The sequence below is a fragment of the Bos taurus genome, chromosome 15 (assembly GCF_002263795.3).
Source record: "Bos taurus isolate L1 Dominette 01449 registration number 42190680 breed Hereford chromosome 15, ARS-UCD2.0, whole genome shotgun sequence".
Taxonomy (NCBI): Eukaryota; Metazoa; Chordata; class Mammalia; order Artiodactyla; family Bovidae; genus Bos; species Bos taurus.
Genome location: NC_037342.1, coordinates 35,119,754 through 35,263,932, shown reverse-complemented (window position 1 = coordinate 35,263,932; position 144,179 = coordinate 35,119,754). Strand labels below are relative to the sequence as shown.

Here is a 144,179-nt window from a genome sequence, read left to right as displayed (position 1 = left end):
AACCACTCAGTTTTGCCTCTTCCTTTTCTATTAATCCATCCAGGAAATATTTCTGTTTTAGTACCTAAAAACCTTCTGCATTCCTAGGGAAGTCTTTTTTGAACTTTATTTAATGATGAACATGTTATCTCTTTTCAATCTTTGCCACCACAAGAATCATTGCAATGGATACCTTTGTCCATCGTCATTTCACACATGGAGGAGCAGAGCCTTAGTGTAAGTTCCCTGAAATGGAACTGTTGTGTCAAAGGGTGCATGCACTTGTAGTTTTGAGAGTTATTGCCAGGCTGTCCTCCACTGGGGTTATAGAAATTGACAGTCTTATCAGTGGAGTAAGCAAGTGTCTGTTTTCCCACAGACTCACCACAGTGTGTTACCAAACTTTCTGTTTTTTGCTAATCAGATAGTAGGAGATAACATTTCAGTGGTTCTAATTTGATGTCTATTATGAGTCTAGATGAGTTCTTTTTTTAGATGAGTTCTTTTTTTAGTCTACTACTGCTACTGCTAAGTTGCTTCAGTCGTGTCCGACTCTGTGCGACCCCATAGACAGCAGCCCACCAGGCTCCCCCGTCCCTGGGATTCTCCAGGCAAGAACACTGGAGTGGGTTGCCATTTCCTTCTCCAATGTATGAAAGTGAATAAAATATCATGTAAGAAACGAGATGCCAGTCCAGGTTCGATGCACGATACTGGATGCTTGGGGCTAGTGCACTGGGACGACCCAGAGGGATGGTATGGGGAGGGAGGAGGGAGGAGGGTTCAGGATGGGGAACACATGTATACCTGTGGCGGATTCATTTTGATATTTGGCGAAACTAATACAATTATGTAAAGTTTAAAAATAAAATAAAATTAAATTAAAAAAAAAAGAAAAGTGAAAGTCAAGTTGCTCAGTCGTGTCCGACTCCTAGTGACCCCATGGACTGCAGCCTATCAGGCTCCTCCATCCATGGGATTTGCCAGGCAAGAGTACTGGAGTGGGGTGCCATTGCCTTTTTTAGTCTAGATGAGCCATTTTTTTTAGAACACTTCTAGGTTCACAGCAAAATTGAGTACAAGACACAGAGTTCCATTATACTATATCACCTGCTCCCACACAGGCATAGCCTCCCCCACTAGCATCATCTTCCACGAGAGTGATACATTTGTTACAACTGATCCATGCTGACACATCACCATCACCTAAATTCCATAGTTTACATTCTAGTTCACTCTTGCCCATTCTTTGAGTTTGGACAAATTTATGATGACATGTATCTACCACTATAGTATCCTACAGAGTAGTTTCACTGCCCTAAAGATACTCTGCTCTGCTAATTCATCCCTTCCACCCTCCTAACTTCTGACAACCACTGATCTTTTCACTCTCTCCAGTTTTGCCTTTTTCAGAATGTCACATAGTTGGAATCGCACTGTATGTAGACTGTTCAGATTAGCTTTTTTTTTCACAAACTGATATGCATTTAAGATATCTCTTTATTTTTTCATGGCTTGGTAGATCATTTTTTTTTTAGTGCTGAATAACATTCCACTGTCTGGATGTACCACGGTTTATTCATTCGTGTATTTATTGAAAGATATCTTGGTTGCTGCCAAGTTTTGCCAATTATGAATAAAACTATGATATTGCTAGAAATGTCTGCATATAGAGTTTTGTACAAACATAAGTTTTCAGCTCATTTTGATAAGGAGTTCAATTGCTGGATCATATGATGAGTACATTTAATTTCCTAATGGTCTTCCAAAAAGTGACTTAACATTTTGCATTTCCACTACAATACATGAGAGTTCCTATTGTTCCACATCCTTTTCAGAACTTGGTGTTATTAGTGTTTTGGATTTTGGCTGTTCTAGTAGGTGTATAGTATGGTATCTTATTGATGTTATAATTTGCAATTCACTATGGCTCAGCTGGTAAAGAATCCCCCTGCAATGTGGGAGACCTGGGTTCAATCTCTGGGTTGGGAAGATCCCCTGAAGAAGGGAAAGGCTACCCACTCCAGTATTCTTGCCTGGAGAATCCCATGGACTGTATAGTCCACGGGGTGGCAAACAGTAGGACACAACTGAGCGATTTCACTTTCACAATGATGTATGATGTTGAGCATCTTTTCACGTGTTTATTTGCCATCTGTATATCTTCTCTGTGAGCTGTCAGGTCTTTTGCTCATTTTTAAATTAGACTGTTTGTTTTCTCACTGTTGAGTTTAAAGAGTTCTTTGTATATTGTGAGTAACATTCCTATATCAGATATGTCTCTTCCAAATATTTTCTTCCAGTCTGTGGCTTGTCTTCTCATTCTCTTGAAAGATGAGTCTTTTTATTATATGATGAAGGGCCTTTCTAGTTCTTTTCTATGAACTTCCTATTTAGATCTCTTGATGGGTTGTATTTTAGAGCCATTTGGTTGTTAGATTCTAGCAGAAATTACCTTTTTCTAAAGTTATTCATGTCTCCACTCACAAGTTCCTCCAAATTGAAGTCTCAGATCAACACATACATTTGTATTTATACCTGGGAAACTAATTCTAAATGAAAAGAAATCTGGTGATAAAACTGTCTTCTGCAAATTCCTAATTTTTAGGCCAATGATTTTTGCTGCCAATAACCACTTACCTTTCACTATTACTTAACTGATAGAGAGCAAACTTTTGGCTTTTAGTGTTATGTTAGAACTGTTCTATATTAATAACAGCTCACGAGAGCCAACTGTTCAGTTTTCAGGAATTTTGTGAGCCAGCTGTTAAACAATGCCATTATTAAAAATTAACTTATATACACTACAATTAAATAATTTCATCAAGAACAAAGACCAAAAAACAATCAAAACTCACCACTTCCTTATTCTGCTACATTTTGCCATTACCTACCTTCTTGAAGGTATTTATATTGACTGATTCTGCAGGGTGAAAGTCCTGTACAACAGTGTATAATAACTGCATATCTCTCCCCAGTTCTTCACTCAATGACTTTGCAAACATGCCCCTACTAGGAGTATTATCCCAGCAAATGCCACAGCTCAGGGCTTTTCTCTCTCCACCTCTCAGAAAAACAGCTGTTAACCATGAACTAGCACTCTATCCATTATTGATGTGTTGGCTAGGGAGCAGACCTAGCCAACTCACTTATTCAAAAAGAGTTCAGAGTACTTAGTCCCTCCGGCTCTAAATTTGCCTCAGTTTATTAATTTAGAGAAAATGCAACAGAAACTGAAGACAATTCCTTTATTCAGAACTGGCTTTGGAGCAGCAATGGTGGCTATGTATCTTAAACTCACTGAACCCAGTGGTATGCAAATCAATTAGAAGATTTCAAAGGACATGCTGTTTTCACAGCTTGAATAATTAAGATTTCCATCTCCTGACTTGGATTTCTTCTGCAGCTTTGGTGGGAGAATGTGTCACAGGTGATCACAGATGTGCTGAGGCTCAGAGCCTGGGCTCTCTAAGACTGAGGCGGCTCCCCAGGGGACCTCCTTCCTCTCAATTATTCCAATCTGCCTATCTTTCTGACTCAAAGTTTGCTAAGAAGAAAGATTCCAATAGTACAGTGAAATCGCTTTTCATTTTCTTTTTTTTCACATTCAAATCTCAAGTGACTACCCTTTGATTGCTTTCCTGAAATACAGTTTCTTTTTTTCTCACTTAAAGAAATCTTGCTTTCATCCTGATGCATTCCTGTTTGATCAATTTAGGACTTCATATTTTGTATCCTGATAAGATCAAGCCCTCTTTTGATTTTTGCTTTTGAGTTGAAAACAAAATAATATTTGAAATAATTTTAAAGAAAAAAAAGAATTAATGAAAGAATGAAAGAGAACCCCAGATTTTAAACTCCACTTTCACATAGCTGTTACATTCTTAGATATTTCTTTTTCTGTTTCTCTGCCAGTACTTGTCCATAGGCATAGTATTATTTCGATGTTTGAAATAATGGTATGTATTCATTTTCATAGTCTGTTCTTTTTGTGTGATTTTATATCATAAATCTTTTCTTTGTGCTACAGTATTTCAGACTTAAACGCCTGACTTTTGTGCAAATTGTGCAAACGTGTTGTGATGTAGCTTCTAAATGACCCTGATGATTTCTGCCTCCTACTTGTCATGACCTTGTGTAGTCTCCTCACCTTGAGCTTGGCTGCTTTTACTGCCTGGCTTCTAAGTGTCAGGAAGGAAAACCTTTTCCTCCATTCCCTTAGATTTAGTGATTGGGAGCCTATGAATTAAACTGATAAAAGACATATTAACAGGAGAAAAGACAAATTCTAAATCACATATATTTGCAGGGGCACACAGGAAAATGTGACTCAAGGAGGCAGTTAGAATTTGGAGCTTGTATACCATCTTAATAGGGGAAGCAGGGAATTCCCTGGCAGTCCAGTGGTTAGTACTCTGTGCTTCCACTGAAGGGGGCTCGGGTTCCATCCCTGGTTGGGAAGCTAAGATCCTGCAAGCTGCACAGCATGGCCAATTAAAAAATAAATGGCAACCCATTCCAGTATTTTTGCTTGAAAAATCCCACAGACAGAGGAGCTTGGCGAGCTACGGTCCATGCAGTCTCAAAGAGTCAGACATGACTGAGCAACTAACACAACACAACTAAGTTTGTCATAGCTTTCCTTCCAAGGAGCAAGCATTTTTTAAATTTCATGGCTGCAGTCACCATCTGCAGTGATTTTGGAGCCCAAGAAGACAAAATCTATCAAATGTCTGTTTAGGTAATCTCTTATCCTGGTGCTGTCAGCCCTCTCTGGTGATAGGGTCAACCTTCCCTGATTAGTCTTCTTCCTTGGAAGAAGCTTCTATTGGGAGGCTCTGCTTTTAGGCAGACAAAGGGAGTTCAGGGGGAAAAAAACCTCTTCTTGTATCTGTTTATTATCAAATATCTTCAGCTCGAAACAAATTTTAGCTGGAAGCCTCATATGAATAGAGTATGACAGAAATGACGATGTCACACCAGGTTATAAAAAGACTGTGGCTTTCACGTGGTGTGTTCTCTGCATGTGTGTGTCTGTCTTGGATCCCTCAGCTCTGAGAGGAGCCAGCTGGCATATCATGAGACAGCACTGTGAAGATGCCCGCGTGAGTGAGTTTAGAAGTAGATCTTCTGGGACCTGTCAAAAACTGCATGAATGAGCTTAGAACTGGACCCTTTCTCAGTCAAGCCCTGAGAAGGCTGCAGTCTCATGCGATACCCTGACCCACACCCAACTAAGTTACTTGCAGATTCTTAGCTCACAGAAATTCAGTTCAGTTCAGTTCATTCGCTCTGTCATGTCCGACTCTGCTACCCCATGGACTGCAGCATACCAGGCTTCCCTGTCCATCACCAACTCCTGGAGCTTGCTCAAACTCATGCCCATTGAGTCAGTGATGCCATCCAACTATCTTATCCTCTATCATCCCATTCTCCTCCTGCCTTCAGCCTTTCCCAGCATCAGGGTCTTTTCCAATGAGTCAGTTCTTCACATCAGGTCACCAAAGTATTGGAGTTTCAGCTTCAGCATCAGTCCTTCCAATGAATATTCAGGACTGATTTCCTTTAGGATTGACTGGTTTGGTCTCATTGCAGTCCAAGGGACTCTCAAGAGTCTTCTCCAACACCACAGTTCAAAAGCATCAATTCTTTGGCACTTAGCTTTCTTTAGAGTCCAACTCTCACGTCCATACATGACCACTGGAAAAACCATAGCCTTGACTAGACAGACCTTTGTTGACAAAGTAATGTCTCTGCTTTTCAATATGCTATCTAGGTGGTGATAGCTTTTCTTCCAAGGAGCAAGCATTTTTTAATTTCATGGCTGCAGTCACCATCTGCAGTTATTTTGGAGCCCCAAAATATAAAGTGTCTCACTGTTTCCACTGTTTCCCCATCTATTTGCCATGAAGTGATGGGACTGGATGCCATGATCTTAGTTTTCTGAATGTTGAGTTTTAAGCCAACTTTTTCACTCTTCTCTTTCACTTTCATCAAGAGACTCTTTAGTTCTTCTTCGCTTTCTGCCATAAGAATGATGTCATCTGCATATTTGAGGTTATTGATATTTTTCCATGCAGTCTTGATTCCAGCTTGTGTTTCATAGAAATTATGACATAATAAATGTCTGCTTTTTAGCTACTGGGCTTCCCAGGTGATGCTAGTGGTAAAGAATCCACCTGCCAATGCAGGAGAAATAAGAGACACAGGTTCAATCCCTGGGTCAGGAAGATCCCCTGGAGGAAGACATGGCTACCCACTCCAGTCTTCTTTCACGGAAGATTCCTTAGACAGAGGAGCCTGATGGGCTATAGTTCATTGGGTCACAAAGAGTCAGACAATACTGAAACAAATTAGCACACACCACTTATAGCCACTAAGAGTGGGGGTTATTTGTTATGAAGCAATAAATAACTAACACAGATGCTAAGGATTTTTCACCTAGTTAATTAACATGATCAGTAAGATATTATGACCAATTCAAAGGAGAATTTGAAGAGTAGATAAACAGAGGCAATTAGGAATGCTGAAATAAATTTGCTAAGAGATGAAAATCTGATTAATATCTTACAGGGCAATATAATGTTTTGGGTCATCTGTTTACAGAGTGGAAATTAATTATATTTCTATCAACAAAATTCATGTGCATTTTTGTGAACAAAGATCTTTTGCATCACTATCAGTTTTCTATAATTTAACTTCCCAAAGAACTGTAAAATAGCCTGGTTAGAAGAAAGACAATTGGAAGTGCACATCCCTACAGAATCAATTTATCCTCAGCTGATTCACTAGATAATGCCTAGCATTCCACAGAAAGGATGCCAGTAATCTTTTCTGCCTATTTTAAAATCTTGGCCAATTTTTCTAGACACTTATGCAAAGGATTTAGAATTACTGTGTTTAATGGCTAAACATTATTCTAGCAATTTGAAGCACCCTAATTTTTAATATTTATTATCAAAATTTAGGTTGTTTCCAGTTTTTTCTTAGTTACAGTATTAGATTGTATTGTGATACTATCTTTTGTAGATATTTTAGTGTTGGAAATAATGATTATATGAATTTTTTTCTTAAGATAAATTCCCAGGGGTGGGATCCAAGTGTAAGAACAGTGGGCTATCCAGAGTCCTCTTTGCCTGGTTACCTCTCTGCCCCTCTGGTCTGATTTCCTATTTCCTTACAAGCACTAAGCGGTCCAGCAGATGGTTCCCCTCACTTCCTGTAACTAATAGTACTGTGACCTCTGCCTGGAATATTCTCCCCTCTCTTATCTAGGCCAGGGATTCACAGATGGCTTTCAGGGAAATCACAAGCTTCTTGATATGCAATGCAAATTTCGTGTGTATATGTATACATGTGCTTTCTCTGGGGAAGAAGGTTCAGAGATTTCTCAGCTTCTCAAAGTGAGTCTGTGGGATGCTGAAGCTCCAAGTCCAGAAGGGTTTTTTCTTACTTCTTCAAGCCTTACTGACCTTTTCCTCTCTGAGAAATATAATATTCTTGATCAATACTCCTGAATTGTTAGCTAATGATGTCAAGGAAATTATTTTGTTTCTCCACTGTTTAGGAAAGATACTTTTAAACAGTGGGCATAAGGAGGAAAAGGGAAAAAGTGAATAAGTCAGAGATAATGTCGAGGAGGCATTTAGATGGAACACAAAGAATGGCAGCTCTTATTGGTTATTACTGAAATGCTCATCAGATGAGAGGCAGTGGAGCCTGGGCTCTGGAGGTCCGCTAAGGTTTGAATCTGATTTTGGTAAATTAGCTATGTGACCTTGGGTGAATTGTTTAGATTCTGTGTCTTTTTCCTCATCTCTAAAATGCAGATAATAACAATTACCTAATTGATGCAACTGTTCTAATACTTCAATGAAATAATGTACATAAAGTGTTCTGTGGCTTAAGGCACACACTAAGTGCTTGAAAATGGCATTATTCCAAACTACAGCACTCTCACGTATATTTTCTAACATTCATGGGACCTATGAGGATTTTTTTTCATTCTTTTAACTGAAAAATTTCAGATATACAAAAGTGGAGAGAATAGTTTAATGAATCCCTAGGTACTCATCACCCAGCTTCAACAATTATCGACATATTAGCCAGTTTGTTTCACTTGTACACCTACCCAGCTTTTCCCCTAGATTTGAATTGTTGTTGTTATTAGTTGCCAAGTTGTGGCTGACTCTTCTGGGACCCCATGGACTGTAGCCCACCAGGCTCCTCTGTCCATGGGATTTCCCAGGCGAGGATACTGGAGTGGGTTACCATTTCCTTCTCCAGGGGATCTTCCTAACCAGGGATTGAACCTGCATCTCTTGCTAGGCAGGTGGATTATTTACCACTAAGCCACTTAGGAGGCTACTATACTTGAATTAAAAAAAGAGAGAGCATAAAAATAAAATAAAATGTCTTAGGAAAAAAATAAAATTTTAAAATAAATACAGCCCAGGCAACTCTACCCAATACATTTCACGTGTAAGTCAATACTTATAATGGCCTATATGTGAAAAGAATCTAAAACAGACTGAATACATGTAGAATGTGCCTGCTAAAGCAGGAGCTGCAGGAGACACAGTCTCTATCCCTGGTTTGGGAAGATTCCCTGGAAAAGGAAATGACAACCCATTCCAGTATTCTTGCCTGGAAAATCCAATGGACAGAGGAGCCTGGTGGGCTACACTCCATGGGGCCCAGAGAGTTGGACACAACTTCACAACTGAGCACACACACATAAGTGTGTGTATAATTCACTTTGCTCTATACCTGAAAATAACACAACATTGGAAATCAACTATACTCCAATAAAAATAAAAAAAGAATTCAGAATAGAGTAAAAGCATATGAGTTCAACATTAAACAGTGATAAACCACAGATTAAGCTCCTATGGATTTATTTTTCCTCTGGTTGAAAGGATTTATTTTGATCTTTGAAGTCATCAAACATGAAGTGTGAAAGCAGACATCAGTTGCTCAGATTTTGTACACAGTGAATAACTCAGTAAATGTCTTTTTTCCTCCAGTTTTCAGCACTGAAACAGGTACCTCAGCATCTGCATGGTTTGTCATACTTTCAAAAGAAAATATTCTTAGCAATGTGGTTACTTAAAAGGAAGTGTATACAGGTAGAGACTGCAGACAGGGAATTAAAAATATAGTGCCCAGCACCACAACAGCTTTCAACTAATGTTAATTGATGATGATGAAAATGATAGTAATCATAATGAAGAGGTTGACACATGACATATGAACCACGCGAAGGAGCAGGAAAACAAGTCATATGTCTGTAAATAACAGCTTGCAGAGCAACTTTGGAACTTGTCTGAGGAAAAGGCTAAAGAGGTGGTTGTGTATGTTGCAGGTGCTAAAACCACTGACTTTGGAGTCAGCAAGGATTCTGATGTGTGACCTTGAACATGTTGCTTAGCATCTCTGAGCCTCAGTTTCTGCATCTGTGAAATGGGGATAATAGTACCTATTGAATAGTTGGCTGTTATAAGGATTTAATGAGGTTGTGTAACTGACTTATAAGTATCAAAAGTATTTGGGAGTTACTCAGAGATGTCCCCCAAGCTTGAGAAAATGAGGCAAAGTACAGTTGTTTTTCACAAGTGAAAGAAGGAGACTGAAAGGTTCTTAGGTTGGAAATAATGTATTTGGAGGAACACTGAATTATTTAGGAGGGGAGAGTAAATATCCCAGGTTCTCCCGGTAACTTGATGAGGATCTAGCCACCTAGGTTAAGTTTGCCAATAGGGAGAAATGAGCAGGCACTCAGCCTCCAAGTATGTAAGCCCTGTGGCAGTGAGTCTCTAGTGGATGCCTAGATTAGCACTTGACTCTGGTGCATGTTGAGATGCCCAAGTCTGTCTCTCAGCCCTGGACATTCTGAGGCCTTTCATAGTAAAGGTCAGACGGAGCCAGACTCACCTTAGGCAGTGTGCATACCAATCACCTTGAGGTCTTATTAAAATGCAGATGATGGTTCCGAAGACCTGGGGTGGGGCCTGAGATGCTCCCGGGTGATGCTGATTCTGCTGGTCCCTCGATCACACTGAGTGACAAAGCTGCTGAAAACACATTCCCACTTCCAGTGCACTTCTACTTTCTACAAGAATTCAGGAACAGTATTTATCATCTCTTTCTTTTGGGGGTTGTAAGTTTGCAACCCGGAACCTAATGCTTGCTGCCCAAGTACTCTATATCCAGGGACTGGAGAAAGCCTTTGTTGTTGTTGTCTTAAAATATTTTTATCCATCTGGCTGCACCGGGTCTCGGTGCAGCATGTGGAGTCTTCAGTTGCGGCGTGTGAACTCTTGATTGTGGCATGTGGGATCTAGTTACCTGATCAGGGATTGAACCCAGGCCTCCTGCATTCGGAACATGGAGTCTTAGCCTCTGGACCACCAGGGAGGTCGCTGGAGCAAGTCTTTGACTTGCCTCCTCTTCTTGTTCCCTCATACTTAGAGTTATGGCCATACCTTGCCTCATACATTGGGCAATAATGGGTGTCTAAATCTCCCTCTCTCTAAACCATGGCAGGGCACTAGCTCAGGCTGTTTTAGCCAGGTATCTTGTTTGAGGTAGACTGAAGCTGAGAGAGAGAAAAAGGTGGTTGAACAGGGGTCCCACAGGAAGCCCTAAGGCAAACCAGAGGAAGCTGAAGTAAAGTTATTTGAGGGAATGGGAAGAGAACCTGAGAAAGGGGTGAAAAGATGGTGGTAGGTGATTGCTTAGGAGTTAGGAGATCTCAGCTTATCTGGCAAAGCCTGAACTTGCAGGCTGCGTGATGGAATCATCACTCCTATAACAGGCAAGGCTAAATTTGAATCAAGTCATATCCAGGCGTGAGTTTGTTAAAGTAAGAAACAGGCAATGCAGGGCTTTTGAGAGTATCTTGCTTTTGAAATTTTTGATTTGGTTATCTGAAAGCTAAGAGAAATAAATAGGTTATAGATAAACCATAAAGGAATAGAATATAGTAAAGAATGTATGTATGTGTCTGAGTCAGTTTGCTGTACAGCAGAAATTAGCATGACATTGTAAATCAACTATACTTCAATAAAAGATTAAAAAGCAGGTTGTATGAAACTTAAGTATAGACAAGATTAAAACTCATGTATAGTCTTTAGATGAATGTTGTTATACAATAATAAAGTGCAAGAGATCAGAAGAAAATTAATTACCACTGTGTTAACTATCAAAAAACCTTCAAGTCTTTAAAACTTGTCCCTATGTTTTTTTTCTCTCACAAGGGAAATCCTGTTATGATTCTTATATTCAAATAAAGATACTTTAATATTCTCTTTTTTCTGCAGGCTAAGCATCTTGTTGAGTTACAAAATTAAACATTTTTCATCTTAAAGAAACTTTTACTTTAATTTTTTTGTATCCCACAAATAATGTTTAAAGCTATTCAAAGTTTTAATTATTACAATCAACAACATAAGATAAAAGCTGTAATCCCTCAAAGTACACCACAATGAATGCAAGGACTTTATTTCCTTCAAAGGAAACTGTCTAGATAAAAGAAGAAAAGTGTGTTTTTAAGCTAAGCATATTCTTGTTTGCTGCTACATAATAACCAGGAGGCACACAATGGCTTGAGGTCTAGCAAAGAACAGAACACAGTTCTTCATCACACAGTCTTGTCTTTGATCTTAGCTAGATTCTGACCTTGGTAAGCCACTTTATCAAGTATCAAGCCTCATTTTATCCTCTGTAAAATGAGAGATTAGACTAGTTGGTATCCAGTCCCAGTGCTTCACTGATACAGAAGCTTGATTTTGTGAGAGCATCAAAAAGCATTTGCGGTTTTCTTTACCACTGAATGTTTCAGTAAGTGGGGACCTGAAAAGGTGAAGCAACTCACTCCTGGTGCTAAAAGGGGAGAACAAGGATTATAATTCAAAATGCCTGACTTCCAGCTCAGGACATTTTCTACAAAGTCAAGTGACTTAATTCTTTTCAGAGGTGAACTTCTTTCTCTGAAATTAAAATAAAAATGCACCAGGAAAAAACCACAGAAGACGTTGGTCTAACATAATTTCCTCTAAGGAAGTGGGTGTTTTTCTGGGTAACTTAATGTAAGTCATAACTGACTGATTATGGTCAGAGGTGTGGATGTAAATTATGCTGCTGCTGCTAAGTCACTTTAGTTGTGTCTGACTCTGTGTGACCCCATAGCCGGCAGCCCACCAGGCTCCCCTGTCCCTGGGATTCTCCAGGCAAGAACACTGGAGTGGGTTGCCATTTCCTTCTCCAATGCATGAAAGTGAAAAGTGAAAGTGAAGTCGTTCAGTCGTGTCCGACACTCAGCAACCCCATGGACTGCAGCCTACCAGGCTCCTCCGTCCACGGGATTTTCCAGGCAGGAGTACTGGAGTGGGGTGCCATTGCCTTCTCCAAAATTATGCTAGAGAACCACATGAAAGCAAGTTAAGTTCTCATTTACTACCAAAATGGCTAGTTTCAAGACTTCACAGTACTGATCCTCTTGGTCTGTGAGTGACTGGAAGGTTGAAGCCATGTCCAGTGCATCTGTGTGGTTAGCCAGGCAGGCATTCTGCATCTAGGAGATTGTCTCCCTAGTTCAGGGGCACAGGGGGCAGGGCTGGGGCAAAGGAGCAGGTCTGCAGCATTAGGGAGAGGAACTGAAAAGAAGGTTACTTTCAGGAGGACAAAGCAGGCTATGGAATATCTTGCAATGGAACCGAACAAGAGTCTGTCCTCTGCACACATATGTGAGCAGGGATGTCAGGTGTTCTCAACAAAATTACTCACAACCAGAGAATAGGAAAGGGGTGGTGGTGTGAAAAAACCCATTAGGACTCCCCTGGTGGTTCAGTGCTAAGACTACACGCTCCCATTGCAGGAGGCCTGGGCTTGATCTCTGGTGAGAAAACTAGATCCCGTATGCCACAACTAAAGATTCTGTATACTGCAACGAAGATCCAAAGACACTGAGCGCTGAAACTAAGATCCAGCTCAGCCAAATAAAAAAATAATATTTAAAAATACCCACCCATTTTTTGTAGATATACCTCGTCCCTCCCTACTCATTTTCCTTTGAGAAAGTTTTAACATTCTCATAATACTTAGCACCAGGCCTTCCCTGGTGACTCAGACGGTAAAGAATCTTCCTGCAATGCAGGAGACCCAGCTTCAATCCCTGGGTCGATCCCCGAAGAAGGGGAATGACAACCCACTCCAGTATTCTTGCCTGGAGAATCCCATGGACAGAGGAGCCTGGCGAGCTACAGTCCAGCGTTGTCACAGAGAGTCGGACATGACTGAGCAACTAACACTTTCACTTCACTTTATACTTAGCATTAGTGTACCTGAACATATTATTTGAAAATGGATTAACTAGGCAGCAAAATTATTCAGATATCTTCATATAATATTTGTATAACACTTAATATGTGCTAGGCATTGTTTTAAGTATTTTCCAAATAAATATTAGATCATCTAATCCTTGTAACAACTCTAGGAGAGATCATCACTACTGTTATCCCCATTTTATAGATAAGGAAACTGGAGTACAGAAAAGATAAGTAGCTTGCCCAAGATCGCACAGCTAGTAAGTGGCAGAGTCCAGGTGGTCTTCTCCCAAGTCCGTGCCTTGCTTTCCCATTAAGAAAGGACTATAAAGCAAGTGCTGAGAGGGGACATTTGTTCTTTTGGCTACACCCACTTCTTATGTTAGAGAAGTACTGGCAAGACTAACCCATGGAAGGCAATGGAATGCTGGACACACTACCCCAAAATATGGCACCTTAGCATCCTGAATACTTTAAACTGAAGGAGTTTTGAGAAAATGACAGAAGTAGGAAGGTCACTGTGACCCTCCCCTCATCCTTTTCCCCTGAAATGTCGTAAAACGTTCATGTGAGAGTTACCTTCCTTATATTCAGAGGGAAGGAGCATCCTTACCTGAAGACAAAGGGATGCCAAGAAGCATCCTAACAAACAGTCCTTGGTAAGTTTTTCCCAGTTTACTGTATTTACCTCATACTCCTTAATCTATCACATTCCTCCATAACAGTCCTTGCTCCCTCAAACCTAGCATAAAATACTCAGCTCTGTTTCCTTAAACCTTCATTTCTTTATGCAGGCTCCTGTGACACATAAGTATCAAATAAGTTAGTTTGCTTTTCTCCTATTAGTCTGTCTTTTTCAGTTTAATTTTCAGATCCAGCCAGGGACCCTAGGAAAGTTTTTCTTCCCCTACAAAGGCGGTGCTTTCCCCACTGGCCAATGCACGCCATGCTGCAGCCCTAACAAGGGCTCCATGGGGCATTTCTCAAGGCAAGTCTCAGTACAACGTGGACGTCCATGTTTGCTCTTAGTTGGTCTCTTTCTTCGCCAGATGACTGTGGTGAACACTGGAAATAGTACAAATAATGCAAGAGAGGTTGAGTGAGGTGCCGGGCACTGCAGATAAACAAGTCTGCTCAACTCAAGCAGATTACTGGAGAATCTCTCCATTTAGGTGACAGAACGCAGGCTAGGAAACAGGAGAAAGGTCAGGGAAGGAAGAAGAATGACCTATTAAGGAAGCCAATGGAGGAGAGAGTGCAAAGACGGGACTGTCCAAAAGCATCAAATGCGGCCAAAAGGCCAAGAAGACTAAGAATTGTATGAAGACTGGACTTGATAAAGTGAGAAGTTACCAAGAGGAATACAGAGGAGGGCTTTGGGATGAGTCAATCAAGGATGACTTCCTGTAAAGGACTAATTTTGAAATCAGCCTTGAAAACTCTAAAGAACATACATTGAAAGAAGAGGGGAGAGAATCTTGGACAAAATGATACATTTAAGGAAAGGGAAGGAAGTATGAGCAAGCTTGGCAGGTAAGTGTAAGTGCAAGACTTTACTGCAGAGGAAGGTGCCTGGCACCGGAAGCAGAACAGAGAAGCTGGTGAGACTCAGAAGCGAGGTGGCAACTATTAGAAAATCTTCAAGGCTTTTGTAAAGAGTTTGCCTTGGTGTATAGGTATTTTTTTTTAAACAATTTATTTGGCTATGATGGGTCTTTGTTGCTGCTCGGGATTTTCTCTAGTTGTGGCAAGTGGGGGCTGCTCTAGTTGCAGTGCACGGGCTTCTCACTGTGGTGGCTTCTCCTGCTGTGGAGCACAGCTCTAGGGTGCAAGGACTTCAGTAGTCATGGTGTGTGGGCTTCAGCAGCTGAGGCTCCCGGGCTCTAGGGCGCTGGCTCACTCCTTGTGGCAGGTGAGCTTAGTGGTTCTGCAACATGCGGGGTCTTCCTGGACAACGGATTGAACCCATGTCTCTTGCATTAGCAGGTGCATTCTTTACCACTGGGCCATCAGGGAAGCCCTGGTGTATAGGTTTTTTTTTTTAATATAGATTTTTAAAATTTTATTTATTTATTAATTTGGCTGTACAAGGTCTTAGTTGCTGCATGTGGGATTGTTGACCTTTGTTGTTTTGTTCATTAATTTTGTTGGGTAGAGGTTCACTCAATTTCCCTGCTCCACTGTGGAGGAAGTCAGTTTTGCATTTACTAAATGAGTCTTTTCAGTATTCCTGATGGCTTTTATATGTGCATTTTACATGTGGCTCCTCATATACCACCAATACAATCTGTAGTAAGACAAGTAGAGCTTATTGCATAAAGGAGAACATCACCCCAAAAAGCTTTGGCAGCATTTTGAAGGGAAAAAGCAAGGACAGACTTTATGGAGAATTGGAGGTTTGATTGAGGGTGAGTCTTTCAAAACAAGTGCTTAATTACAATTAGGCAAGGATCATGGTATAACAGTTGAGGAATGGTAGAAACAGCCAAGAGGAGAATTTTGAGGGGAGGAATTCAGAGAATCTTAAGGGGCAAACTATTGATGCTTTCCATCAAAGTATTGATGGTCCTTTCAAGAATTTACTATAATGAACACTCAAGCCATTCATCTGGATGGGAGACTCCTGGAAATTAAGTGATGCTAATGAACACAGAAGAATAACGAAATCAAGCTAATGAAGACAGGAATAGCACAAAGTCATATTATTGTAGACAGTAAGATATGCTTCCCCTCCTCAGGGTTTGACTAAGAAATATAGTATATCATATATGGTATATGATAAATATGATAATATCATACACAAATTTTTTTGGGGGGGATGGGGCAAGCTATAGTTTTTCCAGTAGTCATGTATGCATGTGAGAGTTGGACTATAAAGAAAGCTGAGCGCCGAAGAATTGATGCTTTTGAACTGTGGTGTTGGAGAAGCCTCTTGAGAGTCCCTTGGATTGCAAGGAGATCAAACCAGTCCATCCTAAAGGAAGTCAGTCCTGAATATTCATTGAAAGGACTGATGCTGAAGCTGAAACTCCAATACTTTGTTCACCTGATGTGAAGAACTGACTCATTGGAAAAGACCCTGATGCTGGGAAAGATTAAAGGCAGGAGGAGAAGGGAATGACAGAGAATGAGATCGTTGGATGGCATCACCGACTCAATGGATATGAGTTTGAGCAAGCTCCAGGAGTTGGTGATGGACAGGGAAGCCTGGTGTGCTGCAGTCCATGCAGTCGCAGAGTTGGACACAATTGAGCAACTGAACTGAACTGAACTGGCATGCTACTTGGCCTGCAAGATCTTACTTCCTCAACCAGGAATTTGAACCTGTGCCACAGGCTATGGAGGTTATCCACCATGATGTCCAGTGCATTAACATCAAAGGGCCAGGTGTATTATATTGCTGGAGAAGGAACCTCATGGGTGTCTTAAACTCAGACACTTATTTTTTGGCTTCTAGAGATGAATGCCAAGTGGCAAAAGAACATGAACTTTGCTGCCACTATGCGGAACTGATATGGACACTATGGAGCTCTCCCAGGTACACATCCTTTCTGTGTCCCCATTTCTTGTTTTTAAGAGGCTTCAGCCTCTTAGACCTTCCCTGAGTACCAAAGGGCAGATTCAAAGAGTTGCTTATCAGGGAAGGGAGGGAGTGAAGAAACAAACGAGGAGCAGTCAAGAAACAATAGTGTAATAAAAAGCATCATCCTGGTTCTTCCTCAAGGAATATATTTGACAATATATTCGGCTTCCTCAGCAGGAGCTAAGGCTCCCACCTGGTGAGTACACTCATCTGAGTACAAGATTCCTAGGCCCCGTCCTGTTACCTCACCACTAACCAGCCAGAAAAAATCTGCACACCGTGGATGATAAAAGACTCTGATGGCCTCCCTAAATGATTAACTGTGATTAAATCCCCCTTTCTCTCTTTAAAAATGTTCATGGTCAAGCAGAATCTTGAGAGTTGGTTCTTGGATATGAGTCCGCCTTCTTCCCAGGTTGCTGGCCTCCTGAATAAAGCAATCTTTCTTTTCCAACCAACATTTGTCTCTTCAGAATTGGCTTTTGAGTGGCAAGCAGCCAAACTCGAGTTAGGTAACACATGTTTCTCTGGTATCTTGTAGCCACTATTAGTTCTGTGATTTATTTTTGTTTCTGGATTGCTTACGGCTAAGTTATTCCCCAAATTTTGTTAGTCATATTTGTTTATCTATTTGTCCATCTTAAGACCATGCAAACTAGGAAGGAGAACAACCTTTGACCAGGAGGGGAAACAGCTTTTTGACATCCAAACTAGTAAGTTTTTTGGTTTCTGTTTTTACTCTTGACTTACAGCTGAAATTGTAGATTTAAATCTATCGGTTAAGAATCGCCTGCCAATGCAGACTGGCTTGGCACTCACAGCTAGATCTTAATGTGCTCCTGGTGGACACGAACAATCAACAACAGACAAGACCACCCTGTGACCAGGATGGATTAGGACAATAACAAGCCCATTCCAATAATGTCTGAACACAGACAAAACAAGAATATTGTCCAAGCTGTAAAATACCAAATATCTGCCTGTACCAGCTAGTGTGAGTAACTGATGCTGCTTCACCAATGATAGCTCTAGGCTTAGTGCGCCCTCCCTAGGAATAAGAGGTATTGAGATAATTCTAGTTTGTCCCCTCTTTCACCGAGAGTAAACCCTCTCTTCCTGTACCTTCTCCAAAATCACCCAACCAAATCTCTAGTACTGTAAGTCCTTTCTTACACTCTTGTACTGAGTTGCCCCACAGTTCCCTATGATATATATTCTCTTCTGCTTCAGTGAGTTACAAACCAGACTTGCTCAACTACAGTAGTGTTCCTGATGGTCTTTGCCTGAAGGGCATAAACAATATTTAAGACTGTGAAATGTGAATTTGTAATCAAATACATTGAATCATCACACTGACAACATTTTTATTTCAATAGTAATTACATTTTGTAGTATGTATGTTTGTAGTAACCTGAAGTTAATGTTTAAGTTCTTTTTAGCTTAAAACATTGGACTGGGAATTCTAGTGGTCAGGACTCCAGAGTGCTTCCTCTGCAGAGAGCACAGGTTAGTTCCCTGGTCAGGAAACTAAGACCCCAAAAGCCGTGAGATGCAGCCCTAAACAAAACACACACACAAAGCAAACAAACAAAAACACTGGACTGGTATTAGATAAATTAATAGATAGTCACTGAATACCTAGACAACTCCTCAGTGATGTAGAATACTGGATTGTTGATTATTACTAGGCATAGTTTTAAGTATACATAGTTTTGCTTATTTTTATGTGCTGTAGAGGGTCATGATAATAAACATGTTCACTTTGCCACTTTAAGAAGCTGAAAAGGGATGTATGTGGTTGTAGAAAGTTGTATTATATGTGCTCATGAGCTTTGCTCATCTGCTAAAATGCTCCTGTACAAGAAGCAGTTCTTATTTACCCATCCCCTGGTTTTGTCCATACAACAGAAATTAGTTGCTGTGGTTAAAGGTAGTCAACATAAATAGTTGGGACTAAAATGGCAACCCACTGCAGTGTTCTTGCCTGGAGAATCCCAGGGACAGGGGAGCCTGGTGGGCTGCCATCTAGGGGGTCGCACAGAGTCGGACACGACTGAAGCGACTTAGCAGCAGCAGCATTCTATAAGCAATAGTAACAGAGAAATAAAACTGTGAATGTCTTTTTGTTTTGCAAGAGGGAAAAAGAAAAAGCTTTTGTCCTAAAGCAGAAGTCCTCTGGTTTTTTCGTCTCTAGGTTTCTGAACACTTAGCACGTTGGAAATGGAACCAAAGGAAGTTTAAAGACCTTTTCATTGATTGATTGATTTAGCAATGATGACTCCATGGATGATAATGTAAATAACATCACAGTATTACCATAAAATAGCTTTGATCTCATGGATTCAAGAGAGAACAACTATACTAAACATTATTAGAGTGTCAGTTAGTTCCAGAATATTAAAGGGCATAATTCAGGACAAAACTTAAAAATTAATTTTATTTGCCTGTGCACCCAGGCTGTTTTAACAAAATACCACAGACTAGACAGCTTACAAACAACAGAAATTTATTGCTCACAGTTCTAGAGGCTGGAAAGTCCAAGATCAAGTGCCAAAGGTCACTTTGACCTTGGAGTGACCAGAAAGGTCACTTTCTGGTGAGGGTGACCTCACCAGACCTCATGTGCTGTAGAGAGGTTGTAACTTGGGTCATGATAATAAACATGTTCACTTTGCCACTTTAAGAAGCTGAAAAGGGATCTTCACTGAAACTATCACAACATTAGCAGGCACCTTCTCCCTGTGTCCTCACGTGGTGGAAGGGGCCAGGGATCCCTGTGGAGTCCCTTTCATAAGGCACTCATTCCACCCTAAGCACTTCTCAACGTTTCCAGCTCTGAAAATATTATCATCTTTGGGTGTTAGGTTTTTAACATATAAATTCCAGGGGTGGGGGGAGGACACGATATATCATTCAGACCACAGCACTTTGATTTATGCTACCTGAGTTTGAAAGGAAGCTGTGAAATGGACGAGGGCTTTAGTGACGTTCACCCTGTCTTGAACTGCTTGCTTTTATGACATTATTCCTCCAAGAGACCAGTCAGCCATTTTGGGGCAGGTTGAGTGTATCAGGCCTCTTCTATCAGCTTGAGCACCTCCTGGAATCCTTTTGCTCCATTATAACTACGAACGGTTACATGTAGCAAACCTGGAGTGAGAGGGGTATGATTACCAATGGGTTCAGGACCCTCAGACATAGAAGTTTGAGTTGCAGGATCAGGAAGGCCATGCAGACCTGCTGAGGTGGTAGCTGAGGGTGAGGGGAATTTAGAACCCATAATGGAGGGAGGAGAGGATGAGTACTAGTTGAGACCTTGAGATCAAATGCAGGAGTAGATGCTTAGTTCTTCCAACACACTTCCCACAGGAAGGAAGTTTCCCTGAAGAAGAGAGACCCATGGCAGCATAGAGGAGGTGCCCCTGAACCTGAATAGACAAATGGGTCTTCGTGGTACAATGGGTGCACTATGGCAGCGATGAGAAAGTGCCTCTTGGGTCTCTCACTACAGGGAGCATGACTGACTGTAGGCCTCCGCTGCTGTGCTTGGTAACTCACACGTCCATGATTCCCTAGCTGGTGACTGAGCACAGCGAGGACAATAAGGTAGGCCCTTTCGTGAGAGACTTGTTGCTTTTCTTTTTTCTTTTCTTTTTAAAATTTTAATTAATTTATTCATTTTACTTGTTTCTTTTCTTACAGAGATTTCAGCTGGAAGACTACTTGATGGCATGACAAGTTTTTCTTTGTTTTTTTTTTTTTTAACTTTTTATTTCATATTGGGGTATAGCTGATTAATGGGCTTCCTTTGTGGCTCAGCTGGTAAAGAAACCTCCTGCAATGTGGGAGACCTGGGTTTGATCCCTGGGTTGAGAGGATCCCCTGGAGAAGGGAAAGGCTACTCACTACAGTATTCTGGCCTGGAGAATTCCATGGACTCTATAGTTGGTGGGGTTGCAAAGAGTCAGACAGGACTGAGCGACTTTCACTTTCACCTTCATAGCTGATTAATGGGCTATTCTCTAGCTCAGCTGGTAAAGAATCCACCTGCAATGCAAGAGACCCCAATTTGATTCCTGGCTTGGGAAGATCCCCTGGAGAAGGGATAGGCTACCTACTCTAGTATTCTTGGGCTTCCCTGGTGGCTCAAATGGTAAAGTATCCACTTGCAATGCAGGAGACCTGGGTTCCATCCCTGGGTCAGGAAGATCCCCTGGATAAGGGAAAGGCTACCCACTCCAGTATTCTTGCCTGGAGAATCCCCATGGACAAAGGAGCCTGGAGAACTACAGTCCATGGGTCCCAGTCAGACGTGACTGAGTGACTAAGCACAGCACAGCACATAGCTGATTGACAAAAACAATGTTGTCATAGTCTCAGTGAACAGCAAAGGGACTCAGCCATACATATGCATGTATCCATTCTCCCCCAAACTCCCCTCCCTTCCAGGCTGCCACAAAACATTGAACAGAGTTCTATGTGCTGTACCGCAGGTCCTTATTGGTTATCCATTTTAAATAGAGCAGTGTGTACATCTGACAAACTTTTCTTACAGTTGCTAGTTTGTTTATGCACTCCACTCTGCCTTCCTTCCTTTCTTCTGTCCTCTTCTTCCCTCCTCCTTCCTCCCCTCCTCCTTACATCCAGGATTAGACCTGCTGACCAATCCTAGCATATCAGTTCAGAAACTAGTTTATAATCCACTCAGAATCACAGCTGGTACTGTCTTAATACAAAGTAGTACTCAGAGTTGTGTTGACATAGATAGACCACCATGTCCTCAGCAAAGAGATCAGCCCAACTCAAAACACAGTTATATGCCAGTCCAGCTTGACACAGAAACCAAACCACCCTTGACTAACCCAGATTATTAATAGAACAAAAGTCTGATTTATGATGACCCAGAGTCCAGAATATGCTAGATCATTCCCAGATCATTCACACATAATTTATTCAACAAGTATTTATTGCAGGCTTACTAGGCTCCAGGCACTATGTAAGTGTTAATGCTTATCTGGGCATGGCAGGATTCCAGAGAGGCTTGCATCGCCCTAGTGAGCTAAATGCATGGTCCAGCTCCTCTTCCTGTTGTAGTCAACGTTTCCAGACTATTGTCAACAGATAAATTCTCACAGATTTTTTCTCATGATGTCATATTCTGCTTCATTCCCTTATGGCAAATTTTTGTTACATAATAGCATGTCACATTATGGCCTCATCCCATAACACTTGACCTAGTAGATTTCTATACCTGCTTATGACCATTCATTCAACACATATTTATTAAATGTCTTTAGATTGCTAGGTTCTGGAGACACTAAAATACTGCTTTTAAGTAACTCAGTCTTTAATTCTACCCCCAAAGATTAATACATTAAAAAAAAACTACTGAAATTCTAAAATAAGTGTATAAGTTCTTTAATAAAGATATCTTTAAAATTCTATGAGAGTGAGCTTCCCTGGTGGCTCCATGGTAGAGAATCTGCCTGCCAATGCAGGAGTTTAGTTCAGTTCAGTTGCTCAGTCATGTCTGACTCTTTGCAACCCCATGGACTGCAGCATGCCAGGCCTCCCTGTCCATCACCAACTCCCGGAGTTTACCCAAACTTACATCCATTGAGTCAGTGATGCCACCCAACCATCTCATCTTCTGTCGTTCCCTTCTCCTCCTGCCCTCAATCTTTCCCAGCATCTGGGTCTTTTCAAATGAGTCAGCTCTTTGCATCAGGTGGCCAAAGTACTGGAGCTTCAGCTTCAACATCAGTCCTTCCAATGAACACTCAGGACTGATCTCCTTTAGGACGGACCAGTTGGATCTCCTTGCAGTCCAAGGGACTCTCAAGAGTCTTCTCCAACACCACACTTCAAAAGCATCAATTCTCCAGCACTCAGCTTTCTTTATAGTCCAACTCTCACATCCATACATGACTACTGGAAAAGCCATGGCCTTCATGTGATGGACCTCTGTTGGCAAAGTAATGTCTCTGCTTTTTAATATGTTGTCTAGGTTGGTAATAACTTTTCTTCCAAGGAGTAAGCATCTTTTAATTTCATGGCTGCAGTTACCATATGCAGTGATTTTGGAGGCCCTGAGAATAAAGTCTGACACTGTTTCCACTGTTTCCCCATCTATTTGCCATGAAGTTATGGGACTGGATGCCATGATCTTAGTTTTCTGAATGTTGAGCTTTAAGCCAACATTCTCACTCTCCTCTTTCACTTTCAAGAGGCTCTTTAGTTCTTCACTTTCTGCCATAATGGTGGTGTCATCTGCATATCTGAGGTTAATGATATTTCTCCTGGCAATCTTGATTCCAGCTTGTGCTTCCTCCAGCCCAATGTTTCTCATGATGTACTCTGCATGTAAGTTAAATAAGCAGGGTGACAATATACAGCCTTGACATACTCCTTTTCCTATTTGGAACCAGTCTGTTGTTCCATGTCCAGTTCTAACTGTTGCTTCCTGACCTGCATACAGGTTTCTCAAGAGGCAGATCAGGTGGTCTGGTATTCCCATCTCTTTCAGAATTTTCCACAGTTTATTGTGATCCACACAGTCAAAGGCTTTGGCATAGTCAATAAAGCAGAAGTAGATGTTTTTCTGGAACTCTCTTGCTTTTTCCATGATCCAGCAGATGTTGGCAATTTGATCTCTGGTTCCTCTGCTTTTTCTAAAACCACCTTGAACATCTGGAAGTTCATGGTTCACTGAACCATGGCTTGCTGAAGCCTGGCTTGGAGAATTTTGAGCATTACTTTACTAGAGTGTGAGATAAGTGCAATTGTGTGGTAGTTTGAGCATTCTTTGGCATTGCCTTTCTTGGGGATTGGAATGAAAACTGACCTTTTCCAGTCCTGTGGCCACTGCTGAGTTTTCCAAATTTGCTGGCATGTTGAGTGCAGCACTTTCACAGCATCATCTTTCAGGATTTGAAATAGCTCCACTGGAATTCCATCACCTCCACTAGCTTTGTTCGTAGTGATACTTCCTAAGGCCCACTTGACTTCACATTCCAGGATGTCTGGCTCTAGGTAAGTGATCACACCATCGTGATTATCTGGGTCATGAAGATCTTTTTTGTACAGTTCTTCTGTGTATTCTTGCCACCTCTTCTTAATATCTTCTGCTTCTGTTAGGTCCGTACCATTTCTGTCCTTTATTGTGCCCATCTTTGCATGAAATGTTCCTTTGGCATCTCTAATTTTCTTGAAGAGATCTCTGGTCTTTACCACTCTGTTGTTTTCCTCTATTTCTTTGCACTGATCACTGAGGAAGACTTTCTTATCTCTCCTTGCTATTCTTTGGAACTCTGCATTCAAATGGGTATATCTTTCCTTTTCTCCTTTGCTTTTCGCTTCCCTACTTTTCACAGCTATTTGTAAGGCCTCCCCAGACAGCCATTTTGCTTTTTTGCATTTCTTTTTCTTTGGATGGTCATGATCCCTGTCTCCTGTACAACGTCAGAAACCTCCATCTATAGTTTTTCAGGCACTCTGTCTATCAGATCTAGTCCCTTAAATATATTTCTCACTTCTACTGTATAAGCATGAGAGATTTGATTTTTTGCCAGTGCAGGAGACACAGATTTAAACCCTGGTCTGGGAAGATCCCATATGCCACAGAGCGACTAAGCCCATGCCCCACAACAATTGAGTCTGTGCTCTAGAGTCCAGAAGCGGAAACTACTGAGCCCATGTGCCACAACTACTGAAGCCTGTGTACCCTAGAGCCTGTGTTTTGCAACAAGAGAAGCCACTGCAATGAGAAGCCTGTGTGCCACAACCAGGTAGTAGCACCACTTGCTGCAACCAGACAAAAGCCACGCAGCAACAAAGACCCAGCACAGCCAAAAATAAATAAACAAAAAAATTAAAATTCTATGAGAGCCTATGCAAGAAATAAGAGATTAACACATCCCCTCCCCAAAGCTTGCCATTCTGGAAGATATTTGCAAAATTAATGACCTTTTTACTTTACTTCTTCACTTCCTCTTCTTTCAGTTTGGTTCAGTTGCTCAGTCGTCCCCGACTCTTTTCGACACCATGATCTGCAGCACGCCAGGCTTCCCTGTCCATCACCAACTCCCAGAGCTTGCTCAAACTCATGTCCATCGAGTCGGTGATGCCATCCAACCATCTCATCCTCTGTTGTCCAAAAAGAACCTGGCATCCAGACGCTGATAAAATGGTTATTTTGAGACATCAGTCTTCCATCTTCTTGGTCAGCTGGCCTTCCAAATAAAGTCATATTCCTTGCCTAAAAAAAAAAATTCTCTCAGAGCCTAATGGAGGAATTATTTTTTAATGTTAGGAGGGTGTAGTTAGGGGAAGTGATTTATCACTATTTTTTTTGAAAAATGACTAGGAGTTTAGTGAGAGAGAAAGACATTACAAGAAAAGCACTCTGTGCCAAGGCATGCAGGCGATAAGGAGAATAGGATACCCCAAGAACAAATAGTTGGTGATGCTTTGAAATGTGTTATCTTTTGGAGACATAATGGTTTATTACACTTGAGGACAATGAGATTTGTTCTAAACTTGACCCAAAGATGTTTGACAAAGCACACTTGACAATAGCATATAATAAAAATCACGCCAATATTAGTAAATTTGGGAGGAAAGTAAATATCTTATAAATTAAATTTCATTGATCCAGTTTAGTTCCTTGATTGATGCATAGACTGCATGATGGAGGCAAATGCTCTGAGGTTAGAGTTGCAGGTTTATAAAGAATACTATTGGGATTAAAATGGCAGAATATAAACATTCTGCTGCTTCTACTCTGGTTGGAATGAATTTTCCAAGGTCTATATATCTTATGTCATAGATTCCCCTCCTACAAGGTTGATTCATCTTTTTATTATATGGAATTCCCCAAACCAGTGTCACACACTTAAATGCCTACAAGTGCTAGGTGGATGATGTAAGTAAAGCTGACAAGTGGGGATTGTAACAACTATCTCCTTGTCCAAAGAGAGAAGCTGTTACTTTGCTCCAGCCAGTTGCTGCCATGTAGGAATGCACGCTAAGGATTGTCAGAATGCCAACATTTTCAAGAGAAGCCAGACATCCTAATTTTTATTATGAAAACTTGTGATTTGGTAACTAGTTGGGAAAAACCCCAACTCTGTAGGCAGGCCAATACGTCTATAGGTCTAATTGTACCCCTGGGCACCAGTTGGTAACCTTAGTCCTGAAACTTTTCTAGTTTTATATGATATCATATTTAAAGGAATAAAGGACTGTTCCATTCTCCTTCTGACATTACTAGTTTCCCAAATAAGGACTCATCCTTCTCCTCTTGTCAAGAATTATTTTGCACTACCCTTTAGTAATTTCAGTTTGTCCACCCCTTTAAGCATCAAGTTTTACCCCTCTTTTGTGATAGCAGGAACTATACTAACAATCTTCTACATTTCTGAATTTGCCTGGCCACACCATTTACGTCATGAATTGCCTTACCACTTTGGAATGTCAACTAATGCCTTCATACTACTGCAATCATTTGCCAATTTCTTTGTATCATGTCCAATGTATTAACCTCATTCAGGACTGCAGCCTAGGACGGGATGTGGAAAGATAAAATTTGTATGGCACCACAAAAGGGTGAGTTGCTTGGGAAAGTTCATGATGTCATTAGAAAATGTCTACATTAAAAAGATCATAAAAGTTAGAGGGACCTCCCTGGTGGTCCAGTGGCTAAGACTCCATGCTCCCAATGCAGGGGGCCCAGGTTCGATCCCTGGTCAGGGAACTAGATCCCACATGCTGCAGCTAAGAGTTCGAATGCCACAAATAAAGATCCCACATGCCACCTCAAAGACTGAAGGTCCTGTGTCCCACAACTAAGAGCTGGTGCAAATAAATATTTTTTTAAAAGAATCATAAAAGTTAGAGAAGGATGCGTAAACACTGTGAGTCAGATCTATTTAGAGTGAGTAAAAGTACAAACTCAGTTTTACAAGTATTTCAGGTAAACATCTTTCATAGTGAAGTTTTATAGGAGATCTCTAAAGTGACTGCTTTCTGGATATTCTGTCTATTCCTTAGGGGAACAAGAGGTTATCTTTTTTTTAACTTCATAAAATAAAAATAAAAATCTAGTGATTGGGAATAAGATTTATATAACTACAGTCATTGCACATTTTAGTTTTTTGCTGAACAGAAACAAAAATTATGAATGTAGCACACACTACTTGATAATGTTCCTTACTGCAGCATGACTGAATTTTTTTCTCACTAAATTCTTATAATCTATGGAACAAATACTTCATACTACTTTGTTTCTAGTTTGTTCTTTCCTTTTTTAAGGATTGCTAGTGCTAGTCACTCCAGTGCACCCCACCATGGGGTGCAATGGCACCCCACTCCAGTGCTCTTGCCTGGAGAGTCCCATGGACAGAGGAGCCTGGTAGGCTGCAGTCCATGGGATGGCTAGGAGTTGGACACGACTGAGCGACTTCACTTTCACTTTTCACTTTCATTCATTGGAGAAGGAAATGGCAACCCACTCCATTGTTCTTGCCTGGAGAATCCCAGGGACAGGGGAGCCTGGTGGGGTGCCGTCTTTGGGGGTCGCACAGAGTCAGACACGACTGAAGCGACTTAGCTGCAGTGCTAGTCACTCAGTCATGTCCAACTCTTGCAACCTCATGGACTGTAGCCCGCCAGGCTCCTCTGTCCATGGAATTTTCCAGGCAAGAATACTGGAGTGGGTAGCCTTTCCTTCTCCAGTGGATCTTCCTGACTCAGGGATCGAACCCAGGTCTTTGGCATTGCAGGTAGATTCTTTACTGTCTGAGCCACCAGGGAAACCCAAGGATTGCTAAGTGGGAGTAAAATTATTGTACTTAGGATATTATAAAGCTTTCTCAGTAGAGATAGTTTAATTTTTAAAATAAAACTTGGACTGCAAGGAGACCCAACCAGTCCATTCTAAAGGAGATCAGTCCTGGGTGTTCATTGGAAGGACTGATGCTAAAGCTGAAACTCCAATACTTTGGCCACCTCATGTGAAGAGTTGACTCATTGGAAAAGACCTTGATGCTGGGAGGGGTTGGGGGCAGGAGGAGAAGGTGATGACAGAGGATGAGATGGCTGGATGGCATCACCGACTCAATGGATATGAGTTTGAGTAAACTCCGGGAGTTGGTGATGGACAGGGAGGCCTGACATGCTGCGATTCATGGGGTCACAAAGAGTTGGACACGACTGAGTGACTGAACTGAACTGAACTGAAAGGACTTTTGAAATTATTGTCATTGTAACATGGATCTAGATACTGTTTTTACTGTTTGGTTTACTCTTATTAATATATGTCTCCTATGTGATGATCACTAATATCAGCAGGCAGAGGATACAATTTCCATTCTTTTTCTAAAGGAAAAAAGATAAAAGCAGGGATTTCTCTGGTGGTCCAGTGGCTAAGATTCCACACTCCCAATGTAGGGGTCTCAGGTTTGATCCTTAGTCAGGGAACTAGATCCCACATGTCACAGTTAAAGATCCTGAATGCTACAACTAAGACTCAGTGGAATCAAATAAATAAATAAAATATTTTAAAAAGATAAAAATCAAAATCAAATCCCCTTGTCAAAATACTGAGAAAAACATCCTTAGAATACCTAAGATAATTTGGTAATTTTCCTTTTATTCACTTATTTGCTCATTCAACAAATATGTATTAATTGCCTATTATATGTATCAGACTCTGGGTAAATGGTGATAAACCAAATATTGTCCATGGTCTTACAGATTTTCTGGCCAAGTGACAGAGACAGACAAAAAACAATTAAGGAGGGGCTTCCCTGGTGGTTCAGTGGTAAAGAATTCACCTGCCAATGCAGGAGACATGGGTTTGATCCCTGATCCAGGAGGATTCCACATATCTCTGAGCAACTAACCCCATGGTGCTCCACAACTATTGAGCCTGTGACCTAGAGCCCAGGAGCCACAACGACTGAGCCCATGTGCTGCAACTGCTGAAGCCTACGCGCCTTAGAGCCTATGCTCTGCAACAAGAGAAGCTACCACAATGAGAAGCTCTCACACCACAACCAGAGAGTAGCCCCCGCTTGCCACAGCTAGAGAAAAGTTGAGCAGCAATGAAGACCCAGCACAGCCGAAAATAAGTTAATCAAATTAAAACAAAAACAATTAAAGAAAAAAGTGCATATATATGTATGAGTGAGTGAGTGAGTGAAAGTCGCTCTTTGCAACCTCATGGACTATACAGTCTATGGAATTCTCCAGGCAAGAATACTGGATTAGGTAGCCTTTCCCTTCTCCAGGGGATCTTCCCAACCCAGGGGTTGAACCCAGGTCTCCCACACTGCAGGAGGATTCTTTACCAACTGAGCCACCAGGGAAGCCCAAATATATGTATACCTATATATAAATGAATTTCATACATATGTACATGTATACTATTAGGAAGAATAATGGGAAGGAGGAGAGGAAAATTACTTTAGGTTGAGTGGTTAGAGTGGGCTTTTCTGAGGCAATGGCACTTGAGTACTAGTGAAGGAGAAGGATCTGACTATGTAAAATGTAGAGGAAAGAGTGGTCTATGAAGTGGGTATAGCTTGGGCAATGGCCTTGCTAGGAATGGCTTCTCAGAACAACAATAAACATGGCTAGAGTACAGTGCTTGAGAAGGATATTAGTGAGAAATAAGGCTGAACAGAAAGCTAGGAGACCTCATGAAGAGTCTTGATAGATGCTGGATGGAGTTTGGATTAGAAGCCATTGTTTTCAAGTAAAGCCAGGCTATGTTTTAAAGATCACCCCCACCCCCACCCACCACTTCCCCACAACTACTGTGTGGAGAATGGGATATAGGAGATCAGAGTGAGTTTCAGACATGACTTTTGTAGCTATTTGCAGTATTCTAGTGAGAAATGATGATGACTTGGACTGGGTTGGTGGGAGGAGAGAGACAAGTAGATTATGTATGTCAGAGTAGAGTCAACAGAACTTGTTGATGAGTTATACAGTATGAAGGAGCATTAAGAATCAGAAATGACTCACAGGGTTTGGCTTAAGCAACTAGGTACATTCCATTTACCGAAATGTAAAAGACAGAGTGCTGAATAGGTTCTCTGGAAAGCAGATGCTGAAACAGAGTTAGGTGTGCCACAAGTTTCTCAGAAAAGAACACTTGTAAAAGGAAAAGAAGCAGGAGCAGAATGGTACAGGGAAAGTTGTAAGCAGTGATGAAACCTGACAGTCTCTGCCAGCCCAGTGGCAAGTACCAGAGCAAAGGCTGCTAGTTAGTAGAGTTCTGTGTTAGACTGCTTGGTGTCTAACACTGCTTTAGGTCCTTTTGCTACCACTTTGCTCATTCATTGGCTGGGAATCTCCCCAAGAAGAGCATGCCATCAGTTATATGGCGTATAATGTTGGCTTTAAAGGTGAGGTGGACCCTGAAGCAGGTAAGAACTGGAAGCTCTCAGCTAACCACATGCTTCATACCTGGGCAGCCAGCCAGTCCTTTCTTGAAGAGGGATTTGAGTAAGCACATCTCCATGTCCCCACAGGGAACAACAGGTAGGAAAAGATCAAGAATTTAGTTTTCAATAGGAGGGAGGGACTAAGACAATTAATTAGATCATTCACTCATCAAATACTTATTGAGCTTCTAAATAGACCACTCAAATAAAAATGTCATACACATACCTGGAGACAGTTGAGAGTTCAAAAGAGATGTTTGGGGCAGAGATATTTGAAAATTAGCATATATATGACATTTAAGGTCACAGACTGCTTGCTGCTGCTGCTAAGTTGCTTCAGTCTTATCCGACTGTGTGCGACCCCATAGACTGGTTGGTATCTCCTATTAAGAGACAAAATAGTTTTTAACCCTGAGAAATATCACTTCCGTAGGGACTGTTAAGAGGCAACTCGGGTTGACACATTGACTGAAGGGACAATAGGAACACTGCTGGCATTTAGTGCACAGGGCCTAGGACTGCACCACACCCTAGAATGCGTGGGAAATCCTACTCAATGAAGAAGTATCCAGCAGAAAATGCCAAAAGTGCCTGTGTGTGGAAATTGGCTGTAGATAGAGAAGTAGTCCTAGAACCAACCCTTGGGACATTCCAACTCTTAGAAGTTGGGTAATGGAGAAGATCCCTGGTGGCTCAGCAAGAAGGAATCTGCCTGCCAATGCAGGAGACGTGGCTTTGATCCCTGCATGGGGAAGATCTCCTGGAGAAGGAAATGGCAACTCACTCCAGAATTCTTGCCTGGGAAATCTCACAGACAGAGAAGCCTGGTGGGCTATAGTCCATGTGGTCACAAAAGAGATGGATGTGAGTTAGTAACTAAACAACAATGGAGAAGAAGTTGGCAAAGCAGACTGAAAAAGGAGTACATAGAAAGGTAGAAAGAAAACTAGAACAAGTGGTGTCAGATGCCAAGGCACAAATTGTTTCAAGGAGACACAGGTCAGCAGCAAAGAAGGATGCTGAACAGTTGAATAAGACGAGGCCAGAAAAATGTCCATTCAAAGGCAAGCTTAATAAGAGCCATCTCAGAGGAGTGGTGGAGATGGAAGCCAAACTGATATAAGCTGAGAGTAAAGAGTGCAATTGTGCAGTAGTTTGAGCATTCTTTGGCATTGCCTTTTTTGGGGATTGGAATGAAAACTGACCTTTTCCAGTTCTGTGGCCACTGCTGAATTTTCCAAATTTGCTGGCATATTGAGTGCAGCACTTTCGCAGCATCATCTTTCAGGATTTGAAATAGCTCCACTGGAATTCCATCACCTCCACTAGCTTTGTTCATAGTGATGCTTTCTAAGGCCCACTTGACTTCAAATTCCAGGATGTCTGGCTCTAGGTGAGTGATCATACCATTGTGATTATCTTGGTCACTTAGGACTTCCCTGGTGGCTCAGGCGGTAAAGCGTTTGTCTATAATGAGGGAGACCTGGGTTTGATCCCTGGGTCAGGAAGATTCCCATGGAGAAGGAAATGGCAATCCACTCCAGTACTATTGCCTGGAAAATCCCATGGACAGAGGAGCCTGGTAGGCTACAGTCCACGGGATTGAAAAGTGTCAGACACGACTGAGCAACTTCACTTTCCTTTCTGTGTATTTTTGCCATCTCTTCTTAATATCTTCTGCTTCTGTTAGGTCCATACCATTTCTGTCCTTTATCGAGCCCATTTTCGCATGAAATGTTCCCTTGGCATCTCTCATTTTCTTGAAGAGATCTCTAGTCTTTCCCATTCTGTTGTTTTCCTCTATTTTTTTGCGTTGATCACTGAGGAAGGCTTTCTTATCTCTTCTTGTTATTCTTTGGAACTCTGCATTCAGATGCTTATATCTTTCTTTTTCTCCTTTGCTTTTCACTTCTCTTCTTTTCACAGCTATTTGTAAGGCCTCCTCAGACAGCCATTTTGCTTTTTTGCATTTCTTTTCCATGGGGATGGTCTTGATCCCTGTCTCCTGTTCCCATTCTCCAAGTCAGGCTTCAGCAATACATGAACCGTGAAACTCCAGATGTTCAAGCTGGTTTTAGAAAAGGCGGAGGAACCAGAGATTAAATTGCCAAAATCTGCTGGATCATCAAAAAAGCAAGAGAGTTCCAGAAAAACATCTACTTCTGCTTTATTGACTATGCCAAAGCCTTTGACTGTGTGGATCACAATAAACTGGAAAATTCTGAAAGAGATGGGAATACCAGACCACCTGATATGCCTCTTGAGAAACCTATATGCAGGTCAGGAAGCAACAGCTAGAACTGGACATGGAACAACAGACTGGTTCCAAATAGGAAAAGGAGTACATCAAGGCTGTATATTGTCACCCTGCTTATTTAACTTATATGCAGAGTACATCATGAGAAACGCTGGACTGGAAGAAGCGCAAGCTGGAATCAAGATTGCTGGGAGAAATATCAATAACCTCAGAGATGCAGATGATACCACCTTTATGGCAGAAAGTGAAGAGGAACTCAAAAGCCTCTTGATGAAGGTGAAAGAGGAGAGTGAGAAAGTTGTCTTAAAGCTCAACATTCAGAAAACGAAGATCATGGCATCTGGTCCCATCACTTCATGGGAAATAGATGGGGAAACAGTGGAAACAGTGTCAGACTTTATTTTTGGGGACTCCAAAATCACTGCAGATGGTGATTGCAGCCATGAAATTAAAAGACGCTTACTCCTTGGAAGGGAAGTTATGACCAACCTAGATAGCATATTGAAAAGCAGAGACATTACTTTGCCAACAAAGGTCCGTCTAGTCAAGGCTATGGTTTTCACAGTGGTCAGGTATGCATGTGAGAGTTAGACTGTGAAGAAAGCTGAGCGCTGAAGAATTGATGCTTTTGAACTATGGTGTTGGAGAAGACTCTTGAGAGTCCCTTGGACTGCAAGGAGATCCAACCAGTCCATTCTAAAGGAGATCAGTTCTGGGTGTTCTTTGGAAGGAATGATGCTAAAGCTGAAACTCCAATACTTTGGCCACTTCATGTGAAGAGTTGACTCACTGGAGAAGACTCTGATGCTGGGAGGGATTGGGGGCAGGACGAGAAGGGGACGACAGAGGATGAGATGGCTGGATGGCATCACCGACTCAATGAACGTGAGTTTGAGTGAACTCTGGAAGGTGGTGATGGACAGGGAGGCCTGGCGTGCTGTGATCATGGGGTCGCAAAGAGTTGGACACGACTGAGTGACTGAACTGAACTGAACTGAGAGTAAAGAGACGGAAGCAAGCAGAGAAAATAACTTTTAAAAGGAATCTGAATAAATAATAAGCAGAGGAACAAGTTTGAAGGTGACTGGGAGTTAAGGGAAGGATTTTATTTCGAATATTTATTATCAAAGTTTTAAACATACAGAAAAGTTGAAAGAATGTTGCAGTCTCACTGAGCTCTGTAATTAACATTTTACTATGCTTGCTTTATCATATCCCTTTATCTACCCATAAGGAAGGACTCTTTAAAGATGGATAACATTCCTAGAGCATGTTTGTATGCTTAGAATATGATTCAATAGCTAGGGAAGATGAATGATACAGGAAAGAAAGGGGATAACCAAGTGAAAAAAAAAAAAATGAAGTCTTTGAGAACTGAGGGAATGGAACAGGATTCACAGTACAGGCAAAGAGACGTCTTTTGTTGTTACCAGATAATCACAATGGTGTGATCACTTACCTAGAGCCAGACATCCTGGAATGTGAAGTCAAGTGGGCCTTAGGAAGTATCACTATGAACAAAGCTAGTGGAGGTGATGGAATTCCAGTGGAGCTATTTCAAATCCTGAAAGATGATGCTGCGAAAGTGCTGCACTCAATATGCCAGCAAATTTGGAACACTCAGCAGTGACCACAGGACTGGAAAAGGTCAGTTTTCATTCCAATCCCCAAAAAAGGCAATGCCAAAGAATGCTCAAACTACCACACAATTGCACTCATCTCACACTCTAGTAAAGTAATGCTCAAAATTCTCCAAGCCAGGCTTCAGCAAGCCATGGTTCAGTGAACCATGAACTTCCAGATGTTCAAGCTTATTTTAGAAAAGGCAGAGGAACCAGAGATCAAATTGCCAACATCCGCTGGGTCATTGAAAAAGCAAGAGAGTTCCAGAAAAACATCTACTTCTGCTTTATTGACTATGCCAAAGCCTTTGACTGTGTGGATCACAATAAACTGTGGAAAATTCTGAAAGAGATGGGAATACCAGACCACCTGATCTGCCTCTTGAGAAACCTGTATGCAGGTCAGGAAGCAACAGCTAGAACTGGACATGGAACAACAGACTGGTTCCAAATAGGAAAAGGAGCACGTGAAGGCTGTATATTGTCACCCTGCTTATTTAAGTTCTATGCAGAGTACATCATGAGAAATGCTGGGCTGGAGGAAGCACAAGCTGGAATCAAGATTGCTGGGAGAAACATTAATAACCTCAGATATGCAGATGACACCACTGTTATGGCAGAAAATGAAGAACTAAAGAGCCTCTTGATAAAAGTGAAAGAGGAGAGTGAAAAAGTTGGCTTAAAGCTCAACATTCAGAAAACGAAGATCATGGCATCTGGTCCCATCACTTCATGGGAAATAGATGGGGAAACAGTGGAAACAGTGGCTGACTTTATTTCTGAGGGCTCCAAAATCACTGCAGATGGTGATTGCAGCCATGAAAGATGTTTACTCCTTGGAAGAAAAGTTATTACCAACCTAGACAACATATTAAAAAGCAGAGACATTACTTTGCCAACAAAGGTCTGTCTTGTCAAGGCTATGGCTTTTCCAGTAGTCATGTATGGATGTGAGAGTTGGACTATAAAGAAAGCTGAGCACTGAAGAATTGATGCTTTTGAACTGTGGTGTTGGAGAAGACTCTTGAAAGTCCCCTGGACTGCAAGGATATCCAACCAGTCCATCCTAAGGGAGATCAGTCCTGGGTGTTCATTGGTAGGACTGATGTTGATTCTGAAACTGTAATATTTTGGCCACCTGATGCGAAGAGCTGACTCATTTGAAAAGACCCAGATGCTGGGAAACATTGAGGGCAGGAGAAGAAGGGGACAACAGAGGATGAGATGGTTGGATAGCATCACTGACTCAATGGAAATGGGTTTGGGTGACTCTGGGAGTTGGTGATGGACAGGGAGGCCTGGTGTGCTGCAGTTAATGGTGTCACAGAGTTGGACACGACTGAGCAACTAAACTGAACTTTGCTGTTACAGAATGGAAAAAAGAGGAAATAGTTACTGAATCATGTAGGTTTGTGGATTTAATGTTGAGCAAATTTAGCAAGCACTATACCATTGGCTAACTAACAGCTTAGATCCTCTTCTATTGCTAATAGAACCCAAAATTTGGTACCAACAAGCCCAGATCAGGAGGATTAACAATGGTCTAAGTCAGTCATGACTATTACATTCCCTTCTGCCACATACTAACTATCCCATCATATCTTGAAGGTAAGAGAATGGCCATATAACCTATTTCTGGTCAATAGATCTTAAGGGTTTTTTGCTGAGGGGGCTTCAATGAAAGCTTTTCCTTTGCTGATAAAAGGAGAGGGAACTTCTCACATAAGGTCCTCTGTTGCTTCCTCCACCCTTGTGTTTTTCCTACTTTTGAATGTGGTCATGATTCATGATGTCAGGAAGTATGAGAGCCATCTTTCAACTTTCCATAAACTTGAAGATGAAAAGCCAGAGCTCAGAAAAGGAAAAAGACTGTGATGATATTGTTTAGCAACTGAAGCAATGCCAACAACTACCTACCTCCAGACTTACCTTTATGATAGAAAATTAAACTTCAGTTCACTGAAGCTTCTGTCATCAGGTTTTCCATCATTTTAGGTGAATAAAGATACAGAATATGGGAGGTGTGTGACAGCTATTCTTTTTTCTGCTGAACAGCCCTCCCTAGCTTGATTCTGGTTATAGACTCTATTCCCTAGGCCACAGGAATGAATACCTGACCTAACAGGACTTAGATTTTTCTTACTGAGAATTTTAAACTTAATTAGGAACACCAAAATACAGAAGGAGACACCTAATTGTCACCTCTAGAATGAAAACCCAGAATCTCCTGGCCCTGGGATTCTTTTCCCATTCAGTCTATGAATTACTCTTCTATCTTTCCAATAAATTCCCATTTATTGAATTAATTTTAAAATTTATTTTTGGCTCTGCTGGGTCTTTGTTGCTGCACATGGGCGTTCTCTAGCCGTGGGCAGAGGAGGCTATTCTCTAGTTGCGGTATGAGGGCTTCTTTTGCAGACCACAGGCTGTAGGCACATGGGCCTCAGTACTTGAGGCACATGGGCTTAGTTGCACCATGGCATGTGGAATCTTCTTGGACCAGGGATTGAACCCATGAACCCATGTCCCCTGCATTGGCAGGTGGATTCTTAACCACTGGAATACCAGGGAATACTTTTTTCTTGAAGTTAGCTGGAATTGATTTCTGTTGCTTTAAACCAGTGGTTGTGATTAGGGGAGATTTTACCACTCAACAGATACCTGGCAATGTCTAGAGATATTTTTGTTTGACACCTGGGGTATTACTGGCATCTTGAGTAGATACCAGGAAAGCTGTTAACATCCTATAACACTTAGGACAATCTTCCATAACAAAAACATATTTGGCCCAAAGTATAAATAGTGCTGTTGAAAAAACCTGCTTTAAAACAGGGGTTCTTTAATCTGGACAAGGAGGTTCTCAACAAATCTGACAGGATCAGCGCATAATGAGTGGGAAGGAAGAATGGGAGGTCTGAGCAGCAAGGGGAAGTGTGGAATGGACTTTGACAGTGTGGAAGAGAGAGCATGCTAAGGAAACTGGAGAACTGAGGAGCAATGGGGAGGGTCTGTCTAAGGTCAGTGACTGAATTTAGAGATGCCCATGCTAAGTCACTTCAGTTGTGTCTGACTCTGCAAGCTTATGGACCATAGCCTGCCAGGCTCCTCTAACCATTGGATTCTCCAGGTACAAATACTGGAGTGGGTTGCCATTTCCTTCTCCAGGGGAATGTTTATTGATATTTCTCCTGCTATGTAGAGCTATGTTGGTACAGATAAAGAGAAGGCATAATTTGGGTTCATCCAGAACTGAGTTTTTGTCAGGTGAAAGCAACAGAGGGAAAGAAAGGCAAAGGAGTTGATGAACCAGAGAAATTAAGGTGGATAACAAGAGAAATAATAAGAGAATTGAAAACAAAACTGGTGGGAAAAAGAAATTAAGAAAACAATCCCATTTACAGTTGCATCAAAAGGATTAAATTACCTAGGCATAAACTAAACCAAGGAGGTTAAAGATCTGTTTACTGACAACTACAAGACACTGATGAAACAAATTGGAAATACACACAAATGCAAATAAATGCAAAGATATTTTGTGCTCATAAATCAGAAAAATTAATATTATTAAAATGTTTATACTACCCAAAGCAATATACAGATTGAATACAATTTCTAATGAAATTCTAATGTCATTTTTCACAGAACAAAACAAACAATCCTAAAATGTCTGTGTAACCACAAAAGTGAAAGTGAAAGTGTTAGTCACTCAGTTTTGTCGGACTTTGCAACTCCATGAACTGTAGCCTGCCAGGCTTCTATCCATGGAGTTTTCAGGCTAGAATATGGAAGTGGGTAGCCATTCCCTTCTCCAGAAAATCTCCCTGACTCAGGAATCAAACCCAGGCCTTTGCATTGCAGGCAGATTCCTTATCATAAGTACCAGGGAAGCCAAGGAAATCAAACCAGTCAATCCTAAAGGAGATCAACCCTGAATATTCATCTGAAGGACTGATGCTGAAGTTGAAGCTCCAATACTTTGGTCACTTGATTCAAAGAGCCGATTCATTGGAAAAGAACCTGATGGTGGGAAAGACTGAGGGTAGGAGGAGAAGGAGATGACAGAGGATGAGACTGTTGGATGGCATCACCGACTCACTGGACATGAGTTTGAGCAAACCCTGGAAGATAGGGAAGGACAGGGAAGGCTGCCATGCTGCAGTCCATCGGGTTGCAAAGAGTCAGACATGACTTAGCAACTGAACAACAACCACCACAAAAGACTTTGAGTAGCCAAAACAATCTTGAGAAAGAAGAACAAAGCTGAAGCCATCACACGTCCTGATTTCAAATTATATTACAATGTTATAGCAATAAAAACAGTATATTAGTACAAAATAGACATAACAGATCAATGGAAGAAAATAGAGAGCCAAGAAATAAGGTTTACGAAGGAGACAAGAATATGCACTGGGGAAAGGACAGTTTCTTTAATAAATGGTCAGAAAAACTGGACAGCCACATGCAAAACAATAAAACTAGCCCACTGTTTTACACCATAACCAAAAATGAACTCAAAATGGATTAAAGACATGAGTGTAAGACCTGAAACAATAAAACTCCTAGAAGAACTTCAACACAGGTGGTAACTTCCTGAACATCAATCTTATTGATGATTTTTTTAAAAAACAAAGGTAATAAAAGCAACAATAAATAAGTTGGACTATATCAAATTAAAAAGCATTTGCAGGGACCTCCCTAGTGGTTGAGGGGTTAAGACTCCGTGGTTCGACTGCAAGGGGCAGAGGTTCTACCTCTGGTCAGGAAACTAAGAAACCACAGGCCATGTGGCAGGGTCAAAAAAGAAAAACAGTAACAAAAAGGCAACCTGTGAAATGGGAGAAAATGTTTGCAAATCCTAAATCTGATAAACAGTTCATATCCAAATATATAAAGAACTCATACAACTCAATAGCAAGGAATCAAATAATCCAATTTAAAAATGGGCAAAGGACTTGAGTAAACATTTTTCTAAAGAAGATATTCAAACAGTCAACAGCTATATGAAAAGGTGCTCAGCATCACTAATCCTCAGGGAAATGCAAATCAAAATCACAATGAGATTATCTCACATCTACTAGAAAGGGTGTTATCAAAAAGATAAGAAATAAGTGTTGGTTCAGTATCCTATGATAAACCATAGAGGAAAAAGATATATATATGTGTGTATAAAGAATATATATGTATTTATAATTTCAGCACTTTGCTGTAAAGCAGGGATTAACAACATTGTAAATCAACTATATTTCAGTTAAAAAGAGAAAAAGAAGTGTTGGTAAGGATATGGAAAAGAGGGAACCCTAGTGTACCTAGGGCTTCTTTGTAGACTCAGATTGTTAAGAATCTGCCTGCAATGCTGGAGACCTGGATTCGATCCCTGGGTCAGGAAGATCTCCTGGAGCAGGGAATGGCAACCCACTCCAGTATTCTTGCCTGGAGAATCCCATAGACAGAGGAGCCTGGAGGGCTACAATCCACAGGATCACAAAGAGTTGGACATGACTGAGTGACTAACACTTTCACTTTCACTTTAGTGCACTGTTGATGGGGATGTAAATTGTTACAGCCACTATGGAAAATGATATGGAGGTTCCTCAAAAAATGAAAACTAGAATTACCATTTTGTTGTTCAGTTGCTCAGTCATGTCCAACTAAAAACAGCAGCACACCAGGCTTCCCTTTCCTTCACCATCTCCTGGAGCTTGCTCAAACTCATGTCCATTGAGTCGGTGATGCCACCTAAACATCTCATCCTCTGTTGTCCCTTTCTCCTCTTGCCTTCTGTCTTTCCCAGCATCAGGGTCTTTTCCAGTGAGTTGTCTCTTCATATCAGGCAGCAAAGTATCGAAGCTTCAGCTTCAGCATCAGTCCTTCCAATGAATGTTCAGGGTTGAGTTCCTTTAGGATTGATTGGTTTGATCTCCTTGCAGTCCAGGGGGCTCTCAAGAGACTTCTTAACACCACAGTTCAAAAGCATCAATTCTTCGGCGCTCAGCTTTCTTCACAGTCCAACTCTCACATCCATACATGACCACCGGACAAACCATAGCCTTTACTAGACCGACCTTTGTTGGCAAAGTAATGTCTCTGCTTTTCAATATGCTATCTAGGTTGGTCATAACTTTACTTCCAAGGAGTAAGTGCCTTTTAATTTCATGGCTGCAATCACCATCTGCAGTGATTTTGGAGCCCCCAAAAATAAAGTCTGACACTGTTTCCACTGTTTCCCCATCTATTTGCCATGAAGTGATGGGACCAGATGCCATGATCTTCGTTTTCTGAATGTTGAGCTTTAAGCCAACTTTTTCACTCTCCTCTTTCACTTTCATCAAGAGGCTCTTTAGCTCTTCACTTTCTGTCATAAAGGTGGTGTCATCTGTATATTTGAGATTATTGATATTTCTCCCTGCAATCTTGATTCCAGCTTGTGCTTCCTCCAGCCCAGCGTTTCTCATGATGTACTCTGCATATAAGTTAAATAAGCAGCGTGACAATATACAGCCTTGACGTACTCCTTTCTCAGTTTGGAACCAGTCCATGTTTGGTTCTAACTGTTGCTTCTGGACCTGCATACAGGTTTTGCAGGAGGCAGGTAAGGTGGTCCGGTATTCCCATCTCTTTAAGAGTTTTCCACAGCTTTTTGTGATCCACACAGTCAAAGGCTTTAGCGTAGTCAATGAAGCAGATGTTCTTCTGGAATTCTCTTGCTTTTTCTATGATCCAACAGATGTTGGCAATTTGATCTCTGATTCCTCTGCCTTTTCTAAAACCAGCTTGAACATCTGGAAGTTCTCAGTTCACGTACTGTTGAAGCTTAGCTTGGAGAATTTTGAGCATTACTTTGCTAGCATGTGAAATGAGTGTAATTGTGCGGTAGTTTGAACATTCTTTGGCATTGCCTTTCTTTGGGATTGGAATGAAAACTGACCTTTTCCAGTCCTGTGGCCACTGCTGAGTTTTCCAAATTTGCTTGCATATTGAATGCAGCACTTTACAGCATCATTTTTAAGGATTTGAAACAGCTCAACTGGAATTCCATCACCTCCACCCTCTTTGTTCATAGTGATGCTTCTTAAGGCCCACTTGACTTTGTACTCCAAGATGTCTGGCTATAGGTGAGTGATCACAACATTGTGGTTATCTGCGTCATGAAGATCATTTTTTGTATATTTCTTCTGTGTATTCTTGGCATCTCTTCTTAATATCTTCTGTTTCTGTTAGGTCCATATCATTTCTGTCCTTTATTGTGCCCATATTTGCATTAAATGTTCCCTTGGTATTTCTAATTCTCTTGAAGAGATCTCTAGTCTTTCCCATTCTATTGTTTTCCTCTATTTCTTTGCACTGTTCACTTAGGAAGGCTTTCTTATCTCTCCTTGCTATTCTTTGGAACTCTGAATTCAGATGGGTATATTGTTCTTTGTCTCCTTTGCCTCTCACTTCTCTTCTTTTTTCAGCTATTTGCAAGGCCTCCTCAGACAACCATTTTGCCTTCTTGCATTTCTTTTTCTTGGGGATGATTTTGATCACTGCCTCCTGAACAATGTTACAAACCCCCATACAAATTACCATATAATCCAGCAATTCTACTTCTGGGTATTTATCCAAAGGAAATGAAAACACTAACTTGAAAAAGTTATCTGCGCCCCTGTGTTCACTGCAGCATTATTTACAATAGCCAAGACATGGAAACAATCAACATGTCCATCAATGAATGAATGGATAAATAAAATAAACATATAAAACAATAGAATATTATTGAGCCACAAAAAAGAAGACAATTCCTCCATTTCTGACAACATGGGTGAACCCTGAGAACATTATGCTAAGTGAAATAAGTCAGACAGAAAAAGACAAATACCATATGATCTCATTATATATGGAATCTAAAAAACAAACATGAAAACAGGAACTCACAGATACAGAGAACACATTGGTGGTTGCCAGAGGCAATGTGGATCAAGATCAGGTGAAATGGGTGAAGGTAGTCAAAAGGTACAAACTTCCAATTATAAAATAAATCCTGGAGATGTCAAGTAAAGCATGGTGACTATAGCTTATTTTTATTATTCTATATTAATTTTCATTGGAGTATAGTTGATTTATAATGTGCTAGCTTCAGGTGATGGAGAAGGCAATGGCACCCCACTCCAGTACTCTTGCCTGGAAAATCCCATGGATGGAGGAGCCTGGAAGGCTGCAGTTCATGGGGTCGCTGAGGGTCAGACACGACTGAGTGACTTCACTTTCACTTTTCACTTTCATGCATTGGAGAAGGAAATGGCAACCCACTCCAGTGTTCTTGCCTGGAGAATCCCAGGGACAGGGGAGCCTGGTGGGCTGCCGTCTATGGGGTCGCACAGAGTCGGACACGACTGAAGCAACTTAGCAGCAGCAGCAGCAGCAGCTTCAGGTGAACAGTAAAGTGAATCAGTTATACATATACATATACCCGCTTTTTTAAAAGATTTTTTTCCCACACAGGTTCAGTTCAGTTGCTCAGTTGTGTCCAACTCTTTGCGACCCCATGAATCGCAGCACGCCAGGCCTGCCTGTCCATCACCAACTCCCGGAGTTCACTCAGACTCACGTCCTTTGAGTCAGTGATGCCATCCAGCCATCTCATCCTCTGTCGTCCCCTTCCCCTCCTGCCCCCAATCCCTCCCAGAATCAGAGTCTTTTCCAATGAGTTAACTCTTCGCATGAGGTGGCCAAAGTACTGGAGTTTCAGCCTTAGCATCATTCCTTCCAAAGAAATCCCAGGGCTGATCTCCTTCATAATGGACTGGTTGGATTTCCTTGCAGTCCAAGGGACTCTCAAGAGACTTCTCCAAGACCACAGTTCAAAAGCATCAATTCTTTGGCGCTCAGCTTTCTTCACAGTCCGACTCTCACATCCATACATGACCACTGGAAAAACCATAGGGTAATTATAATTACCCATATAGGTAATTATAGACTATTGCATAGAATTCTCTGTGCTATACAGTCAGTTGTTTATACAGTTTAAATACTGTATTTCATATTTAAAAGTTGCTAAGAGAGTAAATCTTAAGTCTCATCACAAGAAAAAAAAATCTTATCTAGGTGTGGTGATGGACATTTAACTAGATATTGTGGTGATCATTTTGATCTAGGGACTAGCAATACTGGTATCACCTTGGTATTTATGAGAAATGCAGCACCTCAGGCCTCACTGTAGACCTACTGAATCAGAATCTGCATTTTTAACAAGACCCCCAGGTAATCTGTATGTTCATTTAAATTTGAGAAGCAGTGGATTAGGGGATTTGATGAAGGTGAAAATTTTTGCAATCAGGATACTGATGATAATTCTGGGTGAATTGCCAGGATCAGAGGTTAGCAATTTTCTTTTTTTTTCTGTAAAGAGTCAGATAGTAAATATATTGGCTTTGAGAGCCATACATTCTACATTATAACCACTGAACCCTACTCTTGTAGTACAAAAGTAATCAGAGACACGACATAGGCAGGTGAGTGTGGCTGCTGAGAATGGCTGTGTTCCAATAAAACTATTTATAAAAAACAGGCAGTGAAGGAGTCTTTGGACCTAGAAAAGAAAACAGTGTCAAAGGTCCTTGCTGAATCATCTAACTTCAGAGAAAACAAAACAGAACTTTAGGTCTCGCCCAGATGCTCCAGGCTGGTTATATCTATCTGAGACTTACCACCCCCTGTCCAGACACCTTCCACCCTCTACATCTGCCAGAGACTTATCACCCCATGCCCAGAGGACTTATCACTCCCTGCCCAACTACAAATGCCATCTCAACTAAAGAATACCCCAAACATCCCACCTGACTAATGTTTCCCTTATCGCTTCCGCAAACCTCCCTTTAAATATGAAACCTCCCTGATCCCTCTTACACTCAGCTTGGTTGTTAGGCCGACTGTCGCCCCTCCTTGCCTGAATAAGGTAACCTACTTCCGTTGAGGTCCTCTCTCCTTCTTTTCTGCCTCGACCCGAACTATACCTTACATTCTTGGTGCCAAAACCCGGGAGAGGGTGAGGCACTTGTCTCACTCTCTCTGTTTCTCTTACACTCCCTCCCTCTCACTGTTTTCCCTTTTCCTGGAGTCTGGGAGCATGAACACCCACCGAGCTCACTTTCTGCCAGGGCTCATAAGATCCCCTCGGGGATGCCTAGTGCCTTTGTGAGTGGTACAAGCCTTGTTCTAAGGCTTTACCGGTGCTTTGCGTACCCCCAGGCCTCGGCTCTACCCACTTTCTCTCTCTCTCTCTGATGACCAGTGGAATAGGGAACTCTTGCCATTCGACCACTCTACATGCAACACTCCACTCAAGCCGGCCCCTAGATTAAGGTAAGATCTGGACCGTGTTCTAGAGGTGCCCTAGAACTCAGTCCTCTCCGGGTCTTGGGGACCCTGGTCTAGGGCCACTCTGTAGGTGACAGTGGAGGACACTCCACCTCGACACAGAGCTCTCTTCTCATAACTCCTATTGCGACTACAGGTGACGACTCGAACTCCCAATAGGAGCCTCTGCTTGCCTTTCAATTAAGGAATCTGGCCAATCTGTCTCAAAAGATTCCCCTCTGGCCTATGTTCTCAAAAATCTCAAATTGCTCTTACTCACCGAACTCAAAGCTAACCACTTAAAACAACTCTGTAAACAGATCTGGCCTCCATACTAATTAGACAATCAAGAACGCTGACCTGAATTCGGCACATTTGACTTTCAGTTCAGTTCAGTCGCTCAGTCGTGTCCAACTCTTTGCAACCCCATGAACTGCAGCATGCCAGGCTTCCCTGTCCATCACCAACTCCTGGAGTTCACTCAAACTCATGTCCATTGAGTCAGTGATGCCATCCAACCATCTCATCCGCTGTCATCCCGTTCTCCTCCTGCCCCCAATCCCTCCCAGCATCAGAGTCTTCTCCAATGAGTCAACTCGTCACATGAGGTGGCTAAAGTGCTGGAGTTTCAGCTTTAGCATCATTCCTTCCAAAGAACACCCAGGACTCCTTTAGAATGGACTGGTTGGATCTCCTTGCAGACCAAGGGACTCTCAAGAATCTTCTCCAACACCACAGTTCAAAAGCATCAATTCTTCGCTCTCAGCTTTCTTCACAGTCCAACTCTCACGTCCATACATGACCACTGGAAAAACCATAGCCTTGACTAGATGGACCTTTGTTGGCAAAGTAATGTCTCTGCTTTTCAATATGCTCTCTAGGTTGGTCATAACTTTCCTTCCAAGGAGTAAGCGTCTTTTAATTTCATGGCTGCAATCACCATCTGCAGTGATTTTGGAGCCCAGAAAAATAAAGTCTGACACTGTTTCCACTGTTTCCCCATCTATTTGCCATGAAGTGATGGGACCAGATGCCATGATCTTCGTTTTCTGAATGTTGAGCTTGAAGCCAACTTTCTCACTCTCTACTTTGACTTTCATCAAGAGGCTTTTGAATTCCTCTTCACTTTCTGCCATAAGGGTGGTGTCATCTGCATCTCTGAGGTTAATGATATTTCTCCCAGCAATCTTGATTCCAGCTTGTGCTTCTTCCAGTCCAGCGTTTCTCATGATGTACTCTGCATAGAAGTTAAATAAGCAGGGTGACAATATACAGCCTTGACATACTCCTTTTTCTATTTGGAACCAGTCTGTTGTTCCATGTCCAGTTCTAACTGTTGCTTCCTGACTTGCGTATAGGTTTCTCAAGAGGCAGATCAGGTGGTCTGGTATTCCCATCTCATTCAGAATTTTCCACAGTTTATTGTGATCCACACAGTCAAAGGCTTTGGCATAATCAATAAAGCAGAAATAGATGTTTTTTCTGGAACTCTCTTGCTATTTCCATGATCCAGCGGATGTTGGCAATTTGATCTCTGGTTCCTCTGCCTTTTCTGAAACCAGCTTGAACATCAGGAAGTTCATGGTTCACGTATTACTGAAGCCTGGCTTGGAGAATTTTGAGTATTACTTTACTAGCGTGTGAGATGAGTGCAATTGTGTGGTAGTTTGAGCATTCTTTGGCATTGCCCTTCTTTAGGATTGGAATGAAAACTGACCTTTTCCAGTCCTGTGGCCACTGCTGAGTTTTCCAAATTTGCTGGTATGTTGAGTGCAGCACTTTCACAGCATCATCTTTCAGGATTTGAAATAGCTCAGCTGGAATTCCATCACCTCCACTAGCTTTGTTCATAGTGATGCTTTCTAAGGCCCACTTGACTTCGCATTCCAGGATGTCTGGCTCTAGGTGAGTGATCACACCGTCGTGATTATCTGGGTCATGAAGATCTTTTTTGTACAGTTCTTCTGTGTATTCTTGCCACCTCTTCTTAATATCTTCTGCTTCTGTTAGGTCCATACCGTCTCTGTCCTTTATCGAGTCCATCCTTGCATGAAATGTTCCCTTGGTATCTCTAATTTTCTTGAAGAGATCTCTAGTCTTTCCCATTCTGTTGTTTTCCTCTGTTTCTTTGCTTTGATTGCTGAGGAAGGCTTTCTTATCTCTTCTTGCTATTCTTTGGCACTCTGCATTCAGATCCTTATATCTTTCCTTTTCTCCTTTGCTTTTCACTTCTCTTTCTTTCACAGCTATTTGTAAGGCCTCCCCAGACAGCCATTTTGCTTTTTTGCATTTCTTTTCCATGGGGATGGTCTTGATCCCTGTCTCCCGTACAATGTCATGAACCTCAGTTCATAGTTCATCTGGCACTCTATCTATCAGATCTAGGCCCTTAAATCTATTTCTCACTTCCACTGCATAATCATAAGGGATTTGATTTAGGTCATACCTGAATGGTCTAGTGGTTTTTCCTACTTTCTTCAATTTAAGTCTGAATTTGGTAATAAGGAGTTCATGATCTGAGCCACAGTCAGCTCCCGGTCTTGTTTTTGCTGACTGTATAGAGCTTCTCCATCTTTCGCTGCAAAGAATATAATCAATATGATTTCGGTGTTGACCATCTGGTGATGTCCATGTGTAGAGTCTTCTCTTGTGTTGTTGGAAGAGAGTGTTTGCTATGACCAGTGCGTTCTCTTGGCAAAACTCTATTAGCCTTTGCCCTGCTTCATTCCGTATTCCAAGGGCAAATTTGCCTGTTACTCCAGGTGTTTCTTGACTTCCTACTTTTGCATTCCATTTCTCTATAATGAAAAGGACATCTTTTTTGGGTGTTAGTTCTAAAAGGTCTTGTAGGTCTTCATAGAACCATTCAACTTCAGCTTCTTCAGCATTACTGGTTGGGGCATAGACTTGGATTACTGTGATATTGAATGGTTTGCCTTGGAAACGAACAGAGATCATTCTGTCCTTTTTGAGATTGCATCCAAGTACTGCATTTTGGACTCTTTTGTTGACCATGATGGCTACTCCATTTCTTCTAAGGGATTCCTGCCCACAATAGTAGATATAATGGTCGTCTGAGTTAAATTCACCCATTCCAGTCCATTTTAGTTCGATGATTCCTAAAGTGTCGACGTTCACTCTTGCCATCTCCTGTTTGACCACTTCCAATTTGCCTTGACTGATGGATCTGACATTCCAGGTTCCTATGCAATATTGCTCTTTACAGCTTTGGACCTTGCTTCTATCACCAGTCACATCCATAACTGGGTATCGTTTTTGCTTTGGCTCCATCCCTTCATTCTTTCTGGAGTTATTTCTCCACTGATCTGCAGTAGCATATTGGGCACCTACTGACCTGGGGAGTTCATCTTTCAGTATCCTATCATTTTGCCTTTTCATACTGGTCATGGGGTTCTCAGGGCAAGAATACTGAAGTGGTTTGCCATTCCCTTCTCCAGTGGACCTAATTCTGTCAGACCTCTCCACCATGACCTGCCCGTCTTGGGTGGCCCCATAGAGCATGGCTTAGTTTCATTGAGTTAGACAAGGCTGTGGTCTGTGTGATTAGATTGACTAGTTTTCTGTGATTATGGTTTCAGTGTGTGTCTGCCTTCTGATGCCTTCTCGAAACACCTACCGTCTTACTTGGGTTTCTCTTACCTTGGACGTGGGGTATCTCTTCAGGGCTGCTCCAGCAAAGCGCAGCCACTGCTCCTTACCTTGGACGAGGGGTGTCTCCTCACTGCCACCCCTCATTTGACTTTAACAATCTTCAAAATCTCACTGACTTCCTTAAACAGAATGGCAAGTGGTCAAAGGTCCCATATGCCTAAGCCTTTTGGGCCCTTCGGAGCAGGCCCTCCCGATGCAAGGCCTGCTCCACTCATGAGGTCCTTCTATGCACCTTGCTTCCCAAGCAAAAGGGCTCTTCTTCTTCAACTAACAGCCGACTGCAACCTTCTGCACCCCAGGAGTTCGACCCCGCGGATGAGCCCCCTTCCTACCCACCACCCCACCAACCCTCTCCTTCCCCCTCATCCAACTCACCTGCTGACCCCAAAACATCTCCTGACTCCCCATAGACCCCGCTACCCCATCTCCCTGACTCCCCCTCCCCACTTCTCTCCCCTCCTCCCCACATAGTCACGTACCCAACACATGTTTCCCCTGAGAGAGGTGGCAGTATCAGAGGGCCCCACCCAAGTCCATGTGCCATTTTCTTTTTTTTTTTTTAATTTCCAATTTTTAAAATTTTTATTTATTTTAGTTGGAGGCTAAGTACTTGACAATATTGTAGTGGTTTTTGCCATACATTGACATGAATTAGCCATGGGTGTACATGTGTTCCCCATCCTGAACCCCCCTCCCACTTTCCTCCGCATCCCATCCCTCTGGGTCATTCCATTGCACCAATCCTGAGCACCCTTTCTCATACATCGAACCTGGACTGGTGATCTGTTTCACATATAATATACATGTTTCAATGCTATTTTCTCAAATCATCCCACCCTTGCCTTCTCCCAAAGTCCAAAAGACTGTTCTATACATCTGTGTCTCTTTTGCTGTCTTGCATATAGGGTTATCATTACCATCTTTCTATATTCCTTATATATGAGTTATTATACTGTATTGGTGTTTTTCTTTCTGACTTACTTCACTCTGTATAATATGCTCCAGTTTCATCCCCCTCATTAGAACTGATTCAAATGTATTCTTTTTAATGGCTGAGTAATATTCCACAGCTTTCTTATCCATTCGTCTGCTGATGGACATCTAGGTTGCTTCCATGTCCTGGCTATTATAAACGGTGCTGTGATGAATATTGGGGTACATGTGTCTCTTTCAGTTCTAGTTTCCTAGGTGTGTATATCCAGCAGTGGGATTGCTGGGTCATATGGCAGTTCTATTTCCAATTTTTTAAGGAATCTCCATACTGTTCTCTTTAGTGGCTCCACAAGTTTGCATTGCCACCAACAGTGTAAGAAGGTGCCCTTTTCTCCACACCCTCTCCAGCATTTTTTGTTTGTAGACTTTTGGATAGCAGCCATTCTCACTGGCATGAGATGGTACCTCATTGTGGTTTTGATTTGCATTTCTCTGATAATTGATGTTGAACATCTTTCATGTGTTTGTTAGCCATCTGTATGTCTTCTTGGGAGAAATGTCTGTTTAGTTCTTTGGCTCATTTTTGATTGGGTCGCTTATTTTTCTAGAACTGAGCTGCAGGAGTTGCTTGTATATTTTTGAGATTAATTCTTGGTCAGTTGCTTCATTTGCTATTCTGAAGCCCATTCTGAAGGCTGCGTTTTCACCTTGCTTATAGTTTCATTTGTTGTGCAAAAGCTTTTAATTTTAATTAGGTCCCATTTGTTTATTTTTGTTTTTATTTCCATTACTCTGGGAGGTCAGTCATAGAGGATCCTGCTATGATTTAAGTCAGAGAGTGTTTTGCCTATGTTTTCCTCTGGGAATTTTATAGTTTCTGGTCTTACATTTAGATCTTTAATCCATTTTGGGTTTATTTTTGTGTATGATGTTAGAAAGTGTTCTAGTTTCATTCTTTTACAAGTGGTTGACCAGTTTTCCCAGCACCACTTGTTAAAGAGATTGTCTTTTCTCCAGTGTATATTCTTGCCTCCTTTGTCAAAGATAAAGTGACCATAGGTGTATGGATTTATCTCTGGGTTTTCTATTTTGTTCCATTGATCTATATTCATGTCTTTGTGCCAGTACCATACTGTCTTGATGACAGTTGCTTTGTAGTAGAGCCTGAAGTCAGGCAGGTTGATTCCTCCAGTTCCATTCTTCTTTCTCAAGATTGCCTTGGCTATTTGAGGTTTTTTTGTATTTTCATACAAATTGTGAAATTATTTATTCTAGTTCTGTGAAAAATACCGTCAGTAGCTTGATAGGGATTGCATTGAATCTATAGATTGCTTTGGGTAGTATAATCATTTTCACTATATTGATTCTTCTGATCCATGAACATGGTATATTTCTCCATCTATTTGTGTCCTGTATGATTTCTTTCATCAGTGTTTTATAGTTTTCTATATATGTCTTTTGTTTCTTTAGGTAGATTTATTCCTAAGTATTTTATTCTTTTCACTGCAGTGGTGAATGGAATTTTCCCCTTAATTTCTCTTTCTGTTTTCTCATTGTTGGTGTATAGGTGTGTTTCCTTGTTAGTTTTCTGTTTAGTTGATCTATTCAAAGGTGTGAATGGGGTATTAAGTCTCCCACTATTATTGTGTTATTGTTAATTTTCCCTTTCATACTTGTTCAGTTCAGTTCAGTTCAGTCGCTCAGTCGTGTCCAACTCTTTGCGACCCCATGAACTGAAGCACACCAGGCCTCCCTGTCCATCACCAACTCCAGGAGTTCACTCAGACTCATGTCCATCGAGTTGGTGATGCCATCCAGCCATCTCATCCTCTGTCGTCCCCTTCGTCTCCTGTCCCCAATCCCTCCCAGCACCAGAGTCTTCTCCAATGAGTCAACTCTTCACATGAGGTGGCCAAAGTATTGGAGTTTCAGCTTCAGCATCAGTCTTCCAATCAACACCCAGGACTGATCTCCTTGCAGTCCAGGGAACTCTCAAGAGTCTTCTCCAACACCACAGTTCAAAAGCATCAATTCTTCAGCGCTCAGCCTTCTTCACAGTCCAACTCTCATATCCATACATGACCACTGGAAAAACCATAGCCTTGACTAGATGGACCTTTGTTGGCAAAGTAATGTCTCTGCTTTTCAATATGCTATCTAGGTTGGTCATAACTTCCCTTCCAAGGAGTAAGCGTCTTTTAATCTCATGGCTGCAATCACCATCTGCTGTGACTTTGGAGCCCCCAAAAATAAAGTCTGACACTGTTTCCACTGTTTCCCCATCTATTTGCCATGAAGTGATGGGACCAGATGCCATGATCTTCGTTTTCTGAATGTTGAGCTTTAAGCCAACTTTTTCACTCTCCACTTTCACTTTCATCAAGAGGCTTTTGAGTTCCTCTTCACTTTCTGCCATAAGGGTGGTGTCAGCTGCATACTTGTTAGCATTTGCCTTACATATTGTGGTGTTCCTTTGTTGAGTGCATATATATTTATAATTGTTATATCTTTTTCTTGGATAGATCCTTTGATCTTTATGTAGTGTCCTTCTTTGTCCCTTTTCACAGCCTTTATTTTAAAGTATATTTTATCTGATACGAGTATTGCTACTCCTCCTTTCTTTTGGTCTCCATTTCTGTGGAATATCTTTTTCCAGCCCTTCAATTTCAGTCTGAATGTGTCCCTTGTTTTGAGGTGGGTCTCTTGTATACAACATATATAGGGGTCTTGTTTTTGTATCCATTCAGCCAGTCTTTGTCTTTTGGTTGGGGCATTCAACCCATTTACATTTAAGGTAATTATTAAGTATGATCCCGTTGCCATTTACTTCGTTGTTTTGGGTTCAAGTTTATAAACCTTTTCTGTGTTTCCTGTCTAGAGAAGATCTCTTAGCATTTGTTGAAGAGCTGGGTTGGTGGTGCTGAATTCTCTGAACTTTTGCTTGTCTGTAAAGCTTTTGATTTCTCCTTCATATTTGAATGAGATCCTTGCTGGGTACAGTAATCTGGGTTGTAGGTTTTTCTCTTTCATCACTTTAAGTATGTCCTGCCATCTCCTTCTGGCCTGAACAGTTTCTATTGAAAGATCAGCTATTATCCTTATGGAAATTCACTTGTGTGTTATCTGTCGTTTTTCTCTTGCTGCTTTTAATATTTGTTCTTTGTGTTTGATCTTTGTTAATTTGATTAATATGTGTCTTGTGGTGTTTCACCTTGGCTTTATCCTGTTTGGGACTCTCTGGGTTTCTTGGACTTGGGTGGCTATTTCCTTCCCAATTTTAGGGAAGTTTTCAACTATTATCTCCTCAAGTATTTTCTCATGGCCTTTCTTTTTGTCTTCTTCTGAGACTCCTATGATTTGAATGTTGGGGCATTTAACATTGTCCCAGAGGTCTCTCAGGTTGTCCTCATTTCTTTTAATTCTTTTTTCTTTTTTCCTCTCTGCTTCATTTATTTCTCCATTCTATCTTCTACCTCACTTATCCTATCTTCTGCCTCAGTTATTCTACTATTGATTCCCTCCAGAGTGATTTTGATCTCATTTATTGCATTATTCATTATTGATTGACTCTTTTCTATTTCTTCTAGGTCCTTGTTAAACATTTATTGCATCTTCTTAATCCTTGTCTCCAGGCTATTTATCCATAACTCCATTTTGTTTTCAAAATTTTGGATCATTTTTACTATCATTATTCTAAATTCTTTTCAGGTAGACTCCTCGTTTGCTTGGTTTGGTGGGTATTTATGATGTTCCTTTACCTGCTGAGTATTTCTCTGCCTTTTCATCTTGTTTAGATTGCTGTGTTTGGGGTGGCCTTTCTGTACTCTGGCAGTTTGTGGTTCCTCTTTATTGTGGAGATTCCTCACTGCGGGTGGGGTTGGATGAGTTGCTTGTCAAGGTTTCCTGGGTAGGGAAGCTTGTGTCAGTGTTCTGGTGGGTGGAGTTGGATCTCTTCTTTCTGGAGTGCAATGACATGCCCAGTAGTGAGTTTTGAGGTGTCTATGGGTTTGGTGTGAGTTTGGGCAGCCTGTATATTGAAGCTCAGGGTATGTTTCTGCATTGCTGGAGAATCTGCATGGTATGTCTTGCTCCGGAACTTGTTGGCCCTTGGGTGGTGCTTGGTTTCAGTGTGGTTATGGAGGCTTTTGGATGAGCTCTTATTGATTAATGTTCCCTGGAGTCAGGAGTTCTTTGGTGTTCTCAGGTTTTGGACTTAAGCCTCCTGCCTCTGTTTTTCAGTCTTTTTCTTACAGTAGCCTCAAGACTTCTCCATCCATACAGCACCAATGATAAAACATCTAGGTTAATGATGAGAAGATTCTCCACAGTTAGGGAACCCAGAGAGGTTTACAGAGTTACGTGGAGAAGAGAAGAGGGAGGAGGGAGATAGAGGTGACCAGGAGGAGAAGAGGGGGAATCAAAAGAGGAGAGAGCAAGCTGGCCAGTAATCAATTCCCTAAGTGCACTCCACAGGCTGGACTCTTCGGAGAGATTCATGGAGTTCCATAGAGAAGAGAAGAGGGAGGAAGGAGATAGAGGTGACCAGGAGGAGAAAAGGAAGAATCAAAAGGAGAGAGACAGACCTAGCCAGTAAGCAGTTCCCTAAGTGTTCTCCACAGCCTGAAACACACAAAGAAATTTACAGAGTTGGGTAGAGAAGAGAAGGGGGAGGGAGCAGATAGAGGTGACTCGGGGGAGAAAAAGGAGAATGAAAAGGGAAGAGAGCAATCAAGTTAGTAATCACACCTCTAAGTAAAAATGGGTACTAAAGATTAGATTCTTGAAGGTATAAAATTGATAACAAATACCAAAAAGCAAAGATTAAAAATCTAGAGTAGAGGTTAGACTCTCGAAAATACAATCTTAAAAAAAAAACAAAGTTACAAAAATTATAAAATAGATATATGAAGTTTGCTTTTAAAATAGGGTCTTTTTTTTTTTTTTTTTTGCAAGGTAATAATAGGTCATGAAAATGAAAATGAAAGGAGTAATAGAGAACTTAAAAATAAAAAAACTAAAAAACATTTTTTTTAAATGATAATAGTAAAAATATATCTAGGAATTTCTCTGGAGCTGTTGTGGGCAGTGTGGTCAGTTCAGTTTCAGATAGTTCCTTGATCTGTCTTATACTTCTCAAGATCTATAGGCCCCTTCCAATGTAGTCGGTGCTAACTTCAGGGTTTTAACCTGTTGCACCTGTCACTTCCAAAGTGGTTCTCTCTATTTATTTTAGCTTCTTCTGTTTGCCAGTCTCTTCAATGTCTAATTTCCGCTCTGACACAGGGCGGCAAAGGTGGTCACTTATTTAGGCTCATTTGTTCAGTCGTGCTGTGGGGAGGGAGGAACACTGCAAACAAACATCACTAGCTTGTGTGGGGGGTGATTGCAGTGTCTTGGCCTCACTGGGCTTGCCCCCGCTCACGGCATGTGTGCTTTCCCAGTCTACACTTCTCAGGCTCTAGGTTGCTCTGCCGGGGAACTGTCTGAGGCGGGCCCTGGCTTGCGTGCACTTCCCAGGTCTAAGCCGCTCAGGTTCAGGTTCTTGGGTACTCCACAAAGGTACAGACTCGTGCCCTTCCCAGGTTCGAGCAGCTCAGGCGACCAGGTGCTTGCCAAGTGCACTCTCCCCAGGTGCAGTGCATCTTATCACCTCCCCGGTCCCAGCCACTTGGTTTCCTGGGTGGCAGCGGGCGTGCCGTGTGTCTCAGGTGTGCCCTGTGTCTCCTCTGGAAAGCTGATCTCTGGCTGCGACCCTCCTGGTGGATGTCAACAGTCCAGAACCCCAAGAAGTCTTGGTTAACAACTGGGAGCCTGCTTGCAGTTTGGTAGAGGATGCCTTCTCTGGGGCCGAGATTGCCCCTTTCTGGCTCTGGCTGCACACCCCCGCCCCGCTGCCTCCCTGCCTATGGAGGTGGGTGGGCTGATCCGCAGGGACTAGCTCTCCTCTGGTATTTGCTCAGTCCTTTGTTCTGTGAACCCGGCAGTGACTTAGGTTAGGGCTTTTTGCGGGATAGTTCTCTCTCTCTCTCTCTTTTTTCTCTCTCTCTGGCTATCCCACAGTTTGGGTTGCTATCTCACGTTAGTTCCGTAGATTGCCCTCAGGGCATTCAGGCCCGGTTACCCTAAGCAGTGCAGCTGGCGCTTCCCTGTTCAGCCTCTGCTTGCTGGTGGCGGATGCCAGAGTCGGGGCTACTTCTCTGCTGGGAGTTGCCATTAGGCACGTAATCTGTGGGTTTTATTTATTTATTTTTCCTCCTGGTTATGTTGCCCTCTGGGATTCCAAAACTCCCCACAGACCCACCGATGAGAGGGTCTCCTGGTGTTTGGAAACTTCTCTTTTAGGACTCCCTTCCCAGGACTGTTCTCCATCCCTAACTCTTTTGTCTCTGTTTTTATCTTTTAAAATATAAAAGACAAAATATGTACTACCTCGTTTCAAAGACAATGGGCTGCCTTTCTGGGTGCCTGATGTCGGCTGCCAGCATTCAGAAGTTGTTTTGTGGAATTTGCTCAGCGTTCATATGTTCTTCCAATGAATTTGTGGGGGGAAAAGTGGTCTCCCCGTCCTATTCCTCCGCCATCTTAGGATCCCCACCCCCCAACCATGTGTCATTTTCATTGTCAGACATGAGTCAGACAGAAGAAAAGTTAGGATCATTTTCTGAAAATCCTACCAGATATAGAAAAAAATTCTTGAGACTCTCCCAGGCCTATAACCTCACATGGAGTGATGTATATTATATCCTAAATGCCACTCTCACCCCAGATGAGAAAGACCGTATCTGACAAGCAGTGAAAGCCCATGCTGATCACTTACATAACTAAGACTGGGATAGCCCAGTTGCTGATGAGGCGGTGCCTCAATTAGATCCCCATTGGACCCACCAGCCTGGTGACCCAGGTTTCAGGAGACTCAATCATATGATTACCTGCCTTCTAAAAGGAATGCAGAAAAATACTCATATCCATGTCAATTATGATAAAGTCAGGGAAATCACCCAAGGGGCAGATGAAAGTCCACCTTTATTCTTGGCATGCCTCACAGAGGCAGTCCAGAAGTATACCAACCTAGATATTACCACCCCTGCTGGGTTCCTCTACCTTCGTGTTCAATTCATCAGTCAGTTAGCCCCTGACATTAGATGCAAGCTTCAACAACTAGAGAAGGGCCCTGAGACCCCCCAAAGAGACCTTCTAGAAGTAGCCTTCAAGGTGTTCAATAATAGAGAGGAGGAGGCTAAGAGAGAAAAAGACCGTGAGAGAAAAGCTAAATATGCCTTTTTGGCGGCAGCAATTAAGGGAAGAGATCAGCCTGGCCCAAGTCTCCCAGAATGGGGGTTAAGACGCCTCCCAGGACCCTGCTTCTGATGCAGTCAGTTGGGACACTGGTCAAAGGCATGCCCAAACCCACGGCCCCCCAACAAAAGCATGCCCAACCTGTAGTCGGTGGGGACACTGGAAGATGGACTGTCCCCAGGGACGCCTTGACACCCCCGGGGAGGTCCCCACCTCCCAGACCTGGAGAGTGGAATGTCCACAGGGTAGCCCTGGCACCCCTGGGGATATCCCCACTTCTCCCTAAAACCCCAGCCCAACCCTATGAGAGTTGTTCCAATGACAGGGTCCAGGTTCCAGTCCCCCGGCCTGTGTCCCAGACACGAGCTCAGAAATTAGGGTAGACAGGGTAGTGGCGGGAAAAAAGACCTTGTTTATAGTAGACACTGGAGCTGCTTTCTCTCTCTTAACTTCCTATTCTGGCCCAACTCAAGGCTCAGAACTCACAATCAAGGGGGTCTCTGGAGTTCCCTTAAGGCCAAAAATCAGCCCTCCATTACTCTGTCAATTTGGAAAATCGACCCTCATACACTCATTCCTCATAATGCCTCAGTGCCTGATGGCACTCCTAGGGAAAGATTTGTTATCCAAAATGGGGGTCTTTATTACCATACCCCACTTTGATACAGGCTGTATATTCTGCACGCAGATGGCACCTGGACCATCCCTATCCCTCACCCCTGACCTTCCCTTGGATCTACCCGCCTTAGACCCCCAAATCTGGGACACTGGTCACTAATCTATAGCCAAACATCATCCCCCAGTCCACATTACCCTAAAGGACCCCTCGACTATAATCACCCAACAACAGTACTCTCTCACCCCGGAGGTCCACAAGGGACTTAAGCCTATCATAGACTGTCTTCTTCAAGCCTGTACCTTAACTCCTACCCATTCACCACACAACACCCTTATTTTGGGAGTAAGGAAGGGACCAAACTCTTGGAGTCTGGTCCAGGATCTGCGAAAAATCAATGAGGCCATCACGCGAACATTCTCAGTAGTCCCTAACCCTTACACCCTTCTGTCTGCCATACCTCTGACTGCAACCCACTTCACAGTATTAGATCTCAAAGACACATTTTTCACCATCTCCCTCCATGCCCTCTCCCAACCCCTTTTCACCTTCACCTGGCAAGACCCCGAGACTCATGTTTCCCAACAACTAACATGGACAGTTCTCCCCCAGAGGTTCAGAGACAGCCCCCACTTTTTTGGACAGGCTTTACAAAAGGACCTACAGACACTCGACCTAGCCCTGAGTCATCTCCTCCAATACGTAGATGACTTCCTTTATAGCCCAACCCGAAAACTCTGCCTCCAACATACTGCCAAATTCCTTGGGGCCCTGGGATCCTGGGGTTATCGGGTGTCCCGATCCAGGGCCCAAATAACCCAGACAGAAGTCACCTACCTGGGGCTCTCCATATCCCACCTACAAAGAACTATTCACCCATATAGAATCCAGGCCTTAATTAACTGTCCACTTCCAAAAACAAAAAGGGAACTCCTGTCTATCCTTGGCCTCCTGAACTTTTTCCGTATCTGGATCCCTAACTTCTCCCTCATTACAAAGCCACTTTGTGAAGCAACTAAAGGATATCTGGATGAGCCCCTCTTTAAGCCCTCCTTGCTGGCCAATCCTATTCGCCAGCTCATCCAGAGCCTCCTCTGAGTACCAACTCTCTACCTGCAGGATCACACCAGACCATTCTTTCTCTTTGCCCATTCCAACCAAGGACAGGCCCTGGGACTTCTATGTCAGCAGGCTGGAGACACCTCGGCTCCCGTAGCCTATCTATCAAAACAGCTGGACATGGTGACCAAGGGGTGGCCTCCCTGTATACAGGCCATGGCTGCTATTGCAGCCCTTGTACCCGAAGCAAATAAACTCTCTAGGCATGCCCCTTTAACAGTTTGTTCTCCACACACCTTCCGAGACTTACTATCACATCCGGCTTTCCTCTCCTTTCCCCCTTCCAGGGTACAGGTCCTACATGCCTTTTCTCCTTGACCCTCAGCTCTCATTCTCCCCGTGCTTTCCCGTTAACCCCACCAGCTTGTTACCCACATCCTCCACAACAGACCCCCTTCTACATAGCTGCAGCCTAACAGTAGATCTTACCCAAAATCCCTTCCAACAATTTAACAGATCAGCCCATCCTAGACCCAGACACCTCACACTGGTTCGTTGATGGCAGCTCTCAAAAATCCCCACCCTTTGTGGCACGATATGCCATCATCTGGGAGACCTTTGTCATAATCATGGGACCCAGACAATTGAAGCGTCACCTCTGCCACCTCACACTACCTCCCAACAGGCAGAACCAATAGCTCTCACCAGAGCTTTGACTCTGGCTAAAAATTGAAGGGTTAACATCCACACAGACTCCAAATATGCCTATAACATACTTCACTCAAACATCCTAATATGGAAAGAGGTTTCCTAACCCAAAAGGGATCCCCCATTATTAATTCAGACCTGATCCACAAACTTCCAGAGGCAGCACTCTTACCAAACAAAGCCACCATCATCCACTGTAGGGGATATCAAAAGGGAAGTCTCATATCAGCCTACAACAATGCTGCAGACCAGAAGGCAAAGGAGATAGCCCTGTCCCATCCTTCCCTCCAGTCCCCTGTATTCTTAGCCCTGACTCCATCTGACCCTCCCACCACCAGAGAAATCCTCTCTCATCTATACTCACACTTTCATTCCTCATCCAAGACACTCCAACAGTTCCTCCATAACCACTTCCCCATATCCACTGCTGACCAACAATATTTAGATAACCTTACCCGCTCCTGTCAAACATGTCAATGTACTAATCCCAATTCCAATCTTAAATCAACATCCTTTCCAACCCATCAAATGTGAGGCAGCCTCCCAGCATAGGAATGGCAGATAGACTTTACTCATATGCCCCTGGTTTGGAGAGTCAGATACCTCCTGGTCCTTGTGGACACCTTTTCAGGACGGGTAGAAGCATTTCCCACTACACACAAAAGAGCCCACAACGTGGCCCAAATCCTCCTCACAGAAATTATCCCCAGATTTGGCCTGCCTTCATCCCTACAGTCTGATAATGGCCCGGAATTTACGTCCAAGGTCACCCAACAACTTGTCCAATTCTTACAGATACCCTGGAAATTTCACATTCCATATCATCCCCGGTCCTTAGGAAAGGTAGAAAGGATGAACAGAATAATCAAAGAAACTCTTACCAAACTAACCCTCGAGGTACATCTGGATTGGACTAAACTTTTGCCGATTGTTCTCAGAGTACGGGCTTTGCCCAGAAAGCCCCTAGGGCTGAGCCCCTTTGCGGTAATGTTTGGAAGGCCCATACTCCCTCCTGGACTACCCCCTGAACCTCCTCCCATACCAAGCTTCCTACATTCCCCTCTGCTGGCAGAACTCCGCAATGCCCTCTGGAAATACATCAAATACACAACCACAACCACAACCTGCCCCTGACCCCAAGCCTCCCTGCCCCCTTTACAAACTGGGGACATGGTCTATCTGTGTAATAACCCCCAGGGTGACCTAACCCCAAAGTGGCAGGGACCATTCAAAATCATCCTCCTTACCCCAACTGCAGCTAAACTCGAAAAGATCACCTCCTGGGTACACCTCTCTCAACTAAAATGGGTCACCCCCAATCCTGCACTGCCCTCCTTAACTGACCCCTATCAGGTCTCCCTCACAGGACCCACCTCCTTAAAATTCACCCGGAAACAACACCTGTTAACCATCCAAGAAGACACTGCATGACCTGGACTCTCTTCAACCTACAACTGTTTCTGACCCAACTACTACAAGACCTCTGGACCAGCACCCCGACAGGAACCTCCTTCAAAGACCTGACCAAACTGATGTCTCAACTGGTGTCTCAAGGCTTCAGGGAACCTTCTATGACCTGACTCCAGACGAAATTGATTTCTTTACTCTCATTCTCTACATCATTCTACATCCTAATGAACACTGTTCCTCCTCAGATTCAAACAACCTCCAACTTGGGGCCTTCTGCCCCTCACCCTGACTGGCCTCTCCCCATCTCTCTAACTATAACTGCCCTCTTAATTTTAGTCCTTGCTATATGCCTAGTAACTGTCTCCCCTCAGGACTGGTCACCTATTCTTCGTCTTTCTGTAGGTATCGCCTACGTTGTTAGCTGTGTTCTACTCCTAGGGTGCTACTTCCTCCGCACTGCCTCACTAACAGCCCCATGACTCCCTCGTTCCTTATCCTTCTGCACTCCCCAGCCTTCTGGCTACTCCCTGCCGCTGCTCAGACATTTATTCTTATGTTCATTCCTCATGTTATAATACGGCTCCAAGACCATGCACCATGAACCTCGGTGGGGGGGAGTCCAAATCCCTACTCATTGTTAAAGTACAAAAGAGGAGTTTCATGAGCACCAGCTGTAAGCCAAATGAAAGAAACATGCTTCTATTCCATTACCCACTGGGGGTACTCAGACGCGGGGGGTACTAGATCAAAATCAGGAAAAAAAAACAAGAACAAGTCATAAAGAACATAATTTCCTGGTTACAGGCGACTCCTGAACCTTATAAATGCCTAGACCTCCTTTCCCAATTATGGCCTCTCCTAAAACCTCCCTCTGGCAACCAACACCTTACAACACACATCCCAGTGTTGGATATGCATGTCATTGTCTCCCTCATCACACATAGCAATTCCCTTACCCTCAACCTGGCTGTCACAGGGCAACTATACCTCCCCTTCCCAACAAAAAACTACACAACTCATTGGACCAGTCTCTGACAATGTCCTACTCTCAGCCTCTTGAAACCTAACCTGTATCAACTACTCTAGTCCCAACTACACTGGTCTTACAAACTCTGCTCCCTCCTTCTGTTCCACTTGGGTTCTCTGGAACAGCACAAATAATTGCACCAATCCGAGACTCTTCATTCTCTGCAGGACCTATGCATATTCATGTCTCCCCCGGACCCCCTTGGACCTTGCATCTTGGTCTTCCTGACCCCAGGTCTAACATTCCTCAAAGAAGAAGAGGTAGAACAAATAGTCTACCCACAAGGGGAAATTTCCAACAGGAAAAGATGAGCTGTCATAGCCCCCCTCCTGATTGGTACCGGCATAGCAGCAGCCCTAGGCACTGGGATTGGGGGCATCTCGACCTCGGCCCATTGGCACCCCATTCCAGTACTCTTGCCTGGAAAATCCCATGGACAGAGGAGCCTGGAAGGCTGAAGTCCATGGGGTCGCTGAGGGTTGGACACAACTGAGCGACTTCACTTTCACTTTTCACTTTCATGCATTGGAGGAGGAAATGGCAACCCACTCCAGTGTTCTTGCCTGGAGAATCCCAGGGACTGGGGAGCCTGGTGGGCTGCCGTCTATGGGGTCGCACAGAGTTGGACACGACTGAAGTGACTTAGCATATCCCAAGAACTTAATGAAGACATGGAGCAGGTAGTGGAGTCCTTCGTTTCAATTCAAAGACAAATTAACTCATTAGCTTCTGTGGCCCTACAAAATAGGCGAGTCCTGGACCTTTTCACCGTGAAAAAGGGAGGGACCTGCCTTTTCCTAGGAGAGGACTGCTGCTATTTTGTTAATGAAAAGGGCATAGTCCAGGGCAGAGTCAAAGAACTTAGAATTGAACGCTACAGAAAAAAGTTACAAAACCTTTACAGTCCCCAAAACCTGTTCCAACAGGCCCTCCCTTGGTTGCTCCCTTTCCTGGGACCATTGGTACTTATCATTTTATTCCTCTTATTTGGACCCTGTCTCTTCAATCTGTTTCAAAGATTTCTCCAAGAACTGACTCAGGCCATCTCTTGAGACCAGGTCAAGACCATTCTTCTTCTCAAGAGCCTCATCCCAAGCTCAGGAAAAGGAGACCCTGGGCCCTAGGACAATCCTCTGTTCCAGACACAAAATCGTCACCCCTATTGAGCAGGTAGTAGCCAGAGAGATACAGTGCCCTTTCCCCCATTTTTCATGATTTCAGGGTCTGGAATGAAGGAGTCTTTGGGCCTAGAAAAGAAAACAACAGTGTCAAAGGCCCTCGCTGAATCATCTAACTTCAGAGAAAACAAAACCGAACTTTAGGTCTCACCCTGATGCTCCAGGCCGGTTGTATCTAACTGAGACTTAACACCCCCTGCCCAGGGGACTTATCACCCCCTGCCCAACTACCAATGCCATCTCAACTAAAGAATACCCAAAACATCCCACCTAACTAATGTTTCCTTTATCGCTTCCACAAACCTCCCTTTAAATATGAAGCCTCCCTGATCCCTCTTGCACTCAGCCTGGTCGTTAGGCTGACTGTCACTCCTCCTTGCCTGAATAAAGGTAACCTACTTCCGTTGAGGTCGTCTCTCCTTCTTTTCTGCCTCGGCCCGAACTATACCTTACAGGCAGTTGGGTAATTTGGCCCAAGGGCCATAGTTTGCTGACCACTGACCTAGACCATATAAAACTACTAAGTCTTGATGGCCATGTAGAGTGTACTGTTGTTTTCTTCCTTCAGATTACTTACTGTTTCTTATAAGTATTACTGCCTCCCTCTCTTCCATTCTAAATGCAATGAGGAACTTGGCCAGGTTATATCCTGTGGGACCCTAGAAACAGTGAGAAGGGGAAAGTAGAAGTATTGAAAAGCCAGAATCCCCCTGACACCTTTTTGTTTTTATTTTTTCCTGGAGGACCCAAAGTATGGGGGTAGGCTTCACATCAGCTGGTTCTCTGGAATTGTTTCCCTTTCATTTTCTCCTGGCCTCCAGTAAACTCATTTTGAGCTTTTCACCTGAGTCAAGAAAAATTATGCAATGATATTTTATCCCTGCTTATACCAGGTTGAGCAATAGCCCCTTGATGGCAGTGGCAGTGTGAATCAGAAAGGAGTTCAGAGGTAACAGATTGGAGGCTTGTAGGGATGGAGGGGCAGAGAAATAATGTCTATGAGCATCTCTTCTCTAACAGTTTACACACATCATTTGAACCTTATAGTAAGTTCACTATTATGATCCCAGGTTGCAGATAGAGAAACTGATATCAGTATTTTATCCAACATTAATATATGGACTATGGGCTTACTATGTGCCAAGAACCTCTTTGCTTTACAAATATGAACTCATTTAATCCTCACATGTTTATGAAGTGGGAACTATTATTGCCTCCATGTTATAAATAAGGAAGCTATGCTATGGACAAAGGTTAAGTTACTTGGCAGAGGACACTCAACTAATAAAGATAGAACCGGGTTTTTAATTTAGGCAGGGTTGGGACCTAGTTTTGACTCCAAAGCCTTGTTTTCTTCCTTGAACAGTGCAGTAGTGTGTTCTTCGTCCTTCTCCCCATCAGGAGATTTTCCATTAGTGCCAAAGCCCCAAGTTTGGAGTTTTACCTATTAAATAAAGTAACATTTCCTTATAAGTCCCTCAGCCCATAGTTCCAGGGTTCATGATTAATGTTCTTATTTTTCTCCATCACAAAAGCATCTTCACTAGTATAGATGCTGTTGCCTGCTTTACAGGCACATGACATACTGAAATATCTTCCTTAATGATCTCTCCTAATCCTGAATCTTGCTGTTTCATCTGTTTGCCCTGTCTTCCTGTTTTATTCTTCCTTCACCCCAGAATATTGCTGAGAATATTGCTGACATCTCAGTCACCCCGCTATGGTTCTTTCTCTTTTCATTGTGTTGTTGGACTAGCCAATTTCTTATTTTCCATTGGGTTACTAGATAATAATAATAAATAATATTTATCTTGATAATAGTGTAGAAAATTACCAGATCTTTCAGGGCTTCCCTTTAAAGGGTTTATCTCAAATGTCAGGGCTTAGATCAAGCACAGTGTGTTTGGCCCTGTGGTAGATAATGGGTAATAAAAATGTGGAAGATACTTCCTGCTTTTGATGTATTTACAATTTAGTATTTTCCACAGAGACGGGATGTGGCTTGTCTCCTAATCTAACACTAACATTGGTTACTAATGACATATTAATATTACCAATACCTTCACATTAGTATTTATATTTTTCAGATAGAGATTTAGTGTTCCTACACCATAACTTTTTGAACATCCTTTCTTATTCTAGTGCTTTCATTCTTCAATATCTCCATCAAAACTATGATTATTTTCCTTGCATTTGCCTCTGCTATTAAACCTTCAGTGGAGGCAGTCACAACATACTAGGACTTTCATGACAGTAAGGGAGATAGTTTGAGATTTGAAGAAAAGGCACAAGCACTTCCTCCTGAACCTTAAAAAAAGCTGAATTTCTAGGCACTGTTCTTCATGTACAGATGAGAGTTGTGTAAGAGTAGAGATCGCCGGTCTTGGAATCTAGAGAGCTGAATTGCAGCCCTGGCTCAGCCACTAACATGAGAAGTACTAACATTTATAGAACACTTACTATGTGCCTGTCACTCTTCTATTTACTTATGCTGTAAAGAGGAGGATACTATTATTATTCTCATTTCACAGACAAGGAAAGTGAGGCACACAGCGCTTAAGCGAGTCAAGGAATTGGTTTCACGTGGGCAGTTGGGCTCCAAATAGGTGATTTAGCTACTATCCTGTATTATTTCCCGATAAAAAGCAGCTAACATTACTAACATATGCAGCAGGTTCTATACTGGTTTTCTGGAATCTTATCTAAGCGTCACTAACAACTCTGAGATAAACACCATTTTTACAAGCAAGAAAACAGCTTCAGAGAAAGATGCCATTACTTAGCAGACTCAGTCGAAACCAGCCTTGAGGCTCCAAAAGTTTCTCTAATCCTCGAGCCACGAGTATCTTTGAGGATCAGTTCCCCCATCTTTAAAATGATGGGTGTGGAGCAGATGTCTTAGTTCTATAAGAAGGAGGGTGCGGAGAAAAGAAAGATACCGCAGACGGGTGTGAGAGAAGGTGAAACAAAAAGCAATCAAGCCACAGTGGCCCACGGCATAACAAAACCGGGGTAGGTGAGCTTACAAATACAGGTAAGATTCCCGCCAAGGAGGAGGCCCGGGGTATTAGACCCAAAGGAGGCCTGCGGGCGAAAATCGCCTGACCGCCTGACCAGTATGGGCGCTGCCAGCGCGCACCGGCGGCCGAGGGCGAGGAGACACCTGTTTTTTTGTCCCGGTCGCGGGTAAGCACCTCACCCACCCAAATCCTGCTCCACAGGATTCTCCATGAAAGCCCGAGAAGGAAGGGGCGCGGCTTCCTAGTCCGCGCCGCAGAGCGCCACGTCCCTCTTGGCTCACCCTCCCCGAGGCTCCTACGCCTTAGAGCTCCACACCGCCCGCCTCCTAGCCCTCCGGCGCGGCCTGGTCTCCGCCCTAGCCAATCGGCGCCTTCCACTCTCCCGGTGGGACCAATCAGCGGCTGCCGGGGACCCGGGCTGTCGCCATGGCAGCAAGGAGGCGGGAGCGCGCCGTGGGTAGAACTACAGTGCAGAGCCGGCGGCTGGGGGCTTTAGAGGCCAGCCTGTTCCCTGCAAGCATTCAGCAGGCGGAGCCTCGCGCTTGGAGACCCGGCTTCGTAAAGCTGGCGGCCTCAAGGTGGGTGAGGATCGGGAGGCTGGGGCAGGTCCTGAGATAAAGCTCAGTTCGCCTGCCCTGCCCCAGCAGTGAGGATGGTGGGAGCTCCACTATGGACGGGCACGGTGGGGAGTAGGTTCCAGCTCTAGCTGGAGGCGCGGGGTCCCTTTCTCCGTTCCACCCGCTGCAGGGCACCGGTGCTTTCTTTGGGGTCTATCAAGGGGCAGGCTCTTGGAGAAGAGCAGGCGAGGGTCGGTAAGTGCAGGACCGAGTCCCGGGGTGGGCTCCAGCCTGGCCTTGGCAGGGCGATGGGCGAGGGAGGTGCTCACTGGTGAACAGGGTACACCTACCACTTCCAGGCTGATGCTCACCACATCCCGCGACGCCGAGCTAAGCTAGGCCGGTGAATCCTGCTCTTCTGCCGGTTGTGTTAAGCCGGCAGCCGCTGACATCAGGAGAGGAGAAAGTTGGTGCCAGTTGTGGTATTGTTTTCCCTAAGTGACAAATCTTTAGATGTAAGATGGTGGTATGGAGTTTGAGAAAGACGGTACTTTCTTGTTGCACCTGCTAAATGGTAACTGAGTGACTAAATGTGGTTATTGTTGTGGATGGTTCCGGGCAGTGGTTTTGGATGACAATTATTTTTATAAAGTTAAGTAAGAGAGGAAATATGAACTTGAACCATTGAACCATTCTCGTTTCTTGGAGACAGAAACCTCTTGAAAGTCTCAAAGTGTCTACCAAACTCCTAAACTGGATAGTGTCCATTTACACAATTGAATAAGAATGCTGCCATCTAAGCCTTTTATTAAAGCTATTAAATCCATGGGTGAATATGAACACCAAACTATGTATTACTTTTGTTAGAAAAGGGAGGAGGAGGGAGAAGAGAGGTTAAATGCAATTATATCTGATTGTCAATTTTGTTTGAAGGAAATTGTGGACTTTCCTTATAAGAACTGAATTGATGAGATGGTTGCTTTCAGGAATGCATGAAAAGTAATATGATTAGTGGTATAATAGATTTGGATCGGGTAGCTTATAGTATATATATTTTTTAACAGCCTACTTAAATTACTTGTTTCTTACGATCCTTCCTCATAAATTCGGTTGAATAGTGTGAGGCAGTCTCCAGATTCTTGCATCTTGTCCCTCATAGATAGTGCCTTGGATTAGTTCAGATTTAAGCCAAGTTGTATTTCTTGTTTTATAAAATTTGAAAACTAAGTTCAACAAATGTTGAACAAACAGATATTTCAACAATTCTTCCTCAGTTAGTAGAGTCCAAAGTTTAAGAAAAAACATGGAAATTTAGAATTAGAAATGAAATATCAAATAATATCCCTCTTGTTGTTAGGGTGAACATAGGAACTTCTGTTTCTCACCTTGGTCTTGAAACTCCCCATGACCTGCTCCAGCTTTCCAAGATGAGTGAAAAATTCATGTGTCTCCTTGTAGTTATCCATGCTGTTCTCCATCTATTCTAACTTTATCTGTTTTGCAAGGGTGGAGTCCATGTTGCATTTACATATCTCTGATTTCCTGAGGTATTTATTGTTTATACCACACATTTTGTATATACCCTTTCAGTATGCTTTTTGCCAAGTTGGTTTGTGTTCTGTAAATACCAGTTAAAATGACTTGCACAATTAAGGCAATAAAGGTATGCTTCAAAACAGCGATAATTGATTATGGGCACTAATATAGAATATCAGTAGCATGCTTGATACCAGTGTCTTTTTATTTGGGGGCATATTATATACCTCCTACACATACCAAACTAATTTTTGTGTTATTTAGAATACGCACTTTCTAAGTGTTTTCCACATTCTAAGGACTGTTTGGGTGACTGAAGTGTGCAAAATACCATTTTAAGTACTGGGTAGCTAGAGGAATCAAGTGTAAAATTTAAAAATGTATCAAAAATAATTCTGAAAGTAATTACTCCTCTAAGTATTGTAAGTAATTGAGTTGACTATATTTGACATGAAAGATGATTAACTTTTTAAAAATAATTGAAGATCTAAAATGGGGAAACTGTTATTCTTATGCTTAATACATGCAGTTAGTTTATAGACTTTAAAAAACAGGCTTCTAACAATTTAAAATAATTTATTCAAGGAAAAACCTTGATAACTTTAATGATTAATCTAAATTTTCTAAAACCACCACAATCTGGTAAAAAGTGTATTTCATTAGAATTAATTCTAAAGGCCAGATTCCAATCCTGGCTCTGCCAGGTGATCTTGGCCAAGTCAGTTAACTTCCTTGTGCCTTAAACCTTTTATAAAAGTAGGATCTGAACTGAACCACTTCTAAGATCATTTCTGGTTCCAGCATGCTCTGATTTTAAAAATCTAAAGCAACCTAATGAAAAGTTAAATAGTAGCTGCATTTCTTTTATTTTGTGGCAGAATTTTTTAACATACAGTATTTTAGTTATCTGAAGTACAGTTCAGTTCAGTTCAGTCCCTCAGTCGTGTCTGACTCTGCCACCCCGTGGACTGTAGCACGCCAGGCCTCCCTGTCCATCACCAACTCCTAGAGTTCACTCAAACTCATGTCCATTGAGTCAGTGATGCCATCCAACCATCTCATCCTCTATCGTCCCCTTCTCCTGCCGACTTCAGTCTTTCCCACCATCAGGGTCTTTTCAAATGAGTCAGCTCTTTGCATCAGGTGGCCAAAGTATTGGAGTTTCAGCTTCAGCATCAGTCCTTCCAATGAACACTCAGGACTCATCTCCTTTAGGATGGACTGGTTGGATCTCCTTGTAGTCCAAGGGACTCTCAAGAGTCTTCTCCAACACCACAGTTCAAAAGCATCAATTCTTCGGCTCTCAGCCTTCTTCACAGTCCAACTCTCACATCCATACATGACTACTGGAAAAACCATAGCCTTGCCTAGACGGACCTTTGTTGGCAAAGTAATGTCTCTGCTTTTTAATATGCTGTCTAGGTTGGTCATAACTTTTCTTCCAAGGAGTAAGTGTCTTAATTTCATGGCTGCAGTCATCATCTGCAGTGATTTTGGAGCCCCAAAAAATAAAGTCTGACACTGTTTCCACTGTTTCTCCATCTATTTGCCATGAAGTGATGGGACTGGATGCCATGATCTTTGTTCTTGAATGTTGAACTTTAAGCCAGCTTTTTCACTCTCCTCTTCCACTTTCAAGAGGCTCTGAAGTACAGTACATGTAAATAATGAAGACATTATAATTTTAATAAATTTAAAAATTTTGCTGTTGCTTTTATGTTTATTGAATATACACATGAGCAATGGTATTTGTTTTTCAGAAACTCATTATCAAGCATGCTGTACGGGTTGGGGAGAGATAAATTAGGAGTTTGAGATTAATACACACATTATTAATTATAAAACAGATAAGCAGCAAGGACCTGCTGTATATCATAGGGAACTATATTCAATATCTTAATAACCTATAATATAAAATAACCTGAAAAGAATATACATATATATATAGATATAGATATACCTGAATCACTTTGTTGTGTACCTGAAAGGAACACAACATTGTAAATTAGTTAGTTATACTTCAGTTTTTAAAAAGAGTTGATTTAAAAAAAATTAACACTATAGCCATCTGTTAAGATTGAGAAAAAAGGCAAAATCCTGGTTTTCTTGATTGGTGTCCTTTTCTACAGATACGAGCATCAAAGACACTAAGATCTATACTGATATCTTGATACAGGGAAGGGTTAGAATACAGCTCAGCTGGTCATACATCTGATGTTTTATTGTGAATCTCACTTTCCTATTGACTGTCACTTTCAAATGGAAAAATGGAGTTGAGCCGTAGGTTGGCTTTTGCCCTTTTCGCTGCTGCCATGGAGAAATTTAGAAGCCATCTGTTTTTCTCCACCCCACCCCTTTTCTCTGTCGGAATTCTGACACTGACAGTAAGTAGGTTGAAGCAACCCAAGTTTCCTGACTTGAAGGAAGAAACCTGGGTCTCTTTCAGAAACTTTATTTTAATGTCAGGGAGGAAGAGATTGTATTCTTCTTTTGTGGGTTGTATTTTTTTCATTGACCTGCATCAAGACTTTGGCTGTGGCATGCTCTAGGGAGAGCTCTAACATGGCCTTTCCAAAAAAAATGACATTTTAAGGTTATATGTCAAACTGGCTTATTGCTGTTAAAGTTCGATGACTTTGGGTGTTTACAACACAGATTTTTATTATTTAAATATATAGATATTAAATTTTCAAGACAGGAAGGGCATTACTGTTTCTGAAGCATTTACTGTTGCCATGTACTGTACTAATTCCATTGTATTCATTCTTATTTTCATCCAGTCAAAAACTTATGAAGAAGTATTAGTTTGATTTATGGATAGGAAAATCGAGACTCAGAGAGTCAAGTAGCTTGGCAGTAAATGGGAGTGGTTAGGATTCAATCTGCAGTTTATTTTTGACCACGCTAATAAAAGTCATGTGCCTTTCCAACATAAGTTGCATATGATCATTCTCCTGCTTAGATAATTTTATGTTAACTATAGTACCATGAAAAGAAATAAATATGTGTTCTTAAAATTTGAAGATATTTTATTTCCTTATTTTCTTTATATACTGCTTAGAAATAATTTATTATATTCACTGGTGAGTTTGCAATATAACTGCCTTATATTTTACAGTTGGGTGGTGGGTTTCAAAAAAGAATTTGAGATGTTGTGCTTTATTACTGATCTCTGTGTTTAAGGCATGGGCCAAGCTTAATTTTTAAAAGTGGTAATAAGAGTAAAAAAGGATTCTAGATAAAGATTTTAAGAAAAAATTCAGTTAAGGATTGAATGGGGAAACTTAGAATGTATAATGAAGTCTCATTGAAGAGGAAAAAATAAGCTTTTAGTTTGAACTTTTCTTAACTATTTAAAAGAAGAGCAATATGGTAAAACCTTGGCATATAAATAAATATCTTTGCTTATTTTGGTCTTTGATTCTATTTGGATAATATATTTCTTTTCCTTCCCCACTGGGATATGATATAGACTCCTTCCACAGTATAGAAATGTTGGCACCTTTTATTTTCACAGAATTTGACACATATATACACTGTAATGTGCTACTACCACTGTAATAAGCCTAAATTTATGTTTATGTTTATTTTTATTTATTTTTTATATTTAGAACCTGTGAAGAGTCAGTTCTTAGTGAAAAAGCATTGAGACAGGAGCCAGACCCACCTCTTCACCAATTTGATATTGTGCAAGTCATCTTACCTCTCTGGATCTCAGTTGCCTCATCTGTAAAAAGGAGATAGAAATTCTTTACCTGTTTGAAGGTAAGTGATCAGTTAAGAGGGCTTCCCAGGTGGCTCAGTGGTGAAGAACCCTCTTGCCAGTGCAGGAGATGTAAGAGACATGGGTTTGATCTCTGGGTCGGAAAGATCCCCTGGAGGAGGGCATGGCAACCCACTCCAGTATTCTTGCCTGGAAAATCCCATGGACAGAGGAGCCTGGCAGGCTACAGTCCATAGGATTGCAAAGAGTCAGACATGACTGAAGCAACTTAGCACACTTGCAGGATCATTTAAGAAAGCAAAAATGAAAACAGACTTAGTGGTGGCTTAAACATAAAAAATTTATTTCCTCATGTAAAATAATTCTTAAAGGAGGCAATCTAGGATAGTAGCTTCATAAAGTTTCCAGGGACCTAAACTTTTTCCACTTCTTTGATCTGTTATCCCTAAAATGTGGCCCTGGTCCTCATAGTCCAAAATAGCTGCCAGAGCTGTATCCACCAAAACAAAGTTCCAGGTAGCAAGGCAAAGACAAAGAAAGATGCAACCTCTCCCTTTAAGGAGATTATTCTGAACCAAAGGAATTATCCTTTGGTTATAATAATAACCAAAAGATTATCCTGTACCAGGGAAGCAGAGAAATGTAGCTGAATGCATGGTTGCCTTGAATAAAATTGGGCTTTTGTTATTGCAGAGGAAGGGAAGATTTGGATATTGACTGGCAAATAGAAGTGTTTGTACAATATGAATCTTTTTCTCTTTCATCCCTGAGATCTGTGTGCTGTGATAAGCATTTAAAGAAGCTTCAGTAATTTGTCATGTGAGAGTTTTAAGTTTGGCCATTATCTCCAGAAGGAAATAACTTTCATCTAACAAACTGTTTTTCTTTTTTTATGTTTATCCCAGGATTCACTGTAGAAGGCTTTCTGTCTTAATTGGGTATTTGTTCTGGTTATTTAAAAAAAATTACCCATAAATATTCAATAGTAGATGTTTGTTGTATAGCTAACATTTATTGAGCCACTTGCTTTATGCAAAGTACTAAAAAGACAGATAAGTTATCCAAAGAGTATCACATAATAAATCATCAGTAAGTAAATTTATGTTGAAAATTGTTATCCACCTTAAGATACTTTTAAGTTCAATGTTGTCATGCAAGGAACATTGTTGCCTTTGTTGGTTAAAAGATGTTGTGGTTTTGTGTGTGTGTTTTTTTAACCACTCAACTGTTAACTGTCTTGAAATTTCCTTTTACTTAACTACTGTCCCTTGCCTAACTTATTTAGGTATACCAATATTTTATTTCCTTCTAGAAGTTTTTGGATAGAAGTGAAGTGAAGTGAAGTTGCTCAGTTGTGTCTGACTCTTTGCGACCCCATGGACTGTAGCCCACCAGGCTCCTCTGTCCATAGAATTCTCAAGGCAAGAGTACTGGAGTGGGTTGCCATTACTTCCTCCAGGGGATATTCCCGACCCAGGTATTGAACCCGGGTTTCCCTCACTGCAGTCAGACACTTTACAGTCTGAGCCACCAGGGAAGCCCAAATATATCCTATACTTGCCACATGAAATGCTTCAATTGCCATTTTATCTGTAAAGACAGTGAATTGAAATAAAATTTTGAGAAAAGGAAACTGAAATTTAGGGAATGGAAATTGGTGAGGGAAGAACTTAAAGATTCCATCATTTAGGGATATTAGAAAGACTGTAAGGAGCATTTAGCATTGTAAGTCATCTGACCGAAAATCTCTTAGTTGCTGAATACAATTTTAATGCCTTAAATTTTTTTCAATTAATAGAAAGAATAATGCTATATGTTGTTTTGTAAGCAGCTTTTTTCAAATTGCAGTTGTTTACTTAATAGGCTGCCTTCCACATTGGATTGAAAACCCGACGAGGGTAGAGACCATGTCTATCTCACTTACCTTTGTATCCAGCATAATGTCTGGAATATAGTAGGTACTTAGTTAAGTGTTTGTTAAATTAATAAATAACAGATAACAGAGTAAAGAAAACATACTTCAGTTCAGTCTTAAATTTAAGAGCAATAGGAGTAAAAGAAGAAGGTTGGAGGGAAAAACCGATAAATGAAGAAGGAAGAGAGACTGTTGAAAGCAAAGCGAGACAAACCAGTTTCAGTTTTCTGTATTCTTCACCCTTCTTACCCACGACCATTCTTGTTAACCACTCAGGATATTTGTCCCTATAAGCAAAACAGGAAACACACACACACACAGATACACACACACAGACACCCCTACCCACTCACACCCACACCCACCCATCCACACCCACCCCAGGTAGACTTAATCCAGATAATTACTGGTAAGAATCAGTAGTTGAGAAATGTGCCTCTGTGTATGAATGGGAATTTTGTTTTGGTGGAGACAGGGAAGAATAGAGAAGCTTATTTTTAGGACTTGGAAATTGAGGGAAATTATTTTGTATCTACTGAATGTTCGGAGAGGCTTAAGAACTCTGTTTATTTTGTGCTTTTGCTTAAGGCTCTAATGCCTTTGGGATCAGTGCTTTCCATGCTGTCTTGAGATCACTGCCTGATTTAGAATTTTACATTATCCTACTTTTATTTTTTCTTCTTTTTTTTTCCTTTTTTTAAAATTTTATTTTATTTAACTTTACAATATTGTATTGGTTTTGCCATATATCAAAATGAATCTGCCACAGGTATACATGTGTTCCCCATCCTGAACCCTCCTCCCTCCTCCCTCCATTATCCTACTTTAGAGTGTTAATTTCAGCCTATCCTGGTTTGGATCAGTCTACTGTGTCAACCTCATTTAGCCCAGTATTTTCTCTTTAGGTCTCTGTTCTTATGGACAAAGAGGTTGATAAAAGAAAGGAGAAGGCCATTCTTACTGATCTGATAGTGGAAGAAAAGTATCAATAAATTCGTTTCCTTTTTTCCCCATTGCTTGTCTTTGTCACTCATCTCTGCTTCTTTTGTATGGACATTTGTATATTACTGGATTCACGAAAATCTGGAAACTTGTCTCTGACACGTTTGACATTATCTTGGCATTTAAAGAGATTTTTATAACATTACTTTTATACCTAATGAGCTAGAAAAATGTTCATTTCTTTTGTTATGATAACAGTTAACTTTTATTGAGGCCTTATTAAGAAGTAAATGTTTTAATTAGCTTTAGGCTCCAGTAAGTTAATTGTCCTAATTATTTATAAAATAAACACTAAAAGATTCAAAATTAATAGAAGGGAAAAGTATATTTAAAAAATTCTTCATCAATCAAAAACAAAATTTAAATACAGGCAAGAAAGGAAAGGAAATAAATAGTAAAGAGGCAGGATACAGAGAAAGCCCCCAAAAAGGTGGTGTTTCATTGACTCTAAGACTCCATTTGTTGCAGGAAGGAGAACCTCTTCCAGGGCCCAAAAGTGGGCTGTTATCTAGCACTCGGAAATGAATTGCCTGAGGAGACGCATGAGCTGACAAAGCAAGAGATTTTTTTGGAAAGGGAGCCCAAGGGGAGAGCAGTAGGGTAAAGGAACCCAGGAGAACTGCTCTGCCACGTGGTTCTGAGCCTTGGGTTTTATGGTCATGGGGTTAGTTTCCGGGTTGTCTTTGGCCAGTCATTCTGACTCAGGGTCCTTGGTGACATGCGCATTGCTTAGCCAAGATGGATGCCAGCAAGGATTCTGGGAGGTGGTCGGACATGTGGTGTCTCATTTTTATCTTTCCTGAACTCTTCTGATTGGTGGTAGCTTATTAGCTCTGTGTTTGTGACTAGGACCTCCTATCCTAAAACAGCTCATACAAATGGTTACTATGGTGCCTGGCTAGGGTGCAAGGTTTCAGTCAGTGTGCTTCCCCTAACACACTGATATTAAGACACACCATTTTATACCATATAGAATACATATTGCCCATAAAACTGAGTTCTTTATCGCTTAGAATTTCATTCTGTGCTTTTAAGATACATTTAAACATACAGATTTTTCTTACATTGCATTTGCAGATACATTAAGAAATTTAAAGAAGCTAAATAAATCAGTTAAGGTATTTCTAAGACTCTTTCACCTTCATAACCTAAGTCTTCTGAAATGCTTCCTTGATTCAGAATTGTGACTGTTTGTGTTTTCCCACCGGAGAAGGCAATGGCACCCCACTCCAGTACTCTTGCCTGGACAATCCCATGGGCAGAGGAGCTGGTGGGCTGCAGTCCATGGGGTCGCTGAGGGTTGGACACGACTGAGCGACTTCACTTTCACTTTTCACTTTCATGCATTGGAGAAGGAAATGGCAACCCACTCCAGTGTTCTTGCCTGGAGAATCCCAGGGACGGGGGAGCCTGGTGAGCTGACATCTATGGGGTCACACAGATTCGGACATGACTGAAGCGACTTAGCAGCAGTAGCAGTGTTTTCCACATGACATTTTCCTCTCTACTGTGGAGAGTGATGGTGATTTAATTCTAGGAGTTTCTTTAAAACCATTTGCCTGGAATTTTCTTCTAAGCTTCTGACCTTCATTTTGCAAGCTTTGATGCCAGTGCATTCCTGAAGATGATCATCATCTTACAAGCTTTGATGCTGGTGCTTTTCAAAAGATGATGATGGAAAGTTGTCAGATTCATCTTCTTTCCCCAGTCCCTCCATCAGTGATTTATTTACCACTGAGGGGTTACAGTTTGTCTAGACATGGCATCAGAAATAACATCCAGTTGGGATACCTTTCAGGCAACCTATTCTTCAAATATTCAGGTATGCAGCCTCAGAATGCATCCAGAACTAAACTCACACACTTGAAAGGCTACTAAAGGCTCTTGGACATTCAAGCCAGCTTTAGTTAACTTTCCTTTCTTAGCCATAATCCCTCTTTTACATGTATAGTAACATTTTTGAGAAATTCTTTTGTAGTTTAAATTTTAATATGGCAAGAACTTTTGGCCATAGATGCCTATGCCAGTGTTACTGCTGCTGCTGCTGCTAAGTCGCTTCAGTCGTGTCCGACTCTGTGGACCCCATAGACAGCAGCCCACCAGGCTCCCCCGTCCCTGGGATTCTCCAGGCAAGAACAGTGTGCTATTTCTTGTGTAACTCATTCTTGGAGTATCAGTCTCTTTAGCACCTTTAGCATTACTGTATCATTTGGAGACCTGTAAAAGGGCAGCAGGATTTTTTCAGCATTTCCTATGGACTAAATTCATCTTTGTTTTTTCCTCAAAATTACTTGGAAGTTATGTGGCTTCTGTTCAGTGTTGGTTGGAAGTCTCTGACAAGTTGACTTTGTTCATGAATCCATGAAATCAGTCTTATATTCTATATAATTTTTTTTATTGGAGACATAGTTTCTGCTGCCTTCATTTGCATTGTTTGGCTGCTTATAAATAATCTTGTTCTATCTCAAAATGTAAGGTAGTTTTGTCTATTTGTGGGTATCTTCCTGTCTGTAGTCAGGTGAAACACTTAGATGTTCCTTTACAAGAAAGTGTAAAGTTGCAATTATTCCTTTAACATCAAATATTTGCTTTATTAGTATCAGCTACTTCATTTCTATGTTTACAAAATAGCTTTTTCTTTCTTTCTTTCTTTCTTTCTTTTTTTTGGCCAGAAGGCTTGTGGCATCTTGTTTGCTGAACAGGGATTGACCCTGGGCAGTGAAAGCCCAAAATCCTAACCACTAGGCCACCAGTTGTCGTTGTTGTTGTTCAGTTGCTTCGTCGTGTCCTCTTGGTGAAGGCAGGGTCTGCAGCATGCCAGGCTTCCTGTCCTTCACTATCCCCCAGATTTTGCTCAAACTCATGTCCATTGAATTGGTGATGCCAATCCAACCATCTCATCCTCTGTCGTCCCCTTCTTCTTCTGCCTTCAGTCTTTCACAATGCCAGGGTCTTTTCCCATGAATTGACTCTGCATCAAGTGACCAAAGAATTGGAGCTTCAGCTTTAGCATCAGTCCTTCCAAAGAATATTCAGAATTGATTTCTTTTAGGATTGACTGGTCAAACCAGGCCACTAGGGAACTCCCCCAAATAGCCTTTCATTTTAATGCCAAATCATAATTTAATCCTTTTGAAGATGTATTAAATGGCAATTAAATTCAATTTGTGAGAGACCAAAAAATGCAAAAACTCAGTCTAAAGTAATGGCAGTAGAAATAGCTATAATAAAGTTCATGTATGTGCTGGCAGTAAAGATTATGTTGCTACTGCCACTTAGTCAACCACTTTTTAATGTTCTGTTAACTGAAAACCACTCTGCTTTCTGAGATGTTAAACTGAGGAATTAAGTTCATTGTCAGTAATTTGATAATATAAACAGAGAAAATATTCTAGTTGGAAAGATTTTTTTGTTTTGTTCTGTTTTTTTTTTTTGGAAAGATTTTTATGCTGAATTTTAAGAAAGCGTGTGAGAATGTGTGTGTGGGTGTGTATGTGTATCTACACACTAATCAAAAGAAAATTGGTTTAAAAATTATCAAAAGAGACCTTAAGGCAAATTAGGATATAAAGGTCACTCAAATGTGAAAAAGATTAAATCTACCAGAAACCTAGAAAATCTTGTTTGTGTACATTTAAAAACACAGCCTCAAAATATTTAAAGGAAAATGGACAGAATTATAAGGAAAAACAGATAAATCCAAAATTAAAGTGCAAGATTTTCACTTTTCTAGTATGATAATAGTCATTTTATCTAGACAAAAATGATTAAGAATGTAAAAACTGGATAATTATGAAAAGTTATCGAGCTTAGATAATTTTAAAACTTACATACTTTTAGAGTAAATTATGCTTGAAATTGTAATTGTTCCTTTTTTAATGCTCACACTTCTTTTACAAGCTCAGGTTTTTTGCTCTATTTTTCATTACTTTAAAAAAAAGTTGAAGTATGATTCACATATCTTAAAATTCACTCTTTAAAAAGTGTACAGTGTCTCACACTCTGTCCAAAGTGTGAGACATTCCTGGCTTTACTTCATTTTTACTATATCTAGACAGGAAATTTTATTGGTAGTTGATTTTTGTGTTCTTTGTATCCCACCACCTAAATCTTCTATTTGATCTACCAAGGTAGTTTTCAGCTGGCTGAATAAGCAGTGTTTGGTTTAAAAGGCATTTATAAATCATATAGCTTAATCATTTCTTACAATTGGTGTGAATACAAACAATTTTATTAGTATTTCTGATAATGTAGCAGAAAAGATCTACACTTTATTCAATGGAATTAACTAATAATAGAATCTAAGAGTGTAAATAATACTGAGGTCTAATTGAATTCTCTTTTAAAAAATTCATTATTTTAAAAAATGAGGAAACAATCAGGGAAAGTTAATTGACTGACCTATGATCACATAGCAAGTGGATAGTGTATACACCTAAATTTAATTTGCCTTACTCTTCTTAGGTATAACACCTTTTACAAAAATTAGAGTATAATTGCTTTACAATATTGTGTTAGTTTCTGCTGTACTACAAAGTGGATCAGTTATATGTATACATATATCCCCTCCCTTTTGAGCCTTCTACTTCCTGCTAGTGGTAAAGAGCCTGCCTGCCAATGCAGGACTTAAGAGATGTGGGGTTTGATCCCTGGGTCATGAAGATCCCCTGGAGAAGGAAATGGCAACCCACTCCAGTATTCTTGCCTGGAAAATTCCATAGACAGAGGAGCTTGGCGGGCTACAGTCGATGGGGTTGCAAAGACACACGACTGAAGTGACTTAGCATGCACGCATTCCCTTCCGCTTGAGCCTCCCACCTCCCCTGTCTCATCCCTCTAGATCATCACAGAGCACCAAGCTGAGCTCCCCGTATTAGAGAGCATCTTCCCACTTGCTGTCTATTTTACACGTGGTAGTATCATCCATTTTTCTTTTCCTTGAGGATCCAAATTTACTTTTCAGATAAGCATTCTCTTTGTCTCTCATTGCAGAGGAGGTTTGTGAATAACAGAGCTAAGGGAAGCAGTATGCTTTCAAATGTTAGCTGCTTCAGAACCACCGGTAGAGCTTGTTAAAATAGAGTTTGCACCCCTCACCCCCCCACCTCCCTCAAAGATTCTTTGATTTAGATGATCTGGAGTAAACCCTAATAATTTGCATTTCTAACAAATTCCCAAGTGGTGCTGGTGCTGCTGGCTCAGGGACCACCACGCTTTGAGAATCACTGTGTAAAAGCAGACATAGGCTTCGGAGTCAGTCACTCCCAGGTCCAAACTCTGGATCTACCACTTACTGCCATGTGACCCAGTTCAAATTTTTTAACTGATATGTTTCAGATTCCTGTACTTTAAAATGGGAATGATAGTATTTATTTCACAGGGCCATTGTAAGAATTAAATTAATGTAATAAAAAAATTTAGCATGATTAGTATGTAGTGTGTGTGTGTGTGTGTGTGAAAGTTGCTCAGTTGTGTCCGACTCTTTGCGACCCCATGGACTGTCCATGGAATTCTTCAGGCCAGAATACTTGAGTGGGTAGCTGTTCCTTTCTCCAGGGGAGCTTCCCAACCCAGGGATCAAACCCAGGTCTCCCACTTTGCAGGAGGACTCTTTACCAGCTGAGTCACCAGGGAAGTACTTAGTAGACACTCAATAGATGGTTTCTGTTGTTATTTATAATAAGCCTAGGACTCAGTTTGGAGAAGGCAGTGGCAAGCCACGCCAGTACTCTTGCCTAGAAAATCCCATGGATGGAGGAGCCTGGTAGGCTGCAGTCCATGGGGTCGCTACGAGTCGGAGGCGACTGAGCAACTTCACTTTCACTTTTCACTTTCATGCATTGGAGAAGGAAATGGCAACCCACTCCAGTTTTCTTGCCTGGAGAATCCCAGGGACGGGGGAGCATTGTGGGCTGCTGTCTATGGGGTCGCACAGAGTTGGACATTACTGAAGCGACTTAGCAGCAGCAGCAGCAGGACTCAGTTATATGTTTATGCACCATAAACTCATCCACTGTTTTAGAGCAGATGCTCAGAGACTTTTTGTCACTTGGAGATTCTATCAGGACACATGCACACAGACATTTTCATATACACACATTCCTCCATGACTCTCTTCATTTTATGATAGACTTGAAAAAAGAATGAGAGAGTAGAAATGACAAATTGGTGAAGCGATTCCACTTCCAAGACTGTATTTAACTAAGGTTTATTTTCATTACTCTCAGGCTTCTATTGTGTATTGAAGTAAAGGTGGACACTATAAAAAAGGGCATATTTAACACCATGCAACTTAGCTTCCAATTGCTAAGCAGAACTGTTTATTAATGTATGTGCTATATGGTGGGAAAAGGAGAGCCTGAGTAACGTGGGAGATGAACCCAGGGTGGAGGAAGGAGTCTGTGTGAAAGGGTCTTTTAAACTCCGGATTTACTGTATCAAGTGATAGCAGTCACAGCTCCTGGTAGGGTTTGCAAAGTGAAGTTATGGAGGTGTATCACTGAGCTGACTTTCCACATGTACATTGTAGAGACTATTCAAGTCATTTTGAGCTTCCCTGATGGCTTAGCAGTAAAGGATCTGGCTGCAGTGCAGGAGTTGCAGGAGATGCAGGTTCAATCCCTGGGTTGGGAAGAGTCCCTGGAGGAGGACATTGCGACCTACTCCAGTATTCTTATCTGGAGAATCCCATGGAGAGAGGAGCCTAGTGGGCTACAATCCATAGGGTCACAAAGAGTCGGACATGACTGAAGCAATTTAGCATGCATGCCCAAATCATTGTAGCAATTATTCATTTTCTAACTAAATGTGTACCATGTTAGGGGCCATTGAGACTCAATTAAGCCCCAGAAGTATATGTAGAAAACATCAAAATTGACTTGAGCAGTTAAGTCATAACTTGGGCTTTTCAGTCGTGATTACACTTAAAACTCTAGTGTTGTCTAATAGTCATTAGATTGGTCAGCCTGTTTACAGTGGCATAGGGGACTTGCAAAGGTAAACAAAAATTTCAATTCAGAATTAAAAAAAAACCTCACACTTTTTAAATTAATTTTTTAAAAGGTAAAAGGTATAGCTAATAAACACTTGAAAAGATGGTCAGCATCAGTAGCCAATAAAACAAACTCACAATAAGATACTGCTTCACACCCAGTAGGTTGGCTATAATAAAAGATAGACAATAAATAGCGTGTGTTAGTGAGGATGTAGAAATTGGAGCCCTTATGTAGTGCTGGTGGTAGTGGGAAAAGATATAGCTGCCATGGAAAACAGTTTGGCAGTTCCTCAAGAAATTATAAATGGAGTTACAGAATTGATCTAGCAATTCTCCTCCTAGATATACAACAAAAAGAATTCAAGTTGCTGCATCAAACACAGTAACTGGAACATAAATATTCATAGTAGTATTATTCATACTAGCCAAAAAAAGTACAAGTAGGACTTCCCTGGTGGTGCAGTAGCTAAGAATCTGCCTGCCAGTACAGGAGACACAAGCTCGATTCCTGGTCTGGGAAGATTCCACATGCTGTGGAGCAACTAAACCTGTGTGGCACAACTACTAAGCCCATGCTCTAGGGCCTGAGAGCTGCAACTTCTGAGCCCTGGAGCCTAGAACCTGTGCCCCGAAGCAGGGGAAGCCACCACAATGAGAAGCCCGTGCACCGCAATGAAGAGTAGCCCCCACTCCCTGCAACTAGAGAAAGCCCACTTGTAGCAGCAAAGACTGAATGTGACCAAAAAATAAATAAAATTTTAAAGCAAAAACAAAAAAGGAGACCGTTTATTGTAATCTTTAATAAAAAAAAGAAAGCAGAAATAACCCAAATTTTCATCAACTGATGAACTGATAAAATGTAGAATATCCATACAGTAGAATATCTATTCAGCTGTAAAAAAAAAAAAAAATGAAGTGCTGATTCATGTTACAACATGTTACAACATTTAGCATAATGCTAAATGAAAAAAGCCAGATACAGAAAAGGCCATATGTTATATGATTCCATTTATATAAAATGTCCAGAGTAGGCAAATCTGTATAGACTGAAAGTAGATTTGTGGTTGCCACAGACTGAGAGAATAGAGGGAATGGGGAATGACTGCTAATAGGTATGTGGTTTCTTTTTGGTATGATGAAAATGTTCTAAAATTGGATTATGTTGATAATTGCACAGCCTTTGGAATATACTAAAAACCACTGAATTGTGTGTTTGGAAAGGATAAGTTTTATAGCATGTAAATTATATCTCAAAAGAACAAAGGCAAAACATATACTTATAGTGGGCATGAAGCATGAATGAGAAATAAACCTTTGTTATCATAAAAAATCGTTGTGAGAAGAGGAGGTGATTCATGGCCAGGAAAAGATTCTGTGGGAAAACAAATCATCCTTCTGTTAGAGATTCCTAACACTGAGTAGCCCGTCACAAGTCCTCAAAGTCTTACGAAGATGGGAACATATTTAACTACATTGAGCCAGTATCTCTCAAACATTTCATTATAAGTAACATTTACTCACAACAGTCGTGTTGAAGGACTAGTATCCTAGAGAAGAGTGAGTCTTGGACTTGAGTATACATATGTAAGAATCACTTGGAATGTTTGTTAAAGCAGATTCCAGGGTCCCACCCCAGAGATTCTGACTCTAGAAGTGTTGGATGCAACCTGAGAATTTGCATTTCCAACAAGCTCCCAGATAATTTTATCCTTTAAGTTTGAGAACTAAACTTTGAGTAGCATCTTTATAGAATAGACAAATCCTGTACCTTAAATGGGAGAATTTTCTGGCAAGTGAATTGTATCTCAATAATGATGCTAAAAATTTTGATATACTAGAAATAGCACTAAAATGTGAATTCTAGTGATTTTGTTAATTCAAGACAATGCTGTGTGGGTGAATTATTTCCATTAAAAATTTCTTCATCTGTAAAATGAGTCACTGCTATATCCTACCTAGGGTTGTGGTGAAAATGAGGCAGTGTATTCTCCCAAACTGTGTTCTGTGGATAAAGACATGTTACTTAAAAAATTAAGTCCGTGGTCAGCTAAGTTTGGAAGTCTCTGAATTAAATAATGCATATTCCAGATTGACGGTCAGACCATTATTTTTTACTTAGATCCTGTTATCAGTCTATGTGTATCAAATAAATTAAGTATGAGCTTTTCATTCATTCTAATTCTTGTAGTAGAATTAGAGCTACAGATATCCTTATGAAGTAGAAAATTAATAAGCAAGATTTGAACAATATATTTCTTTTAAAGATTTACTTATTTATTTTTGGCTGCACTGGCTCTTGGTTGCTATGTGCAGGCTTTCTCTAGCTGTGGAGAGCGGGGGTTATCTCCAGTTGTGGCGCTTGGACTTCTCATTGTTGTGGCTGTCTTGTTGCGGGCACGGGCTCTAGGCATACAGGCTTCAGTAGCTGCAGCACATGGGCTCAGGAGTTGTGGCACATAGGCTTCGTTGCCCAGTGGCATGTCGGATCTTCCTGGACCAGGGATTGAACTGATATCCCCTGCCTTGCAAGGTGGATTCTTAACTACTGGAACACCAGGGATCCCCAAGATTTGAATAATATTGTGGGACCAGCACTAGTTGTTACTCTTTTGCTTCAACCCTGTTACATCCTGCTTGATATTTTATTGACCTATTTGAAAAATTAATGACCAAAAAGAACTTTGTCATATGTGAGAGGAGAAGAGGGCAGCAGAGGATGAGATGGTTGGATGGCATCACCAACTTAATGGCCATGAGTTTGATCAAACTCCGGGAGATAGTGAAGGATGAGGAAACCTGGCATGCTGCAGTCCATGGGGTCACAAAGAGTCGGACATGGTTTAACGACTGAACAACATTGGCTATGATAAAATAATGTCTGGTAAGGTTAAGAGAATATTTGTAGTCAGTTATTTGTCTTTTTAAATCAATTTATGTTCATAGAGCAAATTACTTTCAAAATTAGATCAAAGCTAATTTAAATATCATATCCAGAAGTAATTTTGGCTCTTTAGTATTTTAATTGAGAAAAAATATATAGTTTTCCCTTCTCCCTTTCTTAAACTTGGGCTGTTTATTTTTTTAAAAATTGAGTTCCTCATTACCATCTTTATTTGAAGCTTTTTAAATTAACCAAATGTTTTCTTATATAAGCAGTTTAAACTTTAAAATTTTGTTTACTTGTCTTTTTAATCTTAGCTGAAAAGCATTTCTTTCCTGATTTTCTTTAGTGATCTATTTTAAGCATTATTTTTGATGTTATAATGTATTCTTAACCCCTTTCTTAGAATTCTAGAATTCCTAGAAATTTTAATTCCTAGAATGAAGCTCCCTAAAGTTGAGTATATTATATTATTAATGGTGGTATTATTAATGTGGTATTAATGTGATAATGTGGTATATATATATATAGTTTGACAATGTTTTTTCAGAACCTTAATATAATTGTACCTTTCTTTCAGATGAAGTGGAGGACCATCCTTCCACAGTGCTGTTTGCTCCTGGTTACGTGTGCGCTTCCTGCTCTTGAATCTGTGCCTATAGACATAGACAAGACAAAAGTGAAAACTACTCAGCCTGTGGACAGTGCAAAGATAGAACCACCAGTAAGTGAAATGACAAAGATAACCTTGTGGGAAGAACTTTAACTAAATTTATTACTTATAAAATTGGAAATTTAGGAACTATTTTTCAAAAAGTAGTAAAAAGTATAATGAATATGTTGTTGTTTAATATGAGAAAAAATTTATTTAATGTAGTTATATTAGATACATATATCTAATTAGTATATTAGATAGTATATAAGAGAATTAACCATAATACATTTCCAAGATGGAGATAACCAGCCAAGAAAACATGTTCAGAGAAGAGACAGATAACAATGAACGAGACAGGTAACAATGGGGTAAACTCAATAATTTTAATATTATTGGTTAAGTCTACATTGTCTAAGTGGTATAGAAAATTGGCTTTTACATAGGAGTAAAACATGACATTGGTTCTGATATAACATTCTTCATTTGAGAAATAGTTTTTTAACTTTGACTGCCCAAACTGTCAAAGTAGGTTTGTCTCAATACCATATTTCTAGACATTTTTTTGTTTGTTTTGTTTTTTAGGATTGAGATCTTTAGATACAGGGAAGGAAAAACTTTCAGAAGAGTTATTGTTTGTTTCTTAATTTGAAGGATACTGGACTTTATTATGATGAATACCTCAAGCAAGTGATTGATGTGCTGGAAACAGATAGTCATTTCAGAGAAAAGCTCCAGAAAGCAGACATAGAGGAAATAAAGGTAAATGTAATTAAATAATTGTTTGACAAATATTTAAGCATGCCAGACACTGAGCTAAGTATTGGGATTACAAAGATGAGTCTCATTTGTAGCCCTTAACTCAAGGGAGACTAATACCAAGAAAAAGATTACTACAATGAATATATGATAAGTGTATAAAGTATTTTGGAGATATAAGATTGGACACCTAATTCAGTATAAAGCAGTGGGGGAATGTGGGTCATCTTTCTTCCTAGAGATTATGTCTATGTCTTGAAGATGTGGCTGAGAAAAGGAGAAAGACTGGGAGGCATCCCAGGCCAAGGTGCAGGAGACATATAGAAACCTGGGAGTAGGAAATGTTTCTGGAAGCTAGCCTGGGAAGTGGAGGCCATGATTGGCCTAAAGATGAGCTTGGAAGGCATCATGGGCTAGATGACAGAGGGTCTTGTACATCATGGTAAGAGACTCAAAACATGATGGGAGGCCAGCAGGAAGCTATTCAAAGGTTTAGAATAAGTTTAGTTCTGGTGTTTAATCAGATCCAGATTAATAGAAGATGTCATGGCCCATATCTTATCTCAATAGGGGAGGTTTAATTTGCCTCTATCCTAAGAAGCATTTATTGGACATTATCTCAGTCCATTTATTAGACATTATCTTAGTCCTAGACCTCTCCTTAGTACTCATAATAAAGAAAAGAGATTGTAAAAAACAAGATCTGACATGAGAGATTCTTTAAAAGCCCATCCTTGAAGGGTGAAAGTGAAAGTGTAGTCTCTCAGTTGTGTCCGACTCTTTGTGACCCCATGGACAGTAGCCCGCCAGACTCCTCTGTCCAAGGGATTCTCCAGGCAAGAATACTGGAGTGGGTTGCCATTCCTTCTCCAGAGGATCTTCCTGACCCAGGGATTGAACCTGGGTCTCTTGCCTTGCAGGGAGATTCTTTACCATCTGAGCCACTAGGGAAGCCCATCCTTGAAGGGTAATGAATCCATTTAATTTGGTTTATCTTAGAGTCAGAAGTAAAAAAAAAAAAATCCAATGATTTAATTTTAAACTTTCAGTTATATCTCTCAAGATAGTTTTATTGGTTTGCTTATGTTATTTTTATCTGTTTTTAACTTTCCTAAAAAATTGTCTCAGCTGTTTCTAAAATCAGAATTAGTGAACTTTGTTTGAAGGAAACATTCTGGATCAAGCATCCTTCTTATTTTAGTTTCTGTCCCTGCTCTGGGCCCCTTTTGAAAGTCTGACGTGCATAAGGTTGTGGCTACTATCAGAGCCTGTGTGTGGCTTTTAGTTCACAGCTTTCCTCTTGGAAGCTGTGAACATTTCTGGGAGAATGGTAACAGCCTTATGCCAATAATTCCCTTGAATTATCTCTATTTTATTTTAGAATAACCTTTTTTTTTTTAATTGACATATATTTGACATATGGTATTATATTAGTTTAATGTTTAGGACATAGTGATTTGACATTTGTATACTTTGGGAAATAGTTACCACAATAGGTCTAGTAACCATCTGTCACCACACAAAATTAATACAATATTATTGACTGCACACCCCATGTAGTATGTTATATCCCCATGGCTTATTTATTTTACATCTGGGAGTTTGTACCTCTTGACCCCTCTTCACCCATTTCATTTCTTCCCCAGCCTCCCTCCACTCTGGCAACCACCAATTTATTCTCTGCATGTGTCTGTTTTTCGTTTGGTTTAGTTGGTTTGTTCTGTTTTTTTAGATTCCACATACATCAGGCAGCATTTTTTCTTTCTCTGCCTGACTTATTTCACTTAGATAATACCCACAATCTCCTGAATAATCTTGTGTTTCCTTGAAAAATTTATTTGAGCTATGGAACTAATTTCCTGGGATGAATGATATCTAATATAGAGCTTTCAGTGTCTCTTATCTACAATACTTCAGTTAGGACTAAGAGCATTATTTGAGGGCTAACAAAAATGTGGATAATGGGAGTTGCTATATAGAGATAACCAGGGAAGGGAAGGCAACTAGCTTGTCTTATTTGGTATGGGAATACTTTTATAACTGTCTCCCTTTCACAGTCAGGTCCTTTTCTTTATGGGGTTGTATCGGGTAAGGGGGGGGAGACAAAATGGGGTGAGTTAAACAGTTATTTAATGAAAAAGAAATGAGTAAAACTAGACGACAAAACCCAACCCAAGAGAATCATTACAAACAGCTAGGCAATTCCTCTTTTCTCAGGAAAAACTGGGAAAAAAGTTAGAAGTTGTCCTTTCCTTTTCAGCTAAGCATTTTGAAAGGAGACTCATACTGCATTTCTTCCCTTACCAAACATTGCTAACTGGGAGGATCATGGCAGTGCCTGTGCCGCTTCCCTGAGTGTGCTTTTGTGAAGGATGTCATGACTTCTTCATTGCCAGATCTAATGCACACATTCTATTCCTCTTCTTACTAGACTCCTTTATTTTATCTCAGTGGTTCTCAAAATTTTAAATTGTTAAAACGGATTTCTGGGCTCCACCTCCCGACTTTATGATTCAGTAAGTCTAGGGCCTGCGGATCTGAGGTTCCCAAGTGATGTTGGTGCTTCTGCTTGAGAACTGTTGTTTTATCAATAATAGTGACCATCTCTCCTTGGAATATACTACTCTTTTTCTTCTGTAGCAGACTATTCTCTTGGTCCCCTTTTCCCACTCTGAACATTCTTTCTTGGTCTCCCTTGTGGAGTTTCTTTACCTTCCCTTCCTCAGCAGGCCCCCTTGACTCAATCCTGAAGGGTTTGTGTGCCCGATTGCTAGTTAGACTTGCAGTTTATGATTGCAAATGCATTTATAACAAGAGAAAGTAAACCACTAACTATTTTGTTTCTTAAATTTTGAAGCATGTATATATTCATCTATGAAAAAAGTAATCAAAGGAGACAACCTAAAAAAGATGAATTTTGATAAGTTTTTAATATATGGAATGACTAAAGCTTAAGGAAGCTATGTTACTTTAAAAAGCTTTATCAAAATGTAATTAATATACCATAAAATTTGCCCCTTTAAAGTGTACAATGCAGTGGTTTTGATACATGTACAGAGTTATATAACTATCACCACTATCTAATTTTAGAACATTTTTGTTTCCTCTAAAATGAAACCCTGTATCCATTAAGCAATCTCTCCCCCTTTCCTCTCCTCAGCCCCTGGCCAACATTAATCTAATTTGTATCTCTGTGGTTTTGCCTGTTCTGGACATTTCATATGAGTGGAATTATACAAAATTTGGCCTTTTGTGCCTGGCTTCTTTGACTTAGCATAGTGGTTTCAATGTTCAGCATATTGTAGCATGTATTGATATATTCCATTATATGGCTATTCCATATTTTATCAATTTATCAGTTGACGGACTGATAAATTGGGTTATTTCTACTTTTTTTAGTGTGAAAATTGCTGCTGTGAACATTCATATTTAAGACTTTACGTGAACATATGTTTCTACTCTTTAGGTATATATCTAGGAATGTATTTTCAGGATCATATGGTAACTCAGTGTTTAACTTTTTGAGGAACTGTCAAATTGTTTTCCAAAGTGGCTGTACCATTTTATAATTTAAGTTACTTTTTGAGTTTCTTGTTTTTGCTTTAATTATGGCTTTTAGATGCCTTAATTTAGAGTTACAAACTGAATTTCTTCTGAAAGAAATGTTGTTTGTAATATTAAATTTATCTCAATGAGTCAAAGCATTTATTACTATTTTATCATAACCCTATTTTAGATATATTGTATCTTATCTAAAAATCCAATGGAATAGATAACATTAATTTATCATTTTTGTTAACAGAGTGGGAGGCTAAGCAAAGAACTGGATTTAGTAAGTCATCATGTGAGGACAAAACTTGATGAACTGAAAAGGCAAGAAGTGGCAAGGTTAAGAATGCTGATTAAAGCTAAATTAGATTCTTTTCAAGGTAAGTACTAAAGAAAAGGTCAGAAAATTCCAATATTTGGTTTTGAGGTCAGTTTACAGACCATGTTCCTTTAGTCAAAATTTAATGTTAGAATTGATTTGGCTTCTCTTAATTTTTAAAATGTCATTCAAAAATCAAAATGATTGCCCTTAAATAATTATATCAAAAAAGAAAGAATGAAAAATAATGAATTAAGCCATTGCTTTAAAGAGGAAAAATAACATCAGGGGAGACCAAAAGAAAGTAGGGGAGAGAAACTAATTAGAATAATTTCCATAGATGAAATAGAAAAATTGTCAGAGTTAGCTCCACAAAAACACCAGGTTCAGACAATACCAAAGGCAATTCCACTAAACCATTAGGGGGCAGATTGTCAGTGCTATTTAAAGTATTCCAGAGCACAGATGAAGAAGGAAACTTCCACACTCTTATCATGTATTGATGCCAAAACCAAAATTATTGGATATTAAAAGAATACTCTGTCATAGCAAGTGGATTTATTTTAGGAATGCAAGATTAACTTTTTAGGAAATCTAATATTATAAATTATTATATGTGTAGATACAGGAAGAAAAAATTTTTTGGTGACAAAAGAACTTGCAAAGTCAAAGGACAAATAATTAATTGGAATAAACCTTTCAAGTTTGTATTTTAAAAAAATTATATTTATCTATTTATGCATTTCTTTAGCTGTGCCTGGTCTCAGTTATGGCATGGGATATCTTTGAACTTCACTGTGGCACGTGGGATCTAGTTCCCTGACCAAGGATCGAACTTGGGTTCCCTGCATTGAAAGTGTGGACTCTAAAACACTGGACCACTAGGGAATTCTCCTCAATTTTTTAAAAAAAATTAAGATAATTATTTTTGGTACAATAGAAGGTTCATAGCAAGATTGAGGGGAAGGTACGGATATTTCCCATATACCTCCTGTCCCCCAACGTTCACAGCCTACCCCAATACCAACATCTCCCAACAACTGATGAACCTACACTGACACATCATGGTACCCCCAAATCCATAGTTTATATTTCACTCTTGGGGTTTTACAATTTATGGGTCCACGTGAATTTATGATGACATGTATCTACCATTATAGTACCATACAGAATAGTTTCACTGCCCTAAAACTCCTCTGGCTCTGCCTATTTATCCTCCCATATTCTAATTTAGACTATGAGGAGATTATACAGCTAAGAAGCAGAGTTTTTGAAATGTGAAGCTATCTCAAAGAAAGTTCATACGATCACCTCCATATATTCAGAAAAGGCATTTGACAAGAATTAACACATCTAATTAATTTTTTTTAAGTCATAAAGTAGTAATCAATAGATACTTCTGTAACACGATCACGTATGTCCAGCTCAGCTACACATACTTATTGGAGAAACACAAATATGTATTTTAACTAAAATCAGAAACAAAACAATGCTCACTGTGTCACCACTACTAATTAATATTGTATTGGAGGGTACTAATCAATTATACAAATGAAAAAATTGGAGGTGAAGTAAATGGAAAGTAGGCAATAAAATCATCTCTATTTGCAGATAATAGACACTTGGAAAACTCAATGTAATTGTCTGAAGAACTTAGTATATACAACAGGAAAATTCAGCAAGTTAAACAATATACAGAGGGCTTCCCAGGTGGTGCTAGTGGTAAAGAACCCTCCTGCCAATGCAGGAGATGTAAGAGACACGAATTTAATCCCTGTGTAGGGAAGATCCTCTGGAGGAGGGAATGGCAACCCACTCCAATATTCTTGCCTGGAGAATCCCATGAACAGAGAAGCCTGGTGGTCTATGGTCCATAGGGTCTCAAAGAGTTGGATCCGACTGAAACAACTTAGCATGCACACAAGCAATATATAGAAATCAATGTTTTTTCATATGTGCAAACAACAGCCAGTTAGCAGATGTAATGGAAGAGAAGACTATTGCACAATACCAACAAAAATAAAATACCCAAAATAAACCTATTAAGAGATATGAAAGACTTACAGATAAAAACTTGAAAATGCTCCTGAAAGACGCAAAAGTAGACTTGAAAAAACAAGAAAGACATAGCATTTTTCTGATACAAAACTCAGTATTATAAACATGTCAATTCTTCCTAGGTTAATTTATAAATTTAACATGATCCAAATAAAAAAGATGTACATTTTCCCCCTGGTACTGGCCAAATTAATTTTAAAATTCATATGAAAAGGAAAACGAACAAGAAAAGCAATATGCCTCTTAAGAACAAAGAAGAAGGACTTGTTATATTAGATATCAAAACATATCACTGAGCATCAGACATTAGAATTCTATGATTTTGTCATGTAAGTAGAAGGACCAGTGAAACAAAATAAAAATTCCAGAAATAAAATTAAATACATATGGAATTTCATGTGCATTAAAGGTGGTATCTCATTAGTGAGATAAGTGGTCTTAATAGAGTTGGATAGCCATTTGGAAAAAGGTATAGTTAGATTTATATCTCATATATATCAGGATAAGTGCTTGTGTAAATCAAAGATTTAAGTGTAGAAAATAAAACCATAAAAGCAAAGTTGACAACATAAATGAATTCCCTTATTGTCTTGGAATGGCCTTTCTAATTATGAATCAAAACCCAGGGGCCAGATTTGGCAAGTGAGATACCCTACAAGCTGCCTCCTGTATCCTTGTAATATGCCTGTATAGGTTGGTTATCTGGGTGGTTCATTGTCATCAATAAATATCTGAATATTTACTAAGGGCAGACTATCAGTTTTTAAACTCCAGTTGCATAAAAATCACCTGGGAAGCTAGTTTAAAAACACAAATTACTGAATCTCACCTCTATATATGCTTATTCTGGGGATAAGTAATATGCATTTTAAACATGTACCTCTGGTCAGTGGGTCATATTGGAGAAATTGTGTGGAGCTGCTGCTGCTGAGTCACTACAGTCGTGTCTGACTCTGTGCGACCCCATAGACGGAAGCCCACCAGGCTCCTCTGTCCTGGGATTCTCCAGGCAAGAACACTGGAGTGGGTTGCCATTTCCTTCTCCAATGTGTGAAAGTGAAAAGTGAAAAGTGAAAGTGAAGTTGCTCAGTCATGTCCGACTCTTAGCGACCCCATGGACTGCAGCCTACCAGGCTCCTCTGTCCATGGGATTTTCCGGGCAAGAGTATTGGAGTGGGGTACCATTGCCTTCTCCGATTGTGTAGGGCAGTGGTTCCCAAACTTTTTGGTACCAAGGACCAGTTTCGTGGAAGACAGTTTTTCCATAGACTGGAGGTGGTGGGGATGGTTTCAGGATGATTCAAGTGCATTACATTTACTGTATACTATATTTCTATTATTATTACATTGCCTCCACCTCAGATCCCTGGAGAAGGGAAAGGCTACCCACTCCAGTATTCTGGCCTGAAGAATTCCATGGGCTGTGTAGTCCATGGGGTTGTAAAGAGTTGGACACGACTGAGCGATTTTCATTCATTCATTCATCCCACCTCAGATCATCAGGCATTAGGTCCTGGAGGTTGGCGACCCCTTGTGGCTCAGACGGTAAAGCATCTTCCTACAATGTGGGAGACCGGGGTTCGACGTCTGGGTCGGGAAGATCCTCTAGGGAACGAAATGGCAACCCACTCCAATACTCTTGCCTGGAAAATCCTGTGGATGGAGGAGCCTGGTAGGCTACAGTCCATGGGGTTGCAAAGAGTCAGACATGACTAAGCGACTTCGCTTCACTTCTTCACTTCACTTCAGTGTAGAGGGTAAACTCTCTGCTGGTGAATAGACTTAGAAAACAAGTACCAAATACTCATTATCCTGAAACTAAGGACATCAGTGAGAGGTAAATTAACTCATACCATCCTACTTCCTGTAGTCACACAAGGCAATTCTGTCCTTGAAGCCAGGCTTAAGGTGGTTTGAGATTTCTTTGCATTTAGATAACTTCCATCTCCTTAATCTTGGCAATGTTTTCTTTATTCCAAAACAGGGGCTAGATTTCATTATCTAAAGTAAACTGACTTACATCCTTAGAAAGGTTATAAATATTTTCTCCTTGATTCACAATTTATGAGTTAAAATTTCTGATAATTTGAAGAAGGGCTTAATTTGAAAGTGAACGTAGCTCAGTCATTTCTGATTCTTTGTGACCCCATGGACTATACAGGTCATGGAGTTCTCCAGGCCAGAATACTTGAGTGGTAGCCTTTCCCTTCTCCAGGGGATCTTCCCAACCCAGGGATCGAACCCAGGTCTCCTGCATTGCAGGTGGATTCTTTACCAGCTGAGCCACAGGGATTGGGGGGGTGTAATTTTTAAGGTAGGCAATAGATTCATATGGCCTAAAACAAGAGAGTATAAGAAAGTTCCTGGATAGTTTTGTACATTATTAGTTTCCACTGCCCCCTAATACCATCCTTCCTGAGTTTCTTTACTCATACATAATCAAATACAAATAAAAGTTCTCATTTTTCCTCTCTTTTTATGCAAACGATATATACAATATACATTTTCTGCCATGTATTTTTCCTTTAATAATATATTTTGGAGATCTTTCTGTATTAATATGCAGAGACCATCTTTTTTTTTTTTTAGCAGCTGCATATATTTCCATTATATAGATATATCATAATTTATTTACCAGAACCCTGTTGATGGATATTTGGGACATGGGGAAAGGGGAGGAGAGGGTGAGATGTATGGAAAGAGTAACATGGAAACTTGCATTACCATAAGTAAAATAGATAGCCAATGGGAATTTGCTGTGTGGCTCAGGAAAGTCAAACAGGGGCTCTGTATCAACCTAGAGAGGTGGGATGGGGAGGGAGATGGGAGGGAGGTTCAAAAGGGAGGGAATATATATATATACCTATGGCTGATTCATGAAGAAGGAAATGGCAACCCACTCCAGTGTTCTTGCCTGGAGAATCCCAGGGACGGTGGAGCCTGGTGGGCTGCCATCTATGGGGTCGCACAGAGTTGGACACCACTGAAGCAACTTAGCAGCAGCAGCAGCAGCATGGCTGATTCATGTTGAGGTTTGACAGAAAACAACAAAATTCTATAAAGCAATTATCCTTCAATAAAAAATAAATTAAAAAGAAGAAAAAAGATTTTACTGGAAGTTACACTGATAGTCAACTAGTCTTTCTTGAAATAACATTAAAATGCACACATTAAATTGTATTCCATTCCAGATTCAGGGGTATTATCTTTGCCTAGAATAACAATGTATACAATATTCTTAAAAAAATAATTAACCTTTAATCTAAAATGTCAAATTTTCTTATAAAATATGAATTTTTATTCTTATGTTTCATTTATATTAATGATTCTAGCTTCTAGTAGCTTATTGTTTACAGTTTTCACATTTTCTTTCAGATACAGGTATGGACCACCATGCTCTTCTAAAACAATTTGATCATCTAAACCACCTGAATCCTGACAAGTTTGAATCTACAGATTTAGATATGCTAATCAAAGCGGTGAGAATAATTGTCAAAATGTATTGTTTTTATTGTACCTTTGAGATTTTGTAATTTGACAAATTCCATGAAATGGTAGTATAACTTTTGTATACTGTCTAGAATATCTTTAAAGGGAGATAGTATAACCCTTGTTAGTACAGATAATAATGTGGACATACAGATATGTAATCCCTTGCCAACAATTCCAAAATCCAAAATACTATAAAAATGGACACCTGGCTTGAATTCTAATAAGGCTGTTTATAGTTTTTTTCCTAGCTTACTTAATATGAGTACTCATAGATTTTGATAAGGAAGTACTAATCTATTTATACTCTTCATTAGTGTTACATAATATTGCATATATGCCATATCTTTTCTAAAATCTTGAAGATATTGAAATATATCTGGCCTCAGGAATTTTAGATAGCAGTTCGTAGACCTCCTATGTTATACTGTATGGAGTTAGCAGACTAGATGTTCTAGTCTGGGTATTCTTACATTTAGTTAAGTTGTTAGAAACCATTCTAGTTCTCTATATGATACCGATTTGATACAGTCTCTTCTTTCTTCTTTTTAAAGTAAATTTATATATTACTTGCTTATGTGGAACTTTCTAAGGTTGAAACTAGCTTTGAACTTTTAGCTTCTTTGAATGCCTACACCTCTGATAGTGTTGATTGGTTTAGTTGCTGAGTCATGTCCAACTCCTTTTTGAGCCCATGGACTGTAGCCCTCCAGGCTCCTCTGTCCCTGGGATTTCCCAGGCAAGAATACTGGAGTGGGTTGATGTTTTCTTCTCTAGGGGATCTTCCTGACCCAGAGCATGAACCTGCGTCTCCTACACTGGCAGATGGATTCTTTATCACTGAGCCTCCTGGGAAGCCCATCTCTAACAATAATAATGACTGAATTAGAAGGGTAGAATTTAAAACAAAAGTTGAGTATGTAGACTCTGATGCTGGGAGGGATAGGGGGCAGGAGGAGAAGGGGACGACAGAGGATGAGATGGCTGGATGGCATCACTGACTCAATGGATGTGAGTCTGGGTGAACTCCGGGAGTTGGTGATGGACAGGGAGGCCTGGCGTGCTGCAATTCATGGGGTCGCAAAGAGTCAGACACGACTGAGCGACTGAACTGAACTGAATACTACCTTCTGTTAGAGAGTATGCTATATGGAAGAAGCTTTTATTCATATTTGTAAGCACATCTTCTTATTTAATTTAAATATTGCTTTATAGGCTACAAGTGATCTGGAACACTATGATAAAGCTCGGCATGAAGAATTTAAAAAATATGAAATGATGAAGGAACATGAAAGGAGAGAATATTTAAAAACACTGAGTGAAGAAAAGAGAAAAGAAGAAGAATCTAAATTTGCAGAAATGAAGAAAAAACATGAAAATCATCCTAAAGTTAATCATCCAGTAAGGACTGTGACTTTACCTATGGCTGATTCATGTTGATGTATGGCAGAAACCAACACAATATTGTAAAGCAATTATCCTTCAATTAAAAATAAATGAATTAACTAAAACAAAACAAAATACATATAAAATCATAATTAAATGAAGATACTTCTTTGTGCCAGATAGTAGAATTTTATCATGTTATTAGTTCTTAAAATCTTGAGTTAATTTTTTATAGTTTTTCAATTTTGCATTTGAGTCTCTATATATGGATTACAGTTTGTCTTATGTGTTTTTTTAAAAATTGATTCACAGGGAAGCAAAGATCAACTTAAAGAAGTGTGGGAAGAGGCTGATGGATTGGATCCTAATGACTTCGACCCCAAGACATTTTTCAAATTACATGGTAACAGAGTTGATACAAATATTAATATTTATATCTTCTGTTTGAAAAATAATAGATGCTTTAGTCTTAATTGATTTCTGCTAAACTTTTCTAATTGAGTCCTGTTGGTAGTAAATCTTTAGAGTTTTTCTCAAGGGTAGTATAATAGTCTTTATTACTGGTCTGTAGTATAAAATATTTTAGTTCAGTAGCTGTCTTTATACTTGCTTTTATTTTTAATCATTATATGACTTCCTGCAAGTTTCTCTGTAAAGTGAAGGTATTTCTGTGACTAGCTAGGTTGCATCTCACAGACATTAGGCTGTAATACTAAAATATAGTCTTAAAGCACATTGCTTTATATTTTGGGAAAAATTGGTTAACATGTATTTTTCTCAATGACTATGGTGAATTATAAGTAGTGAATTGTTATCAGTTGGACTGATTGGAGGCTTCATAAAAAGAAAGAAACCTTTTTCTGTAGCATGTTGTTGCTTTATGTAAGTAATATTTTTGCAAACCACTTGTAATTAGTTGTACTTTAATTATCTATTTTCTAAGGCATTAAAACCAGTTTTTGCATTTGTAACTTTTAAACTTTAGATGTCAATAGTGATGGCTTCCTAGATGAACAAGAATTAGAAGCCCTATTTACTAAAGAGGTAAATGAGTTCATTAAGTATTCAGTGGCTTTGCTCTCTCTTTTTTCCTTTTATTATCTTCCTTTCTTTTATGTTGGTTTTAAAATTTTCTTTTTAGTTGGAGAAAGTATATGACCCCAAAAATGAAGAGGATGATATGGTAGAAATGGAGGAAGAAAGGCTTAGAATGAGGGAACATGTAATGAATGAGGTATGTTTGAAATGTTTACCTGTTACTTCTGTGGATGATTCAAGTTCTTGCAATAAATCTTATTGTTAAATGGAAAACAAATATACAGAATAGATATATAATTGTATTTTGCATTTTTGATTTATAAGTCAGTATATTCCCTTAGTGTAAATAAAATTATTTTGTAACTACTTTAAAGTGTTTTAAAAGATTAAGATGCTCTGCATATAAAAGAATGCTATAAAACATTCTTTAGAAGTAAAAAATTAATTTTTGCTAAGAAATTAAAAACTCAATGCCTTAATGGTTTATAACAATAAATACTTATTTCTTGTTCATGTTATTAAGCTAAAAACTCTGAAAGAGCTATCATAGACAGGATAACTTAAGCCCATGGTTTTTGTTTTTGTCTGTACTGCACAGCTTATGTGATTAGCTTGTGGGATCTTAGTTCCCTGACCATGGCTTGAACCCAGACCCTTGGCAGTGAAAGTGTGGAGTCCTAACTGCTAGACCACCAGGGAATTCCCCAAGCCCCACTGCTTTGCTTCAGTGCTTTTCACCTGATATTTGAGCTATTCATGGTAAACTGGGATTTCTGTTGAGTGCTGGCATCTTACATAACGAATGAATTTCTTTGGCCATCATAGAGTTCAATTTTGTAACTGAATTTGCCATAGTTTATAAGAGGCACTGAAAAGGATTTGGAAAGGTTGTCAACTTCATCTTTGATTTAGTTAGTTGTTTGTTTTTAGGAAAAAAATGCTGTGAGCATTTAACTTAAACTCCTTTATTCTTGCCTAAAAAAGTCCTCTTTCTGGAAAGAGGACTAAGTGCCCAAGCACTTAGCTTCAAAAGGAATTATAAATGGTGTAGGGAGGAAGGAAAATAATATTAGTCTAACCAGCCATATCAGCAGACTCAAACTTGGTGATCTTTGGGGATTTCAGGTATTTTCAAATTTGAATTATATAGAAGAGAAAGTTATCTATTTTCTGATTCAAGTATGATATTGAGTGTTCTGTTTTTTTTTCCTCAGTTTCTATGGATGTTAGGCTAATGCTAATTGCTGTATGTTTATGTAGCAGCATCTATTAGAAGAATTTCTAGTGTCTAAATAATGAGAAAGAGTTATTTTATTTTCCATATACATTTTCCTTTAATCAGGTTGATACTAACAAAGACCGATTGGTGACGCTAGATGAATTTTTAAAGGCTACAGAAAAAAAGGAATTTTTAGAGCCGGATAGCTGGGAGGTAAGAGAACCTACTTGAAATGGGATGTATGGTTCAAGAAATTTATTTCAGTTTATTCCCTTTTAACTTTTATTTGCCATTATGTTTGCATGGATAGTTATACCATCTTGGCTTTTCACATAAAATGTCACTATAAAATAATGAACTCGATTTCTTGAAAAGCTGTGGCAGCTGATCTCTACTAATAATCACATTGCATGTAATTAGAAGTCTTTTTAAAATTGTACTTACGTGTAAAATAATGTTCATTCTTGAAAATTAAAAATATGGATACATTCAAAGAGTGAATTGGAAGTTACATGTAATTGTACCATCCAGAAGTAGACACAAATTATGCATTGTGTTATGCAAGTTTGGAAATCCTTTGTGTATTTAGTATTATGCATATATATAGCATACAGTGTATAAATAGTGTCTGTCCCATTTTTCGTTTACATATATGTATAAATTCATATCTATATATGTTTTAAATGGCTTTATACTATATAAATGACTTTGTGAAATTCTGTTTTGTAAAATTTAGTGATATTTCATGAAAAATTTCCAAAGCCATGTCTCAAAATCATGATTTAAAAAATGACCACTTAGTATGCAGTTGTGTGATAGCATAATTTTTATAGCCATTCTTCCAGGTTTTAGACTTTTTTTTTTTTGCTGTGATAAATAACATTGTGATAACTATCCATTTGTTCATGTATTTTGGGGCATCTGTGATGATTTCCCTAAGATTAATTCCTAGGAATAGAACTTTTCTCAAGTTTTATGAGCAGGTTTTAGTTTCTAAACATAGCTGCCAAATTGCTCCCCACCAAAGGTATTTGAATTTATATTACAGTTTACTGTGTATGAGTGCAGACACGTCTTGAAAAGAATGGTCGAGAGATACCAACCAAAGTAGACTGAAAGGAGAACATTGTCTTTTCCTATATAAAATACAATTACCTTTTTAGTTAGTTTGAAATAAGGTGACAACTGTCCTGGTTTACCTTGGATTGAGGAGTTTCCCAGGATGTGTAACTTTTCAGCGTTTTAACCTGGATGGTCTTGGACAAATTGGGACAGTTGGCCATCTTAGTTTGAAACTAAAAAAATCAGCTTCTTTGTTGGTTTTAAGTTTTTGTCTAACATTTGAACTATTTCTGGACATGGGTGAAGAAGAAGAATGTTCAGATTATTTGAACATGAATTCCCTTGAACTGGATCAATAGATAATTACATACCTTTTTCACGTTGACTTAATTTCAGATTTACAAAAAAAGCTGCAAGAATAAACAAGGAATTCCTGAACACCTTTTTGTTTTGAGAGTTCTGCATGATGCTGCTTTAACCTTAAATACTTGAGGGTGTTTTTTCTGCAAAGAAATATCTTATATAATCACAGTAAGATTATCAATGCTACACACAATACTATTCTCTCATCTCTAGATTTTGTCGAGATATTTGTCAATTTTCCCTGTATTGTCCTTCACAAAGGAAAATCCAGGATCATGCATTGGATTTAGTTGCACTGTCTTTCTAGTGAATCTGAAAGTTTCTGAGTCTTTGTATCTCATAGCATTGATATTTCTAAAAAGTTGTTCAGTCACCCAGTTGGGTCCGACTTTGTGACCCCATGGGCTGCAGCACGCCAGGCCTCTGTGTCCCTCACCATCTCCCGAAGTTTGCCCAAGTTCATGTCCATTGCATTGGTGATGCCATCCAGCCATCTCATCCTCCAATACCCTCTTCTCCTTCTGCCCTCAATCTTTCCAAGCATCAAGGACTTTCCCAATGAATCAGTTGTTCCCACCAGATGACCAAAATACTGGAGTTTCAGCTTCAGCATCAGTCCTGCCAACGAGTATTCAGGGTTGATTTCTCTTAAGATTGACTAGTTTGATCTCCTTGCTGTCCAAGGGATTCTCAGGAGTCTCCTCCAGCACCACAGTTCAGAGGTACCAATTCTTTGGCACTTTGCCTTTTTTACAGTCCAGCTGTCACAGCCGTATGTGACCACTGGGAAGACCATAGCCTTACTATACAGACCTTTGTTGGAGGAGTAATGTCTCTCCTTTTCAACACACTATCTAGGTTTGTTATAACTTTCCTGCCAAGATGCAAATGTCTTCGATTTCATGGTTGCATTCACTATCCGCAGTGATTTTAGAGCCCAAGAAGAGGAAATCTGTCACTACCTCCCTCTTTTTCTCCCTCTATTTGCATGAAGTGAAGTGAAGTGAAGTTGCTCAGTCGTGTCCGACTCTTTGCGACCCATGGACACCAGGCTCCTCTGTCCATGGGATTTGCTAGACAAGAGTACTGGAGTGGGTTGCCTTTTCCTTCTCCAGGGAACTTCCCGACCCAGGGATCGAATCCAGGTCTCCTGCATTGTAGACAGATGCTTTACCTTCTGAGCCATCAGCGAAGTCATGAAGTAACTGATATTTCTAAAAAGTACAGACCAGTTATTATGTGGAATGACCCTCAGTTTGAATTTGTCTGCTGTTTTCTTTATGATTCCTACTTTTGGTAGGAATATCACTGATGTTAAAGGCATCATGTCAAGAAGCATAGGCTGCTGATTATTTCCATAACTGGCTAGGTTAACTTTGATTATTTGGTTAAGGTGGTGTCATCCAGGTTTTCTGAATGTAAAATTACTATTTTACCTTTGGTAATATGAAAAGTAACTTGTCTAATCCAGTGCCAGAATCCTTAAAAAAGAATCATTCAACATCATATCAAAAGTATTGGTGACTATTAGCAAGGTGAAAAGACAGCCTTCAGAATGGGAGAAAATAATAGCAAATGAAGCAACCGACAAACAACTAATCTCAAAAATATACAAGCAACTCCTACAGCTCAACTCCAGAAAAATAAACGACCCAATCAAAAAATGGGCCAAAGAACTAAATAGACATTTCTCCAAAAAAGACATACAGATGGCTAACAAACACATGAAAAGATGCTCAACATCACTCATTATCAGAGAAATGCAAATCAAAACCACTATGAGGTACCATTTCACACCAGTCAGAATGGCTGCGATCCAAAAGTCTACAAATAATAAATGCTGGAGAGGGTGTGGAGAAAAGGGAACCCTCTTACACTGTTGGTGGGAATGCAAACTAGTACAGCCACTATGGAGAACAGTGTGGAGATTCCTTAAAAAACTGGAAATAGAACTGCCTTATGATGCAGCAATCCCACTGCTGGGCATACACACTGAGAAAACCAGAAGGGAAAGAGACACGTGTACCCCAATGTTCATCGCAGCACTGTTTATAATAGCCAAGACATGGAAGCAACCTAGATGTCCATCAGCAGATGAATGGATAAGAAAGCTGTGGTACATATACACAATGGAGTATTACTCAGCCATTAAAAAGAATACATTTGAATCAGTTCTAATGAGGTGGATGAAACTGGAGCCTATTATACAGAGTGAAGTAAGCCAGAAGGAAAAACATAAATACAGTATACTAACGCATATATATGGAATTTAGAAAGATGGTAACAATAACCCGGTGTACGAGACAGCAAAAGAGACACTGATGTATAGAACAGTCTTATGGACTCTGTGGGAGAGGGAGAGGGTGGGAAGATTTGGGAGAATGGCAATGAAACATGTAAAATATCATGTAGGAAACGAGTTGCCAGTCCAGATTCGATGCATGATGCTGGATGCTTGGGGCTGGTGCACTGGGACGGCCCAGAGGGATGGTATGGGGAGGGAGGAGGGAGGAGGGTTCGGGATGGGGAACACATGTATACCTGTGGCGGATTCATTTTGATATTTGGCAAAACTAATACAATTATGTAAAGTTTAAAAATAAAATAAAATTAGAGGAAAAAAAAAAAAAAGTATTGGTGAGCATTGTTTTAATAACTTTGGAGGTACTTAACTGTTTTCTGAGTGTTAGACATTTAGGTTATTTCCAGTCTTTTATTGTTACTTAAAAAGACAGTGCTGCTATTAACACATTTTTATATAAAGTTTTTTGTGTTCAGGATTATTTTATAAAATTGATTCTCAATGTAGTATTACCAGGACCAAGGGAATATTTGTAAGGTTTTTGATGGGAATAATATTTACTTATTTCTTCAATCATAGGATTTACAAAGAGTTTCAGACTTGCTAATCAATATCTCTGAAAAACCAGACTTTAATATTTGTTTACATTTTTTGTCATTGTTTTAGCCTAAGTGCATATAGTCTAAATACTGTGATCACAAGTTTCTTGGATTAGTTGTTTTTTTCCCCTCCCCCTTCTGTGAAATATTTTGTTCACTTAAAAATATTATTAATTTGTTTCTATTTGTATTCAATATGGAAAAGTTTTCTGTCTTTATGAATTTTATTTATTTATTGAGCATGTGAAACACTGACATATTACCAGCAATCACATCTGTGCAAAAAAGATTTATTCAAAGAAGTATGATTTTCTTTGTCCTTACCACCCAGTTCTCTATTTATTCTGTAGGTAACCAATCTCATTCAGTTCAGTTCAGTTGTTCATCCTGTCTAATTCTTTGCAACCCCATGGACTGTAGCATGCCAGGCTTCCCTGTTCATCACCAACCCCTGGAGCTTGCTCAAACTCATGTCCATTGAGTTGGTAATGCCATCCAATGATCTCATCCCCTGTGGTCCTCTTCTCCTCCTGCCTTCAGTCTTTCCCAGCATCAAGGTCTTTTCCAATGAGTCAGTTCTTCGCATCAGGTGACCAAAGTATTGGAGTTTCAACTTCAGCATCAGTCCTTCCAATGAATGTTCAGGACTGATTTCCTTTAGGATTGACTGGTTTGGGGTCATTGCAGTCCAAGGGACTCTCAGGAGTCTTCTCCAACACCACAGTTCAAAAGCATCAGTTCTTCAGCTCTCAGCTTTCTTTATAGTCCAACTCCATACACAACTACTAGAAAAACCATAGCCTTGACGAGACGGACCTTTGTTGGCAAAGTAATGTCTCTGCTTTTGAATATGCTGTCTAGGTTGGTCATAACTTTGCTCCCAAGGAGTAAGTGTCCTTTAATTTCATGGCTGCAGTCACCATCTGTAGTGATTTTGGAGCCTCCCAAAAATAAAGTTAGCCACTGTTTCCACTGTTTCCCCATCTATTTGTCATGAAGTGATGGGACCGGATGCCATGATCTTAGTTTTCTGAATGTTGAGCTTTAAGCCAACTTTTTCACTCTCCTCTTTCACTTTCATCAAGAGGTTCTTTAGTTCTTCACTTTCTGCCCCAAGGCTGGTATCATCTGTGAATCTGAGGTTACTGATATTTCTCCTGGCAATCTTGATTCCAGCTTGTGCTTCATTCAGCCTGGCATTTCGCATAATGTACTCTGCATATAAGTTAAATAAGCAGGGTGACAATATACAGCCTTGACGTAATCCTTTTCCAATTTGAAACCCTGTTGGAATCTGTTGTTCCATGTCCCAGTTCTAACTGTTGCTTCTTGACCTGCATACAGATTTCTCAGGAGGCAGGTAATGGTCTGGTATTCCCATCTCTTTCAGAATTTTCCACAGTTTATTGTGATCCACACAGTCAAAGGCTTTAGCATGATCAATAAAGCAGAAATAGATGTTTTTCTGGAACTCTTGCTTTTTTGATAATCCAACTGATGTGGGCAATTTGATCTCTGGTTCCTCTGCCTTTTCTAAATACAGCCTGAACATCTTTAAGTTCATAGTTCACATACTGTTGAAGCCTCACTTGGAGAATTTTGAGCATTACTTTGCTAGCCTGTGAGATGAGTGCAATTGTGTGTGATAATTTGAACATTCTTTGGCATTGCTATTAGAATGAAAACTGACCTTTTCCAGTCCTGTGGCTACTACTGAGTTTTCCAAATTTGCTGACATATTGAGTGTGGTTCTTTAACAGCATCCTCTTTTAGGATTTAAAATAGCTCAATAGGAATTCCATCACCTCCACGAGCTTTGTTTGTAGTGATGCTTCTTAAGGCCCACTTGACTTCGCATTTCAGGATGCCTGGCTCTAGGTGTGATCACACCATCGTGTTTATCTGGGTTATGAAGATCTTTTTTGTATAGTTTTTTGTGTATTGTTGCCACCTAGTCTTAATATCTTCTCCTTATGTTAGGTCCATACCATTTCTGTCCTTTATTGTGCCCATCTTTGCATGACGTGTTCCCTTGGTATCTCTAATTTTCTTGAAGAGATCTCTAGTCTTTCCCATTCTATTGTTTTCATCTATTTCTTACCTCTCCTTGCTATTCTTTGGAACTCTGCATTCAAATGGGTATATCTTTCCTTTTCTCCTTTGCCTTTAAGTTCTTTTCTTTTCTCAGCTATTTGTAAGGCCTCCTCAGACAACCATTTTGCCTTTTTACATTTCTTTTTTTGGAGATGGTCATGATCCCTGTCTCCTGTACAGTGTCACAAACCTCTGTCCATAGTTTTTCAGGCAATCTAATCCCTTGAATCTATTTATCACTTCCACTGTATAATCGTAAGGGATTTGATTTAGGTCATACCTGAATGGTCTAGTGGTTTCCCCTACTTTCTTCAATTTAAGTCTGAATTTTGCAATAAGGAATCATGGTCTGAGCCACAGTCAGATCCTGGTCTTGTTTTTACTGACTGTACAGAGCTTCTCCATCTTTGGCTTTGAGGAATATAATCAATCTGATTTTGGTATTGATCATCTGGTAATGTCCATGTGTAGAGTCTTCTCTTGTGTTGTTGGAAGAGGGTGTTTGCTTTGACCAGTGCGTTCTCTTGGCAAAACTCTGTTAGCCTTTGCCCTGCTTCATTTTGTACTCCAAGGCTAAATATTCCTATTACTCCAGGTATCTCTTGACTTCCTACTTTTGCATTCCAGTCTCCTGTGATGAGAAGGACGTCTTTTCTAGGTGTTAGTTGTAGAAGGTCTTGTAGGTCTTCATAGAACCGTTCAACTTCAGCTTCTTCAGCATTACTGGTTGGGGCATAGACTTGGATTACTGTGATATTGAATGGTTTGCCTTGGAAATGAACAGAGATCATTCTGTTGTTTTTGAGATTGCACCCAAGTACTGCATTTCAAACTCTTTTGTTGACTATGAGGGTATTCCATTTCTTCTAAGGGATTCTTGCCCACAGTAGTAGATATAATGGTCATCTGAATTAAATTTGTCCATTCCAGTCCATTTAGGTTCACTGATTCCTAAAATGTCGATGTTTTCTTTTGCCATGTCCTGTTTGACCACTTCCAATTTACCTTGATTCATGGACCAATAACCAGTCTCAGTAGTTTCTGGATTTTTCCTTCCTGTCATACTTTTTGCCCGGATAAATATAAGTATGTATTTTCTTTTTCCCCTTCTTTCTTACCCCAAAGATATAATACTATAGATATTCTTTTGTACTTTGTTAATCACAGAATTTGAAAGCTGAATCAGAGCTTTTTGTTTTATTTCTAAGGTTATTCTTTTCTCATTTTTTTTGTCTTTTAGACATTGGACCATCAACAGTTCTTCACAGAGGAAGAACTGAAGGAATATGAAAATCTTATCTCTGTACAAGAAAGTAAACTTAAGAAAAAGGCAGATGAGCTTCAGAAACAAAAAGAAGACCTACAACGTCAGCATGACCAACTTGAGGCTCAGAAGCTGGAATACCATCAGGTGGTATTCTGTAAAATGCTTGTGGCATTGAAAAGGATTCTAGGGTCTTTGCTACATGCCTCTGTTTTGGTACTATAATATTTCAATTAGATGTTATATTTAAATTTTAGTATTTTTTAAATGGCATTGTTGACTGCCCTAAATTTTAGAATATGAATATCTCATTTTGGAAAACAATTTTTAATTAGTTTGTTGTGCTTTGGCAAAGGTCATCCATAGCAGAGAAAATCAAATAATACTTACTTTTAAGACATTCTTTTTTCATTCACTAGGTTGTACAGCAGATGGAACAAAAAAAATTACAACAGATTTCCCCATCAGCACCTGGTGGAGAATCAAAGATCTAGCCACATAGGTAATTTTGTTTGTTTGAGAAAATTTTTAAAAATGGAATAAATAGAAATTTACTTTTGTTACAAATACGATTTCAAATCATTAATATCTGTGCTACTTTCTCTTTATGTGTAGAAATAGAGCAATTTGTATTATAGAAAAATGAAAAGGCCTCTAAAATCTTTATATATTAGTACATTTCAAAAGCTATGTAATTTGATAGCCATATACATGGTGAAATGATGGTTTCCAATATTACTCATAATTCTTCCTAATCAATTATTGATATTATCAGAGAACATGTTTTTAAATTGTGATCTGTGGTTAAGCATAGTTAAGAAACAAATACTCAATATGTCTATGTGTAAAAGAATATTCAGAGTAAAGGAAGATACCTTTAAAATGAGGGCATTTATTTTTCTTTTGTACAGACATTTAAAGTTTGAAGTCCACCAGAACTTGGAAGAAAATTGTTGAATCATCATCTGTGTCATCTTTTTACCTCCCTTCCTTCTCCTCTGCTCAATAAATATTTTAAAGCATATGTGGAATAAAGGAAGATACTTTTTAAATGGGAACATATTTCTTTTAACACAGATATTTAAGGATTGAAGCCTATCAGAACCAGGAAGGAAGCAAACTCAATACCTGCTGTCATTTTCATACCTCCCTTCCTTTCCCCTTGTTCTCCTTTAGTTATTTAAGCAGCCTGTGCCATAATTTAATGAAATTATTAGTAACTATTTAAGTGAGAAAGCTCCATCCATTGCTTTTAAAATAAATTGCTCTCACTTATTCATAAATATAGATACTCTTATGGGTGCTTATCATCCCTTCTCTCAATAAAAGTCTCTTTGATATTAATGATTCTTCTCCTGAGAATACCATAGTATTCCCCAGTGTTTGCTGGTAACTTTTCCCTGAAACTTTTAACTTTCAGCAATATTAACTGCTAGAAATTCTTCTACCAAACAGCCTCTCCTACCCCTTAAGGTCATTTTTCATTTACAGTATTTTTGCCTTATGCTCTATCATTCAAGATCAGGTTTTGCTACATGTAACAGAAAATCCAAAGAGAATGCTAGTTTAACTAAAGAAGAGTTTTTGCCTTTTACATAAAAGAAATCTGTAAGTAGGTAGTGTCCAGGTTCCCATCTTTCTACTCTGCTCTCCTCATTGCATGGTTTTTATTCTCAAGTTATTTCATTTTCATTGTCCAAAGTGGCTTTTGGAAGCAGTGGGTGAAGGGCAACCAAAGGAAATTTCCCCAGCTGAGTCAGTGTCCTGGATTCGGTTTTCTCAGAGAACCACACAGAGTTTGAATTTACATCTCATTGGCCAGAGCTGTGTCACATTGCCATCTAGCTGCTAGGGAAGCTGAGAAGTCCAGTGTAAGTGAGACTAGCTAAAAATCAGGATTTTTTAACTAGGGAAAAATTTCATTTCAGAAGGGAAGGGGGAATGTTTGATGGGCAACTACAGCTCTGAACACTTAATCAGCCTTTTGGTGACCTAAACATCTGTGTGCATTCTTCTGAAACAGAGAACTCTCACATCCCCCACCACAAAAGGAAACCACCAAAATCGAATCCATTAATAACTGTAACACAAGCCTATGATATCTGAGTATAGTCCCCTTTATGAGGATAGAATGTGGTTTCTTACATTCCCACCACGTGCAAACTAAAAAGCAGTGTGTCTGCCCCCTGAGCACCGTATGCATAATAAAATAGGTACAGGGTAACTGCAGTAAAATCAACCTTTTAGAAAAGAGGAAAACAGGAAACATAGCAGTCATATATCCATGGAAATTAAAAAAAATACTCTGTGGCAAAAATAGCAAGGTGCTAATAGCTCTCTGCTCTATCCATAAATACATTCTTTGGTTTTTCTATCAGGCAACCCCTGCTTCACCTTTCTGGGAGGAACTCCCTCGTCTTATGTCCTCAGGGGCCCTTGGCATTGCCCTCTGGGATGTTTTTATTGCCCACTAACCTTCAAGGACACAAGTGGCCTTTGAAAAGTGTCCCCTTCCTGAAGAGTGGACAGCTTTCACACTTTTTTTCCTGTTATTATGGGTTTAGGGCCTTGGGAATTGTTTTAGAAAGTTACAAGCTATTTCAGCTTGGGCTTAGGGTTTTTATTTGTTTTTTGTTTTCTTCTGCTTTTTGGAAAAACAGTTCCCTAAAAACTTAGTAGGTCTCTGGTCTGTTTTCTTCAATTATTACCATGAGAAAGCACAAAGATCTTATGAAGATTGCTTTTAGCAAAGAACCTCATCTTTTACTTGCTGGCCTCTGTGTTCTTGCTCTCCCTTTGGGTCTTAAATGAGTGGGACCTACTTAGTATTGTTTTGAACTGTAGGCTGGGATGGGATAACAACAGTCTTACTCTGATCTTTTTCTTTAGGATGGTTCCCATTACTTGGCAGAAAATTCTTAAGGGAAGGTTCTTGGAAAGGTTGTGAAAGCTTTAGCAACTTCCTCAGAACCTTTATTTATAATTGTTTCAGTCTGGAGTATGGTAGTACAGTAGTTGCCTTTTTTAGTTCTTCAGGGCTCCAGATTTGGGACTTTATCAATTTATTTGGTAGATAGAGAGCAGTTCTCTCAGCAAAGCTACATTCCCTTCCATCTCTCTAGACCTGACCATCCTTAGCCTAAGTCACATCTGTCTTGTTGGACTTTGCTGAAAGAGGGAAGGCAGAGCCTACACGTGCTAGCATTCTGAAATTCTATTACCATTTTCTCTGATACCTTATCCTGAGTTTGCATGAGATATCACTGCCCCAAACCTGACCTCCTCAACTAAGCAAGTTCCATTCTTATTATCTCTTTACTTGCTATACCTTACTTCTAGTTACCAAATTCTGTATAGGTTAAGATTCTTCGTTGCAGCTCATTGAATCCTCTTCAGCTGTCAAACAGAATGGAATTAATGTGGGAGGGGTGTATAGATAGCTCACAGCATCTTTGGGAGGGCTGAAAGAATGGAACTTAGGCTGAGTTTCTAGGAACTGCATCACAAGACTAGGCTGCCGAAGAAGCTGCTGCTTTGGGAATAATTGAGAAGCTGTCTGCTAAATCAGGAAGCCACCCACTGGATTAGGAAGCCATGAAGTTGCCAGCTCCAGACACCACCATTGACACACTTTAGATCAGCACAAGTGGATACTTCATGTCCTGCTTCTCTTCTTTCCCCATGGAACTCAGCTCTGAGTAAAAGTTTCAAGTGAGTGCAACCAATTGTTTGAACCAATCATATATGGGATCCTAGCTGCAAGGGAGGTTGGGAAATAATATTTAATTTCCTACCCCTATTGTAGCATGCTTACAGCTGCTAAGTGAACAAATCTGTACTAATAATTCCAAATTTTAATTGCTTCTCTTAACATTAATAATTTTAGAAACAGTTCTCATTTTATAAACTTTAAAATAATCATTGTATACTCCTCCAAACACTTCAGATTTTTTCCCCTTAAATCATGGATCCTAGAATTGACTATAGCAATCTAGAAAAGTTCTACTTATATGTATCTTAAAAAAAAACCTACAAAAATCACTCAGCAGAGTAATGCTATTTTTCTAGAGATGGGGAAGAATTCCTAACTCTGTTGTTTAAATTATAGGAAATATTTTTAAATGGTCTGGGGTATACTTTTGTTGATGACTTTATTGTGATAAGACAGGGATTCACATATGATAAAACATTTTAGATGGTGGACTGGGGTCAAATCAGAAAGTAATGGAGGCAATGATATTGTACTTTTATGTGACAAATATCAATACAACAGCCATCGTATTGCATATGTGCTAAGTCGCTTCAGTCATGTCCAACTCTGTGCAGCCCTATGGACTGCAGCCTGCCAGGCTCCTCTGTCCATAGGATGCTCCAGGCAAGAATACTGGAGTGGGTTGCCATGCCTTTCTCCAGGCGATCTTCCTGAACCAGGGATGGAGACCGTGTCTGTTACGGTTGCATCGGCATGTAGGTTCTTTACCACTAGCACCACCTGGGAAACCTAGCAGTCGTATTCAGTTCAGTTCAGTTCAGTTCAGTCGCTCAGTCATGTCCGACTCTTTGCAACCCCATGAATTGCAGCACACCAGGCCTCCCTGTCCATCACCAACTCCTGGAGTTCACTCAAACTCATGTCCATCGAGTCAGTGATGCCATCCCCAGCCATCTCATCCTCTGTCATCCCCTTCTCCTCCTACCCCCAATCCCTCCCAGCATCAGAGTCTTTTCCAATGAATCAACTCTTCGCATGAGGTGGCCAAAGTACTGGAGTTTCAGCTTTAGCATCACTCCTTCCAAAGAACACCCAGGACTGATCTTTGGAATGGATTGGTTGGATCTCCTTGCAGTCCAAGGGACTCTCAAGAGTCTTCTCCAACACCACACTTCAAAAGCATCAATTCTTCAGCACTCAGCTTTCTTCACAGTCCAACTCTCACATCCATACATGACTACTGGAAAAACCATAGCCTTGACTAGATGGACCTTTGTTGGCAAAGTAATGTCTCTGCTTTTGAATATGCTATCTAGGTTGGTCATAACTTTCCTTCCAAGGAGTAAGTGTCTTTTAATTTCATGGCTGCAATCACCATCTGCAGTGATTTTGGAACCCAGAAAAATAAAGTCTGATACTGTTTCCACTGTTTCCCCATCTATTTCCCATGAAGTGATGGGACCCGGATGCCATGATCTTAGTTTTCTGAATGTTGAGCTTTAAGCCAACTTTTTCACTGTCCTCTTTCACTTTCATCAAGAGGTTTTTTAGTTCCTCTTCACTTTCTGCCATAAGGGTGGTGTCATCTGCATATCTGAGGTTATTGATATTTCTCCCAGCAATCCTGATTCCAGCTTGTGCTTCTTCCAGCCCAGCATTTCTCATGATGTATTCTGCATATAAGTTCAATAAGCAGGGTGACAATATACAGCCTTGACGTACTCCTTTTCCTATTTGGAACCAGTTTGTTGTTCCATGTCCAGTTCTAACTGTTACTTCCTGACCTGCATATAGGTTTCTCAAGAGGCCAGTCAGGTGGTCTGGTATTCCCATTTCTTTCAGAATTTTCCACAGTTTATTGTGATCCACGCAGTTGTATTACAATACATTAAATATATCAAAGTAACACGTTTTACTGAAGAAGAAAAATGGCAACCCACTTTGGTGGAATCCCATGGACAGAGGAGTCTGATGGGCTACAGTCCATGAGGTTGCAAAGAATTAGACATGACTTAGCAACTAAACAATAACATGTTCTACATCTTAAATTTACACAGTATCATATATCAAATATATTTAAGTAAAAAAATTAATTGGAGGAGAGCATAGAGAAATTTTTAAAAATGCTTTTTTGGCATGAGTAGATAAGGGACCAGAGAAGGCAGTGGCACCCCACTCCAGTACTCTTGCCTGGAAAATCCCATGGATGGAGGAGCCTGGTAGGCTGCAGTTCATGAGGTCGCTAGGAGTCAGACACGACTGAGCAACTTCACTTTCACTTTTCACTTTCATGCCTTGGAGAAGGAAATGGCAACCCACTCCGGTATTCTTGCCTGGAGAATCCCAGGGACAAAGGAGCCTAGTGGGCTGCCGTCCATGGGGTTCACAGAGTCAGACATGACTGAAGCGACTTAGCAGCAGTAGCAGATAAGGGACAGATGTTAATGTAGACATACCTCAGTTTCCAACAAATTATAATTTATTAAAAATAGAATTGTTAGCCTAAGATTATTTATGGACATAAGGAATTCCAGTTGATATGAGTGTTGGGCATTTATTACTGAGGGTTGTTTCTTAAAGAGTTGCTAATCGTATTCTTTCCAGCTCTCTTACAAAGTATTGATCCTCTGTTTGATTTACCCCATTCATTTTTATATTCTTTAGATATTAAAAAGTCTTTGGCTTAGTTGACTTAGTAGTATGTATAAGTAATTTGAAATTTTGTTTCACATATGAATTTCCATGAAGCATTTTATAGTATACTTGCTTTTATTTGTTAAGTCATGTCCAACTCTTTTGTGATCCCATGGAATGTAACTCACTATGCTCCTCTGTCTATGGAATTTCCCAGGCAAGAATACTGGAGTGGGTTGCCATTTCCTTCTCTAGGAGAATCTTTCTGATCCAGAGATCAAACCTGTGCCTCCTGCACTGGCAGATGGATTCTGTACCACTGAGCCACTGGGAAGCCCTATAGCATACTTAGTTATATATAATTAAAACTATATTTTCAAAGACAATAGTCCTCTATAGTATTTGACTGTCACTGAAGGAAACTGAAATTTAGAAGTTTAAAAGTAGTGGTAAAAGATCCTTTTGAGAGATGGCTCTTTTTGTTTGTTTGTTTAACCAAGATTTGTTTACAACAGCATTTTTTCATGCTAATTGAACATATTTGTATTACCATAAATCTAAGAGCAGGTCTGTTTTTCATATGAGGAAAAATAAGAAGAAAAAATTTGTGCTAATGTGACTTTTTTTTAAGATAGTCAAGCTAATAAGAGAGGTGATGAGAAATGTGTGTGTGTTTAAATATTTATTTATTCTTTGGCCAGTTTGGGTCCTCATTGCTGTGCGTGGGTTTTCTCTAGTTGTAGCAAAGGAGGCTACTCTCTAGTTGCTGCACGTGGGCTTCTCACTGTGGTGGCTTCTCTTGTTGCTGAGCACTGGGCTCCAGGGTGCGCGGGCTTCACTGGTTGCAGCACATGGGCTCAGTGGTTGCAGTTTCTGGGCCCTGGAGCACAGGCGCAATAGTTGTGCTTGTGGGCTCAGTTGCTCCGCAGCATGTGGGATCTTCCTGGGCAGGGATGGAATCCATGTCTCCTGCATTGGCAGATGAATTCTTTACCACTGAGCCACTAGGGACGGCCAAAATGTTTTTTTTAGGGAGAAATATTGACAAGTCTGAGCTTTCCTGGTGGCTCAATGGTAAAGAAACTGCCTGCAACGCAGGACACATGGGTTCAGTCTCTGGGTCGGGAAGATCCCCTGGAGAAGGCCATGGCCACCCACTCCTATATTCTTGCCTGGAGAATTCCATGAACAGAGGAGCCTGGTGGGCTATAGTCCATGGGGTTGTAAAGAGTCGGACACAACCGAGCGACTAAGCACATTGACAAGTCTAGTTCTGGTTAGTGCCTAAAGTTTAATTTCTCTTTTATAGCTGTAAAGTAAATAAAGAAGAAATTGAAAAAGAGGCAGTTAGATGATGACTTTTATAATTTTCATGCAAGATTTGTGTCTCCTGAAAAAGCTGCTAGAGAAGATCATCTTTACCCTTAACCAAGTACGTCAACTTGATACTTTAATGCATTTGTTTTGTTGGAATTGAGAGACTAAGGTGTATTCCGTAAAATGCAGAGTTCCTGTGGATGATAAAATGGAAGACTGTAATGACAGCTTGTTTTCAAGGTATGAGATTTGAAGGAAATCAGATCTTTTCTTTGCTTTTTTTTTTTCTTTAACACGATATCATTAGCAGGACTTCAGTCTTTCCATACTGTTTTAATTAATCAATTAGTTAATGAAAATGCAACAACTTAGATCTAATAAATGGCAATTTTTCCCAGCTTTTAGTTTTTAAAATTTTATGTTGAACTATAGTTGATTTATAGTATTGTGTTAGTTTCAAGTATATAGCAAACTGATTTTTATATATATATACACATATGCTTTTTCCGATTCTTTTTCATTATAGGTTTTCACAAGATATTGAATGTAATTCCCTGTGGTATACAGTAAATCCTTGTTGTTTATCTGTTTTATATATAGTGTTATGTATCTGTTAATCCCATATTCCTGATTTATCCCTTCATTCCTCTATTCCCCTTTGATAACCATGTTTGTTTTCTATGTCTGTGAGTCTGTTTCTGTTTTGTGAATAAGTTTATTTGTATTCTTTTTTAGATTCCACGTATGAGTTATATATTTATCTTTCTCTGATTTATTTCACTTAGTATGATAATCTCTTGGTTCATCCATGTTGCTGCCAATGGCAATATTTCATTCTTTTTTATGACTAATACTCCATTCCATTCCATATGCCACATCTTTGTTATCCATTCATTTGTTAATGGACACTTAGATTGCTTGGCCATTATAAATAGTGCTGCTATAATTTATTTGTTGTTTTCCATTAAAATTTTTTTATTGGAGTATAATTAATTTACAATATTGTGTTAATTTCAGGTGTACAGCAAAGTGACTCAGTTATACTTATATATATATCTCCACTCTTTTTTAGATTCTTTTCCCATATAGGCCATAACAGAGTGTTGAGTAGAGTTCCCTGCATGGTACAGTAACTCCTTATTAGTTATCTATTTTATGTATAGCAGTGGGTATATGTCAATCTCAACCTCCCAATTTATCCCTCTATGCACTCACCCCCTGGTAACCATAAGTTTGTTTTCTATGTCTGTTTCTGTTTTATAAATAAGTTTATTTGTATCATTTATTTAGATTCCACATATAAGTGACATCATTTGTCTTTATCTGACTAACTTCACTCAGTATGACAATCTTCAGGTCCTTCCATGTTGCTACAAATGGCATTATTTCATTCTTTTTTATGATTGTATAGTTGTTATGAATTAGTAACCATGCTTAAAGAATTCAAGAATTGAGCCAGAACAAGCAGCAGCAGCAAGTGGTGAAGACACCAAATTGAAAAATTTGGACTTATGGTTACCAGCACTACCAACCTGTTTATTGAGACAAAAACAAAGCAAAACCAATAAAACCTTTTATTACATTTTAGAAATTTAGGATTTCCCTCCAAATATTTCCTATTAGAATTATGTAGAAAAAACTTACATTTCATGTTTCAGTTCAGTTCAGTTCCGTCGCTCAGTCATGTCTGACTCTTTGCAACTCCATGGACTGCAGCATGCCAGGCTTTCCTGTTCATCACCAGCTCCCAGAGCTTGCTCAAACTCATGTCCATCGAGTCAGTGATACCATCCAGCCATCTCATCCTCTGTCATTCCCTTCTCCTGCCTTCAGTCTTTCCCAGCATCAGGGTCTTTTCCAATGAGTCAGTTCTTCACATCAGTTGGCCAAAGTATTGGTGCTTCAGCTTTAGCATCAGTCCTTCCAGTGAATATTCAGGACTGATTTCCTTTAGGATTGACTGGCTTGATGTCCTTGCAGTCCAAGGGACTCTCAAGAGTCTTCTCCAACACCACAGTTCAAAAGCATCAATTCTTCAGCGCTCAGCTTTCTTTATAGTCCAGCTCTCACATCCATACTTGACTACTGGAAAAACCATAGCTTTGACTAGATAGACCTTTGTTGTCAAAGTAAAAAGCAGAGGCCTTTTAATATGCTGTCTAGGTTGGTCATAACTTTTCTTCCAAGGAGCAAGTGTCTTTTAATTTCATGGCTTCAGTCACCATCTGCAGTGATTTTGGAGCCCCCCCCCCAAATAAAACATTTCATGCTTACAGATGTCTGTAATTTTCACAAATTTATTTAGTCATAGTCTGGATGATGAATGCCATGTACCAGCTTGGTCAGCCAGCCCTTGACTGTGTATTTGTCTTACAGGCTCACTGTTCCAGTTGCCTTCCAAGCTCTGCCTGCCTTTAAACAAGGTTTCTTTAAAAAATAATTTTAAAAATAAGTTTTGTTTTGTTTATAATTTGTTTACAATCTACTATAAGCAATAGATATGACTTTGGCTGTGCAAATTTTCCTCTTTCCTGTTTTTTTTTTTGGCCATGTCACACAATTTGTGGCATATTAGTTCCCCAACCAGGATGAAACCCAGGTCTCAGCAGGAAAGTGTCAAGTCCTAACCACTGGACCATCAGGGAATTCCTCCTCCTTTTGTTTTATCCTTAGTGATGAGTATGTTTCCTAAGACTGTCCAGGATTATGAAAATATATCTTGCAATTAAATTGTTAAAATATTTCATTTTAAGGGACTGTTTACCCCCCCTCAGTGTCTATGTTGAGAGCTTTGTACTTTCCTTCTTAATAAATCCTATTCGCTTGCAAAAAAAAAAAAATTCATTTTACAATTCTTAAAATTTTGCTTCTCTGACATTTTTAAATGAATAATTTATTTTCCATGTGATTTTAAAGTTCTAATTTTAAAGTTTCCTTGTCTGAGTGTTTTAAAAATAAGGGGGAAAAATAAAATTCCATCTATTAGTATTCTTTGCCACCTCCCATGAATCATTGTATTAAAACGTTACTTTTAAATTGTAGTCCATTTAAAATGCTCTTTTTTAGTGGTGTGAGAATATGTGCGCTTTAATTAAATCCTTATCCTCACATAGATTCCCTGTGTATGGAGTAAGAAACATGTGTTCAGCCTATGCCATTCTGTATTTGTTTTGTTCCATATGACTTAACCATTGTGCTGTCCACTGTTACACTACATTTGTTAAAGTGATTTAAGTTTGCTTTACTTTTGAACTTTATCCTTTCTTTTCTTGGTGTTGTTGCTTCATAAATATTTCCTTATTCGAATAGTGATATTTTACAAATTATTTCCTTTTTGAGACGTATTTGCCATGTCCCTTGATGTTTTAAACATTTTTAATGGTAGTATTGAAGCATTTTTTTCCTTCTTGTTCTCGAGCATTGAGTAAGGTTATCTTAGAATTTGTATTTTTAACTTTTTCCTGGACTAACACTCAGTCCTAATCCTGCATTTATTTCTTGCTTCCTTTGATGTGTTTCATTCTCTAAAAACACATACACATCTCTGTTTCATTCAGAGTCAAGAATTGATCTTGGGGAAAAGAAAACCATGTTTGCAGAAAAGTCAGGTTTTCTAGGGCTCGTTAGGCAATAAGGCAATCTTCCTAGAGTGGTTTCTGAGCACTGCAGAGAGTGCTTCTAACCCTGAAGAAAGTTTCTAACTCATGAGTAGAGATGTCCTGACTCCCTCCCTTTAACAGAGTGAAACAGGTTATGGAGCAAAAGCATCTGTTCAGACTACTGTAAATGTCCCTTGTCCAATTCTTTAGCTTTTTGATACCCTCCTTAAATAATAATAGTGTTTTTGAAAATACTTTGTGCATCCCAACAGACATTTTCCATCTTACATTTGTTAGTAAAGGAAAATAAGTATTTTGGGGAACAGGAAGACCAGGACATAAATTTGACAATCTCTGATATGAAGAGAGCGGCTTCCCAGGTGGCGCTAGTGGTAAAGAGCCCATCTGCCTGTGCAGGAGACTTAAGAGATGTGGGTTTGATCCCTGGGTCAGGAAGATGCCCTAGAGGAGGGCACGGCAACCAGTATTCATGTCTGGAGAATCCCATGGACAGAGGAGTCTGGTGGGCTACAGTCCATAGGGTCACAAAGAGTTGGACACAATTGAAGTGATTTAGCACATGCACTCACTGATTAGATGAGAAGTAGCATAGTGTATTGTTTCATTATTACTTTTGCCTGGATGATCTGAGTTTTAATTAAGTTCTTTCCTCTCTAAGTACTCTACCATTTTTCTACTGTTGTATTGACTTTTCCAGGCTTCCCTTGTAGCTCAGTTGGTAAAGAATCTCCCTGCAGTGCAGGAGACCCGGGTTCAATCCCTGGGTTGGGAAGATCCCCTGGAGAAGGAAATGGCAAACCGGCTCCAGTATTCTTGCCTGGAAAATCTCATGGACAGAGGAGCCTGGTGGGCTGTAGTCCATGGGGTCGCAAAGAGTCAGGCACTACTGAGCGACTAACGCTAACGCTTATTGACTTTTCCACTACTGTATTTCCAATGCACCTCCTTAATCATTAGAGAAAGCTTAGAGGGATACAGACAGTTGTAGTACCATTGTTAGCCATCTTAAGGTTTCGTGGCCACCATCTTCATGGCACTTACTATCCAATATTTCAAATAAATTCTCCTCTTCCCTCATAATTCCAAACTATTAATCTTTTCTCTAAGGGAGTCTGTTGTATTACTAATTAAAATTTGGAGGTGATTTTATTAAAACAGGATTAATTTTCAAAAAAATTATATTAAAGATAAAATAGAGGCTAAATCTTTTAAGGACAACAGTTTGAAGGCAGTTAATGACCAGAGTGACCTTCATTCATTTGCGATGGCTTTGGTGACTTTGGCTTTGGTAGTTCAGTTTTCCCCTGTCAATCCAGTGTAAGGGCCTAAGAATGGACGGGCCCTGGAGGCTGAAGGAGCCAAGGGGGAGGAAGGAGCCCCCTTTCCACTGAAGGTATTTCTTTCTCTGAGGTGGTTAATCCAGGATCTATTAGCACATGAAAGTTCCAAGCCCTTGCAATTTTCAAAGTATCTGTATGTGTACTCATTTATATAGCCTCTAGCCGAAAGTTCATAGTTTTGGAAGGAATATGTGTTTATGTGTAAGCTTGTGCCTAAAACAGGTCTGGAGGGAAGGCCATTAGTTATCTTGTGTCTTTTGAAAAAAATTGTCTTCTGGAATTAAAACATAAAAAAAACATTTTTTTCATTGTTGCCTTTTCTTCTCATGAAGGAGACCAATATTGCATAACCCATATTTTATCAATATTTATTATATTCTAAAAACCATTTAATAATGATGGTTTATATATCCTATTTAAGGTCAAGATTATAAAGACCTTTTATTTGTTACAATTAATTTGGGGGTATTTTGAAGTTTTCAAAAATTAAATGTTAAAAAATAACCTGTTATAAGCATGTGGCCAAAAATGTTCTATTGATCTTAAACTTTGGGAAGAAATTTTATTAGTTTGAAGTGTCTTCAGATGTAATTCTTCTTGGCTTATTTAGATATTTTGGGCTATTTTTAAGACTACAAATAAATACTTGGATTTTAATTTGATAATTAGGAAGACACAGAGACTTTATAAAACTTTGCTATATTTGAACTTGTTTTTTGGCTCTATGTTGTAAGAATTCTTCCAGAGAAATATTTGTTGGAAAATTTATTCTGGTCATCATTTGTATAGGTTTATATTTAATTATATTAAATGTAAAGTCAGAAAATATGTAGTATTTGTTGTAATTTTCTGGGGAAAAAGAAATTTGACAACATTGAAAAAATGAATTATTTGCAAAACATTAAAGTTGCAGAGTCATGGAACCTCAGGGTCTTAGAAATTGTTTCCCTGGAAGGGACCTCTTCTCCTATATTTCTTAGTATACTTTTATCCAGTGACAGGATTGAAGTGGACATCATCTGGGCACTAGTGGTAAAGAACCTGCATGCCAATGCAGGGGACATAAGAGATGTGGGTTTGATTCATGGGTCAGGAAGATTCCCCTGGAGGAAGGCATGGTAATCCACTCCAGTATCTTGTCTGGAGCATCCCATGGACAGAGGAGCCTGGCAGGCTATAGTCCACAGGATTGCAAAGAGTCAAACACAACTGAAATGACTTACCACTCACATATATGCTTCCAGGGACAGGACTGAAGTGAAATACACAGTAGTTTCTAGGCTCTTGTCTTCAATATTGAAATCACCTAAGAGCTTCAGAAAAGACTGATTCCTGGGTCTCATCTCCAGAGATTGTGATTTCATTCTTCTGGAGTGTGATCTGGGCTTTGAAATTTTTGAAAGATCTTCAAGTGATTCTAATGTGCAGACCAGTTTGGGAACTGCTGGTAAATTATGTGGAAATTAACCAACGTTAGAGAATCTACACTGGGGAGGAAAGCTGACTGATGTTATGAAGGTTCTATAAGCATTTAAATGTCACTTCAGTCACCTGCTTCCCTGGTGGTTCAGCTGGTAAAGAATCTGCCTGCAATGTGGGAGATCTGGATTTGATCCCTGGGTTGGAAGATCCCCTGGAGAAGGGAACAGCTACCCACTCCAGTATTCTGGCCTGGAGAATTCCATGGACTGTATAGTCCATGGGTCTCAAAGAGTTGGACTTGACAGAGCAACTTTCACTTTCAGCTACCTGCATGCACATACCAGTGTTTGTAACATGCAGGAAACATTTCCACCTAAATTCAAGAACAGTGACAAAGAATCTCTGATTATGGGGTAGTGGAAAGTTCTGGGGTCTGGGTGTTAGGACTTTGGCTCTGTCATTCTCCAACTGTATGTTTTTTTCCCCCCTCCTAGAGTCTTGAGAAAAAACTCTAAAGTTTAGATTGTGAGATTTTATTAATTTTACTAAAATTTCCCAACTTTTCCACTTGAAATCATTTCAGCTTTGCAAAAAACTTGCAAAAATAGTATATGCCCTTCACCTAGCTTCCTCAAATGTTAACACCTTAAACAGAGTTAGTAAAATCAGGAAATCAACATTAATATAATTTTATTAACTAATCTTTAAATTTTGCCAATTATCCCACTAATACACTTTTGCTAGGCTAAAGAGCCAATTCAGGATCACACATTGCAGTTAGTTGTATATATGGGTGTGTTTGTTAACTTTGAAAAAAAAAAAAGCCTATCCAAAAAAGTTGCAACAATAGGTCAGCTAATTCTAGAATACCTTTCCCCTAGATATATCAGTTGTTAGCAGCATGCCACATTTGCCATCAAGCTCTCTCTTTCTCTACAATTCTGATTTTTTACTGAAGCATTTCAGAAGTTTCCGACACTATGATCCTTTACCCTAAATCTGTAAATTAGCATCTCCTAAGAACAAGGACATTCTTTTATAATAACCATCTTTCCAGTTCAGTTAAGTCGCTCAGGCATGTCGGACTCTTTGTGACCCCATGAATCGCAGCATGCCAGGCCTCCCTGTCCATCACCAACTCCTGGAGTTCACTCAAATTCACGTCCATCAAGTCGGTGATGCCATCCAGCCATCTCATCCTCTGTCGCCCCTTTTCCTCCTGCCCCAATCACTCCCAGCATCAGAGTCTTTTCCAATGAGTCAGCTCTTCACATGAGGTGGCCAAAGTACTGGAGTTTCAGCTTTAGCATCATTCCTTCCAAAGACCATCCAGGACTGATCTCCTTGCACTCCAAGGGACTCTCAAGAATCTTCTCCAACACCACCGTTCAAAAGCATCAATTCTTTGGCACTCAGCTTTCTTCACAGTCCAACTCTCACATCCATACATGACTACTGGAAAAACCATAGCCTTGACTAGACGGACCTTTGTTGGTAAAGTAATGTCTCTGCTTTTGAATATGCTATCTAGGTTGGTCATAACTTTGCTTCCAAGGTGTAAGCGTCTTTTAATTTCACGGCTGCAATCACCATCTGCAGTGATTTTGGAGCCCAGAAAAATAAAGTCTGACACTGTTTCCACTGTTTCCCCATCTATTTCCCATGAAGTGATGGGACCAGATGCCATGATCTTAGTTTTCTGAATGTTGAGCTTTAAGCCAACTTTTTCACTGTCCTCTTTCACTTTCATCAAGAGGCTTTTGAGTTCCTCTTCACTTTCTGCCATAAGGGTGGTGTCATCTGTATATCTGAGGTTATTGATATTTCTCCCAGCAATCTTGATTCCAGCTTGTGCTTCTTCCAGCATAGTGTTTCTCATGATGTATTCTGCATATAAGTTAAATAAGCAGGGTGACAATATACAGCCTTGACATAGTCCTTTTCCTATTTGGAACCAGTCTGTTGTTCCATGTCCAGTTCTAACTGTTACTTCCTGACCTGCATATAGGTTTCTCAAGAGGCAGGTTCAGGTGGTCTGGTATTCCCATCTCTTTCAGAATTTCACCATCTTTTAGAAGTGGTCAAATTATCATCTTATTCAAATTCAGGAAATTTCCTGTGGACAAAGAATGTGGTCTGCCACTTCTGTAAATAAAGAATGTTGCATCACCACCATCATCAGCCTTCATGGCTGCCCTCTGTGCAGGTGTGCACCCCGAGGGGAACTCAGGAAGGAGATAAACAGGAAACCAGCCTTAGCGAGTTGAGGTGCTTATCAAAGGCTTGATTTCAATGAGCCCAGACTCTTGAATCTTTCCATACATAGAAAAGCACTAAATTCATTACTTGAGATATATGGTTTTCTTTAGTTAATGGGAATCTTTTGCTATTCCAAGAGGCTCTTTCCTGGGCTTTAGTCCTCAGTAAGACCACTGAATAAAACACAATTCTCAATTTTTTGATTATGTATTTTTTTTCAGTTGACATTACAAAGTATTGCTCTAACATTTGGTCCATACTCAGATTTCACCAACTGTTTCAATACTGTCCTTCATGGTCAATTTTTTTTTTTTTTTTTGGTAAGCTAGGATTTAATCCAGAATCAAGCTTTGCATTTACTTCTCACATCTCTTTCATTTCCCTTAATCTAAAATAGCTCTTCAACCTTTCTTTGTCTTTCATGATGTTGACACTTTTGAAAAGTACAGGCCAGTTATTTTATAGAATGGCCCTCAGCTTGCATTTGTCTAGACCATTATTTCTCAAAGTATGTTCTGTGACTGATGCTGTCTATACACCAGTGTCACCCAACAATGATGGGTAAACATAGAAACTGAAATTTGTTGTGCCTTTGAAAATAATTTTACATTTGTTTTATAGTAAAAATTGGAGGCTTAATTTTTATGTCTTTTGATTTCATTTTTCTCAGAATTCCTTTTTATTGTATTTTACAAAATATCAGTCCTCAATAGGTTGGATATTCTATCTTGTTTTTTTAAACTTTTTCTTTTATGTTGGAGTATAGCCAATTAACAATGTTGTGATAATTTCATGTGTCATCAAAGGGACTCAGTTATACATATACATGTATCTTTCTCCCACATACTCCTTCCCATTCAGCCTATCACATAACACTGAGCAGAGTTCCCTGTGCTATACTATAGGTCCTTGTTGGTTATCCATTTTAAATATAGCAGTGTGTACTTCTTGATCCCAAATTCCCTAACCATCCCTTCTTCCCCCCATCCTTCACCCCTGCAACCATTAAGTTCATTTTCTAAGTCTATGAGTCTGTTTCTGTTTTGTAAATAAGTTCATTTGTATCATTTTTTTTTTAAGATTCTGCATATAAGGGATGTTATACAATATTTTAGATTGAATTTTTTTTTTTTTTTACAAAGGTCCTTTGTCTCAGTTATTTTGACAAGCAGTGTCTGGAATAGCCTTTTGAGGCTAAGGACTATGTTTTAGTCACCTGAATCCATTACATTCAGACCATACCTGTCAGAGTTCAGTGAATGGTTGCCTGTGGGGTGACTTAAAATGACCATTCCTTTATTGCAGAACTTTTTCTTATGCTGAGTTCAAATCTGTCTCTCCATAAATTCTACATAGGGACTTTACTTCTGCCTGCAAAAACATCATATAACATGTCTATGCATATCCTTAGGTGTCAGCTTTTCTAAGACTTAAAAAACTGAGACACATCGTAAAGCCTCAGTCTACTTCAAGCAAAAGTAACTCCATTTCTTTTACCATTTGTAGTGATTAGGATTAAATTCTGCTGAAAATAAGAACACCTCAAATAAGAATGACTTACTGACTTTGTTTCTTATGTTCTGCAAGTTCCGGGGTGTCATCCTAGGTCTGGTAGGGCAGTTTCACAAATTATGAGGGACCCAGCAGCCCTCTATTTTGCTATCGCATTGTCCCCAGTGCGTGACTTCTATGCTGGGGTCTTAGATGTCTGCTTGTGCTCTAGGTATTACATCTCCATTCCTTCCAGCAGACAGATGAAAGGGTAAAGAGCATATCCCTCCCTTTAAGGACATTTCCCCAAAATAACACAAAACACTTCAATTTATTGCACTCCTCTCACACACTAGTAAAATAATGCTCAAAATTCTCCAAGCCAGGCTTCAGCAATATGTGAACTGTGAACGTCCAGATGTTCAAGCTGGTTTTAGAAAAGGCAGAGGAACCAGAGACCAAATTGCCAACATCCACTAGATCATGGAAAAAGCAAGAGAGTTCCAGAAAAACATCTATTTCTGCTTTATTGACTGTGCCAGAGCCTTTGGCTGGGTGGATCACAATAAACTGTGGAAAATTCTGAAAGAGATGGGAATACCAGACCACCTGACCTGCCTCTTGAGAAACCTGTATGCAGGTCAGGAAGCAATAGTTAGAACTGGACATGGAACAACAGACTGGTTCTAAATAGGAAAAGGAGTACATCAAGGCTGTATATTGTCACCCTGTTTATTTAACTTATATGCAGAGTACATCAAGAGAAATGCTGGGCTGGATGAAGCACAAGCTGGAATCAAGATTGCTGGGAGAAATATCAATAACCTCAGATATGCAGATGACACCACCCTTATGCCAGAAAGTAAAGAAGAACTAAAGAGTCTCTTGATGAAAGAGGAGAGTGAAAAAGTTGGCTTAAAACTCAACATTCAGAAAACTAACATCATGGCATCTGGTCCCATCACTTCATGGCAAAGAGATGGGGCAAACAATGGAAACAGTGAGAGACTTTATATTTTGGGGCTCCAAAATCACTGCAGATGGTGACTGCAGCCATGAAATTAAAAGATGCTTGGTCCTTGGAAGAAAAGCTATGACCACCTAGACAGCATATTGAAAAGCAGAGACATTACTTTGCCAACAAAGGTCCATCTAGTCAAAGCTATGGTTTTTCCAGTAGTCACGTATGGATGTGAGAGTTGGACTATAAAGAAAGTTGAGCGCTGAAGAATTGATGCTTTTGAACTGTGGTGTTGGAGAAGACTCTTGAGAGTCCCTTGGACTGCAACGAGACCAAACCAGTCAATCCTAAAGGAAATCAGTCCTGAATATTCATTGGAAGGACTGATGCTGAAGCTGAAACTCCAATACTTTGGCCACTTGATGTGAAGAACTGACTCATTGGAAAAGACCCTGATACTGGAAAAGACTGAAGGCAGGAGGAGAAGGAGATGACAGAGGATAAGATAGTTGGATGGCATCACCGACTCAATGGGCATGACTTTGAGCAAGCTCCAGGAGTTAGTGATGGACAGGGAAGCCTGGCAAGATGTAGTCAATGGGGTCCCAACGAGTCGGACATGACTGAGCAACTGAACTGAACTGAACTGAACTGAACTTCCACTTATATTACTTGGGTCAGAACTTTGTCATATGGCCACACTGTGCTCCAAGAGAAGCTTGGAAACTCAGTCTTTTATTTTGGTGATCCCAGTACTCAGGAGAAAAAATTGGTGACTTTTTTAATGAAGAAGAAGAAAATAGTTGACTGACAAATAGCAGTCTCTGCCATTTTGTCCTCGTATGCATGTCTCTTCTTCAGTGTTTTTATTTCTCGTTGGATGTTTTCATGAATTTAAATATGATTCCAAGTTGTATGTGACTTCCAAAAACACATTGGACAGGATTTGTCTTATATAAATGGCCTCAATATTAACCAGCATTTGAGGACCATGTCTCAACATGAGATGTCTAAGAATGTAAGCTCATTTCTTTTATTTATTCATGATAGAACTAATTTATTTATTTATGATAAAACAATAACTTTATTACTAGTAAAGGCTAGATTTATGAGAAACTGAGATTTATTACAATAAACTCCAGAATTATATACAGCCTTATACATCCCATTCCTGGAGAAGGAAATGGCAACCCACTCCAGTATTCTTGCCTGGAGAATCTCATGGACGGAGGAGCCTGGTGGGCTACAGTCCACGGGGTCGCAAAGAGTCAGACACGACTGAGTGAGTGACTTGACTTTATACATCCCATTACAAGCTGTGCTGGACTACCACATAAGAGACAAATCTTTGCGAAAATGGTCCTGCTTGGAGCAGCAGAGAGAACAAGTTCTCCCAGTGGGAACCTGGTTTCAGAGAGAGAAAGTGGGAGAAAAAGAGGCCAGGCTATGTGAGTCAGTGATCAGAAAACCCTTCAGGAATGCTGAGTGAGGCAAATCTTAGCTGTCAAGAGGAGTTGGGGATGGGCAGTCTCTGTTTTGTCAAAGGGCTCTGAACAAAGTCATTCTCCCTTTTCTTTTCATAATCAATGGATCCTTGCATAGTATAATATGCCTTATTCTTTTATTTTTATTGGAATATATGTTTTTACCATGTTAAACTCATTTGTTTCAGAAACATTTGTGAAGCGTCTGCTGTGTGCTTTGGGGTTGAATGAAAGACTAGCAAACATATTAGAAGATATGTTTTCTTGTGTGTTTGCAGGAATTCAAAATATGTGAAATTGGAAAAGATGATAACATAAGTAGACTTATTTAATGTAAATTTGATTAATCTTTAAATGTTAATAAAAATGGTGAAAGCTGCCAATTTTACTCTGCTTACTTTTTGAGGCAATTTCTCCAATTTTCTACAGGGTGATATGTATATGTCACAACTGTGTGCATTCTTTTGGGCAGGTATAGGGATTTATCATACATTTCCACAGAGGATGTTATTTAATCATGTCAGTAATACCAGAATCAAGATTGTTGGGAGAAATAGCAACCTCAGATATGCAGATATGCCACTCTAATGGCAAGAAGTAAAGAGGAACTTAAGAGCCTCTTGATGAGGGTGAAAGAGGAGAGTGAAAAAGCTGACTTAAAACTCAACATTGCAGGCGGTGGTCCTAAGATGGTGGAGGAATAGGAAGGGGAGACCACTTTCTCCCCCACAAATTCATTGAGAGTTCATTTGAACGCTGACCAAATACCACAAAACAAGTTCTGAACGCTGGCGGAGGACACCAGGCACCCAGAAAGGGAGCCCACTGTCTTCGAAAGGAGGTAGGACAAAATATAAAAGATAAAAACAGAGACAAAAGAGTTAGGGATGGAGCCCTATCCCGGGGAGGGAGTTGTAAGAGAAGTTTCCAAACACCAGGACACCCTTTCACAGGCGGGTCTGCGGAGAGTTTTGGAAGCTCAGAGGGCATCAGAACCAGAAGGAAAAAATAAATAAATAAAACCCACAGATTACATGCCTAACTGCAACTCCCAGCGGAGAAGTAGCACAGACGCGCTCGTGTCCGCCACCAGCAAGCAGGGGCTGAACAGGGAGGTTCAGGCTGCATTGCTTAGGGTAAGGAGCAGACCTGAATGCGAGGGCAATCTGAGGGAGCTAACATGAGATAGCAACCCAAACCATGGGATAGCCAGAGAGGGAAAAAAAAAAAAAAGAGGAAAGAGAGAGAGAGAGAACTTTCACATGTAAAGTTCTAACATAAGGTACTGCCAGGCCTGCTCACAGAACAAAGGACTGAGCAAATACCAGAGGAGAGTTAGCCGGCTGCGGACAGGCCCATCCCCCACCAGAGGCAGAGAGGCAGGTGGGCAATAGCCAGAGCCGGAAGGCAAGGGGTAAACTCGGCCCCAGAGATGGCATCCCCTACCAAACTCTGAGCAGGCTCCCAGTTGCTAACCAAGTCTTCCTGTTGACATTGGCCAGGAGGGTCGCAGCCAGAGATCTGCTCCCCAGAGGAGAGACATGGCACACCTGAGACAGCGTTACCGCTGCGCACCCAGGAAACGCGTGGCTGGGACCGGGGAGGTGCTAAGATGCACTGCACCTGGGGAGAGCGCACTCGCCGAGCACCTGGTCGCCTGAGCTGCTTGTATCTGAGAAGGGCACAAAACGCAGGCCCAACCGAGTCTGTGCCCTGGTGGAACACCTGAGAACCTGAACTGGAGCGGAGTAGACCTGGGAAGTGCATGCAACCCAGGGCCCACCTCAGACAGTTCCCCGGCAGAGCAACCTGGAGCCTGAGCAGTGTAGACCAGGAAAGCACACATGCTTCTGACACACGCCGTGAGTGGGGGCAAACCCAGTGTGGCCAGACACTGCAAGGACACCCCACAGGTGCAGTGTTCCTCCCTCCTTGCAGCACAATTGAACAAGTGAGCCTAAATAAATGACCACCTTCACCGCCTTGTGTCAAGGCGGAAGTTAGATACTTAGAGACTTTCAAACAGAGGGAGCCAAAATAAACAAAGAAGAGCGAACAGCTTTGGAAGTGACAGGTGCAACAGATTAAAACCCTGTAGTTAGCACCGGCTACTTTGGCCACCTCATGCGAAGAGTTGACTCATTGGAAAAGACCCTGATGCTGGGAGGGATTGGGGGTAGGAGGAGAAGGGGATGACAGAGGATGAGATGGCTGGATGGCATCACTGACTCGATAGACGTGAGTTTGGGTAGACTCCGGAAGTTGGTGATGGACAGGGAGGCCTAGCATGCTGCGATTCATGGGGTCACAGAGAGTCGGACACTACTGAGCGAGTGAACTGAACACTGGAATGGACCTATAGACCTTGAGAAGAAGTATAAGCTGGAACAAGGAACTATCTGAAACTGAACAAGGACATTCTTTTATAATAACCATTTTTTCAGTTCAGTCACTCAGTCGTGTCCAACTCTTTGCGACCCCATGAATCGCAGCATGCCAGGCCTCCCTGTCCATCACCAACTCCCGGAGTTCACTCAAACTCACGCCCATCGAGTCGGTGATGCCATCCAGCCATCTCATCCTCTGTCGTCCCCTTTTCCTCCTGCCCCCAATCACTCCCAGCATCAGAGTCTTTTCCAATGAGTCAACTCTTAGCATGAGGTGGCCAAAGTACTGGAGTTTGAGCTTTAGCATCATTCCTTCCAAAGAATACCTAGGGCTGATCTCCTTTAGAATGGACTGAACTGACACCACACTACCCTCAACAACTCCAGAGAAATTCCTAGATATATTATACTATTATCATTTTTTAAGTTCTTTATTACCCCTTTAATTTTCATTTTTAAAACCTACTATTACCTTAAAAAAAGGACCTTATTTTTAAAGCAAATTTCATATATATATTCTTTTATAACTTTTGCGATTTTTTTTTAATATTGTATTTTTGAGAATCTAAGCTCTACTCTAGATTTTTAATCTTGCTTTTTGGTATTTGTTATCAATTCTGTATCTTTAAGAATCAAATCTTCAGTTCCAGTTATTACTTAGGAGTGTGATTACTGGCTTGATTGCCCTCACCCCCTGTGACTCTCCGTCCGTGCGCGCATCCCTCAGCCCCGCCCTGCTTCCGCTCGGCCGCCCCGCCGCTCGCCGCCCGCCAACCCCGCGCTGGAGGTGGGGATTGCCTGTTCCCTGGTCCGCGGCTCCCAGCCCAGCCCATTTCCCCGCGCAGCTGGCGGAGGTGCGACTGAGCAGGCGCTCGGCGAAACTTTTCCTTCTTCGTGAACGGAGTGACCAAGACGACTTCGCAGAGTTCTGCAGAAGGGGCCCAGAGACCTTAGTTAAATACGCCTATAGTTCGGTCTGGACGCGAGAGAATACACTTTCTACCCACTTCTTAGGCGCTGCTCACTCTTAAGAAGAAAAAGGAACGAAGAGGAAGTTCGAGGCCGCCGGTAAAGCTAGGCTATTGCAATGGCGAAGAGGGCGGCTGGCCGCATGCGGTGGGACTCCGTGTGGCTGCTCCGCCTTCTGATGTCGGTGTTGGTGCTGGAGCGCTTCCAGCTCGTCGCAGGTAGGATGAGGGAGAGAAGGAGGGAGGGAGGAGGGGTAGCGGTCGCTAGGCCGTGAGATCGCAGTCGGCTGGGTTTAGTTCAATTCAGTCGCTCAGTCGTGTCCGATTCTTTGCGACCCCATGAATCGCAGCACGCCAGGCCTCCTGTCCATCACCAACTCCCGGAGTTCAGTCAAACTCATGTCCATCGAGTCGGTGATGCCATCCAGCCATCTCATCCTCTGTTGTCCCCTTCTCCTCCTGCCCCCAATCCCTCCCAACATGGGAGTCTTTTCCAATGAGTCAACTCTTCGCGTGAGGTGGCCAAAGTATTGGAGTTTCAGCTTCAGCATCAGTCCTTCCAATGAACACCCAGGACTGATCTCCCTTAGGATGGACTGGTTGGATCTCCTTGCAGTCCAAGGGACTCTCAAGAGTCTTTTCCAACACCACAGTTCAAAAGCATCAATTCTTCGGCGCTCAGCTTTCTTCACAGTCCAACTCTCACATCCATACATGACCACTGGACAAACCATAGCCTAGACTAGACGGACCTTTGTTGGCAAAGTAGTATCTCTGCTTTTCAATATAGGGGCGCGAATAACCCCGAGGTAGCTTTCGGAAAATGCTGATTGATTTATTGAACAGTTACATACTGAATCCCTGCTTTGTGCAGAGTCTCCTCGTGTAGGAGCCTGAGAACAAGTGTTTCCTCAAGTTTGTGCTCTGGTGTTCTGTAAACTTCTTTATCCCTTGCATCATGCTAGTTGCTAGAACTGAGGGAAAAAATAAAAAATGTGAAATGAGATTACTCTGGGACTTTCCTGGTTGTCCAGTGGTTGAGACTCCACTTGCACTGCAGGAGGCGGGGGTTCAATTTCTGTTGGGAGGGAACTAAGATCCCACATGCCACCCTTGGTGGCCAAAAACAAAAAACACTCAACAGAAACCTCTTCAACAGGGGCGAAGGAATTGGGCCATGGATCATACTAGCTGAGAGTCCCTTAAATTCCCTTTAAAAAGAAAAGGAAATAGACTCCACCTGTGTATCTTGACTTCACTAAAGTCTTTACTGAGAGTGCATGGGTGTCACCGAAAGTGGGCTCCACCTGTTGGTCCCTCAAAAGCCAGTGAAGAGGCCAGGTTGGTGGAAAGGAAACTGCTTTATTTTGGATATTGGTGGATTGGCTGGATGGATGGGGTTGGGGTGGGGTTGGTTGGGGGAAGGAAAGAACAAAGTTCAAGGATTTTATATGGATTAATAAGGGGCCATGAACTAAGGGGTTTTGTATCTGAGGATCCCCCCCCCAGACCTGCCCCCACCCCCAAAAAGGGGAAGATGTTTCCAATCACATGATTGTGTTTTAGAGTACCAGGACTATGTTTCTTTCAAGGGTCTTCCATAACCTTCTCTTGTTGCCACAGGTTTACTGCAAGTGGAGATGGCAGGGAGGACTCAGATGGTTTTCTTGAATGAAAATGTAACTATCTTTTGCAAGATCCGTGATTCTCCACACCTGGACATCAAAAGTATGGGTATCACGTGGTTTCAGAAGACTGGAAAGTCTGAAACCTACACCAAACTGTTTCAGTATTTCGGAAACTACAGGGAGACATCCCAACGTGGAGCCTGGGTGTCTCTACGGAGTCTGCAGAAGGGAGATGCCTCATTGCAGCTGCCTCGTGTGCAGCTGGAGGATGCAGGGGAGTACCGCTGTGAGCTGGTGGTTACTCCTCAGAAGGCCCAGGGGAGTGTCTGGCTGAAGGTTGTAGGTGAGTGCCTGAGGGCAGTGCCCTGTGGTTCTTATGATGATGGGGCTTGCAGTGGAGATGTGGATGGGCTGAGTGGAGCAGAGGTTTAGAGCATGGGCCTAGGAGTCAAATAGAACATAGGTTTGAGTCCAGGACTTCCATGGACTTCTTAACAACTTTGGGCAAGTTTTTAATCACGCTGAAACTCTAAACAGATGTAACTGTTTTTTCTAAGAGAATTGATTGTAGAGAAGTGGCTCAGAAAAATGCAGGTAAGATAGCTAGTGAGAAGTTGCTGTACAGCACAGGGAGCTCAGCTCGGTGTTCTGAGATGCCCTAGAAGGGTGGAATGGGCGGGTGGGATGAAGGGGCTCAAGAGGGAGGGAATATATGTATACATAGAGCTGATTCACACTGTTATACAGCAGAAATTAACACAACATTGTAAAGCAATTATACTCCAATTAAAAACTTTTTTTAAATGCAGGTAAAATGCTCAGAATAGAGCTTGGTCCATTTAAAGTAGCAGTAAAAGATATTCACAGTAATTAGATAATTTCCCTGGTATGTCTATAGTTAGCCTTCACTGAAGAGATACCTCTGAAAGGTATCTGGGGAAGGAGAGAGATTGCACTCTGTTTCCATGGGTCTGAATCCTATTCTGTCTGACTTTGCTGCTTTCAAACTGAGTGATTGGTCAGCCATTTAATATCTTTGCCTGTGAATTTACCCACTTAAAATGAGGTGACAAGTCTTACCTGCTGAGGTGTTCCGAGGATTACGTAAGATCATGTATGAAAATGCTCGGCCAGTGCTGTTTTAAGGCAGGTGCTCAGTCAAGACTTAACAACAGCAACGTTCTTCCCTAAACACCTTTTTGAACTCCTCTGTCTGCTATTATAAGTAGGTTGGATTCTCTGTGGATGGGCTTGGGGCTACCACAACAAAACACCACTGACTGGGTGGCTTATACAACAGAAATTAATTTTCGTACAATTTTGGAGTCTAGATGTCTGAGATCAAGGTGACAGCAGGGTTGATTTCTTCTGAGGCCTCTTTCTTTGGCTTGTAGCTGGTTGTCTTTTTCCTGTGCTTGCGTATCCTAATCTCCTTCTATAAAGACATGAGTCAGATTAGGGCTCAACCTAATGATCTCTTTTAACTTATCAACAACCTCAGTAAAAACCCTATCTCTCAGCTTTTGCTTGTCTGTAAAGCTTTTGATTTCTCCTTCATATTTGAATGTGATCCTTGCTGGGTACAGTAATCTGGGTTGTAGGTTTTTCTCTTTCATCACTTTAAGTTTGTCCTGCCATTCCCTTCTAGCCTGAAGAGTTTCTGTTGAAAGATCAGCTGTTATCCTTATGGGAATCCCCTTGTGTGTTATTTGTTGCTTTTCCCTTGCTGCTTTTAATATTTGCTCTTTGCATTTGATCTTTGTTAATTTGATTAATATGTGTCTTGGGGTGTTTCACCTTGGCTTTATCCTGTTTGGGACTCTCTGGGTTTCTTGGACTTGGATGGCTATTTCCTTCCTCATTTTAGGGACGCTTTCAACTATCACCTCCTCAAGTATTTTCCTCTTGGCCTTTTCTTTTTGTCTTCTTCTGGGACTCCTATGATTTGAATGTTGGGGCATTTAACATTGTCCCAGAGGTCTCTCAGGTTGTCCTCATTTCTTTTAATTCTTTTTTTCCACTCTGCTTCATTTATTTCCACCATTCTATCTTCCACCTCACTTATCCTATCTTCTGCCTCAGTTATTCTGTTGGTTTCCTCCAGAGTGCTTTTGATCTCAGTTATTGCATTATTCATTATTGATTGACTCTTTTTTATTTCTTCTAGGTCCTTGTTAAACTTTTCTTGCATCTTCAAATCCTTGTCTCCAGTCTATTTATCTGTAACTCCATTTTGTTTTTGAGATTTTGGATCATCTTTACTATCATTATTCTGAATTCTTTTTCGGGTGGACCCCCATCTCCTCCTCTTTTGTTTGGTTTGCTGAGCATTTATGATGTTCCTTTACCTGCTGAATATTTCTCTGCCTTTTCATCTTGTTTAGATTGCTGTGTTTGGGGTGGCCTTTCTGTATGCCGGAAGTCTGTGGTTCCTCTCTATTGTGGAGGATCCTCCCTGAGGGTGCGTTGAACGAGTGGCTTGTCAAGGTTTCCTTGTTAGGGAAGCTTGCGTCAGTGTTCTGGTGGGTAGAGCTGGATCTCTTCTCTCTGGAGTGCAGCGAAGTTTCCAGTAGTGAGTTTTAGGTGTCTATGGGTTTGGTGTGACTTTGGGCCGCCTGTTTTTTTGTGCTCAGGGTTATTTTCCTGCTTTGTTGGAGAATTTGCTTGTTATGTCTCGCTCTGAAACTTGTTGGCTCTAGGTTGGAGCTTGGTTTCAGGTAGGTATGGAGGCTTTTGGATGAGCTCTTGTCGATTGATGTTCCCTGGAGTCAGGAGTTTTCTGGTGTTCTCAAGTTTTGGATTTAAGCCTCCTGCCTCTGACTTGCAATCTTATTCTTACAGTAGCCTCAAGACTTCTCCATCCATACGGCACTGATGATAAAACATCTAGGTTAATGGTGAGAAGATTCTCCATAGTGGGGGACACCCAGAGAGGTTCACAGAGTTACATGAAGAAGAGAAGAGGGAGGAGGGAGATAGAGGTGACTAGGAGGAGAAGCTGCTGCTGCTGCTACGTTGCTTCAGTCGTGTCCGACTCTGTGCAACCCCATAGACGGCAGCCCACCAGGCTCCCCTGTCTCTGGGATTCTCCAGGCAAGAACACTGGAGTGGGTTGCCATTTCCTTTTCCAGTGCATGAAACTGAAAGGTGAAAGTGAAGTTGCTCAGTCGTGTCCGACTCTTAGCTACCCCATGGACTGCAGCCCACCAGGCTCCTCCGCCCATGGAATCTTCCAGGCAAGAGTACTGGGGTGGGGTGCTATTCGGGGTATCAAAAGGAGAGAGAGCAATTTAGACAGTAATCAATTCCCTATTTGCTCTCCACAGTCTGGAACACTCAGAGAGATTCACGGAGTTACACAGAGAAGAGAAGAGGGAGGAAGGAGACAGAGGTGACCAGGAGGAGAGGAGGGGGAGTCAAAAGGAGAGAGACCAATCTAGCCTGTGATCAGTTCCCTAAGTGTTCTCCACAGCCCGAAACACCCAAAGAGATTCACAGAGTTAAGTAGAGAAGAGAAGGGGGAGGGAAGAGATAGAGGTGACCTGGGGAGGAAAAGGAGAGTCAAAAGGGGAGAGAGCAATCAAGCCAGTAATCACACGCCTAAGTAAAAATGGGAACTGAAGATTAGATTCTTAAAGGTACAAAATTGGTAACAAATACCAAAAAGCAAATATTAAAAATCTAGAGTAGAGGTTAGACTCTCAAAAATACAGTATTAAAAATACAAAACAAAATCACAAAAATTATAAAAAATATATATATGAAATTTGCCTTAAAATAGGGTCTTTTTTTTTGCAAGGTAATAGTAGATTATAAAAATGAAAATTAAAGGAGTAATAAAGAACTTAAAAATAAAAAAATAAAAAAATGATAATAGTAAAATATATCTAGGAATTTCTCTGGAGCTGTTGAGGGCAGTGTGGGGTCAGTTCAGTTTCAGATAGTTCCTTGTTTCAGCTTATACTTCTCAAGGTCTATAGGCCCCTTCCAATACTTAGTCAATGCTAACTACAGGGTTTTAATCTGTTAAACCTGTCATTTCTGAAGCGGTTCCCTCTTTGTTTATTTTGGCTTCCTCTGTTTGCAAGTCTCTTCAGTGTCTAGTTTCTGCCCTGACACAAAGGGGCAAAGACGGTCACTTGTTCAGTTGTGCTGTGGGGAGGGAGGAACACTGCAAACAAATATCACTGGCGTGTGTGGGGAGTGCTCGCAGTGTATGGACCACACTGGGTTTGCCCCGGCTCACAGCGCATGTGCTTATATGACCCAGCAATCCCACTGCTGTGCATGCACACTGAGGAAACCAGAATTGAAAGAGGCATGTGTACCCCAATGTTGATCACAGCACTGTTTACAATAGCCAGGACATGGAAGCAACCTAGATGCCCATCGGCAGACAAATGGATAAGAAAGCTGTGGTACATATACACAATGGAATATTACTCAGCTATTAAACAGAATGCATTCCTCAGCTATTAAAAAGAATGAGGTGGATGAAACGAGCCTATTATACAGAGTGAAGTAAGTCAGAAAGAAAAACACCAATACAGTATATTAACGTATATATATGGAATTTAGAAAGATGGTAACAATGACCCTATATGCGAGACATCAAAAGAGACACAGAAGTAAAGAACAGACTTTTGGGCTCTGGGAGAAGGTGAGGGTGGGATGATTTGAGAGAATAGCATTGAAACATGTATATTACCACATGTGAAATAGATCGCCAGTCCAGATTTGATGCATGAGACAGGGTGCTCAGGGCCAGTGCACTGGGATGACCCTGAGGGATGGGATGGGGAGGGAGGTGGGAGCGGGGTTTAGGATGGGGAACACATGTATACCCATGGCTGATTCATGTCATTGTATGGCAAAAACCACTACAATACTGTAAAGTAATTAGCCTCCAATTAAATTAATTAAAAAAAAACAAACTCTATCTCTAAATATAGTCACAGTCTGAGGGAATTAGTTTAAGAGTTCAACATATGAATTTGGGAGGGGGTACAATTCAGTATAACTGGGGGGCAGTATCTGTGAGCTCTCCACAATTTCACTGAAGACTTGTACATATCAATTTTGGAGGTAGGGATGTATATTAGAATTCCTCTGCAACTGATAGCCTAAAAAGTTTTTTTTTTTCTTTCAAAAATTAAATAAATAAATAGACTTTATGTTTTTAGAAGAGGATTAGATTTATGGAGAAATTGCAAAGACAGTACAGAGTTCCCATATTACTCTTGCCTCCACACCCCACTTGCCCTATTAACATCTTGCATTTATGATATATTTTTATAATTATGAACCAATATTGATACATTATTATTTATTAACGTCCATAGTTTATTCACTTGTAGCTCAGTCGGTAAAGAATCTACCTGCAATGTGGGAGACCTGGGTTGGATCCCTGGGTCGGGAAGATCCCCTGGAGAAGGAAATGGCAACCCACTCCAGTATCCTTGCCTGGAAAATCTCATGGACACAGGAGCCTGGTGGGCTGCAGTCCATGGGGTTGGAAAGAGTAGGGCAGGACTGAGTGACTAACACTTACTTACATAGTTTATTCAGATTTCCTTAGTTTTTTCCTCCTGATAATTTTCTTTGCTCTGAAGGCTACTATTTTTTCAAAAAGAGTTTTATTTAATTATTTGTTTTTGGCTGTGCTTGGTCTTCATCGCTCCACGGACTTTTCTCTAGTTGTGACAAATAGGGGATGCCTCTCATTGCAGTGGCCTCTCATTGTGGAGCATGGGCTCTAGGTTACATGTGCTTAATCGTTATTTAAAAGTCCCTATCTGGTCATTCCAAAATCTGTGTCATTCCAGAGTTTGGGTCTGATGCTTGCTTTGTCTTTTCATACTTTTTGGCATGCCTTGTAATTTTTTGTTGAAAACCAGATATTCCGTATAAGATAGTAGGAACTGAGGTGAATAGGCTTTTGGAATGAGGATCTGCATTTCCTTGGCTAGGAGTTGCATTCTGTTTAATGTTAATGCTGTGCCTGTAGATGCCAGAGACTTCGATTCCTTCTGGTGTCTTCCTCCCACCCCCCGCCTTATTTTCCTTGAGTTTCCTCATGAACTCCTTCTGAAATAGAACCTACGTTTAACAGCTCTCTCAGTTGTAATCTACTGTTATCATTCTGGGGCTCTGTTGATGTAGTGGTAAGTTGTCATAGAGGGGAAGCTGTTTATAATTTTCTGATTAAATCTCATTCTTTGAGTTGCCTGAGCCGCTAGACTGTCTAACCTTCACAAGTGTTCCTAGGTGAGACAGGAAGGCTAAGAGGGGGCTGGAGCCGCTAAACATCACTATCCCAGGTCAGATAAGACTTTGGCAAATTCTTTTCCCTTGAGAGCATCCTTTATTGTGGAGAATGCACTGGAGAATTGTGGAGAATGTGTGTGTGTATATATATATTTAATTTGTATTTAATTACTTAGTTTTGACTGCTCTGGGTCTTTGTTGCTGTGCACCGGCATTCCCTAGTTGCAGCAGGTAGGCACTACTCTCAGGCTGTGGTGCGTGGGCTTCTTCTTACGGTGGCTTCTCTTGTTGCGGAGCACAGGCTCTAGGGTGCACAGGCTTCGGTGGTTGTGGTACATGGGCTTAGTTGCTCTGCAGCATGTGGAATCTTCACAGACCAGGGATCAAGCCCGTGTCCCCTACATTGGCCGGTGGATTCTTAACCCCTGGACCACCAAGGAGTCCTGGGTATATTTTGAAATAGTTATAATAGTTATTTTTCTTCTCTTCCCTGCTCAAAACAGGAGGGGATTTTTCTTGGATCTTCACAGTGAGAGCCTGGTGGGATTCTTGGAGGAACAACTCATGAAAGTGTGTGGCCCCCTCTAAGGCTGGGCCTCTAGGAGTCTTTTACTCTCAACCTAGTCCACACTTATCCTTTAGCAATTTGTCAGAGTTAGTGCTTACGTATGTCAACCAGTTTATTGCTCTAGTACCTTCTGCTTAAGGTTTTATGATCTTGGCCGTGATTCTCTCAATCTGCCTGTGTGTGTCTATGGTTTACAGGGTGGTGGCTCGCCCTGTCACCTCAATTCTTTGATGAATCTAAAGAAAACTGTGCATTTTCAATTTGTTCAGTTCAGCTTTATTTCCTGTTCCAAGGATAGAAATGATGACTTTCAAGATCTTTACATGTGAGAGGGGAAGCCAGAGGTCAGTAGTGCTTTTAAGAAGGCGGCTTATTTTCCTTTCTCAAAAATGTAGCCAACCCAGGGCAGATATAGCAGTGCTCTGATCATCTGGGACCCAAGATCCTTTATCTTGTCACTTTTCTGTCTTCAACCTGCATTTCTGCTTTGTGTTTAGAAACGGCTTCTCTGTCCCCAGCCATGACATACTATTCCAGCCATTCTGTAGAAAGAAGGAAGTGGAGGGGGAGAGACACTGTTCTTTTCTTTAAGATACCCTTGTTATTTCAGGATCCTTCTTAGAAGTTGCTCTCACCACTTCTGATTACAATCAAACTTTCAGACCTTAATTCACATGACTACACCCAGCTGCAGAGGAGGGTGGGAGAAGCAGCTTTAACTTGGAGGTGTCATGGAAGAATGGAGACTGGCAGCAGTTAGCAGTCTCTGCTAATTCCAAGTGTTTATTCCAAGAGTTTCCTCAGATTCCCAAAGGTATCTATGACACAGAGGGGCTTAAGAAACTCTGCTTTATAAAGCTGCCTGAGATTCAGGGTCACAGCATATCAGTACCCCACTGGCACTGGGACCAACGTACCCAGAACACTTAGTCTAAGCAGAATACCATTCAGTTTACTTCGCTTTCCTGAAGGCTTGCTATGGGTCTGACATTTGAGCTGATAATAAGCAAATCTCTACCTACCCTCAAAGAATGATTTCTCTCCCCTGGCAGCTCAGCCAGTCAGCAACTTGTCTGAACAAGTCATGGTGAAAGATAACAAGGACAGACATATTTTGTGTACATCAAGTAGGTTCTACCCAGAGCATATCAACATCACATGGAAAAAATGGACCCAGAATGATCGCCACTTCAGGGAATTTTCCAAGAACATCACCACTGACCACATAGTCAAGAATGAGGATGGTACATTTAATATCACTAGCCACCTAAGGCTGAAGCCATCTCTGGAAGACAATGGGACCATCTATCAGTGTGTGGTATGGCATGTATCCTTGCCCACAATCCAGAGTTTGGACTTTCAGTTGATTCTACATCCAGGTAAGCATCTTCCTGGACATTTCCCTTATTCTTCATTTTGAGGGGAGTATCATATAAACTTTGGTTATATAGGGAAGGGGAGAAAAATCGGTCTGATTTAGATCAGCCCCAGAGTCAGCAGAACAGATTAGGTCCCTAAGCCAGGACAGATGGTCTAATAGGTGACCTGGCTTCTATGGTCATGGCTCTGGTCCTAGGTGGGGATGATCCTGTTGGTCCAGTGCATCTGCATAGAGCTGAGAGAGGTCATGAAGGCAGAGGCTGACTGGTGGCCCTGAGGGATGTGGTCTGGGTGTGCCAGATGGGGCTTGAGATGATCCTGAAGGGAGAGAGAAATTGTTCTTGGAAGTAAAGACCAGGGATTGTGTGGGTGGTGTGTACACAGATGTGTTTAGGGTATCTCAGAAACAGGGGAATATGAAATTGAAATATACTTTGTGTGTTTGGTATCAGGGATTTGTCTGGGCTGGGTGATATGTATATATCTTGGCCCATTGTTGGTGGTTAGTCGCTAAGTTGTATCCAACTCTTTTGTGACCCCATGCACTGTAACTCGCCAGGTTCTTCTGTCCATGGGACTTGTAGGTAAGAATATGGAAGTAGATTGGCAGGCAGATTCTTTACCATCACCAGTCACCAGGTAAGCCCTCTTAGTCCAAATGGACTGCTGTAACAAATTGCCACAGACTAGGTGGCTTATAAGTGCCTCCTCAGGTGGTAGAGTGGTAAAGAATCCGCCTGCCAATGAAGGAGATGCGGGTTCAATCCCTGGGTTGGGAAGATCCCCTGGAGAAGGAAATGGCAACCCACTTCAGTATTTTTACCTGGGAAATCCCATGGACCAGAAGAGCCTGATAGGCTACAGTGCATGGGATCGCAGAGAGTCAGCCATGACTGAGTGGCTGAGCGTGCACGCGCACGCATGCGGGTGGCTTATAAGCAACAGAACTTCATTTCTCACAGTTCTAGAGGCTGGAGTCCCAAGATTAGTGGCCAGCATGGTTGGGTGAGAGCCCTTTTGCAGGTTTCAGACTTCTCATGCTGTCCTCACAAGGTGGAAGGGTGAGCGATCTCTCAAGGCCCTCCTTTATAGGGCACTCATCTCACTCCTGAGTGCCCCACCCTCACGACCTAATCACCTCCCCAAAGCCCTGTCTCCTAATGCTGTCATACTGGGCATTAAGATTTCAGCATTCAGATTTTGAGGGGAGAGTGACATTCAGTCTATAGCAGTATACAGGTGATACAGGATGGTATAATGCTATGGAAGCTTTAAACATGTGCACAGCATGTGCATATTGTATGTGGTGTTTGATATTGCTGTATTTCTGATAAGTGCTAAACAGGCTGTTTGACGTCTGGAGGTGTAAGTGATAGGATGGAGGAGGGCAAAGACATGTGGCAGAAGGTTGGTGGTACCATCCCTGACAGAAGATGACATACAACCACACCGATCCTAGAAGCAGTCATGTGATCTCTTTGGCCCCTGCCAATAGGCTTCCTCTTAACGTTTTCTTCCTTCTTTCTGCAGAATCTGAGAAGAAAACTGACTGGCTCTCTATTGGAATGATTGTAGTAATCATCATTGGACTGATCATACTTTTATATATTTTTCTTAAGACAAGGTAAGGGGCTCTAAAGCAAAGTTTAGCCTTGTGTTTTGGAGTACGCTCTGGGAGTTCAGAATTCATGGCCAGTGCATGGTGTTGGAGAGCTCTCAGGATTGATGCTGGGGTGTTCTAAGTATATTTATGATGTATGGCTTTTTTTGATGTGTTGGGGAGGCACTGTCTCATCTGGTCTCCATGTAGTGGCCTGGAACTCTGGGAAGACGTGCTGTAAGGCCCTTCTGCCTCCTCCTGATGAATCGGCTCACTGTGAATCAAGCCTGACCTCGTTGTTCACACCAGGCCCGTGAATGATATATGAGCTGCAGTACTGCTGTCGCATACAGAGTCCTTGGCTCAGAGAGGGGATTTCCTTCCCTACCATTTGTGCATATTTTGTTAATAACTCAATGGGATAACTTACCACCCAAATTATACTGGTTTAACCAAGAATTTCCAACCCCAGTGAGGGTGTTGCCAATCTAAAACATGTTTCCAAACATGTTATTCCCTATGGTCCAAATAGCAAATAAAACAACTCAAACTGTTGTCGAGGCCAGTTTAAATGCATTAGTTAAATGCTTTTGGGTAATAAAACTGCCCCCAATTATTTACAGGCCTGCTGATGCAGAATCTGTGCAATAGCTAGTATATCTCATTATAAATGCTTTTGGAAAAGCAGACCAATCCATTCATCAAGAAAAAAGGCTGTTTGTCTAAAGTTGGCCAACTGATTCATAGGACTTACTCTCCTGATTTAACCTAGGTCAGTAAAATGCTGGAAATGGTGCCTGCTGAAGAGAGTCTGCGCTCATGTTGTCCAACTCTTCATGACACTATGGTCTGTAGTCTGCCAGGCTCCTCTGTCCATGGAATTTTCCAAGCAAGAACACTGGAATGGGTTGCCATTTCCTTCTCCAGGGGCTTTTCCCAACCCAGAGATCGAACCGAAGTCTCCTGCATTCCAGGTGGATTCTTTACTGCTTGAGCCACTGGGGAAGCTGGAGGATGAGAGACACTGTAAACAGAGACTTCTGGAGGATAAGGGACCCTCGAAGCTGGAACTGGATCAGATGACCGCTTCCTCAACGCATCAGCAAATCTAGCTAAGATCATCAGTGCCAACAGAACTGACTCTTGAGTGCATGAGACTTATTTTTCAAAGCCACTTAGCCACCATGTTCCAGCTATGGCATCTCAGGCATCTGCTGTAGTTTCAAGCTTGCTTGAAAGCTAATGGCATGCTATCCCTCATTATCCCTTCTTCCTCCCTTCACAGATAGCAGACCTGTGTCAAAGTTTCAGTCAGATCTGTACTTATTTCCCTGAATTTATTTATCCTGATTTTATTTATCAGGATAATGTACTAATTTATTCTGTATTTATAAGTGTACTGATTATAAATAAATGTAGTGATTATAAATAAATGTACTGATTTATCCTGTATTTATTTATCTTCTCTTCCCCAGTAACAGTGGCATAGGGAGAAAAACTGGAATTGGTCAAGTGAAGTCAGAGTGCGTAGAAGCAGGGTTCTGTAATGAATTGTGCAGTTGCATATGCACTTTGTATCACTGCTTCAATTATTGGCATCAATGCCTGGAAGGACCTAAGGACAGGGGAAAGACAGAAGTTTACACTCCTGTACCCAAGGTGGCCAGTGTAGGTGGCCTGCCTTTCACATCACTCCAGAGTGGAAATAGAGTAGAGTGTAGGTAGATGAAGCTATACGATGCCCCAGGCAGGTGGACCTGGCAGCGAGGATGCCAATTGTAGGGAAAGAGCAATTGGTGGTGGCAGTAGTCAGGCTTTCTCTTGTTCCACGGTTTCTCGCTCTTACACGTTTGGTAAATAATAATATGTAAGAGCTGAGATCATTTATAGCACTGTGCATACATGTCACGACGTACTTCTTGGCCACAGGCTGTTTTTGTTCTGCAAGTATATATAAGCTCCACCTGAAAAGCCCTGGAGGCTGCATTAAGGCTACATTACAGCTATGTTAAAGTTATGTTATGGCTGCTGTCATGGGTGCTGTGCCAGTCAGGAGAGAATAAATGTGTCTGCAGTTCCTATGGCTCCTTGCATCTCCTTCCAGCCTCTTGGTTCACGCCTCACCTACCCTGGGTTCAGCGAACAGTGCATACAATGAGATACGCAAGACAGCTGGTATAGTCAGCAGGATACAGTGAGACACCAATACTCTAGGTTCTAATGCAACAAGCCCACCCTCTGGAACCCATTTCTGACTCTAATCCCATCGTTTGGCCTTTCCCCAACTCCTTTCAAGTTGGAACAGATCTGTTGTTATTCAAGCCTACCCTAATCTGGGGTCAGCAGCATTCATGTCTTCTTCCTCCAGGTTTTCTGCATGTCTTAGTACAATAAGGTATCTGACACTGGCCCTTGGGAGTCCTCAGAGGTGAACCCAGAGATGTATGGGGAGCCAGAGCTACTCTTTGCAGCAAGCACTCTAGGAAAGTTCTCCCTAAGAAAAGACGTTGGAGAGGAACTCAAGAGCAGGACAGAGCTGAGAGGATGATACATGAGGAGAGTGGGTTCATAGAAGCTGGCTGAGTCCTCCCCAGCAGAAAGACCAGAGGGCCACCTAGGTGGGCCACATGTGGGCTGTGTGGTGACTGGCTGGAGATGCCAAACCCAGAGGCATTAGGCCTGAGCAGTTTTCCAGAATGTCTAAGTAGGCTAGTTTCTCCAGCCTAGCAGTTCAGTTTCACTACTGGAAGAGGGTGGCTTGGCTTCCCTTCTCTGCTGAGCTCAGGACTGAGACCCAGGACACATGTCACAACACCTGTGTGAGTTGGAGACAGGGATGGCAGATGTGCAATGTCAGTCTGCACTGCCGCCTGACTGGCTGGAGTTGGGGGAGCCTGCAAGGTAGGGA

The 144,179-nt window shown here is 40.7% G+C and overlaps 2 protein-coding genes and 1 non-coding gene across 4 annotated transcripts; all 3 read left to right on the top strand.

The window, feature by feature from the left end:
* The first annotated feature begins 26,568 nt into the window (after positions 1–26,568).
* Positions 26,569–26,641, top strand: TRNAW-CCA (transfer RNA tryptophan (anticodon CCA)). The gene has a single exon. It is a non-coding gene; the product is annotated as a tRNA-Trp (tRNA).
* Positions 26,642–65,936: 39,295 nt separating this feature from the next.
* NUCB2 (nucleobindin 2) lies at positions 65,937–107,268 on the top strand. 2 transcript variants are annotated; one of them, XM_005215930.4, is made up of 14 exons: positions 65,937–66,049; positions 71,176–71,329; positions 84,661–84,804; positions 85,387–85,494; positions 89,294–89,420; positions 94,793–94,896; positions 96,122–96,307; positions 96,605–96,695; positions 97,278–97,336; positions 97,434–97,526; positions 98,673–98,762; positions 106,210–106,380; positions 106,653–106,735; positions 107,145–107,257. In XM_005215930.4, exons 3-13 carry the CDS (start codon positions 84,661–84,663, stop codon positions 106,725–106,727), a joined length of 1,248 nt encoding a protein of 415 aa, XP_005215987.1. In that variant the 5' UTR covers positions 65,937–66,049; positions 71,176–71,329; the 3' UTR covers positions 106,728–106,735; positions 107,145–107,257. The 2 variants fall into 2 exon arrangements, with proteins under 2 accessions (XP_005215987.1, NP_001068849.1); NM_001075381.1 differs by lacking the exon at positions 65,937–66,049 and having other exon boundaries at positions 71,272–71,329; positions 107,145–107,268.
* A 22,436-nt stretch (positions 107,269–129,704) lies between these two features.
* NCR3LG1 (natural killer cell cytotoxicity receptor 3 ligand 1) lies at positions 129,705–142,700 on the top strand. The gene is made up of 5 exons (NM_001206792.1): positions 129,705–130,047; positions 131,452–131,799; positions 139,344–139,670; positions 141,202–141,295; positions 142,044–142,700. Exons 1-5 carry the CDS (start codon positions 129,948–129,950, stop codon positions 142,381–142,383), a joined length of 1,209 nt encoding a protein of 402 aa, NP_001193721.1. The 5' UTR covers positions 129,705–129,947; the 3' UTR covers positions 142,384–142,700.
* The last annotated feature ends 1,479 nt before the right edge of the window (positions 142,701–144,179 follow it).

What these genes read in the sequence shown, in the direction of transcription:
- NCR3LG1 (NM_001206792.1), top strand. Translation starts at nt 129,948, where the DNA reads ATGGCGAAGAGGGCGGCTGGCCGCATGCGGTGGGACTCCGTGTGGCTG. An exon ending in TGTCTGGCTGAAGGTTGTAG is followed by an intron (nt 131,800 to 139,343) that starts GTGAGTGCCTGA and finishes CTCCCCTGGCAG; the next exon opens with CTCAGCCAGTCAGCAACTTG. An exon ending in TCAGTTGATTCTACATCCAG is followed by an intron (nt 139,671 to 141,201) that starts GTAAGCATCTTC and finishes TTCTTTCTGCAG; the next exon opens with AATCTGAGAAGAAAACTGAC.
- NUCB2 (NM_001075381.1), top strand. Translation starts at nt 84,661, where the DNA reads ATGAAGTGGAGGACCATCCTTCCACAGTGCTGTTTGCTCCTGGTTACG. An exon ending in TAGATATGCTAATCAAAGCG is followed by an intron (nt 94,897 to 96,121) that starts GTGAGAATAATT and finishes ATTGCTTTATAG; the next exon opens with GCTACAAGTGATCTGGAACA. An exon ending in TAGAGCCGGATAGCTGGGAG is followed by an intron (nt 98,763 to 106,209) that starts GTAAGAGAACCT and finishes TTTGTCTTTTAG; the next exon opens with ACATTGGACCATCAACAGTT.